Source organism: Sinocyclocheilus grahami, unplaced genomic scaffold (genome assembly GCF_001515645.1).
Source record: "Sinocyclocheilus grahami isolate Dianchi unplaced genomic scaffold, SAMN03320097.WGS_v1.1 scaffold855.1, whole genome shotgun sequence".
In the NCBI taxonomy this organism is placed as follows: domain Eukaryota; kingdom Metazoa; phylum Chordata; class Actinopteri; order Cypriniformes; family Cyprinidae; genus Sinocyclocheilus; species Sinocyclocheilus grahami.
Genome location: NW_015506034.1, coordinates 274,469 through 411,603, shown reverse-complemented (window position 1 = coordinate 411,603; position 137,135 = coordinate 274,469). Strand labels below are relative to the sequence as shown.

At 36.6% G+C, this 137,135-nt stretch overlaps 9 protein-coding genes and 1 long non-coding RNA gene across 14 annotated transcripts in view; 7 read left to right on the top strand and 3 right to left on the bottom strand.

The window, feature by feature from the left end:
• LOC107563040 (sorbin and SH3 domain-containing protein 1-like) overlaps positions 1 to 28,641 on the bottom strand; it is a 32,033-nt gene extending 3,392 nt beyond the window's left edge. Inside the window, exons 1-20 of the mRNA XM_016247815.1 lie at positions 28,611 to 28,641; positions 28,380 to 28,496; positions 23,689 to 23,804; positions 22,352 to 22,499; positions 21,112 to 21,141; positions 20,938 to 21,034; positions 19,427 to 19,541; positions 17,531 to 17,614; positions 14,772 to 14,821; positions 11,629 to 11,804; positions 7,588 to 8,940; positions 6,434 to 6,519; positions 5,703 to 5,867; positions 5,516 to 5,562; positions 5,277 to 5,391; positions 5,053 to 5,178; positions 3,880 to 4,074; positions 3,142 to 3,690; positions 1,657 to 1,755; positions 968 to 1,152 (exon numbers count right to left, since the gene is read on the bottom strand). Of these exons, the coding sequence (XP_016103301.1) occupies positions 968 to 1,152; positions 1,657 to 1,755; positions 3,142 to 3,690; positions 3,880 to 4,074; positions 5,053 to 5,178; positions 5,277 to 5,391; positions 5,516 to 5,562; positions 5,703 to 5,867; positions 6,434 to 6,519; positions 7,588 to 8,940; positions 11,629 to 11,804; positions 14,772 to 14,821; positions 17,531 to 17,614; positions 19,427 to 19,541; positions 20,938 to 21,034; positions 21,112 to 21,141; positions 22,352 to 22,499; positions 23,689 to 23,804; positions 28,380 to 28,496; positions 28,611 to 28,641 (3,884 nt within the window). The remainder of the gene's footprint in view (positions 1 to 967; positions 1,153 to 1,656; positions 1,756 to 3,141; positions 3,691 to 3,879; positions 4,075 to 5,052; positions 5,179 to 5,276; positions 5,392 to 5,515; positions 5,563 to 5,702; positions 5,868 to 6,433; positions 6,520 to 7,587; positions 8,941 to 11,628; positions 11,805 to 14,771; positions 14,822 to 17,530; positions 17,615 to 19,426; positions 19,542 to 20,937; positions 21,035 to 21,111; positions 21,142 to 22,351; positions 22,500 to 23,688; positions 23,805 to 28,379; positions 28,497 to 28,610) is intronic.
• Positions 28,642 to 47,406: 18,765 nt separating this feature from the next.
• LOC107563067 (uncharacterized) lies at positions 47,407 to 54,004 on the top strand. Of its 2 annotated transcripts, none has more exons than XR_001606070.1 (3): positions 47,407 to 47,444; positions 53,234 to 53,356; positions 53,922 to 54,004. It is a non-coding gene; the product is annotated as an uncharacterized lncRNA (long non-coding RNA). The 2 variants fall into 2 exon arrangements; XR_001606071.1 differs by having other exon boundaries at positions 47,411 to 47,444; positions 53,203 to 53,356.
• Positions 48,264 to 61,040, bottom strand: LOC107563065 (phosphoinositide 3-kinase adapter protein 1-like). 2 transcript variants are annotated; one of them, XM_016247851.1, is made up of 17 exons: positions 60,844 to 61,040; positions 59,207 to 59,626; positions 58,511 to 58,734; positions 57,638 to 57,782; positions 57,309 to 57,451; positions 56,052 to 56,181; positions 55,664 to 55,860; positions 54,926 to 55,085; positions 54,605 to 54,670; positions 53,882 to 54,157; positions 53,428 to 53,490; positions 53,123 to 53,325; positions 52,398 to 52,458; positions 51,421 to 51,588; positions 51,230 to 51,315; positions 50,633 to 50,733; positions 48,264 to 49,186 (listed from the first exon to the last, which is right to left on the bottom strand). In XM_016247851.1, the coding sequence occupies exons 2-17, from the start codon at positions 59,604 to 59,606 to the stop codon at positions 49,075 to 49,077; spliced, it is 2,535 nt and encodes an 844-aa protein (XP_016103337.1). In that variant the 5' UTR covers positions 59,607 to 59,626; positions 60,844 to 61,040; the 3' UTR covers positions 48,264 to 49,074. The 2 variants fall into 2 exon arrangements, with proteins under 2 accessions (XP_016103337.1, XP_016103338.1); XM_016247852.1 differs by having other exon boundaries at positions 51,230 to 51,300.
• A 3,152-nt stretch (positions 61,041 to 64,192) lies between these two features.
• Positions 64,193 to 69,951, top strand: kifbp (kinesin family binding protein). The gene is made up of 7 exons (XM_016247849.1): positions 64,193 to 64,689; positions 64,800 to 64,898; positions 66,281 to 66,360; positions 66,446 to 66,629; positions 67,615 to 67,708; positions 68,550 to 68,662; positions 68,746 to 69,951. Exons 1-7 carry the CDS (start codon positions 64,225 to 64,227, stop codon positions 69,622 to 69,624), a joined length of 1,914 nt encoding a protein of 637 aa, XP_016103335.1. The 5' UTR covers positions 64,193 to 64,224; the 3' UTR covers positions 69,625 to 69,951.
• Positions 69,952 to 71,997: 2,046 nt separating this feature from the next.
• On the top strand, positions 71,998 to 75,469 carry LOC107563064 (serglycin-like). The gene is made up of 3 exons (XM_016247850.1): positions 71,998 to 72,151; positions 73,210 to 73,348; positions 74,930 to 75,469. Exons 1-3 carry the CDS (start codon positions 72,085 to 72,087, stop codon positions 75,192 to 75,194), a joined length of 471 nt encoding a protein of 156 aa, XP_016103336.1. The 5' UTR covers positions 71,998 to 72,084; the 3' UTR covers positions 75,195 to 75,469.
• Positions 75,470 to 76,699: 1,230 nt separating this feature from the next.
• On the top strand, positions 76,700 to 80,223 carry LOC107563039 (vacuolar protein sorting-associated protein 26A-like). The gene is made up of 7 exons (XM_016247814.1): positions 76,700 to 76,765; positions 77,660 to 77,766; positions 77,969 to 78,133; positions 78,273 to 78,379; positions 79,171 to 79,239; positions 79,840 to 79,982; positions 80,110 to 80,223. The coding sequence occupies exons 1-7, from the start codon at positions 76,700 to 76,702 to the stop codon at positions 80,221 to 80,223; spliced, it is 771 nt and encodes a 256-aa protein (XP_016103300.1).
• Positions 80,224 to 84,608: 4,385 nt separating this feature from the next.
• Positions 84,609 to 93,414, top strand: LOC107563062 (ATP-dependent RNA helicase SUPV3L1, mitochondrial-like). 2 transcript variants are annotated; one of them, XM_016247847.1, is made up of 15 exons: positions 84,609 to 85,057; positions 85,295 to 85,372; positions 85,570 to 85,677; positions 85,758 to 85,872; positions 86,472 to 86,640; positions 86,735 to 86,846; positions 87,115 to 87,192; positions 87,637 to 87,728; positions 87,932 to 88,112; positions 88,324 to 88,417; positions 89,107 to 89,326; positions 89,417 to 89,497; positions 89,585 to 89,761; positions 92,269 to 92,417; positions 92,560 to 93,414. In XM_016247847.1, the coding sequence occupies exons 1-15, from the start codon at positions 84,799 to 84,801 to the stop codon at positions 92,930 to 92,932; spliced, it is 2,286 nt and encodes a 761-aa protein (XP_016103333.1). In that variant the 5' UTR covers positions 84,609 to 84,798; the 3' UTR covers positions 92,933 to 93,414. The 2 variants fall into 2 exon arrangements, with proteins under 2 accessions (XP_016103333.1, XP_016103334.1); XM_016247848.1 differs by lacking the exons at positions 84,609 to 85,057; positions 85,295 to 85,372; positions 85,570 to 85,677; positions 85,758 to 85,872 and adding exons at positions 86,016 to 86,118; positions 86,199 to 86,313.
• A 1,470-nt stretch (positions 93,415 to 94,884) lies between these two features.
• Positions 94,885 to 103,073, top strand: hkdc1 (hexokinase domain containing 1). The gene is made up of 15 exons (XM_016247813.1): positions 94,885 to 95,088; positions 97,313 to 97,475; positions 97,631 to 97,779; positions 98,054 to 98,173; positions 98,359 to 98,454; positions 98,607 to 98,706; positions 98,843 to 99,026; positions 99,632 to 99,776; positions 100,310 to 100,429; positions 100,579 to 100,674; positions 100,936 to 101,035; positions 101,173 to 101,356; positions 101,767 to 101,922; positions 102,242 to 102,475; positions 102,566 to 103,073. Exons 1-15 carry the CDS (start codon positions 95,026 to 95,028, stop codon positions 102,714 to 102,716), a joined length of 2,061 nt encoding a protein of 686 aa, XP_016103299.1. The 5' UTR covers positions 94,885 to 95,025; the 3' UTR covers positions 102,717 to 103,073.
• A 5,050-nt stretch (positions 103,074 to 108,123) lies between these two features.
• On the top strand, positions 108,124 to 122,077 carry LOC107563061 (hexokinase-1-like). 2 transcript variants are annotated; one of them, XM_016247846.1, is made up of 12 exons: positions 108,124 to 108,265; positions 108,364 to 108,438; positions 113,070 to 113,232; positions 115,593 to 115,741; positions 116,976 to 117,095; positions 117,235 to 117,330; positions 117,432 to 117,531; positions 117,798 to 117,981; positions 118,073 to 118,228; positions 119,112 to 119,345; positions 120,786 to 121,090; positions 121,878 to 122,077. In XM_016247846.1, exons 2-12 carry the CDS (start codon positions 108,376 to 108,378, stop codon positions 122,060 to 122,062), a joined length of 1,755 nt encoding a protein of 584 aa, XP_016103332.1. In that variant the 5' UTR covers positions 108,124 to 108,265; positions 108,364 to 108,375; the 3' UTR covers positions 122,063 to 122,077. The 2 variants fall into 2 exon arrangements, with proteins under 2 accessions (XP_016103332.1, XP_016103331.1); XM_016247845.1 differs by having other exon boundaries at positions 108,124 to 108,438.
• Positions 122,078 to 126,006: 3,929 nt separating this feature from the next.
• On the bottom strand, positions 126,007 to 131,449 carry LOC107563044 (neuromedin-K receptor-like). The gene is made up of 5 exons (XM_016247818.1): positions 130,755 to 131,449; positions 127,746 to 127,940; positions 127,273 to 127,423; positions 126,685 to 126,881; positions 126,007 to 126,461 (listed from the first exon to the last, which is right to left on the bottom strand). Exons 1-5 carry the CDS (start codon positions 131,147 to 131,149, stop codon positions 126,269 to 126,271), a joined length of 1,131 nt encoding a protein of 376 aa, XP_016103304.1. The 5' UTR covers positions 131,150 to 131,449; the 3' UTR covers positions 126,007 to 126,268.
• Positions 131,450 to 137,135: the final 5,686 nt, after the last annotated feature.

Here is a 137,135-nt window from a genome sequence, read left to right as displayed (position 1 = left end):
AAAGTCTCAAATCCAAAGAGATATTCTTTATAAAAGTTAAGAGTCAACCACGCCAACCTAAAACGGCTCGTTCTAACACACCCCACATATCTACGTCACTATGTGGGAAGATTTGCATAACACCGCCCAAATGTTCACGCAAAGAAAGAAGGCGTAACTTTTATTCTCGCTGTAGTATTGTTGTTTCCGCCACCATGTCCTGAAGATGCTATGTGCTTCGTTGTGAAAGCGAAACTACTTTGTTTGGTCTTCCAAAAGAGGACGATATCTGCTTTGTCATGCCTGGAGCTGATCCGTGCTGGTTGCTGAGGAAATACTACAACTTTGCTCTGTGGATCCCTGGACCGGCTTTCACCGTGGACGAAGCGGAGTCCAGCCCGGAGTCGTCACATGTCCTTCCGGACGCTCCTTTGTCGAAATCGCCGGCCACGCCGTTCTCAAGCCCGCAGCTTCTGCTCACTCTAACCCTCCGGCCGTTCCTCACTCTAGAATAATGTTCTTTTTAGCAGCATCATATGACCCCTTTAATACATAATTTTTCCTCCTATTTTTTTCATTACCATGTGCCCTTGGGGGCTCCGTACATAAGAGACTTCTTTTAAAAAAAAAATTCCCACCCCGGACTTTGGAACAGTACTATATATAATTTAACTAACTTAATTTCTTAAATTTAACAACTTTGTTGTTTATAAAATAAATACTTTTTATACTTTTTTCACTACCTATTCTAAAAAGTTTGCCTTAAATGCGAGCGTGTAGAAAAAAAAAAAATGTTATGGTCAAAAAGTATGACTTGAAGACTATATTTTAATATTTAGCATAATTCAAAACTCTGAATTTTTATAATAGCCCATCTGTAAATATGGTTTAACAGTGCTCTTGAGAGTTCCTGAGGGATGTCCCATTTTTAAGGTGCAGGTCAGTGAAAACATGGACACAGAAACACACTGAGGTAGATGATACTTACATCCCACAGCTCGTGCGTCCAGGCTCAGGACTGCTGCTCTGGGACAGGGGTTGCTGGGAAATGATGAGAGAGTTTTTACTGGGAGGAGGCAGGAGTCGGTGGGCGGAGTCTATAGGGCGTGACAAAGTGCTGCAGTACCTCACTGAGGTTTCTGCAATATTCATGATCTCATTGCACACTGCCTCCTATTGGTGGAAGAGGGTCGGCCCGATAGGTGGCCACAAACCAGGAAGTAGGGTCAGTCATTCAGATGGAAAATTGAGTTTGAGGAAGGGGCGGTGTGGTTAGAGAAGATAGTAACAGGGCAGAAAGAAGGGAATGTCCATTAATACCAGGAAAGCCGGAAAGGATGGTAGTGTCCAGAGGATAAGCATGGAAGAGTAAGACAACAGAGTGAGTGTATGAGGAAGGAGCGAAACATATGCCACAATCATGTAGGACAGGCTTACTTGCAGGGTACAGAGATTTGTCATGCATTATATGGGTGAGTTTCAGGATTAGATATCAAATAAAATAAAGATGAGCCTTGTGACTGACTGTGATGTGTTTCATAAAGATGAATCAAAACAGAATATGAAACCTATTCATATTCATCATTCATATTTAATCAATATAGATGACATCAAGAAAGAAGCATGGAGCAGTATGTGCATCTAAGAGTAATTAAAACCTCTTGAAAGTTAATTTACCGTGAATGAATTGGCATTCATGTTGTTGTCTTGGATGTCAAACAGCATGACAGGACTTCTTGAAAATCGCCCATAATATTCTACATCATTTCTTAATGGCTGTGGAAAAAAAAAAAGTGACTCAAATTAAACATATATCATATATGTGTGTATGTGCGCACAACGGTTCATGTTCATCCATGAGGTTTGGGTTCAAATTTGAAATTTGCACAAAGAGCAGTATGGTTGCCATTTGATCAGTCCGTTATTATTTGCAGAGGACTGCAGTACAACCTTACAGTACATTACACACATAAGGGACTGGAAAACGACTGTGAGTTAGTAGCAGTCACCACATTTCCTATAAAACTTCAATCAAACATTGAAACAGCGTGACATCATGCTGGGATGCTCCCTCTAGTGGAAAAAGTCTTTAGAATAGCTTATATTTCTAGTGTACGTGTAGCTCACACACTAACGTTCACAAGCCGCGCCGGTAAGACTTTTTAGTGTTTTTTAAATAAGTCACCAAGGCTGCATTTATTTGATCATAAATACTGTAAATTGGTAATATTGTTAAATATATTACAATCTTAAATAACTATTTCTATTTTCATATATTTAAAGCAGCATTTATTTAAAATGGAAATCTTTTGTAACAATGTAAAAGTTTATTGGCCGTTTAAATCAATTTAATGCCTCCTTGCTCAATAAAAGTATTAATTTATTTTAAAAAATCTTACTGGCCACAAACTGTACAGCAGTGTACAGTTGAACATACATTTTTATAATCTAATACAGTACATATTTGTCATTTGAACACAGATACAAAATACAAGAATTCTTCAATTACACAGAATTAACCACCACTATTAATATAAATCAGGGCTGTCAATCAATATTTTTTGTCTGATTAACTACATTACATGCTTAAATCAATCAGAATACATCACGTATATCAATATTTGCTTTAATAAAGACTCCAAATAAGTAATTAATTAGACAAATACAGAAAGTGCCTTTAGAAGTCAAAATATGATTTGTTCTTATCAAATAATTTAACCCTTTCACTGGCCTGACAATCCATTTTACAATCTAAATTGGTCAAACATCTAATTGCCATTAGATTTAGGGGTCCTTTATTCTTTTAAATGTGCCATTTGAGTTTGACATGGTAAAATACACACTCTTATCTATAGATCTGTATCAAACATGCATGATTTCATAATGGGCAAAAAAACAAAAAAATATCAACATCCAAGCTTCATGCTAATTATGTTAGAGTTTCATGCAACAGTTGCTTCTCATTTGTGTTTCTCTCAATAGCGTGGAAGCCTCAAAAGTGTGATTGAAACTCATTAGCATAATCAGATGGGTCAGATATAATTTCCTATTTCAGCATGTTAGATCTACAACTTGTGCCAATGGAAACATTGACTCTCCCTTGAGCTCAGGCACCGTATGATGGGCACCTTTAACAAACACACCACACCATGCAGAAGATACCTCTGCTGGGCTATTGTTCCTGCTGTAAGGAGCCTTGCGGAGGCTGCCAGCCCTGTCTATTTCAGCCCCATCCCCTTCCTGAAACTCCTGATCCAGCCTGTTGCCCCCAGTAAGCCAGCCCTCAAGCCCAGCACCCCCACAGGGACTCAGGCTGCGGGACAGGCGGGGAGAGGGTGGAGAAAGAAGGAAGTCCTCGCCTTGAGGTGGAGTGAAGGTGAGGAACGGGGTGGCCGAGCAGGGGCGGGGCGGATAGGGTGGAGGTAAAGGAGATGTGGAGGGAGAAGCCATGGGGGAGACGCAGTAGGGGCTGCCGCTGATGGGAGGCACGGGACTGGCTGACATGGAAGGGGGCAGATATTCACCCAAGCGGTATGAAGTGCTTGGCAGAGGGGGGAGGGGTGGAGTGGGTGCGGTGGGGGGGCTGCTGCTGACTCCGCCCACAGTGAGCGAAATCCACTCATTGGAGACAGCGTGGACTTCAGGGGAGATCGAGCGGCGGGGAGACCGCGGGAGAGGGAGAGGGGAGGTGGTGAGCCGATTACGAATAGGCTTTTTGGAGGGCAAGGCCGGGTGTCAGGAGAAATGAGAGGAAACAATAAAGAGGAAGGAGGAAATGGAGAGGTGAACAGTGAGAACAACTGTACGAGATAATAAATAAAAACGAATGGGAAAATTAAAACAATTCACATGAGTTGAAAGAAAATGATCCAAGGGCCAAGGATTTTGTCAGGTCTTTACCTGTGGAGAAGCATTAGTGCTCCGATGAGGTGACTGGCTGATAGGGGGATCAGGGTAGTCCACTCCATTTTTCACTCGGGGTCTCTTGTGCACCTCTATGTAGGTAACAGGGAAGATACCCTGCCGGTTAGTGCCAGAAATTTTGCCTTCATACCAGTTCTCATCTACTCTGCGAATCAGTGTAATACGCTCCCCCTACAGGCAGAATTGGAAAGATTTGGAATTAGTTCCTGCAGAGATCACATAGACAACACACACATATTTATTTATTTATGCGTTAAATTTCTGTCAAAATTGACAGTGAAGACATTTACGACTTTACAGAAGATTTATATTTCAAATAAATGCTGTTCTTTTGAACTTTCTATTTTTAAGAATTTTGAAAATAATGTATCACAGTTTCCTCACAAAAATATTAAGCAGCACAACTGTTTACAACATTGATAATAAGACATTTTTCTTAAGCACTTCTTTCAAAAACATTTTAAAAATCTTACCAACCCCAAACTTCTGAAAGGTAGAGTATACAGTATGTATATAAACCATCATCAATTAACACACACACACACACACACACACACACACACACACACACTTGAAACGGTGTGAGCGCAATGTGTTCTTTGGCATTTCAGTAGTCATTTTCTGACAAATTTACCTGTAATAAAGTCTGAAAAGTCTACTGTATGTCTAGATGTGTGACTCAAAATTCATATATAGTTGTTGCAGCAACAAGTATAGTCATATCAACTTGTTGCTGAATTGCTTATATTTTATTCAGCTGGCTGGTGACAAATCTGTTGTAAATGTTTGGCTTAATTTTCAGTGTAAAATATAATACGTTTTTGGAAAAAATGTAAATGATCTATATTTATTTTTAATTTTCCTCTTACATAAAACATTTCTGCTCAGCTTGTTTCATCACACTTTAAGTGTGTTTGGCTTCACATTCAGCTCATAAGTAAACAATAGTAAATAATAATAGAATGCATGACGTTGAAGGATTACTCCACGAGGTAGTTTTCTAAACAAAGCAACTAGATAAAACATATACATATAATACTAATCTCTCTAGTTCTTCTCACTCTATATCAGTAGTGGTACAGTATGTGTGGTTAAGGTTGCCGACCCCTAGACTAAAGCGTAAGCTTCATTAAATTCATTAAACAATACCTTTCTGAAAGACATTTCAACAGCAGTGTCACCAGTGAAATTGAACCGAGCAATAGCCTCTCCATATTCCAACACCTGGACCGGAGCACTCTTTTTGGGCTGAGCCTTTTCTGTAGGGGGCAAGAGCTGGAGAAACAGCATAACAAAAGAGAGGTTACTGCACACTTGAAAACTCTATGACTAAAAAATGTAAAATATAATAATAAAGCATAAAGAAAATGTACCTCAACGTAGCTGTGTGGAAAAATCCCAACTCTCCCATGATGCTCTCCCTCAAACCAGTTCTGATCAACCTGCCGGTAGATGTATACAATATCTCCCTTTTGAAATGGTAGTTCCCTGATAAAGGGGAAGCAAAATGTGGTTAGGTTTGTGATGTAGTATTCTAAATTTGACATGCTGTTATTAACAAACACTTTATGATCTTATTAACATCCATAGACCTGAATTGTTAGACACTTACTTTAAACTTTCTGCTCTGAAGTCAAATCGTGCCAGAGCAGGAATCCTCTGTAGACAATAAGAGACCATTAGCATTATTTCACATTACTGCATCCATTACTATACATCACAGCAACTCTCTTTGTCACACAAAAAGGCAGGAAGCATCAAACAAGATCCTTTAAAGGATAAAATAGAAGATATGTCACCTCTATGGTTTTTCTCTTCTCTTTCTCATTAATAACCAGCAGGTCGCCGAAGCGGTCATTAGTAATGAACTGTTGGTGAGTCACAACCAGCCCAGCATGTCTCCGAGCAGCTGTGTCTGCCTCTTCCTGCTCTCGCTTTAACCGTCTCTGCTCTTCCAGAATTTTCTTTAAACAGAAACAGGCATTTAATTCACATTGAGAGGGGTTTATGCCTATTACAGATTTACCACATTATATAGCAGCAAAACAGGTCTCCATAAAGCATGCTTTAAATCCATCATTATCAATATATATACAGTAGTATGTATTCCTAAACTTCTTAAAACCCTGAATTTAACATTGACAAAACAGATAAAAGCTTTAAAAAAAATTATTTATCATTTATTTTTCTCATATTTTCCAAGAAAAAATATCACCCTTAATATACACCCTTACAAGATACATTTGTGTAGAATAACGGTTTTTTTTTTTTCAGAGAACATATTTTATTTAAAGTTTATTTTTACTGTTTTATGATCAAACCTCAATACATTTGTCAGTGGGGCAGAAAATTCTACTTAATTTCAAGATATACTCTTTGAAAACAAGTCATACTATAAATTTTTCTTCACAAACAAAATAATCTTGTTTTAAGGATGTTTACATGTTGTTCATGGAAAACAACAAAGATACTGATTAAGAAAATGATTTGTTTGTGGTGGGAAGATAATGTAAAAAAAAAAAAAAGGCACCTCTTTATCTCCGTAGCGTTTCCGGACTGCCTCGTCTGAGTTTTTTCCATGATCTCCTTGGCTTAATGGATGTGAGGAATCGGATTCTGTTTGAAAAACCACAGGATTCACTTTCTGTCGCCATAAGCAAAATTACACAAAGAAAGAGTAAGTGCCATAATTCAAATCAGTCTTGGCTCAAGCTCCATTTATACAGAGCTTTAAAAGAATCAATGGGGATGATACAGACACTCTGGAGAGAACACAAAAAAAGAAGGTAAATAAAATACATATCTAAATTGCATGAACATACAATGGCTTACACATCTTAAAGTTTAAAATTATGAGTTTATTCATCTACGTATTTTGAGATCTGTGGGATAAGCATAAGCCATGGTCTGTCAAAATAAAAGGATGCATGCATTAAGAAAAAAAAAAAAGGTAAAAATACACAACATTCAGACATTCTTTTCAAAAATAACTAGTGTAATATGTATAATGCAGTTTTGACAATCAAAACTTAAGACACAAACATGTAATTAAAAAAAATGGTCCAGACGCTTAGAGTAAAAACAGGCTTGTCATGTTTGGGTTACACTATTTTGTGGAATTTGACTTTTTTATTTCAGATCAAATCTGTGAAGCTGTAATTTACCAGGCTTTGCAGTAAGATGCCATTTCTATGGGTAAGAAACAGTTAAATGTCTGTTTAATGTACATACTGCATCTGTTCAAGAATAACATAGGAGGCCTGAATATTTTCTCAAGCTGACAAGAAGCTAAATGACATACCTTTGTCATTTTGTCTGAATTTCAAATACATTTTGGCTTAAAATAAAAACTTAGCTTAAACTTTATTAAAGAAATCCCTTTGGACATTTTTTTTTAAGTCTGTTGCTAATTCTGGACAATATATTTAAAAGATAATGAAAAAAATGAAAGTCTGAGAATAAAAAAAAAAAGTGACATGACTTTTACACTACACAACAGAAACGGATAATATGCCAATCTGGTTACAAACCACACAAAGTCGGCACACAGCAGAAATGGAAAAAGTAAAGTCACTCGGTGATGACAGAGGAGCAGACAGGAAAGGCTGGAGGAAGATGAGTGATCACAGACAGAATCATGCCCGAACATGAGTGTGGACAATCCGACACTCTCATTATAGCCACCTTCAGAGTGATCTTTACTGGCTTCTGAGCCCTCCACATCCATGAGGTCATCCGAGTTGCACCCCTCACAGGGAGAGCTCTCTCCATTACTGAGCCTCTCCAGCACCTCTAAAGAGGACAAGCGCTGGGGAATCATAGGCTTCAGCTTGGCCGAGATGAGATCTCCGGTCATGGGCTTCATAGTAGAGAGTGCACAAGTCTTTTTGGCCTGCTGACTGTGTAGGGACCTCCTTAAGCAGAAAGGGGCTGGTCCCATAAGAAGCAAGTTCCTTGGGGGAGTGCACTTCTTCTCCTGCTGCTGGGTGTTGGCCTGTTGGCGCTCGTGCCTGAGGATTGTGGTGAAACGTGTGTAGGAAGCTGGGCAGGTGCCTTTACACTTGCTTTGTTTGGTGTGGAAGGGGAAGTGATTATGGTCATGGTGATGGTGACCTGTGGGTTCTGAGGTACCGCCAGAGGGCGTCTCTTTGGCAGGATCATGAATGCAACTGTTTTCCTCTTCTGATTTGCCCTCATTTAGATCCAAAGGGAAGTCAGTTCTTGAGGTGTTCGGACACTCGTACAATACAGAAGCTTCCTCTTTGGGGGTCTGGGCCTCTGTATTCATGGCTGGACAGTCCTCAGTGTTTGCAGGCCCTGGCAAGACTAGAGTCTCAGCTGACAGAGCAGACTGGAGGAAGCAGGTCGTTGTAGGAATGTGGGAAGGACTTGGGTTACTAGGGAGTATGGGCATCGAGGCAGAACGAGTGGGCGCAGAGTTCGAACACTGAATGATACGCTCAAACTCCATCACCCGAAACGTGACAGCATCCCGGGGCATGATCTCAGTCCTTTCCAGGGTAATGTTGTCCCCCGGCTTCTCAAAAAAGGAAGCCAGGCAACGGACACTACCGTGGGGGCTGGAGCCCAGGGAGCTCGGCCTCTGAATGTTGTGCATGTTCCGATAGAGGGTGGAGAACTCGGTTGTGCTCCTCACAGATCCCACAACAGGCACATTTTTATGCAGGTTCCTGCTCTCTGGTGAACCATTGCACTTGCAAGCTGAATTTAACCTGTGATCGGCATCTGTCGTATCTCCATTGTGTGAGCCACAAGCCTCCTGATGCAAATCCTCGCAGCTGTGTGCCTTAGGCCGCTGTTGTGTCGGCTCGGTTCGTCTTTCCAGGCTCTTATCGGTAGAGGGCGATAGCCTGGGCTTAAACTTAGAGGGAAGGATTTGAGGGATGCAGGCTTTGGCAGCGGACAAGCACTTTTTAGTCTTATATTGAAAAACTAGTGCATTAGTGGCATGAACTGAGTGAGCATTTACAGAAGAGCAAGGTGAAATCATACAGCCATTCCCACCTTTATAATCCACTGGCAGGCATGCAGGGTAACAGAACAAACAGTGAATTAGATTAAACTCGCAATAGTACCACACAACTGGCAAATAATGAAATTAATGTCACATTAATTTCTAAATAAATATTCAAAATAAAGTGTATTTTATCAGTACAACCAATCTAGAACATTCAAGAAGGTTCTACTCTGAATTTAATTATGTAAAGTCTGAGGTTAGTACATTGCATGATTTTTTCCCCAAACCAGTAAATTGCAAACCCTGCCCTATAGCTGATTCTAAAGATTTCAATAGTCATGTCAATAACAGGGCTGACTGTCTATGCAACACTGAAACCAATGCGAACCCCTAACTCTAACCTACCATACAGTAGGACAGCCTGATAGATAAAAGCATTACTGTCACAATTGGATTTATCCGTGATTTTTCTAAACTCTAAATCCATGAAGTCTGAACTTTTCTTGACAGGTGACTGCATGATGAAGTTGACCAATGAAATCGCTTTTGGGTGAGGTTTGCGCTTAACAGTTTTGGGGGGGGGGAATTCACACCAGTACATCTGGTACTTAAAAAAAATGTCTATGACAATTCAGCATGGATACTAAATATTCACTTCATTAAATTGCTAGTTTCATAATTTGACAGCTAATATATATATATATATATATATCTATATATATATATACACTGAAATCGCTTTTGGGTGAGGTTTGCGCTTAACAGTTTTGGGGGGGGGGAATTCACACCAGTACATCTGGTACTTAAAAAAAATGTCTATGACAATTCAGCATGGATACTAAATATTCACTTCATTAAATTGCTAGTTTCATAATTTGACAGCTAATATATATATATATATATATATATATATATATATATATACACAATATAAAAAATTTAATATTAAATATAATCTAAAAATATATAAGGTATAAAAATAACAAAAAATAAAAACCAAACTGCTAAGAACATGTGAAGCAGAAATATTGAAGCAAAATAACTTAAACATTACGTACACTAAAACGAACAGCATGTAAAAGAAGGTTTTGTTTGGACTATTTTACAGTGCTGATTTACATTCAGATTTGTATTTTAACAAATGTAAATCAGGGGAACTGTTAAAGGCATTAATAAATCATATAACAACTAGAGGTTTGACATCTTGCAAACTGCTAAACAAAACCAAAATATTCATTGAGAAAGGCTCCAGTGTCTCAGAGTTTAAATTTCATAAATAAGTGCTAGTATAGTCAAATAAAGAAAAGTAATTATTTCTGTTAACTTACAATTGCCAATGCCAATACCACACAACTGCCAACTGGAACATGTCTTGCAGCATGTATGTGACTCCCTTGGAAATACATGCATGTGACTGGCACAATAACACTCTTTTATGTTTAAAAACTGTTTTAGAGACATATACACTGAAAGACAGGATATCTAAAATGTATTAAGCATTTACTCTACTTCTGTTCTGACTTCCATTAAGTTCCTCAGTTCAACCAAATGCATCATTTGTTTCCTCTTGTCAAGGTTTGTCCAAACGTGCCAATATGATTTTCTCTTTGACCTCTCACAGGCTCCCCCAAACCACTCCAAGACAGGCACTTACTCCTAATGTGGTCATAAACTCATGTAAGCGCTACTTGAGTGCTCCACAAGTCTTGGGATTTCTCACCAAAGAAACCTCAAGTGTGCTGTGAAGTTACCAACTGCTATCCACAGGAATTACAGGCAGAATGTTAATAGATATTTACTGTACATTGCCAAAAATGCAGCAGGAACAGAGAGGAATTGATAGTAATGATTACTTAAAAGCAGCGGGGAACAGGGAAATCTTGCCAGCCAGATTCAAAGTCCACAACTCCCCACAGCTCAATAGTTTCAATGTGTAATTCATTTTTTGTCTTTAATCATTTCTTTATACCCAGTTATGAATTATAAACATATCTTTATGAAGTGTCACGCATGACTCAACAACAAGATACACGACTGCATTGTATGTTCTGTATTCAAAACATGCTGTCTTGGAAATTCAAGGCAGACAGAAACAAGAGTTAAAAAAAGATCTTAGCCCCTGTCTAAACATGTGGGTCATGTTAACTATTAACGGATACAGTCATCATCTTCAACCCTTTCCGCCCCCCTGCCAACCCAAGCAGCCCATCCTCGGGTCAAATGTGCTAGCATTCCATTCATGACCTCACTCTGACAGCTGACCCCTCATACTTGACCACCCCTGAACATGCTGCAAGTTTATCTCCTTTGCAGGGTGAGTGTCTACCATCAGATCCACCTATTAATCTCTACGTCCATCCCCTTTCCTCTCGGTCCACAACATGGCCCACTTCTAAAACAGTTGTACACCCCACTGAGCCGAACCTCATGAGCTCATTCTGTCTAACAGGCCAGTGTGGAGAGAATGACTAAAGGTCAAACTGGACATCTGTTGTGTTTCAACTGTGAAAAATGGCCAACTTTAACAAAACACAGAAAGACAAATGAGCTGCGTTATTTGTGTGGTATTGTGAAGGAAGGAAGGAATGTGGAAAATGCTGATGAAAAGGGGCTCAACGGGCTACAAATGGACCGGCTTTACAATAACGTGGTGTGATTTTGATTATAAATCCTTAAATCAAAATCATTTCAAACCTGATTAACATTTGAATCTCAATAAACATATATAAAACAGACTGGAAGCCTACCTTTAGAAGAAGTACTGGGGTGGTGCTTGTTAAGCGCTTTCAGGCCCTGCAGTGGGATGTCGCCGCCCTCCAGGACACTCTTGTAAATGTGCCGATCATATTCCGGAACTGCCTGCCCACTGGCAGACAAGCTGTCCTTCTTCTCCACTTCACCGTTGCCTGCTTTAGAGGCTGAGCTGGGCACAAATAGAGATATGAAGCTGTGACTCACATAAATCATCGTCTTCATGTGACATATCTGAACAGAACAGAATGCTAGTTCCACATTTACTGTATATGACTAGAAAATTATTGTTATTAAAAGATATAGAAAATAGAAATAGAAAATAGAAACTATTGAAATACTATACTACAGAAATAAAAATACTATAAATTAAATAAAAAAAATACTTTGCCATGGATTATATTTGAACACTGTACATTGAAGATTTATTTTGGCACACTTACTAACCTACTCATACTTTTGAAGAAAAAAAATGTATATATGTATATATATATATATATATATATATATATAAAGAATTATTATTATTATTATTATTATATGCTTTATGTATGCTTCAAATTTATAAATAGTCACATTATTTTACAAATAAAGAAATTAATTCATGACTGAAGAAGTCTTAAGTCGCTGGGGTATATTTGTAGCAATAGCCAAAAATACATTGTATGGGTCAAAATTATAGATTTTTCTTTTATGCCAAAAATCATTAGGATATTAATTAAAGATCATGTTCCATGAAGATATTTTGTAAATTTCCTACTGTATATCAAAACTTAATTTTTGATTTGTAATATGCACTGCTAAGAACTTTAGTTGGACAACTTTAAAGTCGATTTTCTCAATATTTAGATTTTTTTGCACCCTCAGATTCCAGATTTTCAAATAGTTGTATCTCAGCCAAATGTTGTCCCATCCTAACAAACCATACATCAATGGAAAGCTTATTTATTCAGTATAAATGTATGTATAAATTTCAATTTCGAAAAATTTACCCTTATGACTGGTTTTGTGGTCCAGGGTCACATTTGAGAACACTAACTAAACCCGCTCATACTTAATATTTGACATTTTTTTGAAAAAAATTGATTATTATATGCTTTAAATTAATACATATTAATAAATAAATTAAAAGATGAATTAAAAAAGAAATAAAAAAGAATTAATTCTTGATAAAAAAAAAAAGAATATTCAATTTACTTGTGATGTAGGCCAAACTATTTAAAACCGTCTGAGAACTTTTTAGTCAGCCTGTGTTTGCTCTTTGATATAGATGAGACAGCAGCAGCTGCTCTGGCCCTTATCACAACATTCCTCAGAGGCCTGTGTGGCATCCTTTAAAAAACATGCTTGAAGCTTTCCACATGTAGCAGTTAGAACCTTGGCATTTAAACCTTCAGTATGTGCTTGCAGGAAACCATACAGAAGTTTTTAGGGATGCGCACCTTTAATAACTTGTCTTGTGTCAGGTCTTCCCATATAATGAGCTGTAGTCACTCTGTATAATTTTTACATGTTTGTATAGGAAAAATGTAAGTATATCATGCTTACTTATCAAATATGGCACTTTGATGTATGCAATAAAGTGATAAAATGGCCACAAGTGCTCAAAACCCTAAACCAGACCAGCCTGACAGTCCAAAGAAGACCTTAATTTGTTTTTTTCAGCAGGGTTAACATAACAGACTCACATGGGAGACATGCTAAGTGATTTGGGAGGGAATTTTAACCATGACAAGGATTTTCGGAGAGAATCATATAAACAGTTACTACTCAACATGCCAATAAAATCCTAAGGGCCCTAGCATACTTTCCTACTTCTTCATAGTTGGAAACAATAAAATACCCATTATTCAACAAAAATGATGTGTGCGAACAAGACACTGTTCTTGTTACTCCCACTTTATGAATTATTCCATCATACTGCACATATAATAAAGTCTTCATGAATGACATCAATCCAGGGATGTATCGGATGCTTTCCACTGGAGAAGTGTGAGGTGAACACACGTCATTCCAGACGCCACTGGCTCCAAACTCAGGAACCTGAGCAGCTGCCTGACAACTGCTGGAGCAGAGATGGTCTTAGCAGATTTATCTGACCATTAGTAAAGCCAAGTCAAGTATTTTCATGCTTTTCGGCTCCTTGTCAAGGATCTGTTAGCCATAAAGCAGAACTATGTTTCTCTCAGGGTTACACTTACACAGGGTTTGTCTCGCACACATTCCTCAAGTCATGAGAGCATATTTTCGGTTTAGTGTTTTGGCTGAACAACACTTGTTTGTTTTGTTGTAAACAAAATAATAAAAAAAATTATTCTTCTATGTTTACACTATTTCTTTAGATCCCTCACTGTTCTAGCTTGTACTATTCTGGATATTCAATATTTGAATATTTGCACTTCTCGTGTTATTGCCTCCTTAAGATTAATCGTTTTTGTATTCTTCAAGTCACTTTGGATAACACTGTCTGCTAAATTAATCAATGTAAATGAATAAATGTTTTCTTTGTAAATTGTATTGTATTGTATTTTATTTTAAAATATAATTAATAAAATGTATGATTAAATTTGTTATTAATACAATTTTAAAAACCTGTTCAAATGTAAAAGTTCTTAAAAAGATCTTAAAAGTATCATTTAAAGACATAATATTGCTGTTGTGAAGGCGATATCACGTAAATGCCCCATTCCAGGGAAAGATATCAATTAAAAAAATGACACTTCACTTTCACAAACAGCACATTAAGAATTGGGGGATTTCTGCTAACAGAATGGGCGGATGTACAAGGTCCCTTATCTCTCTTAAAAAGAAAGCCAGGCTTTAATTTCAGACACTAGTTTCAGCACAAAACAAATCATCACACTATCCATGGCCTCTCCTACAACAAGCCCCCTCCATGAACGCAGGCACACATGCACGCAAACATACATCACATAAACACATACAGCCTGTGTTGCAAATGCACGTTCAGGAAACAGAAAAAGGAAACGAGGGAAATCTCCAGAGCCCCGTGACAGCTCTGCCTGAGAATAGATGGCTGGAGAGCAAGACAGACACACAAACACACCCACATACAACAAGGGCGTCAGAAAATGGTGGAGAGGAACATTTGTGAGGGAAAAAAGGAACATGGACTTACTATTGCTGTAGGTCAGAAGATGTTTCCAAGGGGCTGAAAGAGGGGGCACTCTGCAACAAACCAAACAAAGAAGTCATTGATAGCTCCAAAGGCTTGACTCTCTGGCAGCTGGGAAGGGAGAAGGCGCATTAGTCAGTCAGGCTTGCGAACGACTGCTGCATCCAAAGCTCTGAAACTCTTAGGTCCTCCGGACGAAGCCAAGCGTGGAGAAGTAAGCAAGTATTTTGGCCTGCATGCAAGTTAGGGGGGGAAAACAAGCGACTGGGAGCGAGGGGTGGGATTAGCGGGGGCGCCCATTTTGGGAGGGGGCTGTCAGCGCTTCCACCAATCAGCTGCTGTCTCTCACAGAGGCTCTCTTTTGTCTTCTATTGAGTCACTCTCATTACTGGCCGGCCAGACACAGAGACAATTAACCAGCTGGTGTGGGAAGCAGGCCAAATTACATGGGCAGATGCGGACACACACACAAATAGATTTACATACATGTATTAAGAATATCACGAGTGTTGGATCGAACATGCTATATAAAATCACAGGCCGATATTAATAGTACATCAAAGGAAGTTCACATAACGGGCATCCAGTGCTGGGTAGTAACTGAATACATGCAATCTCATTACATAATCAGATTCCAAAATTCAAATACTTGTAATTCGATAATATACATTTTAAAATGCTTATAATCCGATTACAATTACTTTTTGTAATGATTACATATTCACAAATTTTTTAAGCTAAAATATTTACCCGAATCCCCTGCGAGAATTACATTTTTTATATTATAATCTAACAACACATTTGCATGTACACAGTTCTCTGATGTCAGTTAATGGTCACACTGACAAGCAGGTAAACAAATGAAATATTTATATTTTTAGTGTTCAGGGTTTTTTTTATATTATTTTAAAAGCATTTATTTTTCTTAAAGTTTACATTTTTATGATTTAATGAATTAGCTTTTCATAAATTCACGAACCCCCTGCAGTTACTTCACAAACCCCAGTTTGAGAAACTCTGACATTTAATGCACTTCACCCTGTTGATAATAAAATAAATAATGTGGTACACAATAATCCTATTCAAATCTATGTGATCAACAAGTTCGGTCAAAAGTAATGTAAAAGTAATTAAAAGTAGTATTATATTATCTAAAATGTGTAAGGTAATGGATTACACTGCTGACTACAATTTCCATCATGTCTAATATTGTGAAATATTATTACAATTTAAAATAGATGTTTTCTATTTTAATAATATATATTTTAAATTGTAATATATACCTGTGATGACAAAGCTGAATTTTCAACAGCATTTACCCTAGTCTTCAGTGTCACATGATCCTTTTGATCACATGATTTATTTCATTCGAACTCTATTTTATTCTAATATACTGGTTAGGTGCTCAATTTATTCTTTTTTTTATTATCAATGTTGCTTTTTTTCAGCATAAAAAGTTCAAAAGAAATGCATTTTTTAACAATGTAAAAGTCTTTAATGTCACTTTTGATCAATTTAATGTGTCCATGCTGAATAAAAGCTTTCATTTTGCATAAAATAAAGTAAAACATTTTTATAGTATATAAATATCAAAAGGTTAAAAGGTTATCTAAAATTACTAATGTTTTAGTTATATCCCCAGCCCTAAAAGCAATCATAGTGAGTTGGTAAACAACTGTATCATGGTACGTGTCTCCAAGCAAATAAGTGTGAACGAATGTGCCTTTTTACTCCCAGGTGTTGAGTTGATGACAACGCTGCACAGGCTCTGTGCCACTGATAGCATAGCGACGGCCTTCCTGTCCCTCACTGAACCCAGTGACAGCACGCCATCAGTGCTAATTTACAGTGCTTTACTTACGGAGTCATGGTCAGACAAAAAGTTTACACTGCAAAAATATAATTGCTATGAGCGGATAGTTTCTGGTAGGATGTTATGTACTTTCACATTAGTTAGGTGGATGGAGCAAATCTGACAACCAATAAGTGGATGATGCAGAGGACAACTTTTCTGTCAGTGTTGCCAGGCAACGCTACTGAAAACAGGCAACAGGGTTAAGCACAGGGAAAAGAGTTTGGCTAATGTTGAGTCTGTCGTCTTTACCAAATTAGTTACAGCATCATTGCTTGCTATCTGTTTCCAGTCTGGGCACTCCATAAAACTGAAAACCTTCTCAGTCATCTGTGCCAACACCAGAATTACTGCCAGTTAAATAGCAGGGTCTCAAAAAAAGACTCAAAAAAGATGAGAGCTTCCTAAAGGCACAGGCTGCAGATTTTTTTTTTGTCGAACGAACCCCAAATGCAAATCGGATGCCAGTTTAATGTTTTATCACAGTGCAAAAGATAAAATACTGAGATTCAATTACAGTCAGAAAAGACAAATATGAGATGAAAAAGATGGTTAAAAAAGGTTCAGGCAGATTGTGGATTATGATCAGAAAGCATGCTGGCAAACTGAGAGGTGGTGTTTGCCATGATCGACTGTACTGTTTACCATTTCTTTTAGCATCTCTGATGCAGCTTCTGAAGCACATTCAGAGGAGTTCTTCCGTTACTACTTTTGTATTGTTTTTGTATTGCTTTGCACTCAACTACAATGGGCTGGATAAGGAACAAACATATGAATGGTCAGTGCAGACAGGAAGTGACGTAAGAATGGAATAGACAGACAAAAATATTTTGGGTCCTGTACGAAAAAAAAGGGATGACATGCAGGTTTTTTAAAATAAAAATGGGTCACTTTAATACTGCCAACTTACCGCTTTGCCAAACTCCATTTCAGAAAAGAACCTATACCAAGGCTCATTCTCTAAATCTACATCTTCTGGACTTATGTCCTGAGTCTACAGAAATATGGCAACAAGGAAAGAAGGACAAAGAGAAAGAGAGAGAGAGAGGAAGACTCAGAATATGAATGAGATATACAAGGAGACTGAATGATGATGTTACATGAATTATCTCTTAATGTCATAATCTCAGACAGTAAGAAAGGCTCCAGGCTGAGAGAGTGGAGGAAACATGAATTGGATTTGTTTCCAGCTTGATGACTTATTGCAAGAACATCTGGTTGATCTCAGCAGTCAAAGGAACAGGAAATAGGAAATAAAGATCTCATAAAGGCAAAGTCCTGATGATGGAAAGGGATCCATTAGAGCTAGGGAGAAATCTTTTACACTGTATGACAAGTGAATAAGGGGAATAAACATATTCACATACTCAAAATGCTAATTTTATCCTTCTGCTATGAATATCAATATTTTTGCATTGATGGTTGTAAAAAAAAATATTTGCTGTTCTTAAAAAATATCTGTAATACAATAATAATGCTAAATTTAACATTATCATTCAAAAGTTTGGGGTCAGTAAGTTTTTTTTAGATGGAAAGGGATCCATTAGAGCTAGGGAGAAATCTTTTACACTGTATGACAAGTGAATAAGGGGAATAAACATATTCACATACTCAAAATGCTAATTTTATCCTTCTGCTATGAATATCAATATTTTTGCATTGATGGTTGTAAAAAAAATATTTGCTGTTCTTAAAAAATATCTGTAATACAATAATAATGCTAAATTTAACATTATCATTCAAAAGTTTGGGGTCAGTAAGTTTTTTTTTTTATTATTCAGCAAATACACATTCAATTGATCTAAAGTGACAGTAAAAACATTTATGATGTTACAAAATATTTCTATTGAAATCTTTATACCTTTTAAAGGAATAAGGATCATGTCAAGCATCATGTGACACTGAAGACTGGAGTAATGTCATTGCAGGAATAAATTATCTTTAAAATATCTTGAAATTAGCTTTAGAAAATAGCATTTTAGATATTTACTGTTTTTACTATATCATCAAATACATTTTCTTTAAAAACATTTAAAATTGTTATCAACCCCAAACTTTTGAACGGTAGTGCACATATATCATTTAAATGCAATTAAAATATTTCACAACACAGAATTTTCACAATAATGATGGACTGTTTCTGCAGAGCTAAATCAAATGAATAGACACAGGCAGCACATTATCTTCTGCCCTAGATAGGACCTGACCTAGAGCCATTTTAATTACTTTCCCTAACAATGAGAGAAAAAAACTAAAGACCTAATGCAGCCCGCACATTCTCTGCTTCAGCTGTTTCATTGACGAGGATCCAACATGCTTTGCTTTACTTCTACAATAAACCGATTACAGCGGTATGTCATCAGAAAGACATTATGTAATAGCAGCAGCTCCCAGAATGAGTCATGTCATAGTAACAAACCTTCCATTAAAAAGACCAGACTGCAGGCACATACAAGCCCCTGCAAGAGCCTCTATTCTTAACTAAGTCTGGACACTACAAGTGTCACTTATTGATGATCTTTTTGAGTAAGGGGTCCTCCTACTTCCTATATTCTAACGTTACTGTAAGATACAGTGTGTGCATCAACACACAAGATATATATGCTATCTATCACAACATTGAAAAGGGTCGCCAATACAAGTCACCTACCGAGGTCACTTAATAAGACTACCAAGACACAGCTGTGAGTGTGCTGTCCTTGTAAGTGAAACAGGCAGAATACAGCTCTTGCAGCATCAAACGGCATGCACAGGTCTGCACCACCATCACCAGTAAACAAACATGCATGTATAAAGAGCATCATACCGGTCTCTCTAGCTTCAGCACTGAGGACTTTCCTGGCTCGTACTCAAATATGCTCTTGGGCTCAGCGCGGTACTTCCTGGTGTCTACTTTCTTGTCAGGGGGCTCCCACTCATTCCTGCAGGGATGCATGGGGGGAGAGATGGAGTCATACAGCAAGGGAGGTGGAGAGTCACCATGGCATCCAGCAAGGGCAATTTTTAGCTGTACGTTCCCATACATGCAGCTTATGTTTTAAAAACACATCATACATTACATACATATAAGCACTTAAATCATCTAACCAATCTACACCAACATGGGTTCAGTTACCTATTTTGTATAACTGTAATTTAACACAATATTTCATTATAAATTATTACAATGTACTTTACAATACATCTCAGATCTTTGAGACTTTATGTACTAGGTACCATGAACTAACAATTAATATAAATTTTTTAACAATTTATTAATCTGCATTGTGATCTATGTTCATTTATATGAATAGATATAAATAAATTACATATATTTATACAAATATTATAACAATAATACTGTATAACACTAGTATAGCAACAGTTTATTTATATAAAGGTATATAAATGTGCTACTGTTTATACTATTAATTCATGTTTGTTCATAATAAACTAACTTTAAAAAGAAATAAGAATAAACATTAACCTAGAAAAATAAACAAAGCACAGTTTAACGTTAGTTCAATAATTCAAGTGAAAATGTAAACATTTAAAAAATATCCATAATTTAATAATTATGCTATATTTAACATTATTGTGCATTACCATTCAAAAGTTTGGGATCGGATGAATACGATTTTTTTTTTATTCAGCATCATTACTTTTTTATTTTGATAAATTTAATGCATTAAAGACATTTATAATATTACAAAAGATTTATATTTAAAATAAACATTGTTCTTTCTGACTTTCTATTCATCAAATAATCCTGAAAAAAGTGTAAATCCAATAAATTTCTGAATTTCTATATTTGTGCAAATCTTGATGATTCATGTTCTCCACAAATAGTGCAGAATCTTAAAAATGTCTTATTCATTTAATGTCATTAAATGGTTTTGTGTTTAAAATCTGTCAAAATGCTAAAAACCTTGTTTATCCCCAGTTTTAATTTAGATTTTGAATTCATATATTTGAATTTATGTATATCAAACCGAAAGTAATCTACAAAGATTCACGGTAAAGACACTTTATGGTAATGACTTTTCTGCTAGTGAACACTGATGACTGAAAGAAAGGGGTATCTATTATTAATTTTAACAGCAAACAGCAACATCTCCTAAGCCAACACATGCTTGTTAATGCAGCATGACAAATGCTAAAATACAATGTTGCACATTTTGAGGTTTTGTGAAGAAATGTCATCATCTCTATGTTGAGCAACACTAGCATGGTGCAAGAATTCACACCATAATACGAAAGTTTCAGGACATCAGTCAATAAATGTGCTAGAATCTCCTTCAGAAATCATTCTATTTGTTTCATAGTGTCACGGCTCACCTCTGAGGTTTTAGGGAAGATGTGCGTGTTGGCACAGGCAGCTGTCCTCTGGAGCTCCCCATGTCTACAGCACTCTTGGAACGAGGGACTGCCCGCACTGAAACACAGCTTTCCTTTAAATAAGAATAGTGTAGTTTTTATTTTCTCTCACGGGATTAAAACGAAAACACTTACCATCCTCACCAGAATATGACGGCCTATCATCTGAAAAAGTCAGAAAATACTTATTAGGCACAAATAAAACTTAATACTGAGCGATGAAGCAATACACCTGACATATTTTTGTGAAACTTACAATATATTATATTTATTTCACATTTCAAATGTATTCCTAAGGTAGTTTGTAACCTCTTTTCTTATTGTGCTCTACTTGGTGTAGCCTGTGCTCTAAAGCAGCATCTTTGGGAGGTATTCTAAATATCTAATATATACTAGGTGAAAATTACAGGGATTAGTGTGACATATATAGCAGTCCATTATCAACTAAACAGCAGCCAAGACAAGGCCACTTTATTTCCCCAGACTAATCCAACCAGTAGATGGCACTATAACCACAGCGGTGTGTTTTTTTGATGCTGGAATTTTCCATTGACCTCAAAGTTACAGTACAAATAAAAAAAAATCACCGCAATCTACTGAAAGGAGGCATTTCAATGATGATTATTTAACAAATACTTGAGACCAGCATTATTCTGGCTGACGGTAGGGCTCCGATTAGTGCCACTGCCCTGCTCCACCACAGCTTCTGAAACACACACTCAGATCATAAACGTCCAGAACACAAGATAAAATACACACTGGCCTGGTACTTTCAGCTGATATTTATCTAGGACAAAATCTTTAAAAGGATCACTGAATGATTTCATGTTTAAATGAATAAATCATGGCTACAGCCCTATTTGAACGGCAATTGTTTTTCCTAAGAAGGTCAGATATATTTGCATTTGACAGATGTACTTTGTGATTTTAATCCCTTTGGAATCAAACATGTTTCTGTTTTTCTTGCAAACCTTCTCCTCATTTATTTTGACCATTGTTGAATACCATAACTACATTTCCCGTGGCACTGACTGATGCATCTTTATTATGAATTCAACGAGTCCCCCCTGCTGTATAGAATTTTTTTTTTTTTTAAGAATCATACTGAGCCCAAATTTCGAACAGTAGTTCACATTTTATACAAAATGTTTAATCTCCACTCCCATAACCATACACTCCCAACTAATAATTACAGAGATCCTATCCAGTACATGAAATCGCAGACGTCTTATGGTAATTTTAACTCAAACTAATCACAAGGGAGAGATCATTCTATATCGTTTCTCTTTCTATATCATGAAAGCATTTAGCTTTTTAATGCACATGATACTTTTACTTTTGATCCCACCTGAAGTATTGAGAGGCTGTTATTTACCTCTGCTGTGCTGCGGCAGGACAATTGTTGGGTTGACGCTGCTGGTGGGGGGATATGAAGAGGACACTTTGGCTGATGAAGTAATAGCACTCAGCTGATCAAGGCAGGACGTGAGCTGAGACTGACCCTCACTTACAAGTGAGTTCACCTGAGGAGAACACACAAAAGCAGACACTCTAGTGTCACATACTGGTTGTGAAATACAGACAACTTTTAATTTCCCAGGATTCCTCATGGGGGAAATTTGCTTCACTAAACTTCTCTCTCGAGCAAACAATTGTTGCAAAGATCCTTCTGCAATGCTGCTGTAGACAATGACAGATAACATAGGATAGCACTTATTTGGTTACTTCTAATTAATTGCTTTCTGTGTTGAGGAGGTAGTCAACACCAGGAGTATTCCACTTTATAATTACTTTTATTAAGATTTATTTAATGCTTAGTCAGTAGTATTTTTATAATATTATAGTACTTATTTGTATAATTCACATAAAATGACTAATATTAATAAATTTTATATGTTCAGTTTTCATTTTAAAGGGATAGTCCTCCAATCAGTTGGTGGTAGCCATTGACTCTCATAGTATGGAAAAAATACTACGCAAGTCAATGGCTACCAGCAACTGTTTGGTTACCAGCATTCTTCAAAGTATCTTATTTTGTGTTCAACAGAAGAAAGAAATTCATACAGTTTTGGAACAACATGAGGGTTAAATGATAATAAAATGTAACATTTTGGGTGAACTATCCCTTTAATTTTTGTTTAAGTTTTAGTCATTTTGTTATGTGCTTTTGTCAGTGGTCTACTTAGCTTTCATTTATTTTTAAGTTTTAGTAATTTTAGTACTTCAACATATTCAACTTACTTTTTCAATTAGTTGCATTTCTACATTTTTAATGTGATAGTTTTATATAATTTTTAATGTAATATTTCCAATAACATTTTTATTATTTTAACAGTAAAATTTTTAGTTAACAATAACACTTGCTTAACAAATAGTTCGTTAAAAATTTGTTAATAGTGAGAAATTACATACTTTTTTCATGTAACTTCTCCACTAATTCCCTAGTGTACCTTCAAGGATACATAATTGAACCCCTTGGATCTACACCATTATAGATTTAAAAAAAAACTAGAAATGTCATCTTGCTTGTAAAATATTGACAACATTCAGTCAGTGCACTCATTTAAATGATTTTAAGATTGAGGAGTTCCTCAGTGTCTCCAGAGATCTTGGGATCAAGCTGTTTAATTAGCACTGATATCAATCTCTGGCATTTTTGCAAGAAAGCAAAGCACTGCTAAAAAGGAATGACGTTCAGACATGGTGACTCACCTTTCTTGGTGTCTCATTGACTTGAGTTGAATTTAAATCAGCTCCGGTGTTGTTTACACGTTTCTCTGCCAGACTTGTTTCTGTGGCATCTCCATTGACCGCACCAAGCCATCCACCTGCAACAAATCCAAACAGTTTGGATTCTTAAAGGATCAGGCAATCTCCAAGGCTCTTTATAAAACCTAAAAAGGCATAAACATGAAATAAAGCTGCCTCTACTTGGCAGTGAACCTGTTTGTTTTCAGCGTTAACCACAATTTATGCCACAACAAATTCCTTGATCTTCCATTAAACGAATCACCAGCCAGAATCTGTCAGAACTGAACCCCACAGAAAGTCTTCATCCACAGAGAAGCTAATTTATGACTGGAAAAAAACGATTCTCTGAACTTTGTCAGAAGAACAAGGAGACCATTGAACCCACTATAAGAAGTGATTGTTCCAATGGCCTTTTTATTCAGGCACAACAACAATTAAGGCATCTCTCCCAAGTGCTGGCAGTTAGCCAGGATAGTCCCAACACTGAAGGTTCCCGTTTCCACAGCTCAAAGTGGGTGTGAACAAAAGACATCTTTGATTATCCCCTGCAAATATGAACGTTCACTGAAAGTTATTTGAGCAGAATTAGAATCAGAATGAGCTTTATTCGCCAAGTGTGTGCAAACACACAAGGAATTTGTTGTGGTTTTTAGGAGCTCTTGGTACAAACATACATACATACATATATGACATTGAGAACATAAGATCATTTAAATAAGTAAGACTAAGGGAAATAATAATAATGTGGTAAACATCTGGAACAGAAGATTTACGTACATATTTGTGCATTATTTATGTATATAAATCTATGCATTTACATAAAACTTGAGAGAGAGGCAATAATTAGTTATTAAAAAATTAATTACAGACGACAGGTGGTAATTTGAATTTATTGAAAGGATAGCCCCTTGAGATGTAACATCTCATTTTCAAGGGGGTCCTATAAACACAAAAACAAAATATTACATCATAAACAAAACAACCATACAAAACATGTACACACACAAATATACAAAAACAAAAGACATGCTCAATCAGTCCCCCACTCCCACAGCATGATTACAAAACAATCAACATCATACATAAGCAGAATCAACAAAAGAAAACTTAGAAACATACACAAACTATTTTGAGATAAGAAAATATAGATAACCTAAAACAATAAAAGGAAGTAGCAGATCTCAAAGACTGACTGGACTTTCTCTTTTCTTTAGATACGGTTGCTCCTTTACGCTTAAAGAATATTAAGGAAAACAGACTGACACCATGGCATAACAAGCACACTCGGAGCCCGAAAAATGGAGAGCAGCTGGAAGAAAACAAAACTAGAAGTATTTTGTATTGCATGGAGGGAAAGTACTTCTACTTATAGAAAAGCTCTAAAAACGGCTAGATCTGCTTACTTTTCGTCTCTTTTAGAAGAAAACAAACGTTTACAGTGGCTAAATTAACGAAAAATAAAGCATCAACAGATGCAGACATTTCCCAACAGCACAGCAGTAATGACTTTATGAACTTCTTTACTTCCAAGATCGATACTATTAGAGATAAAATTCTAACCATGCAGCCATCAGCTACAGTATCACATCAGACATTGCACTATAGATCCCCTGAGGAACAATTCCACTCATTCTCTGCTATAGGAGAGGAAGAATTGTATAAACTTGTCAAATCAACAAAACCAACATTTATGTTAGACCCTATTCCATCTAAGCTACTAAAATAGGTGCTTCCAGCTATGTTCCTTCTTAGAGAGAAATTGTCTCTGAGAGGATTTCCAGTCAGGATTTAGACTGTATCATAGTACTGAGACTGCTCTCATCAGAGTTAGAAACGACCTGCTCTTATCATCCGATCGTGGTTGTATTTCTCTATTAGTGCTACTGGATCTTAGTGCTGTGTTTGACATTATCAACCACAACATTCTTTTGACTAGACTACAAAATTATGTTGGCATTAGTGGAATTGCATTGGCATGGTTCAAATCTTACTTATCTGACCGTCATCAATAACAGCGAATGAAGAGGTATCATATCGATCACAAGTACAGTATGGAGTACCACAAGGCTCAGTACTAGGACCACTGCTTTTCATACTTTACATGTTTCCCTTGGGAAATATCATCAGGAAACATGGTGTTAGCTTTCACTGTTATGCTGATGATACTCAGCTCTATATTTCTTCACGGCCTGACGAAACATACCAATTCACGGAATGCATAGTTGGTATAAAAAATGGATGACTAGTAATTTCCTACTGCTAAATTCTGAAAAAACTCAAAATGTAATAACCTAGAACACTGTCTAACAATTGATGGCTGCTCTGTCAATTCTTCATCATCAGTTAGGAACCTAGGTGTGTTATTTGACAGCAATCTTTCCTTTGAAAACCATGTTTCTAGCATTTGTAAAACCGCATTTTTCCATCTTAAAAATATATCTAAATTATGACCTATGCTCTCAATGTCAAATCCAGAAACGTTAAGTCATGACCTCAAGGTTAGATTATAGTAATGATTTATTGGGTGGTTGCTCTGCACACTTAATAAACAAACTCCACCTGGTCCAAAATGCAGCAGCTTGAGTTCTTACTAGAACCAGGAAGTATGACCATATTAGCCCGGTTCAGTCAACACTGGACTGGCTCCCTATTGAATATCGTATACATTTTAAAATCAGGCTAATTACTTATAGAGCCCTGAATGGTTTAGCTCCTCAGTACTTGAGTGAGCTCATATCACATTATAGTCCTTCACGTCCGCTGCAATCTCAAAACTCTGGCCATTTGATAATACCTAGAATATCAAAATCAACTGCTGGCGGCAGATTCTTTTCCTATTTAGTGCCCAAATTCTGGAACAATCTACTTAGCGTTGTTCGGGAGGCAGACACACTCTGTCAGTTTAAATCTAGATTAAAGACTCATCTCTTTAACCTGGCATACACATAACACACTATCACACTTCTATAATTCAAATCCGTTAAAGGATTATTAGGCTGCATTAAATAGGTCAACCGGAAACGGGAACACTTCCCATAACATAAATGTTTCTCCATTTCTGTCACCGATGAAGTTTTGGTTCCTTGCCACTGTCGCCTTTAGCTTGCTTAGTTGGAGACACTTAATTTCTGGCAAGATTGTCGCCTTGATTGCACAGACACTATTAGAAGAGAGCAGAACTGGATGATGACATCACTGAATTATCTATGAACTGACTTTAGCTGAAAATTTTACTTTGTTATTGTCCTCTTGCATTATTGACAAACTATTTTCCTACTTGGCACTGTAAAGCTGCTTTGACACAATCTGTATTGTATAAATCGCTATATAAATAAAGGTGACTTGACTTGACTTGACTTGAAGCAGGAGGGGACTTCACAGAACTCCAGTGATCTGCTGAAGATCAGTGTGAAGATGGATTACAGCTGGACAGCACAGGCTTTAAGGCAAGCTGGAGAAACACTGTCTGGGCCTTTGGCTTTCATTATCTTCTGTTTCCTGAAGACTTTGCCTACATTATCTTCACAGATCTTAAGTGCAGGCTGAGAAGCAGTAGGGGGGAGGGAGGGAGGGTGTTGATGGCTGTGTTGTGAGATGGTCAGAGTGGGTGTGGGGTGTGAGACCAGGCTTTTTGAACCTACAGTAAAAACTCAAACTGTCAGCTAAAAGTTGATTCTCCACAGTACTGGGGGATGGGGTCTTGTAGCTGGTGATGGCTTTCAGGCCCTTCCACACTTATGTAGGGTCGTTGCTTGAAAACTGTTTTTTCAGCTTTTCAGAGTAGCTTCTCTTATCTCCCTATTCAGTGTTTATTTGGCCTGTTTGTACAAGGCTTGGCGAAGCTGTTTGAGTTTTGCACTGAACCAAGGTTTGTCATTGTTATATTTTAAATAAGTCCTGGTTGGAACACACATGTCCTCACAGAAACTGATGTAGGATGTCATGGTGTCAGTGAGCTCATCCAGATCATTGGCTGCAGCCTCAAAAACACTCAAATCAGTGCAGTCAAAGCAGGCTTGTAAATCCCATTCTGCTTCATTAGTCCATATCTTTACAGTTTTTACTACAGCCTTAGCAGATTTAAGTTTCTGCTTGTAGGCTGGTAGAAAATGAACCAAACAGTGATCAGAGAGTCCCAGAGACACTCGGGGGACAGAGTGGTATGCATTCTTTAAAACGGTGTAGCAATGGTCCAGGACATTGCTGTCCCTGGTGGGGCATGTGATGTGCTGTATTTAGGCAGTTTGCGGGTGAGATTAGCTTTATTAAAATCACTAAGAATGATAATGAAAGCAATGAAGTTGACTGTCAGACAATGCTGTGTATGTTCCAAAAAAATACAAATCTGTCTAATTTGCTGTGCAATTTAGCAACTAACCACATCATGTCCATTGACTGTTAAAATAACATAACATGGACCTTTTCAGTAATAGGAAAAGAGGAAACTCAAGAAAACACCATTCCTGTAAACAGAAATCTTTCCAGTTAATGGGTGTACAGTAAAAAATAAAAGCATTTAGTGCACATTATCTGCAACTACAAACATATAAGTAACATTATGACAGCACACAACAATTAGTCTGGCACTGTTCTGCTTTGTGCAATATATTCAGAGCACTCTCCTATTGACAAATCCTACATTTCCAACTCACTTTTGGCAGAGTTCTTGGATAGCTCTTGGCTTGTGCCGTCCTCATCATCGATATGCACTAGTGTGGCCCTCAAAGTAACAGCACCCTTGCCCTTGCAAACACGGGTAGGGTCCAGCTCTGCAAAAACATAGCGCAAAGAAATTCTTTCAAAGCACTAAATAAAGTTTTATATTACTCATTTGATATTACTCAGAACGTTAGTCCCCCAAATACTACAAATGCTGCTCTTACCAGTGGGCATGAGATCAGGGGAACTCTTCATGATTCTCAAAGGTGTTACTCTCACAGCAGATACAGTGCGCCGACAGGGTGGACATGCTGCAAGACACATACATCCAAAAAATAAACTAAGTAGAGCTTGCATCTATCATTGTTTTTAACCTCCTCTGTGACATTTTGTGACCCACTTGTTGAGAACCACTGAGCTAGTTTTACGGAGTTATTGTTAGACTTTATTAAGAACAGCAGCACTAATAATGGTCATATAGAGACCGGAGGGCTTTTTAAGTTCTTGGAAGATTGTAATCACAGTGTTCTCTGAAGGTTGGCACAAATATCAAGGAAAGATGGATGAACGGAAGGAAATAGGGGGCCTGGCAGTGAGAATACTGATTCAACAATGACTCAAGCCAGAGAAGAAGACAGAGAGAGTCTGTTTGTGATTGCTTACTCATGAGCCTCCTGCATCAAGACATTAGACAGCTATTATTCCTTGCTACTGTCTTTTATGTATTACTTAATACGGTGTTACAGCTTAAACGGTGTAAAAGAGGCTTAAACAATATCATACGGTATCATATATTTCAGTTGTTTTCAATATCGGTGTTGTAATTGTTTTGTATTGCATGTTTCATTCATGCCCATTTAATTGTAACTAAAGGCTGGTGTAACCTCAAGAAACTGGATGGAGATACTGAAAATGTGGCATGCTTACCAGGGGCTGCATCAAATTTCCCTGTGCCCTCTGCTGGAGAGCCCTGCAAATGACAATGGATGAAAGCAGAGATTAAGGGAGATGCTGAGACAGGGAACAGTGTTGCTCGGCAAGTCATCAGGAAAGAGAACAAAGAATATTGAGTGGTTGGCAATCAAGATTTCGGCAACTCAACAACAACACCTTAAAGATATGTTCCTTAGCATTCCTACAATTGCAAAAAAGCTGGTGCAAAAAGTACGGGTGGGCAATATAACCAAAATCTTATTTTACAATTTGAGAAGTGTTATCACAATATATCGTCCTGCTGCCCAGCCCTAGCGAAAAGTATGACACTTGAGCAGTGATCACCCCCAAAAAAAAAACCCTGGCCTATTTGTTGAAATTGCTTGCTTGACTTGCTTGGTATATTTAGGCCTGATTTCAATGGCTTTGAGTGGGGGTGGGGGGTGGGGGGGGTTCTGACATGTTGGTGTTACATCTTTCACTTGAATGTTATATAAGTTGCACTGAGTAAATGAGGCTGGATAAAACAAACTATGTCCATCTTCTTTCAGGCTGCAAAGTAACAAAATGAGATTATTTTAAAGGGGATGATTCTTTTCTATACCCACTGTAAATATTTAAAATCTGAAAACAATACGATTGGCTCGATTGTGAAATTCCAACCAGAATAACATTACAAACAATCCTACTAATATGTGCGTGAGGGTGCTGCTGATGCATGAGGAGACTGACAATCCCTCTAACTGATGTCTGTGGTTCACACTGAAACAAGATACAAAGTGACCTGTTACAGAACATTGGCTGAGTAAGAAAATATGGGTCAATGAAAATGTATGTGTTTCAGTAGCTGCCAATGGATATCCCTCCAATGGATATTCCATGTTTCTGCCCTGTAACAAATGAGTAAGTTGCTTTGGATAAAATTATCTGCCAAATTAGATAATGATTAGTATTTTAGATACTAATTACTATTTGCCAAACGAGAGCTTTCTTTAGACATACAAAATATTACAGAGGTCCTGGATAATTGCAGGTATTCCTGTAACATTTCTAATGGATCCCAATGTAAACATTAGCCATCTGTCTCTATGCGATATGTTCTGTCTCATTGACTTAGCCTACAGTTGCTGTCTATAGGAAATCAGAACCAGTTAATTAGCCAAATAATTAAACTTAGATCAATTAATGGAGCCTATATCTTAATGAAAGTATATTATATATATGTATATAGATATATAGATAGATAGATAGATAGATAGATAGATTAATAGAAGACTCTTTCAGATGTTTACAGAAAAGGCTGTTAGCACTGGATTTACCCACTTGAAAACGGATATCATCCTAAATTTGAGTTGTTGAACAGTTACGTAACAGCAATTGTGTAATTCAATAATACACAAATATGCTGTTTATTTTAAATGTTTATATAGTATACTGAATTAGATAAGTGGGTATCATTTTCCACTGTAAATTTAAAAACAGGTCCAACTATAACAGCTGCATGCATCAATCCATCAATCAAGAATCACACGGTTTGAGGATCCTTAATACTCTGAATTGCTCCACATGCTCAATAATCATAGTCAATAATCATATGAAACAGATTTATTTCTGCACATTAATCTTGTTAATATCATTCCGATTCACCTTACCTGTAAGGACCTTCACCTTCAGAGAACCTCAGCTGAGCTTAACTTGGTTTAAAGACCTAACAAGCACCCAAACATTGAGGGCACCCTTTTAAATGTCCGTTGTTGTGGCCTATCACAAAAATCCCAACTATCATGTTCTGTTCTCTTCAAAGAGCTGCTTTGCCTCTTTCAACTACCAAGATGGACCTGTCAGCACCTGCCACCTGGGAATGTGGCACCTACTTAGCAGGTCATGAACGAATTAAAGCATCCTACTATCCATCCACCTCTCCATCCCTGTCTGGCATGCCAAGCAGCTCATGAGGCTATGAACTATATTAAGATAACTGTAAGATAATAGACCAAATATGTTATAAATCTGGACGTTTGTCATACTAATAATATGATAAAGTATGGGCTGTTGGCTAGTGGTTAAACGGATCGTAGTTGATCCGTACGGACCAAGCCCCCACGTTTCAGACGGCTCTTCTGAATCCTCTGAACAGACACATACACATAAAATTATGACAAAATACCCATCTTGACAATAATTCAGGTAAACGCAGTCAGTTATGTCTCAAGTGAATGAAAACAGCTGAGAAAGAAATCGGATGTGATGTGTATCATTATATCGGATCCGTGCATCAGGTCTTAAAGGGACAGCGGCCTATAAATACTGCTGCTGTCATTAATGATCATCAAACAAAACAGCTGTGATAAAAATCTATATTTCATTTATACAGTGAACACTATGCAGTGTTATTTTCCCTAATTATTAAATTTCTGTATTTGAATACTACCAACCTTATTTTAATTGTAACATATTCTGTTGTATTTATCTATGCTTGTAATTTGTGTATTTGTTAAAATTTTTACTGCCTGTTCTCTTGTCTCTTTCATCATGTTTAAACTTTCTTAGTTAATCTAGCAGTATTTGCTGTGGTATCAAAGAAGTACTTTGCTTAAAGTAATAAATGGAAAGCAAGTTAAACTGAAATATTTTTCTTTTCTTGCTGATCCGAAAAATTATCCAATCTGTGGGTCAAAAACCGTAATGTGAGCCAAACCGTGAGATTTGTGATCCGTTGAACCACTACTGTTGACTGTTTGATTTGAGGAGTATCAGAATAGGGCATGGGCCAAGTTGGACTAGACACAACTTTCTCACAGTAAACAGTGATCTGGGTGGTCATATCAAGGTCAAAGGCAATAAGGCATGAACACTGACAGTTCAGGCCACTCAAGTGTATTAAAAACACTTATGATGATTACAGTCTTCGTCCAGTCCGCTAAAAATAAAATAGATCCAACACAGTCATTCAAATAGATTTAAAAGCCATGCTAGAAATTAAACCTCTTGACCACAACAAATTGTCTCTCTTTAGTCCAAAATCCCACTCCCCATATATTAAATCAAATATCTTTAGTCAGCTGTATTTTTTGTCATGTCATGCAACAGATTTGTGTTCAAACAGACAAATCATGCAAACAGACAAATTGCTGGAAACTTGTTGCATTGTGCTTGGTAACTGTTGCACTCAGTCCAGCTAGCCTTCTCGGGGCAAAGCTGTAAAACAGAGCCACAGTGGAAAGGCTCATGTCAGAGCCTTGTTCAGAACCAAAACAGTGGCCCAAACTCACTCAATGTCAAGCTGTAACTCTCAGGTCCACAGCTTTGGCTCATGTAGTTATTGGTAAGAAAAGGGGCGTCCTGCAGGGGCACTTAGTAGCTCAATAAATCAATTCCTCCACGGAGTCTCTTACATTTTAGCTCACTGCAAGACATTAATGTTTTATTTATAAAGACAAACTTTTTTGTTTTACAAAATGAAACTCCACCTTTACAGTGACTGTGAAGATATATATATTATATATAATTTTAAACCGTAAAAGATTTTTTTAAATGTTATGGAAAAATCTGTTAATTGGTTAACAGTTCTCTTACTATTTATGGTGAAAAACTGTAATAGATCTAACGGGACACTTCATGTCATTTTAGTTACATGAAGTTTAGTAAAACTGAATACTGTTAAATGTACAGTTTTTTTTGAAGATTTACAGTGAAAAGCCATAAATTGTAATTTGTGTATTTGTTAAAATTTTTACTGCCTGTTCTCTTGTCTCTTTCATCATGTTTAAACTTTCTTAGTTAATCTAGCAGTATTTGCTGTGGTATCAAAGAAGTACTTTGCTTAAAGTAATAAATGGAAAGCAAGTTAAACTGAAATATTTTTCTTTTCTTGCTGATCCGAAAAATTATCCAATCTGTGGGTCAAAAACCGTAATGTGAGCCAAACCGTGAGATTTGTGATCCGTTGAACCACTACTGTTGACTGTTTGATTTGAGGAGTATCAGAATAGGGCATGGGCCAAGTTGGACTAGACACAACTTTCTCACAGTAAACAGTGATCTGGGTGGTCATATCAAGGTCAAAGGCAATAAGGCATGAACACTGACAGTTCAGGCCACTCAAGTGTATTAAAAACACTTATGATGATTACAGTCTTCGTCCAGTCCGCTAAAAATAAAATAGATCCAACACAGTCATTCAAATAGATTTAAAAGCCATGCTAGAAATTAAACCTCTTGACCACAACAAATTGTCTCTCTTTAGTCCAAAATCCCACTCCCCATATATTAAATCAAATATCTTTAGTCAGCTGTATTTTTTGTCATGTCATGCAACAGATTTGTGTTCAAACAGACAAATCATGCAAACAGACAAATTGCTGGAAACTTGTTGCATTGTGCTTGGTAACTGTTGCACTCAGTCCAGCTAGCCTTCTCGGGGCAAAGCTGTAAAACAGAGCCACAGTGGAAAGGCTCATGTCAGAGCCTTGTTCAGAACCAAAACAGTGGCCCAAACTCACTCAATGTCAAGCTGTAACTCTCAGGTCCACAGCTTTGGCTCATGTAGTTATTGGTAAGAAAAGGGGCGTCCTGCAGGGGCACTTAGTAGCTCAATAAATCAATTCCTCCACGGAGTCTCTTACATTTTAGCTCACTGCAAGACATTAATGTTTTATTTATAAAGACAAACTTTTTTGTTTTACAAAATGAAACTCCACCTTTACAGTGACTGTGAAGATATATATATTATATATAATTTTAAACCGTAAAAGATTTTTTTAAATGTTATGGAAAAATCTGTTAATTGGTTAACAGTTCTCTTACTATTTATGGTGAAAAACTGTATGGACTTCAAGGAACACAAATAATGCATATCAAAGCAGCTTTTCTATTACAAAATACTCTGATTTTTGAAGCTGAACCACCAAGCATAGAGTTGAGTTGAACTAATGCATTTCAAATAGGCCTGTACACAGAAAAAGTAGTTTTGTGGTTTACTCCCATTTGTCCTTTTCCCAGCATGCACAGGGATATGAATAATTATAGTTGCCTTGCTTGACCGTTTGCCAGTTTTAATTACATCGATTTTGTTCCTATTATTAGTAACTTGCTGTCTTGCAACATCAAGAGTCTATCCCTCTATTAACATGATTAGTTAGTTGATTATTAAGTGTTTGTGTGTAATGAGCAATTCAATTTTTTGTCTCAAGTGTTTAAATTATGGTTTTCAATAGTTTAAGACAACAAGCAATTTACTCTCCATGTCGTACATTAATTTAAAGAAAAGAAACGCATAACATTAAATTATTTAAAAAGGTATAAATAAGGGGAACTTTGCATACAGTTATTTTTAGGTTATCTTTAATCTTAGACATATGCAATATATATATATATATATATATAAAAGTATATAATATTATATCCAAGTTATATTAAGTGATATACACTACTGTTTAAAAGTTTGGGGTCAGTAATTTATTTTTTAAAGAAATTAATACATTTATTCAGCAAAGGCGTATTAATCAAAAGTAACCGTAAAGACATTTACATTGTTACATTCTTGCAAAAAACGTCTGCTGATCTTTTGACACTTCAAAGAACCCTGAAACAAATATTAAGCAGTACAACTGTTTTTAACATTGATAATAATAAGACATTAAATTGTAATAATATTTCGCAATATTACTGTTACTGTAGTTTTTATTAAATAAATGCAGCTTTGGCTAGCATAAAAGACTTCTTTCAAAAACATTTTAAAAGTTTACAGACTCCAGACATTTGAACGGTAAGTTCTATATTTTTACAGTTATTTAAAATTATTATATTTATACATTTATTCAGCAAAGGCGTATTAATCAAAAGTAACCGTAAAGACATTTACATTGTTACATTCTTGCAAAAAACGTCTGCTGATCTTTTGACACTTCAAAGAACCCTGAAACAAATATTAAGCAGTACAACTGTTTTTAACATTGATAATAATAAGACATTAAATTGTAATAATATTTCGCAATATTACTGTTACTGTAGTTTTTATTAAATAAATGCAGCTTTGGCTAGCATAAAAGACTTCTTTCAAAAACATTTTAAAAGTTTACAGACTCCAGACATTTGAACGGTAAGTTCTATATTTTTACAGTTATTTGATATAAATGGATAACTGTTAAAATGACAGTGGATTGTGTCATTTTCAGTTGAAGATATTTTGAAGAATGTTGGGGTAACTCATACAGGTTTGGAACAACTTGAGTGTGAGGAAATTATTATTACATTTTTGGGTAATCTATCCCTTTAAGATCACAAACACCTCAACTGAAAAATAATCATTTATGACGTAATTATTTAATACATTTTCTATGACTATGAAATCATAATAGTAATATCTTTTATAATCATTATATATCATTATAATTACTATAACACTAATAGTTTGTATTATCTATGATTAACAAGACTACTGTTTCTAAGTAAAGATTACTAAAATTTACAACCATTAGAGATTCCGCTCACAATCACCTGGCTTTATTACTAATTACATATTTCCATACCACTACCGAGCATTTATAACACACTATTAGCACGGCTACTGAGAGCTATCTTCACAAACATGCCGGTAAAACTGTGATCATGCCATCTAAAATAGAGTGACATTTAAAATAGCATTATTACATCATGGAATACAGAAGCCCAGTATGTCTGGAAGATGTTCTAGTGCACAGCTGTATCTACATGAGTCAAAGTCTACGGGTCTGGCCCTCACAGGCCTCGGCATTTGCTGACCAGGACAACAGGCAGCCACAGAGGGAGGGGCAAGCGGCACACGGCGCATGCACAGCATCAACCGCAGCCCGAGCCAGAAAAAAAGCCTTTGTGTGCAGCATGGATGTTCTAGAAGGACAGATGGGGCAATGATAATGAGTTTCACACTTGGGATACTAAGCAGTGCGTAGCGGGATGGCTTTTGATATCGACTGAACAAAGCTCATAAGGCATGAAGGGACTTATTTTGTTGGTAATAAAAATAAAAATGGACCAGACTGAGATCTGTGATACTGAATTTTGGTGCCTAAGTGAACAGCTCAGGATGTGACACATAAGGTTTAATGACATTTAACAGCATCCATGATTAAAAAAAATAATAATAAAAAAAGAAAAAATAGCATTCCAAGTACCATATAGTTAAGTTGTTTTGACTTTGAAAAAAACAAAAACAAAATATAACTCATGAAATACTAAGAAAAGATTATAAGAAATTACGTAATAAGGTTTTCTTTTTAATGAGGCTTTTTTTATACAGTTGTGTCACGCTGACATTTGGGACTTTATACACCAAAAAATACCGAAATGAATTTTAAATCAGAATTTAAAAACATGTTAAACATAGAACATGTGTATTCAAGTTATTGTATATATGTAATGTATAAATTGTTTTGAAATAAATAAATGGATAGCATAAAAGAAAAAAAATGCCATGTACATACTAATCATAACTCGGTATTAGTTGCTCATCTAGAAGGACAGATGGGGCAATGATAATGAGTTTCACACTTGGGATACTAAGCAGTGCGTAGCGGGATGGCTTTTGATATCGACTGAACAAAGCTCATAAGGCATGAAGGGACTTATTTTGTTGGTAATAAAAATAAAAATGGACCAGACTGAGATCTGTGATACTGAATTTTGGTGCCTAAGTGAACAGCTCAGGATGTGACACATAAGGTTTAATGACATTTAACAGCATCCATGATTAAAAAAAATAATAATAAAAAAAGAAAAAATAGCATTCCAAGTACCATATAGTTAAGTTGTTTTGACTTTGAAAAAAACAAAAACAAAATATAACTCATGAAATACTAAGAAAAGATTATAAGAAATTACGTAATAAGGTTTTCTTTTTAATGAGGCTTTTTTTATACAGTTGTGTCACGCTGACATTTGGGACTTTATACACCAAAAAATACCGAAATGAATTTTAAATCAGAATTTAAAAACATGTTAAACATAGAACATGTGTATTCAAGTTATTGTATATATGTAATGTATAAATTGTTTTGAAATAAATAAATGGATAGCATAAAAGAAAAAAAAATGCCATGTACATACTAATCATAACTCGGTATTAGTTGCTCTGTGTTATGCACACAGTGTACTGTATAACAGTGTACAATGCAAAAACAAAGTAAGAAAAGTCTGTAAAAATTCGGCCCAAAGTACCATGTTAATATGAAGGAATTTTCACAGGTGTTTTACCTATATACACTTAATGTGAAAGGTATTGGTAATTTTCTGACAGGACATTACCTGTTTTTCTATGGATTCTTTCTTTGCAATAAAGATATTTGGCCCTGAAAATCTCACCAGGCAACAATTTGTCAATATTATTCTAACCAACAGAGATTATAGGCATCCAATTTGCAATGCAGACAGAGACAACTGTTTCAGACCTCTCAGTTATGTGACTGGTGCCTGATAATTTTGTCAGGGGATGTAGACTATTCAACCACACCTAAAAACAGTTCTATGATAATCCAGACATTTCAAGTGCTTCCCTAATGATGGAGCACCCCAAATCTCAGTGTTGAGCAACACCACCAGGCACAGCCTTTATAAAGCAAGCCAAGCCATACACATTCACACACACACTTGGACTTCACACTCTCTTGAAAGTTGAATAGTTCACAGCGATCTGAAAAACACAATATTAACACATTATTTGACGGTCCATCATGTTGAGTGTCCCAGCTATGTGTTACATGGCAAATAAATTAAATGCATAACATTTAAGCCCTGACATATCATCGTCACGTTCTGTCTAAATATGATCTGCACTCAAACAATGAACTCTCATCGGGCAAACATCATCCGAACACTGAGTTCAAGCCAGCTGGTCCACAATCTGTAAAAACAGCAAGAGGTGAAAAGAAAAATCTGTCAGCACAACACAATTTGAAGCAGAGACGGTCTGTGCAACCTCTTGTTTGCATTAGCGTGCTGCTTTGTGCACACAACCAAAGTTTGAGGATACTCACCAAGAAGGGTATTTTGACAATTTGCTTATGTATTTGTCCGTTCAAGCGCAATAGACAACTCAATTCTGTGGTCGAGGGCTGTGTGACGTGACTCTCTGTATGCACACAGAACACAGCATGCAAATACTGAATGAAGTTCCTTCGCACTTGAATGCTTTAAGATCGCTTGAATGTTTGGCAAGGCTTAAAAACACGTGCAAATGATAAGCTTTCGTGACAAAGTGCAGCAGTGACCGATCGGGCAATCCATCAACTGTCCTGAGTGTCTTTCACGCTGGCCCTGGGCAACCCGTTAAAACTGCCTGGGTCCCCCCCGACAGCTGTGGGCCCCTATAATCGTCACCACCTTTCTCCCCACCAGCTTCGGCCCGGTTGCCAAAACATTGTTTTATTTATATTTCATTTTCACTAAATATCATATACATAAATGTAAATACAGTAAAGCCAAACCCTTGTTTTTGATTCTTGAACACGAGAAAAAAGACAAAGACTTTAGACTTTATCTATATGCCTAACTTTACGTTTATTTCTATAATTATTAGTTTGCCTCCCTGGCTGTGTGTTTTATTTTAGTTATATTATTGGAGGTTTTAATGTACTTTGAATATACAAAGTTTTTTCTGTTGTACTTTAAATTAAAAAAAATTTCTTTACAGTTTATTTTATTATTATTTTTAAATCCAATAAAGAACAACAAAAACAACAACAAAAAAACAAAGTCAAAGTACATTCAATACAGTAATGTAAATAAGAGAACTCAAATTTAAGGGCTTTGGATGTTTTGTTTTTAAGCAAATAAATAAAACAGCTTAATCTATTAGTAGACTTTGGACATGTATTATGCTATGACGTATTTGTAAGGGCAAATGGCTATAAGTTGTAAAATACAATACAACCAGTTATAATACAGCAATATTCTACATTGATTTGCTGGAGATCTTTAGAATCATTACAATTCACCTGTGTCACTGATAAAGACAACATAACACATGAACTCATAATTAAAGGCACAATATGTAATTTTTGTCGCTGGCGACAAATTCAAAATGGGCGCATCAATGGGCGCATCAATGGGCGCATATTCAAAATAAACAAAGAGGCAAAGGCGTAGTTAGATGACGCCGTGACTGAGTGTGGAATCATGGGAGTTGTCGTCTTCATCCCCACAGCCGAAGTAATCTGACAGGACTAGGGCAGAAATCATATTCATGGATGAGCTAATGATTTATTAACGTAGTAGAATGAAGCAGGGTGAGGCTGAAAGCCGTCGAAGTGAAACAAGGCCGCTGAACGAGCGTGACACACGGCTCGAAAGCAGCGGAGCTTTTATTAAGCCACAGTCGACCGCTTCCGCTCCTTCCGGTCGTGCGCATGTAGGAAAAAAAAGCAGCGCTGTTTTATCATACTAGATACATTTGAAAGTTCTGTTATTATTCTACTCTGTGCGGTCGTCACCGGTCTAATAAAATGCACAACATATTAAAGCGTCTTTGGTGTTTCCATGTTTTCTACAAAACAAAACCGGAAAGCGAGGGGTTATGACGTCATTGGCAGGCGACACAATGACACTATAGACACGCTCCGTGTCACTAGTTAAAATTGCTTATTTCTCTGGATTTAAACATTCTTCGAAACATTTGGGATAATGTAAGTACACAAAATATATAACACTGTTCTAGTGGTTTTTGGATATTTTAATAAAAAAAATCTTACATATTGTGCCTTTAAGTCAAATATGTATAACCTCGTGTTAAAAACAAAGGATACTATTAATATGGTAATCCCCTCAATCCTATGGATGTGAGTGACTCAAGAGCTCCAAACTCCGCCATGAATGGGAAGCCTGTGATTTTAATCCTACTCTGAGCACTTCCTCTGTCCACGACCAGAGCCCAGTGCTTCATTCCATCTGCTGTCATACGCCTGCCCTTGCTCTCCTACCCATTCCTGCCTGCTTTTATCCAATTAAGAGCATGCAATGACAAACATAAAGGCTTCATTTCTGGTGTTTCAAATAGCAGTGAAATGTGAAGTGGCAACAACTGGCACTAGGAGAAATGAAATAATATCATGTTATTAGCAGTCAAATCATGTCTTGGCATAATTGCAGTGCTACAAAAAGGCTTTAACTAGCTTGACAAACCTGCGTAAAAAAAAACTTTTATGCCATTATCAGTGCTTACAGAGCTGTAAAAAATACTTTAAAATCCTGAGATATCATGGCCTCTCTATATGTAACAACCTGATGATCCTATAAGATCAAATGTATTACTTTATCAAATCATTCACAAGAAATCTCATTTAAACAGTGTTTCACCACCAATCTTTTGGGTGCCTGTTCACCACACTAGACAGTAATATGATACTACAGAAAGCTTATAAAATATTAAGCAGCCAACACAAATTATTCATCATCTTTGTAAGGAGACGGCTACCAAAGACGCTGGCAGGATCTTCTCACAAATGTTGTAGTTTCTCACCTACTTAAGATTTTAATGTTGTTCACTTCCTCTTGAAATACTACATATCTCCTGTGCCAGAAAATGACGATAACATCATGTAGGTCTGGCACAGGTGCTGAGCTGAAACATCTGAGCTGAAAATTTTCACAGGGTGTGTTTTAAGGTGTGAGATGTTCTTTCTTTTCTTTGCCATTGTGCAATCCCCAAGTCAGTGTTCTTCAATTGCATTACAACTACATTATAATAATAAGGAACATAACAGAATTAGTTATAAAATTTTGCCTTGTGTTAATTGTAGGAAAACCTGCTGATGAACGATGCAGTTTATTTAACATTTATAAAAACTAAGCGTTAGGCAATACAGAAGCATATTTCACTTTAGTCTCTAATGCCACTAAACTATTTTTAAAGAAGGAAAAGTATGTTATTAAGTTTATACACCTGATTTTCAAGCCCTTTGAGAAATAAAGATTTTGCACATTGTTCTGGTTTACAACCAAATCTTTAAAAACAATTCCTATAAAGTAAGTTAACCAGGTTAAATAATCTTATAAAAGAACAAATATTAAGAATATTTAAGTCTTCAATTTAAATACTTAGAATTTCTTAATTCTTCCAAGGGATTTAGAATTTTGCTTAAAGTATAAAGTATTGTTAAAGTATTGCCTTTGTGGTGGACAGTTTATTATGGGAAGTTTACATCAGCAAAAGTGACAAACACCACAATTGAAACAAATGTTGCATAAAGAATAGAAATCACCCTAATTATACTTTTACTATTACTATTATTTTTTATATGCAAACTGTAAGGCTAGTTACCAACAGTATATATTTCTGGAAAACTGCTTGGCTTCTAGCTTGATTATGCTGATCATTTATGGTCTAGAGATGATGGATTAGATGAACTACCTATTAGGTTGACCTGGCAGACCATGATAAGGTTAGTTGGTAGACCACCGGAGCTGGTAGACTTTATAAAAGTTCCAAAAATCATCTTAAGATGGAAAAAAACTTTTATCTTTTTATCTCTATAATCTTTTATCTTTTTAAATCTTTTATCTGTGCTCCATCACGAATCGACCAAAAATGGTCCCACTTCTGCATAGCTCATCAAGCATACTACTGTATACATCTGCCGCATACACTGCGTTACTATACTACTCGTCCTTACATTCATCTTCGTGAATACAGGCAGTTATATCACTAAGATCTGGATAAACTGTCTTATGTGTCCAGTTTATTTATTTTTGCAAGCCATCTACAATGCGATTGTTACTCGTGAAGATCGTTTCACACTGTCCTGCTCCCTCCGCATATTCAGTCAATCCTATTCCTTATTTGGATGTCAAGTGCAGCCGAAGTCAGATCTCTTTTTCTGCAGAATACAAACAATCTCTATCCCATCTCCTTTATCGGACAATTCATAAACGCTTGTGCTTTCGATAAGCACTGCAATTCATAGTTTCACCCTTTACATCCGCCAATATAGCCATAAAAGGATCACTATATAATAATAATATCACTAGTGCTGAAGTAACTGAAACACTAAGCCACGCTGCCGCACTTCTGCACTGCACATTTGTCTGCAATGGATGGCTGCTGCGGTTTATTATATTAAAACCCTGGGCCAAATAATAGTAACAGTAGTCGAATACTGGGAATCTGACTGAGAATGAAGCATGCGTTGCGTAATATTCACCTTTCTTCGGAAGCAGTCCAGGTTTCCGTATTGATAACGCTGCTGCACAATTCAGTGACGGTCACCGCACGCCGCTCGCCCGAGCGTGGAGCCTCTCACGCTCTCATCACAATATCACTGGAGTGGGAGGAGGGGGGCGTTCCGTAGAGGCACAGACGTTTAATCAAACTTATGTTTCAGCAAAGGTGCATTTTCAGCGCACATTTTAAATAACAATAACAAAAATACATTTAAATGATAGGCTACACATTACATTTAGTTAATAAATTCCTAGTTTATATTAAATTGCAACAATAAAAATTATGCTAGCACGTCCGTGCTACGTTAGCCGAAGGTAAAGTGCACACACACTGTTTCCCTGGTGCTCGTGTTCTCGATGTTTCTGCGCAGATACCCGCGATCCTGAAGGGCGACGAGAGCACCGGAGCGGTCATGCTTCACGCGGGGGTTAACGACACCAAGCTGCGGCAGACGGAGACGCTGAAGAGGGACTTCAGGAGCCTGATCGAGACGGTGCGCCGCACATCGCCCGCGACGACGATCATCGTGTCAGGACCGCTTCCCACGTATCGACGAGGACACGAAAGGTTCAGTAGACTTTTTGCTTTATATGAATGGTTATTGTCATTGTGTAAAGAACAGAAACTGCTCTTTGTTAATAACTGGAATCTTTTCTGGGAGCGTCCTAGGCTGTTTCGCGCTGATGGTCTGCATCCCAGCAGAGTCGGGGCGGAGCTCATGTCGGACAACATCTCCAGGACGCTGCGCTCCATGTGACTAGTAAGTCAAATCTCAAATAACTGCCCTGATGACTTGTGTTCTACCCGCTTAAATGATAGAAGTACTTGCGCTGTCCAATCTATAAAGACTGTGTCTGTTCCCCGAATAGTGAGGTCAAAATATAAATTTAATGCAGGATCTAGAAAAAATCTGAACGTGATTAAACCAGAACAATTTAAAATAAATGAACAAAAACCATTTTTAAAGTTTGGGCTCCTAAACATTAGATCACTCTCACCCAAAGCAGTTATTGTAAATGAAATGATCACAGATAATCGTTTTGATGTACTCTGCTTGACTGAAACCTGGCTAAAACCTAATGATTATATTGGTCTAAATGAGTCTACTCCACCAAGCTACTATTATAAGCATGAGCCCCGTCAGACTGGCCGTGGCGGCGGTGTTGCAACAATATATAGTGATATTCTCAATGTTACTCAGAAGACAGGATACAGGTTTAACTCATTCGAAATACTAATGCTTAATGTTACACTGTCAGATATGCAAAAGAAATCTATCGTATCTCTTGCTCTGGCTACTGTGTATAGACCACCAGGGCCGTATACAGATTTCCTAAAAGAATTTGCAGATTTCCTCTCAGACCTATTGATTACTGTTGATAAAGCGCTAATTGTCGGAGATTTTAATATTCACGTTGATAATACAAATGATGCATTAGGACTTGCGTTTACTGACCTAATAAACTCTTTTGGAGTAAAGCAAAATGTCACCGGGCCCACTCATCGTTTTAATCATACGCTAGATTTAATTATATCGCATGGAATTGATCTTACTGATATAGATATCGTACCTCAAAGCGATGATGTTACTGACCATTTCCTTGTATCGTGCATGCTGCGTATTACTAATATTAACTATATGGCTCCGCGTTATCGTCCGGGCAGAACTATTGTTCCAGCCACCAAAGACAGATTCACAAATAACCTGCCTGATTTATCTCAACTGCTCTGTGTACCAATAAGTACACATGAACTAGACGAAATAACTAGCAACATGGGCACTATCTTCTCTAATACATTAGAAGCTGTTGCCCCCATCAAATTGAAAAAGGTTAGAGAAAAACGTACTGCGCCATGGTACAACAGTAATACCCATTCTCTCAAGAAAAAAACTCGTAGTCTTGAGCGCAAATGGAGAAAAACTAACTTGGAAGTTTTTAGAATTGCGTGGAAAAACAGTATGTCCAGCTATAGACAGGCTCTAAAAGCTGCCAGGGCCGAGCATATCCACAAACTCATAGAAAATAACCAAAACAATCCAAGGGTTTTATTTAGCACAGTGGCTAGATTAACAAATAACCAGACGCCACCCGATCTAAATATTCCCGCACAGTTTAATAGTAATGACTTTATGAATTTCTTCACTGATAAAATAGATAACATCAGAAATACAATAAAAAATGTAGATTCTACAGCGTATAATACTTCAGCTTCATTCATCGCACCAAAAGATAAACTGCAGTGCTTTACAGCTATAGGACAGGAAGAGCTAAATAAACTTATAACTGCATCTAAACCAACAACATGCCTATTAGATCCTGTACCCACTAAATTATTAAAAGAGTTGTTACCTGTAGCAGAAGAACCGCTTCTCAATATTATTAACTCGTCGTTGTCTTTAGGTCACGTCCCAAAAACATTCAAGCTGGCGGTCATTAAGCCTCTTATTAAGAAACCACAACTAGATCCTAGTGAACTGGCAAATTACAGACCCATCTCAAATCTTCCTTTTATGTCTAAAATTTTAGAAAAAGTTGTGTCTGCTCAATTGTGCTCCTTCCTGCAAAAAAAATGATCTCTATGAAGAATTTCAGTCAGGCTTCAGGCCCCACCATAGCACAGAAACTGCACTTGTTAAAATTACAAATGACATACTTCTTGCGTCAGACCAAGGCTGTGTCTCATTGCTAGTTTTACTTGACCTTAGTGCTGCATTCGATACTATAGATCATGACATACTCATAGATCGATTACAAAACTATACAGGTATCCAAGGGCAGGCTTTAAGATGGTTTAGATCCTACCTGTCCGACCGCTACCACATTGTTCATTTAAATGGGGAGTCATCTCAAATATCACCAGTAAAATATGGAGTGCCACAAGGATCTGTCCTAGGTCCTCTGCTATTTTCGATATACATGTTGCCACTTGGTAATATTATTAGGAAATACGGGATTAGTTTCCACTGTTATGCCGATGATACTCAACTATATATCTCAACAAGACCAGATGAAACTTCTAAATTATCTAAGCTAACGGAGTGTGTTAAAAATGTAAAAGAATGGATGACCAATAATATTCTCCTATTAAATTCGGATAAGACAGAGATATTACTTATTGGACCAAAAGACAGTACAACGAATCTCGTGGATTACAATTTGCAACTAGACGGATGCACGGTTACCTCCTCTACAGTCAAAAATCTGGGTGTTATATTAGATAGCAACTTGTCTTTTGAAAATCATATTTCCCATGTTACAAAAACGGCATTCTTCCATCTTAGAAACATTGCCAAGTTACGAAACATGATACCTGTTTCTGATGCAGAAAAGCTAGTTCATGCATTCATGACCTCTAGACTGGACTACTGTAATGCACTGCTAGGTGGTTGTCCTGCATCTTCAATAAACAAGCTACAGATAGTCCAAAATGCAGCGGCTAGAGTCCTTACCAGGTCAAGAAAATATGATCATATTACCCCAATTTTACAGTCTCTGCACTGGCTACCTGTTAAGTTCCGTATCAGTTACAAAATATTATTACTTGCCTATAAGGCCCTTAATGGGTTAGCTCCTGCATACCTAACTAGTCTTCTACCACGCTACAATCCATCACGCTCCCTAAGGTCACAAAATTCTGGACTTTTGGTAGTACCTAGGATAGCAAAGTCCACTAAAGGAGGTAGAGCTTTTTCGCATTTGGCTCCCAAACTCTGGAATAGCCTTCCAGATAACGTTCGGGGTTCAGACACACTCTCTCTGTTTAAATCTAGATTAAAGACACATCTCTTTGGCCAAGCATTCAAATAATGCATCTCATAATCTTTTACTGCAGTCATAATCTTTTACTGCAGTTATATCTAATCAAATGCACATTATTATTCATTAGTTTGGGTTAAACAAATCATTTTTGCTTGGTTGGAACAGCAGCTACGCTAATTATGTTTGTATTTGTTTCTCTGTCTTTTGCCACGGGATTAACATCCCGTGGTAACTAGAATCTCATGGATTACAATTTGCAACTAGATGGATGCACGGTTACTTCCTCTACAGTCAAAAATCTGGGTGTTATATTAGATAGCAACTTGTCTTTTGAAAATCATATTTCCGATGTTACAAAAACGGCATTCTTCCATCTTAGAATCATTGCCAAGTTACGAAACATGATACCTGTTTCTGATGCAGAAAAGCTAGTTCATGCATTCATGACCTCTAGACTGGACTATTGTAATGCACTGCTAGGTGGTTGTCCTGCATCTTCAATAAACAAGCTACAGGTAGTCCAAAATGCAGCGGCTAGAGTCCTTACCAGGTCAAGAAAATATGATCATATTACCCCAATTTTACAGTCTCTGCACTGGCTACCTGTTAAGTTCCGTATCAGTTACAAAATATTATTACTTGCCTATAAGGCCCTTAATGGGTTAGCTCCTGCATACCTAACTAGTCTTCTGCCACGCTACAATCCATCACGGTCCCTAAGGTCGCAAAACTCTGGACTTTTGGTAGTACCTAGGATAGCAAAGTCCACTAAAGGAGGTAGAGCTTTTTCGCATTTGGCTCCCAAACTCTGGAATAGCCTTCCTGATAACGTTCGGGGTTCAGACACACTCTCTCTGTTTAAATCTAGATTAAAGACACATCTCTTTGGCCAAGCATTCAAATAATGCATCTCATAATCTTGTACTGCAGTTATATCTGATCAAATGCACATTAGTATTCTTTAGTTTGGGTTAAACAAATCAATTTTGCTTGGTTGGAACAGCAGCTACGCTAATTATGTCTCTATTTGTTTCTCTGTTTTTTGCCACAGGATGTATTTACACAAGCTTCAGTCTGGATCCAGAACACCTGAGAAGAGATGATGCCAACCCCTCAGAGGACCTCAGATGATGCCAACCCTGAAACAACATACAGAACTACCACATTTTGCTGTAAGTTTGATTGCATCATATAATGATTTCTGTTAATAGTGTTCATAGTCTGTTTTATTACATCTTTAATTTATTTTTCCGTACATTTCTTCCATATGTACATTAATTGACAGTCACCACTGATAAGCTACCACTAAATATTGTAGAAACTTATTTTGCTGTAAAGTTGCTTTGCAATGATTTGTATCGTGAAAAGCGCTGTACAAATAAACTTGACTTGACTTACATGTTGGAAATATTCATTTTAGCGTTTTTGGGGTAATAAGTTAGACTATTTTAATGTAAGTTATTTAAAATATTTTAAGTAGTCTTGCACCCCCCTTGGAAGTTTGTCGAGGCCCTCTAGTGGTCCTAGGGCACTATAGTTTATAGATGAGGTAAAACATAAAAATGAAAGTAAATATAGATTTTAAAAAAATAATCAAAAGAAAATCCTTTTAATATAATTATAACGCATAAAAAGATTCACAGGATTTGGTGAAAAAGTAATTTAAGATTGACATGAGATTTATTAAGCAAGAAGCAAATATTTAGCTAATTTATTGAGTATTAAATAATTTTGCGAATGGAATTTTTAGCATATTATCTAAACCAAAAGCTCAAACATGTTTCATGTGCATTGGGTAGGCTAAATACTTATTCTCAGTAAATATGTGCACTTGTCAAAAACCACCGCTATACTGAGGCCAGCATTTACAAACAGAGCCTAGCAGACTTTAAACAGTTAAAATAAATAAAATTAAAAAAAAAAAAACAGGTAGGACAACACATTATGGCAGAAAAGACTTTAATTAGTTTTGTCTTCATGGTCTACCAAACATGAACACACACAAACAAATACATACACACAAAACACACATCTTCCTTCTTCACACTGTGCATTCACACTTTTTATGCTGTTAAATACACTGTTTCTCTGCTTCTTTTGGGGTGATATATTATAGCCAGCAATAATAAGTGAATAAATCAATAAATATTTTTAAAACGCAGAAAACTATTCAACATTAAATCATCATCTCATGACTGATCACAGACAACACAAACTATATTTCAAACAGAAAAAAGTTCTGATTAAAAACAAATGTAGGCAAATTCTTGAGTTTGCTATTTGCTACTAAAGGCACTCAGAGAGCACAAACCAAATGGCTATATTGCAAACAAGTGACCATATGAAGAAGAAAAAACTCAAACATATTGCATATCTTCAGCTGAAGATTTATAATTTAATACCTATAAACTAAGGTGATTGTTTGCATTGCAAGCTGAGTCTAGATTAAAACACTTGAACACTGGATACTGATCCACTGGCTGTGTCTGAAACCACAGGCAGTATATGAAAAATAAGATAGCTTCAAGACTTCTGAATCTGATGTTTGCATAATATCCTGTTTTCTACTTAGATGGCAGTTGGTTAAAAGAACATAAATGGCAAACCAGTTTCCTTAAGAGTCACCTTCATGCAAAACCTCTGCACGGTCACTGACTGATAGGGCAGCAAATGAGCAGTCTTCAGTTTCGGACACAGCCAGTAGTTTCTGTTCCACCTTGAAGAGACTTACAGATCTCAAAGGCTCAACAAGAAAAGTGCAGAGTCAAACAGAACGAAAGCCAGCCATGCTGAAGCAGGCCATCACCATGTGCGTCTCGGTATAGGTGGAGGTGGCATGGACCTTTGCGCAGGCGTTTGATGAACAGGACGGGATGGAGTCGATACATATCGCTCGTTTAGTATGTCTGGATTCCTAAGAGACAGAGCGGGTTAAATTTAAAATGAGCAATATACAAACTGAACTCCAGACAAACCAGGGAAATTGGTTGCAACTATTAAACTTATGTAGCCTAATAAATTAATATCAATATATGTTGAGGGTTTTTTTTTCTGGACGACTATCCCCAAATATTAAACAGTGAATTCAGCCTGAACTGTTTAACCTAAAACTAATGTTCGATAGTTTGGGGTCTGTAAGAGTTTCTCTTATCCTCACCAAAGCTGCATTTATTTGATCACAAATACAGTAAAATAGTTATACTGAATATTATCACAATTTAAAATAACTGTTTTCTATTTGAAAATATTTATAAATGTAATTTATTCCTGTGGTGGCAAAGCTGAATTTTCAGCATCCATTACTCCAGTCTTCAGAGACACATCATCCTTCAGAAATGATTTCTTAAAATTATAATTTTGAAAACAGTTGCACTGCTTAGTATTTTTGTGGAAACTGTACATACTTTTCTTTTATGATTCTTTAATGAATAGAAAGTTCAAAAGAACGCAATTTTTTTCTATATATTATTTGTTTAATTCATTTTTTATGAGCTCATTCCAAATCTTTGAATAGTAGCGTATGTTAGCTGTATGCTGATCAAAACATACATTTTGTTTTTTACCAAGAAAGTTACGTTTGAAAATTTCCTTTCGACTTACACTGATTTGCATACTGAATTTTGATTGGTTTTGTCTTCTTTGCATATATGTAACCATTTATAGCCTCCTTAAAAGGCACAGTTCTAAACCTGGGTTGGATGTGCACAGATTGCACACCTTTCTAAAACTTCTCTAAATTTATCATAGCTACCATCATCTAGCCAAGAATTAGCAGAGGATATGTGGCACCCACATCAGAGTGCAGATGTTCCTCACCTCCTCTCTGACACGATACCAATCTTCTGATGTTTGTGTTTGTGTATATTAGCTGGTAAAGATGTAGTGCATTCAGAACCCACACTCAGTCTTTATAAGATTTAAAGGTTGATGCTTCTACATATGATCAAGTTACTGATGGAAAGTTAAGCTTCGCAAAATCCGGCGCTGTGGTTAAAAGAGTTTAGCGATTGATGCTGTGGTTTGTCACATGGGGAGGTGTATGAGTTTCATACACTACCACCTTCACTTCACCTACAAAGTTTTATCCAGTCATCTGGTACATTCTCGCAGAGAGATGTTTCGAAAATAAAACTAAACGAAGCCACAACTCTCTATATATACACATTTATGTATGTGTTCGCTCTGTACAACTTTGAACATAAAGACTCGCTGTATAAAATAACTCCTGAGTATATGTATTTTTTACTTCGAGTTTGAAATATACTTCACAATAGAGCTATGACAGAAAACGCTTGTCTTTTCTGATTCCAACACAGTTGCTTTTACCTGGTATTGTGTAAAAGCCATTTTAAACACGTACCTCTCTATTACACGTGGTGGGACCCTGGGTGGAGGGAGTACTGGTGGAGTATCCACTACGGGCCGGAGAGGCCGTGGAGGAAGTGGAATGTCCGGAGGCTCCTTAAACCATATAACCAATAATAAATAAAAAGGTGTAATAAGTTCTTGGAATGTGTTAATATTTGCTATTAAGGAAAATATTTTGATGTAAAATCTAAATTTCTACTATAAAAACCTAAGCTAAAATACTTTATGGCAGTATATTTTAATATTACAATAATGTATTAATGTATAATGTATTAGTTTTGCGATCATTAAAATGTTTGAATGTTTTTGGAAAAAGACACTAAGGCTATATTTATGTGATCAAAAATACAATAATATGAAATATTATTATAATTAAAAACAAAAACAGTTTTCTGTTCGAATATATTTGAAAATATTATATATTCCTGTGATGGCAAAACTGAATTTTCAGCAGCCATGATTCCAGCTTTCAGTGTCACATGACCCATCAGAAATCATTCTAATTTGTTGATTTTCATTCCTTATAATTATCAATTCTGAATTAAAAAAATTATGATGACTAAAGGAAAAAAAAACAAAAAAAACTGACCTCACATTCACCTTCCACCCCACTGCTGTTGCTGACGGTGCTCTGAATGCTCAATCTGTGACTGCTACTACCTGCACAGGTCAAACCTTCACAATTACATTGTAGAAACACACCATACTTGTAAACACGGTTCTGTTCACAGTTATATCAGATGTTATTGTGTGAGATTAAAGAAGTTATTTATTACATACTAGAAGTGCTGGAGGTGCTTCCTGTCTGCCAGCTTCCTCTCTGCAGCGGTCTACTAACAGGAGGGGGTTGGGCAATCGAACGAGGTGTGGGTTCGTACACTGAGCAATTCATGTTCATTTGAGAACCCCACTGACTGTTTGTTTGCATTGGTGCTGTAATCATAAGCTCTAATCGAAAAACAGAAAGACTCTTGAAAACAGATATAAAATTGGTTTGATTCTAAATATCACAAATTAACAATCATTTTCAATGGCACCACCATAAAAAATATGCATTTAATTCATGTTTGCTATTTTTATGTGCCAGAAACTAAAATATTTTATACAATATATTTAAAATAGATAAAAAATGAAAATGAACACAATGAATTATTTTCTTTGCGAATATAGGTGAAAACTATAGAGTTAAGTCCATGACAGCAATAAATTCATAATTTGAACCGCCCCCCCGTCGAGGGTGGTGAGGACGGAGGGGGCACCAAGTCTGTTTCGGGCAGAAAAAGGTGCCTTCCAAGTCTTAGTAACCTCCTCATGCACTTCCGGGAAGAATGGAATGGCTTGTTTAGTTAACACTCGAAGGTGATTGGGCTCTCGGGCGAGATCCCAATTCGTCAGTCACTGACGTAACGTTGAATGTGACTGACTGAATGGGAACCATCTGTTTCTTACCTTTTTATAATCTGAAGAACCTTCTTTCGCCACAAAGAACCTTTTGTGAAACAGAAAGGTTCTTCAGATGTTAAAAGTTCTTTATAGAACCATTTAGACAAAAAGGTTCTTCTATGGCATCGTGAAGCACCTTTATTTTTAAGAGTGTAGGGGCTAAAATAATTTTAGACTTTCCATGTGCCATTAGTTCATACTTTTTGTTGAGCCCCAAGAGTAATATGTAAACTTTTCTTGTACATTCTAATAGCATGCCACGTTAACCACTTATGAGTATATTGTATAATGAAAGGTGTCCTGCGTTTCTTTACCGTTTGGCCCTTTGCCTTTACTGCGTCGAGTGATGCTGTCTCTTAATCTTTGTAAATTTTCCTTGAAGAAAATGGAGAGACGGTTACAGAAACATCAGAAATACTCATTTTATTTGTTAAGCCTATGAAGGGTTAACATCGAATTTGATATGCAAGGTCTCTAAATTATCCACATGCTCAAAACTTTGCTGAAAAACCTGTTGTACACAATCTACTACATGCCTTCTGATTGATAGTTCAAACTTTTTTTAGCAAGTAAAAGGTCTTTAAGTATAATTTTAAAATAGTCATCCTACAGGTTGTAATACAGGAGTCATTTTGCTGTGAAATCTTTAATAAATTAAATGTAAGAATAACTTTTTGTTAGTAATATTTCAAGATGAACACCTACTGGACTGAAGCAACTAATTATCCACACAGCGCTTTTTAGAAAAACAATGTTAAAATGTATCAAATATGACACATCAGGTTTTTAAGGAACATTTATTCGTATCACTCAATCATCATTGTATTGTTGAATTATATGTTTTGCCTCCCACAATAAAAACTACAGAGCTTTGGTTATAAAACTAAGCATTTAAATATAATCTTAATAAGATATTATTGGGAAGTACAGAGTGACAACATTTATATGCATTTTATATAAGTAGTCCACTATACTTTTCTAAAGAGCTCATTGATTTACATGCAACACATATGCAAAAATTTGACATGGAGTTGCTTACATGTTGGAAGCGGAGAGAGCGCCATCTTTTATCTTGATCAAACTGCCAAGCCTTGAACTCCTGCACTGCCTCTTCCACAGTCAGCTCACCCACCTTCACCCTCTCCTGCAGAGAGATGAGCTGCCTCTGTCCCGGGGTCTTCATGCCTGCAAAGGGGTCATGGTGACTGCTCATGTCTCTGTCTCTCACCAGCCGTACAGGTGCTGCAAGAATGGATCATTTAAGCATGGAAATGTAGGTGTACTTTCAATTTAATAATCCATAGTTCATATACACATATGGTTCAAGAAACTTTTATACACTACCTAAACAGGAATCCCTTTCTGGCTGTTGACTGAGTGAGTATACAGGTTCCTTGAGACAAAATACTGTAAAACAGGTCAAATTTAACTGAAATTACTATAAAGGTACTGTTTTCTGACTTAAGATTTCCATTAAAAGAATAGTTCAACCAAAAATGAAAATTATGTCATAATTTACTCACCCTCATATCGTACCAAAACTGTGCAGTAAGACTTTCTTTCTTCCGTGAAATACAAAAGAAGCTATTTTGAAGAATGTTGATAACCATGTGGATTCCCGCTGACTTTTACTGGGACTGTTTGTTTACCAACATTCTTCAAAATATCTTCTCTTGCATGCCACAGGAAAAAAGAAAGTCATGCAGGCTTAGAATAATATAAGAGAGAGTAAATGACACTACACTAAAATTAGAGCCTCTGTGTTTGCTCTGTGATTTAGCTGTGTCTGCATAATAACCTTTGGAAATGTAGGTTGTGTTCTCTTCTGGCTCTGGCAGGTTGGCTGGTCGTGGAATCGGTGCAGGTGGACGGTTGATTATTTCAGAGGTGGATTGTGGCTCCACTGTGTCATAAATTTGATCAGGACAGCATGGGTTATACGGGTCCTCCTCTTCTACATCCCCATAGATTTCCGCATTAAGGCCCATGTCATGGTATTCTTCATCATCCATTTCAGGTAATCCACCATTGATTGAAGTATGTTCCAAGGACTGTAAACTCTTGTCAGGTTGTGCTAAATGAAAACAATTCATGTTATTTGACAACTGCAAAATATACAACATCCAATAATGGTTTATACCATTTGTGTACCAGTGTACATCTTTATAAATACCATATATTAGCAACTACGCACTACACAAACAAGCTACATCCTGTGGCAGAGAGGTTCAAATACATACTAGCAGAATAAGCTAAGTTGGCTAAGCTAATTAAACTATTTCCAGGTGTTACGTTACAAACATGAGGAGAATATTGTAAGCCTTTACAAAATTGTTGTACACTTGGTGATAATTCTAAGTAATAGGCTTTTTAATAAGTAAAGAGAGTTTTCACAGATGTATATTCTGTATGTTTAAAGGAAGACAAGATGAAAGTGTCATCACACAGTGAAAAAAAGTGACAGAAGTCACATAGTCACAAAAAACTGCTGTGACATGACCATCATTTCTCATTGATGTACCTTCAAAAAACTTTCTCAGTATTGTCTCCGAGTTGGAGTCCTCCAGAGCACTTTCTAAGTCATCATCTGTAGAAACATTGTATAAACTATTTTGTATACAGTGTACAGTACATACCTTAACCATCTGACAGTAGGCCTATAAAACAAGTCTTATAATGCTTACATTATATCATATTATATATTCATAGGTTAGCAGTAGTAACAAAATATGCCTCGAAAAAATAAAAGAAATGCTTTAACTTTATGCAGTAATGACTATTGTTACTGTGCAAGAAAATATACACTAGACTAGAGTTTCGAAAGTAAATTTCAAACACAAACCCATCTCAGAATTTAGTTTCATCATAGACTCGTAAATGTCCTCATTATCGAAATTGGTGATGAAATTTTGGGAAGCCATCAACATGTCCTCATAGATATCCTCGTTGCCAGAGGTGTTCTGAGATTCCTCCATGTGGGTCTTCACTAAATCTACTGTCTCCTGTTTTGTTTTATGAAAAAAGAAAAGACTGCATAAATAACTGGCATCATCTATGCTATACATTTACATTTAGTCATTTAGCAGACGCTTTTATCCAAAGCGACTTACAGTTGGGGAATACATAAAGCGATTCTTCTTAAAGAGGCAAACAGACACAGGAAGTGCTTGTAATACCAAGTTTTTAGACATTGTTCAAATAAGTACAAGCTAGAAAGAGAAGGAATAAATAAAGAGAGAATATATATATATATATTTTTTTTTTTGATTATGATGATGAAGTCAAGTAGCTTCGAAAGAGATGAGTATACTGAAATGAAGATACATAGAAATACTGCTGTATAAATGTATGCTGATGATTATCAACAGACCTATATAACAATTACATCATTGCATTTCCATTACCAATGTTATGTGCAATGAAATTGCACATATCACTTTTACAGTGCTGTGATATTTAGTTTTACATGTAGTAATACATTTGTGTGTTCCCACAGCATTTCAGGAATTGGTTGACTCAGTTTACTACAATTTGTTGTCAGTTACAGAAGTCATCAAGAACATCTACGCAATTAACTCACAACATATTCGTCCATAAACTGTCTTAAATCAGAGAAGCCACTCTTCTCGGCCAGTTTGTTAGGGTAATCCCCATCTTTGTTCATCACACTGTAGGCCTGCATGGCTCCGGGGCACCGCATTAACAAAGACGTTAACTTTTTTAAGCCATACTTGGCCGAGAAGTGAAGCAGTGTTGGAAGTTCCACGTTACGGTGATCTGGAAACAAAGAAATCTCTTTTCATTGTTGTTCAATAGAGTTTCCTGCAGTCTTCAAAAATAAAAATTTACCATCCACACCAGTTCCTTAACTTGGTGTTATGTTATCTACCTCCATCAAAGATATTCATCATAAGCTAGACTTTTATAAACTATAACATAAGCAAGTTCTTATGAATTAAATCACTTACTCGCTGCTGTGTTATCTGCAATTTGACTAATTCCAAATACTTGTAATCCATTTAGAGGCATCCGTTCTTCAAGAGAGTCTGCAAGCAAATTATCCAATGACTCGGGCACCTTTGATGTGATATCAAATGCCTGAAAATGGAGTATAATAAAAATAAAAATAGGCTCAATATTAGCCTTTAAATGCCTTAAAATGTCCTTTTCTGTAACTAAATGTTAACATGCAGACAATAATGTTTGCCCTTTTTAAAAATAGTGAATGATAATGAAATGTTTACTTCTGCTCCTGCTGCCTTGCATAAACTTTTAAAATGTCTAAAATGGACTTCATTTTTATTTATTGTTACTGACTAAACGATAAAATTACATAAAGCATCTTCCATTGCTGAATTCAGGGCTGTGTGTTGCTACTCCGGCATCTGTACGAGATCAGACCACCTGTGGGGCCGATACTGTAACGGGGCTGACAAGACGTGAGACGTGCGGATCCATGTGGAAGCCTTTTATTAAAGCAGAAGAGGTCAGAAACACAGGCAGGGTCGAACAATGGCAAACAGGTATATGGCGGGCAAGACAAGAATAATCCTAGGGCTAGCGTAGGTCAACGATCGGCGAGCAGAATCAAAAGGGCGAGACTAGAGGGGATAAATCCAGGAAAACAGGCAAAGATCAGAAACAGAAAAACAGACAAGGCAAGACTAGGCAAGGCTGGGCTGGGCAACTAACGAGGGCTCTGTAAAGTAGCTATCACTGCTTGCGATAAGCGCATATTTGAGTGAGTGTTAAATAGTGAGTGAGTAATATGAAACAGCTGTGTGCAATCAGTACTGTGTGCAATCAGTGCAATGAATGATGGGATATGTAGTCCGGGATGAGATGCAACAGTTTGTGTAGTGCGAGAGTCAATGTAATGGAAAGGGTGACCTCTGATGGTAAGCAGACAGAAGTTCATGGACCGGATTCATGACAGATACACTGTCACAGATATTTGACAAAATGACTACATATATCATTTAATGTGTTCAATAATTTAATTTATGAATTGTATTATTATATTAATGATTAATTATGAGACATTACATTTTTCACAACAGCATAATAATGTGAAGCTACTTCGAAACAAATATGAAAAGCGCTATGCAAATAAACATGACATGACTTGTTTGATTCCATTATCGCATTCGTTCACAAGTCATTTCAGTTTATGTGATTCAGGTGTTCCGTTTTAACCGATTGTTTAGATTCAGTTTCATCATTACCTGACACATGAACTGCATTGGATCCATTGCTTTCTTTAGATACCTGCAAATTTCCTCCATTTCTGTGTAATATGTCACAGTTGTTGAACAGACCACAGATTCGTTTTTATAAAGAGTCAATGAGACTTTCCCAGCTGGCATATCTAAGAGAAAAAAAAATATTGTTTAGAAAACAACACTGACAAAGCCAAACACAAATTTGACAAAGACAAAGCTTCTCTTTTAATAAATGAGCACATTAACAGGAAACAATATGTAAATTCAGTTGAAAGTGAAAAAGCATGGAGGAACTGATATGAAAACTTCCTCTTTCTGTGTTTTTGTCTTACCAGGTGACTGTACAGTAACAATGTACTCGTTTACAAGAGTCCCAGGGATCCGCTGAGGTGTCGAGTACTGAGAGTGAAACTCCACCTCCAGTCTGCCCTCATCCACAATTTTCTTTACCATGACTATATAAATATTCAGACGATTCTTTATGGGAACGAACAGATGGTGAGAAAGACATGAGACAGTGTCAAAGACAGTAACTGACAGAGTAATGCAAGTCGATTGATGTTGATTCCGCAAATGTCAGCAAATGCTTTTGAATGAAATGCTGAAGCTATAGTTTGTTACAGTGTAAACTTCTTTGATTTCACAAAATTCAAAATACTTTTCAAATAAGTCAAAACATAGTTTTTAAAATATGAACACTGACATTATTTAAGCCATGTACACTAAAATATTGAAATGACCACACCACGAGACATACTGTATAAAAATATCTCTTCATCCATTCAATTAAAATTAGGCATACTTTGATTTATTACATACTCAGATCGATTGATTTAAAGCTACTTGGTGAAGTATTTAAGTGATTTGTAAAATCACCCTACGGGCAGGAACAAACGTAGTCTATGAAGACGACAACTTCAATAGTGAATTACTTAAAAAGTACAGCATGGGCAGCTGTGATATCGTTTTATTCATTTTAACACCCATCGCTGCAACATCATCCTTTTAACATGACACTGAATTAAGAATGGCTTAAATGATCTAAATCAAGCTTCATAGACGGGCTTTGCACTGACTTCCTGTCTAATCTGAAAAGCACTAAAAAGTGTGAACTCAAACCATGTGAGCTTCTTGCTGACGTTACCACTATATATTAGAAAAGTTTTCTATTTAGGCTCTGCATGCATTGTGTGCAATGCACTTACCCCACATAGTATTCTGTCTGGTTGGATGGTGAGGCAAGTTTGGTCGTCTAGTGGCCCCATGGTATTTGAAGAAGTTTGCTCAGTATGACAAACATCACACCCAATCACCTGAATGTGTTCCATCTCATCAGGTAATGTCTCGGGAATCTCTGATAATGTGAACGCATTCATTTGTTCTTCTAGTTCAATTTCATAAGGATTCTGGCCATTTTCACTAACAGATCCTAGAATGAAAAATAACATTAAACTTTACTTCAGGTCGACTTCTTAATGTTTAGTTAGATTCATTTTGATCCACCATGCAACAAATATTTATTCTAAATAAAATAAACTACAGAGCACAGACTATAATTACTTCAGGCCAACTGTAAGATTACGTATTTAGTCAAATTAATTATGATACACCATGCAGAACTATTTATGGTACATAAAAAAACAAAGTAAAAAATACATAAATAAAAATAAAAGAATATATAAATCTACAGTTGAATACAACATTTCTTAAAACTGTATTCATATGCACTTTTGCAGTGCGTGTCAGTCTGCAGGGGAGTTATGCTACGGTTTTATATATTTTAAGGACATCTTAGTATTTTTATTATTGTGGTTTTTAAAGGTGAACAACAGTGCAAGTAATTAATATGTTCTTTTGCTGAATGAGACGTATACTATATATAAAGTATAAGGAATACACACCATTATCAATGCACTCAAGGACAGTAGACACATATACTGATGGCTCGTCTTCTGAATTTAGCTTTCTCCAGTGCTCCCAGTGTTCAAAATAGTCCGCTGACACTTGCCTTTCTGATATACCACACAAAAAGGCAACAACTTTGCAAGGAGGCTGAAGAAGATCCCGGAAAGTGTCCTGCACTTCTGGGTCGTGCTGCATGTCCAGGAACACAGCAGACAGCAAAAGCATGATGCACTTGCTGGAGCCAAACAGCTCATGGTTTTTCATCCAAATCTCTTCATTCACATCATACAGAATGAGGGAGCCCTCCAGAAAGTTACACGATGCTACCAATATTTGCTGTAGATACTCTGCCCATTCCCTGGCCTCACTGGTATGGACAATTAACACCTCACACATTGTGGAGTATCCAGGTTGTTCTGCAAAACAATGGATAATAAATAGAAGAATTACAAAGAATTTAAAATAATTTCTTGGTTCATCAATTACCACAATTAAAAGTTACACTGTAAAAAAAAAATTACTTTGAAACAATTTTTACTCAAATGTCCTCAACTCAAATTTCATAAATAATCTACAAAGAAAAGGCAAGAAACACATTGAATTAAACACAAAAATTTTAAGTAGAAAGACTGAAACTTTTAAATTTACTCCAATAATCTTTGTTCGAAAAATATTTTTTACAGTTTATGTAAACGTGACGGAAACTCAAAATCATTGTTTTCTTCTGCAAAACTGCTATTTAAATTAACTATGTTTGCATTCAAATCTAACAAAAGTATACTCCAAAGAGCTTGTTTATTTGTGGATTAATGAATTAGTGAAGAACTGAAAGCTAGCCATGTTGCAGGGGCTACGTTATTGATTGAGCTAGACACGTTTAGTCTTATGATAGAGAAGTAAGTTGGTAATTAGTCATCTTTTGTCTCCTAAAATGCTCTATAAATGGCACTCTGACAGTGTCGGTGTACAAATAAAATTGGTTAAACACATATGAATGAAGAATTTACCAATGGAAATTTTATGAATCAGGCTTGCTAACCATGAAATAACATCCACTATACGACCCACATTCACAACAGAAGTGATCAAATATGGTTAAAGATACATTTCAGTGCAAACCCTGTTTATTATGTCACTCACATTTGTGACTGTCCTGTTTGTGATGTAACCTGTCAGGGGAGACTTCACTTTTCCTGAAACTACTTTAGGTTTTCCACAGTACATCAACAGCACCCCTCTGAACACATTCGACTTTGTATTGAGTTCGAGCACACACTTCAAGCAGATATATACAGAAACTCATTCTCTGAAAGGAGATGCAATTAAGCAACTTTATATCATACGCAGAATTTTATTTCCCACAAAGTCAATGAATGTTAAAGCAAAAATACAGAAATAAATTTTTTTTCTCAACTTCCTTATTGCTTTCACCAAAATTATTATTTTGTATCATGTCATCTCCATCATTTTCAACAAAAAAAATAAATAAAAAATCTGTCAGTAATCTATTTAAATTCTAAAAAGAATTCAAAACTACAATTCTTAACCTAAAGACCAAACCAAGATGATTTTGTTTGTTCGGGCGTAATATTTTAATGGAAATAAATGTGATCTTTATTTAAAAATGACTCACCTTGTTTCTTGTGATAAGACTGCCAGGTTGTAATAAACAGTGCCTTGCTTCAGGTGGTGTATAGTGGCTGCACCTTTCCACAGTGGCTTTCCGTTTACCTCCGTTCTCGGTCTATAGCTTCTGATCAAAATACTTTGCATATATGACTGCAGTATAAGACCGATTTTGCCTTCAGCTCATGACTTTCATCTACTAAAAGAAACAGTCCATTTCCTGATGGTGGGTGGTAGCGTCACTTCCTAAAATACACAGCAACTGCTTAAACTCACATAGCCAGAGCTGCTGTAGGCTGTTGTGACTCTGTAAAAAAGAAATAAAATTCCCCAGACAAGTTAAAAACAGAAGTTAAGTAAAACTATAATGTAGCTTATATTTAAAACAGCAAGAACACTCACAAGTTCAGTGCACGGCATAGTAATTGAGTTGCCAATTGAGTCAAGAATAACAAACAGTCAAACAAAACATCATGATTCATAATGTTTAATTTCAAAGTCTTTTTTTTCCTTTTTCTGTCTGAAATTTTTCATGGACCCCACACTAAAAAAATAAATAAATAAAATAGTAATAAATTAGACTGTAAAATATTGTAAAAATGCTACAATCAAAACCTGTTAATTGGTTAACAGTAGGTTTCCTTACTCTATACAGTGAAAAACTAATAAATCAAATGGGTCATTTGATGTAATTTTACAGTAAAATACTGTTAAATATACAGTTTTTGGACAAGAAAAAAAAAAGTCATCTTGTAGCTGACATTCCCAGAATTCTGTGAGACACCTCACATTTGATGGTTTTTCATTGAAATAACTAGACATTTCTTATCAGTTATGAACATCAGGGTTTTGTGTAATATTGTTGAATGAATGTTTATTGCATTATTTTGTGTTACAATGATGGTGTTTGGTATTTGTGTGTATAACATCTTGCACCTCCTACATATATATTAGTATTTACCTCAACTGTGGAAAAGCTACTGTGGTGAACTTTGACTAATCATGTGGCTTTCCCTTTACCACCTTGGTTATCATGGTGTTTATCAGCATATGTTAAAGATACAAAACAGATTTTAGTAACTAGGTATATTAACATCATAATAAAATACACATTTTTATAACGTAAAAGTACAATCTGTAAAACTTAAAATGATGCTAAAGTTCAGACAACCACAGCTGCCTTTTTTTTCTTTTTTTCTTTTTTACAGTGCAGTTTAAACCCGGTTTTAGATTATTATTTCACTAGATGACTTTAGAGCCCTAAAACAATGAACAGTTTGCTAGCTGTTAATGACAGTGTGAGTATACAGCTTTTCTAACTGGTCTTTAATTATTTAACTCTGTACAGAAATAATGCAAAAACCACTGTAAAGTTCCTATTTAAAACCTTGCTATTAATGACATTTAACCCACTATTAACTAAAAGGAGGAACTAAAACATTGCAGCGCTTCAGGTACATTTGAGTCAGGTTAAGCAAAATGTTGAAGTGAAACATACATTAATTTTGAGAATAAAGTGGAGATAAATTAAGACACACAAGGTATCTACACTTTAAATATGCAAGGCAATATAGGCAACATTTCTATAATGATTTTTATGACTACAGACAATTTCTATGATTTTTGATACATGACCAGAACCCCTTGCAAATGTCATTCATCCCATGAGAGGTTTTATTCTCTGCTCAGTTGTACCCTCAAGAGAACAATCATGAACAATCAACTTCTTCTTTAGTTAGTGAAGTAAAACAAGAATCATACTGTGGGTGTTGGAAAAAAAGTGTCACTTTGTAAAGACCGCATGGGAAGGATGTTCTTAAATGGACAGGGGACATTTAAATTAAAGGATCTGTTCACTTCCAGAATACAAAATTCCTGATAATTTACTCACCCCCATGTCATCCAAGATGTGGAAGCGCTGCAGCCTCTTCGGCCACCTCTAGGGGCGGCGAGGCGGACCCATTCTTCTTCCTCCTCCGTTTCCGAGAGGGTGGCACTGCAGCTTCGTCGGCCGCCTCTTAATATTCAAGTATGGTGACCCATACTCAGAATTTGTGCTCTGCATTTCACCCATCCAAGTGCACACACACAGCAGTGAGTAGTGTGGAGACACACACACACACACACACTTTTGCTGGGCTCCCGGGGAGCAGTTGGGGGTTTGGTGCCTTGCTCAAAGGTCTCACCTCAGTCGTGGTATTGAGGGTGGAAGAGAGCACTGTACATTCACTACTCCCACCTACAATCCCCGGCGGTACCGTGACTCGAACCTGCAACCTTTAGGTCATAAGTCTGACTCTAACCAATAGGCCACGACTGTCCCAGGTTGGTTCCTGTTTATGTTCTGAAGGTTTTTACAGAAGTGTTTATTCATATTTTATTCACCTGGCTTATACAGTATAACATTTTAACTCTAATATGTCAAGAACAACAAAAAAATGATACAATAATTTTTAACCTGGCTTTGTCCACTGTTCAGATTTCTGAACAATGTATAAAATGATTCACCTGTCTCGACGTGCAAGAAGCCTGATTATGTCTGTGAAACACACTCACTGCGTGACCTGTAGATAGCGCCAGAATATCTGGAAGAGAGAAGGGGACAGTGACTGAACAAAGGCAATGCCATAAGCAGCCATATCAGAAGCTAGTAAATAAAATGAGATAGCTAGCAACATAATTGTGATTACATCATAATTGTGATATTAAATAAATATTTATTTTTAATAAAATATTTATTATAAATATTTACATGTATTCGTTTATTAAAAGTACATGAATACTAGAAGTTGTGCGTTGTTCTCACATCTTAGAATGGGTCACACTGCTTTAAATACAACATTGCACAGAATAGGAAAACATCCCACTGGATTATGCGAAACTCCCATACATGGAGGACATGATCTTTTTTGATGGCCTGACGTACAGTAAAATTAGATGTGCCATCTATTCTCAGGTCATTTGATCAGATACACTGCAATTGAAAAGTTTGGGGTCAGTAAGATATATATATATATATATATATATATATATATATATATATATATATATATAAGATAGGGCAGAATTAAAGGCACAAATGGATGAACAATGCATGACACTTGAGCATTTATTAGGGAAAGCATCTGGGAGAATACACAATGTATTAATGTTATTTCTGAAAAACACTGGGTTAAGTGAAAGAATTTAATAGGGATTTTTTTTCTCTCTCTCTCTCCACCTCTCCTTTGATGTCAGTCTAATACCCACACTCCAGTCTAGTAGGTGGCGGTAATGCACTTTTGAGATGAGTTGCCAACCGCCATTAAACCTGAAAGAAGAAAAAGCTGTGCGTTGTTGACTGACCTCTGCTGGTGAACACTTGTTATTATCATACCTCTTAGAAAACATGGCTGCCAACCAGAGCACAGAGTGGAGGACCGTGTGCGAGAAATTTCGCCTGGCCCAGGAACTCTCCGAAATAGAGTCGAGAAAAGACCCTGAGAACAACCCTTTCCGATCAAAATACAAAGCTAGAGACCTGTTGAAGGAAATTCATTGTTCGTTGAAAAAAAATCACATCGAGGAGGAGGAGGAGGAGGAGGAGGAGGGCGAGGCTGACAATGAAGCAGGCGGTGAGTCCACGCAGATGGCGGATGGAGAACCGGGGAATGAATGTGGGAAAACGTGTATTGGAGACTCTCCAGCCGGTCTGCGAGCGGCGAGGCTCGCGGTGGTGCATTACTATCTCGGCGTGAACCACATAGAGACCGAGGAGCTGTCAGCTGGAGAGCAGCATCTGATGAACTGCATGAAACTCATTGACAAGTGCACAACGACACGGGAGAACGTCTCGTTATTTGTACAGGCCCGGGTAAATATACACTGCATATATGAGCCCTTTCTCCTAAAAGATTTATTTTGTTTTTTTGTGGTTGACTTCTGCGCTGTGGTGTGTGATTGTACGTATTGTGTTTTTGACAGAATCAGCTCGGCATTTTGTGGGCGGGAAGAGATGAAATCGAAAAAGCACAAGGATTTCTGGAAATCGCCGAATCTATGTATTTGCTCTACATGAGAGAGGTGTGTGTGGACCGTTTTGTCTCAGACCCTAGTGAAGTACTTAACGTTACCTAAACTGCAACGGCATTGTGTTGTGAGTTCCGCATGAAGTCGCTGTGACGTCTCCTCAATATTTGAGAATAACCTGATAACCCTAACCCTAAATTACGCATTTATACAATGTATTCTACCGTCTAGTTTCTGAATTATATTTGTGCATTAAGTGTGCAACATTTAACCTTTAGTTTTTATAAAAACAGCTTTTATTAAAGTAAAGCTTTTTTTTTTTTTACCTTGACATTAATTTCTAAATAATTCTGATGGTACGCTGGCTTCTAATAAGGCGAATGAGACAGGTTCACTGTTGCCAACTCTCCCAAGACAAATAAGCAACCGCTGCTTCCAAAACAAGCCCATTTTTTTTATGATTTATTATCATCAATATTATTTATTATCAATTATTTATTACCAATAAATGAGCCTGCAACATATTAAACTGAAACCACTCTTATCTGAAAAGCAAAAACAGAAGCTATTTTACAAAAATCAGCAAACTGCAACAAAAATAGGAACAAAACTCATCTCCAATCACCAGTGAGCAGAATAGGATCGGAGAGATGGAAAAGGAGAAAAACACAAGAGCTTCAAAGGGAGACTGTAATATAGCCACATATTTATAGCCTACTAAAATATAGGCTATTCAAACCATATTTACTCTTTAGTATTAGTATCGGACTACTTGTTTTTTTTATTACAGCCCGTGATAATTAATACATTACAAAAACATTGTAAAAATAAAAAAATAGGCTAAAAGAAAGTCATCCCACTCCTCTACGTCTACTTCTGTCATCGCTTGGATTACAGCATCACGGCACGCGCCTTCTTTTTGAACGTGATTTTCTCCAATGAGGGGGAGGAGGGGGCCGAATATGTGGCAAATTATGCTGCAGCGCTTATAATATTGCACTGGTTGGCTATTAACTGTGAGCAGACAGAGTGTCAACCAATGCATTGGAGAATACGGCGAACATAAATAAAGAAACAAAGTTGCTTGTCAGATTTTGCTAACAAGCAACCGTATTTTTTTAAATAAGCCCAAAAAACAGCGACCAGGAATTTTTTTCATGCAACTTTACAAAACAAGAAGCCCAAAGTCGCGTATAATACGCGGACTTGGCAACTATGGACAGGTTTCATAAGCTGTTTTTTACTGGGATTGGTGACAGGCCCTTTGACAGCTAGACACCCCAATTAGGACAGTGATATATTTACCACAGTGAATTTCACACACTTAACTGTAGGGGATCCAAAAAGTCTCAGAAATGCATAAAACTACATACAGTTGCACATACATGATGAAAATTATGTTTTGTGCTGACATTTGTTCACTTTATGTATATCAGGATGGTCAACCACCACTAGATCTTCAAGACTATTTTGTGTTGGAGGGAGAAGAATTATCCCAACAAGAGGAGACAAGAAGGTAATATCCCTCCCCATGATCCCCTCTTTATTATTGTGCTTCTACGAATGTTTTAACCCCACTTTTTCCCTGTATGTGTCAGCAGGTTTGAAATGGCATACACGCACACACTGTATTATCTGGCTCAAGTGTACAAGAATCTGCAGCACTATGAGAGATCTGGACAGTACTGTCACAGTACACTACAGAGACAGTTGGAGTACAAGCAGTTTGTGCCGCTTGAGTGGGCTATTAATGCAGCCACACTGTCACAGTACTACATCACCAAGGTATGATGTATATAGTGTGTGTTCCATTTAGTTTTGGAACAAGTTCATGCAAACTGCCTATTTCCATTGTGTGTGAAGTTATTTCTCAGGGTTTTTTTGTGTATCATGACTAGAGATGTCCCGATCATGTTTTTTGGGCCTCTGATTCGAGATATATACAGCTGCATCTCAATAAATTAGAATGTCGTGGAAAAGTTCATTTATTTCAGTAATTCAACTCAAATTGTGAAACTCGTGTATTAAATAAATTCAATGCACACAGACTGAAGTAGTTCAAGTCTTTGGTTCTTTTAATTGTGATGATTTTGGCTCACATTTAACAAAAACCCACCAATTCACTATCTCAACCAATTAGAATATGGTGACATGCCAATCAGCTAATCAACTCAAAACACCTGCAAAGGTTTCCTGAGCCTTCAAAATGGTCTCTCAGTTTGGTTCACTAGGCTACACAATCATGGGGAAGACTGCTGATCTGACAGTTGTCCAGAAGACAATCATTGACACCCTTCACAAGGAGGGTAAGCCACAAACATTCATTGCCAAAGAAGCTGGCTGTTCACAGAGTGCTGTATCCAAGCATGTTAACAGAAAGTTGAGTGGAAGGAAAAAGTGTGGAAGAAAAAGATGCACAACCAACCGAGAGAACCGCAGCCTTATGAGGATTGTCAAGCAAAATCGATTCAAGAATTTGAGTGAACTTCACAAGGAATGGACTGAGGCTGGGGTCAAGGCATCAAGAGCCACCACACACAGACGTGTCAAGGAATTTGGCTACAGTTGTCGTATTCCTCTTGTTAAGCCACTCCTGAACCACAGACATTGTTTTTTGAAAACCAACGTCAGTTAAAAAAATGCTTAATCGGCCCGATCCCAATCCTTGAGATTGGCTTGGGACATCCCTAATAATGACCTCCATGACTCTGTAGTCAAGGTCATAGTAATTACTAATTTACTAATTGTCTCTGTTGTCGTTGTATCACAGACACGGTATATGGAGGCCCGTCACTGTTTGGCTGCGGCTAGTGTCATTGCTACTCTTGCAGGAGAAATCCCCTCAGAAGCAGCTGCCAAAGAAAGTGGGTTCCTGTCTGGTGTTCATTCTTGTATATTGTTGGATGTTGTGTATTTCCCTGCATTTCCATTGCTTTACTGAATGCCATGTGATGGTTGCTAAATGAAAACAAAACTCCCTAATTTTAGGCCGTTCACATGTGGCCTTAGTTTTACTCATAGTGAAACTTTCACTGTAATAATACTGTATTTGATTATAATAGTACTGAAACAATGGCATTTAACAAAAATCTGTCTGTTATTGCAACACTCATGCTTGTCGGTTGTTTTAAATTTCATCAGATCCTGAGGTTGTACAAACCAATAAATTGTGGATTGTACAACTTTGCCCAAAATTACGGAACCTCTAACGTATAGAGATCAAATGTAAGTTAGTTTTGTGCAGAGACTCCATGAAGTACAAAAAGGTTATACCTACTAAACATCTTTGAAAGATCTAGAAAAGTGTTACAGTGGTGCATTTGAACATGGGACTAATGGTATTTACAAATGCAGAGTCAATGTTTTATATAAATTCTAAAGTCAGTATGATTTTTATTATATATATATATTTTTTAGAAGTTAATACTTTTATTGAGCAAAGAGGCATTAAATTGATTAACAATGACAGTAAAGACATTTATAATGTTACAAAATATTTCCATTTCAAATAAATGCTGTTCTTTTGAAATTTTTCCAGAAAAAATATTAAGCAGCACACCTGTACTAATATTTCAACATTGATGAAAAAATGTTTCTTGAGCAGCAAATCATTATATTAGAATGATTTCTAAAGGATCATGTGACTGAAAACTAGAATAATGGCTATTATATAAATTATATAAATTATTATGAATGTTCCCAAAGGTGATGCTGAATGTGAAAAACGTGAAGAGCTCCTGCAGAAGCGAGCCGAAATTGCCAGATGCTGGATTAAATATTGCCTTAATCTGATGCAAGATGCTAAAAAACTTCTTGAGGTAGCCATGCTTTTTTTCTTTTACATTTCGAGAGCTTTGACTTATTGACATGACCTATCTAAGCATTTTCAATTGCTCCATAGGATAATATCGGAGAACTAGACTTAGAGCGGCAGGAAGAATTGAAGAGGGCACGTCGGAATGAAGAGGAAGAAAAAGAGAAAGGAAGAAAAAGCGCCATCCTTTTTGGTTCAAGCGATACCTTTGACTCCATTTGCAGCCTGGAAGAAAAAGTAAGCAGCATGCTTCCACTAGACTTTGAGGAAGCCCGTAGCATCTTTCTGGTGGGTCAAAGCTACGTAGCCCAGGCCAAAGAGTATTTCGCAATGGATGGTCACGTGACAGATCACATTGAGATCTTGCAGGACCATAGCGCTCTCTTCAAGGTCCTGGCCTTCTTTGAACAGGATCTAGAACGGCGCTGTAAGATGCACAAACGTCGCGTTGACCTGCTGGAGCCAATCTGCAAGGATTTGAATGCTCAATACTATTTGTTAATCTGCCGACAGCTGCAGTTTGAACTTGCAGAAACCTATTATGAGATGATGGACCTGAAGTTGGCTGTGGCCGACAAGCAGGATCAGCCAGATGTGCACACCATAAAGAAGTTTAACCACTTGTGTTCCTCCTCTATGAAGTATTATCAGATGTTCCTCGACTCCACCCGCTCACCAGAGGGAAAGTTTCCTGAAAAGCTGGAGGATGACCTGTTAAGGCCGGCGCTGGTGGCCAAATTCCGTCTCGCCAGATTACAGTCCAAGCTTATTTCCAATAACCTGGCCACCCAACTGGAGAATCTCACCCACTCCCTGGAGTCATACAGTTTCTTAGTGCAATACTGTGAGGAGAACCCAGAAGCCAAGAAGTCTGTTGAAACCGAGCTAGAGTTGAGTATTGAGATGGTCTCCCTGCTTCCTCTTAAGATCAACAGAATTAGATCCAAAATGGCCCCCTGCGACTAACAGGCTGTTGAAAACAGTTCATTGTTGTCCCTCATATAAATATGAACACCTGACAAATATACACTACCCCTTGTTTATTGCCAGATCTAATGAGCCTTCCTAGGACCACCTTGTAAGAAACTCCTTCAACTGTAGAACCATTTATCACAAACTCTTGTGGATTGATGTAACTGCATGATTTACAGTCACTAATTTATTTTCAGTGTGCAATGTACAATTGTATTTAATGCAGTAAAATGTTTGTTTCAAATATCATGATTGGTATGTTTAGTTGGCCCAAGATTTAAGATATAGCTGTACTAATATTCAAGCATTTTATGCCAATAAACATGCAATAATAAAAAAAAAAATCTTTGTTTTGTCTTATTCAGTCAAGACAAATTTGAGCTTATTCACAGTATATTAAAGGAATGGCTTACCCAAAAGTCAAAATTTGCTGAAAATGTACTCACCCTTAGGCCATCCAAAATGTGCATGAGTTTGTTTCTTTGTCGTAGCAGATTTGGAGAAATGTAGCATTACATCCCTTCATCTGCAGTAAAAAGTTAATAACATTTTAATGTTTGTGCAAACTATTCCTTTAATTGTAAATTTCCATTTACACACATACACAGCTTAGTTTATTAGCAACAAACATTGTGCAGCCACAGCCATTATAGCTGGCTGAATGCAAAGAGGAAAGTACCAGACTACAATGCCTGTTGTAGTAATATCATTTAATTGAGTTGATGTAGCAAAAATACTTAGAAATCTTAAAAAAAAAAAAAAAATACTAGAAATTCTTCATTAAGGATGTGGTTCATATTGTACAAGATGGATCACAGATTAGAACAGCATTCATAATATGATCTGATTTCACAGAGTGAACTGTGCAACTAACTGCTGTTTTCAACAGACGGTTGACCCGCAAAGTATAACCCAAACTTACTGCATTTCCTTCTCTAAATATTTCAATAATACCATTCTGGTGCATCTCTTTATATGCTAAATCTATTGTATATTCATGATAAACAACTAATATCAAATAATTACCAGGATAGATCACTGACTACGGTTGAATGCAACGTTTTCACAAATTATCAACTAGAGTCTGCAATAAGAGTCTTGCTGCAGTTTAAATTTGTTTATTAAATTAATTTTTACTCTCATTTTCATACATTATAATCCAGTAAAACCCAGTGGTTTTGTCTATAATAATCCTTTCAGTTTGTGTGATCAGTTTTAGGTTAGGTTAAACTAAAGAAACCTCTTGCGTGGATGTTAAAAAGAAAAAATAAATACACTGAATTTTGTCATAGCTTTATCTGAGTAACCGTTAAAGAAGAGATGCATAGAGTGCAGGAGTTTTCCCAAAGGAAGTTTTAGTCAAGTCTCTGCAAGGAGCAAATATGTCTTGGTCAGAGGAAGCTTTACCAAACCTGAAATTACACGCTCTGTTCTTGAGATATCAGATCAATATACTTGAAATATGTGGGCCAAAATACCAGCAACAGTGTGTGAAAACCTTGTGAAGACTTACAGAAAACGTTTGACCTCTGTCATTGCCAACAAAGGGTATATAACAAAGTATTGAGATTAAATTTGGTTATTGACCAAATACTTATTTTCCACCATAATTTGCAAATAAATTCTTTAAAAATCCTACAATGTGATTTTCTGGAATTTTTCTCATTTGGTCTCTCATAGTTGAGGTATACCTATGATGAAAATTACAGGCCTCTCTCATCTTTTTAAGTGGGAGAAAATACTAAATACTTTTTTTCCCCACTGTATATACTGTGCACAACACTGCTCCACTATATTTTACTGTTTCACATATATTTAAAAAATGTATTCAGATGCTCATGTTTATAGCAACATATACCTCTCACTTCAAAATACAGTCTGTGCCTGACACACTATAGGGTACAGAGATTAAAAATAAAATAACTGATTTCACTTTTTAAAGATAAGAGCAAATCCATAAACCTGGAGCATATAAATGATGGACTGACCTCACTTCCATTATAAAACTTGCAAATTAATTAGCCATTTGTCACTCACTTTAGCTAGGTTCTAGCTTTCAGTTTTCCAATGCCTTTTTATTAGTTTATGGATTGATAACACATACATTCTAAAATCATTTTTTATTGTGAATCAAATTATGGTTCTCTCATTGGACCTTTTTTCTCATATTTTTTGTTTCGTTTTAATCTAACTTGTTTTGCCATTCCTGTTGTGTATTTTTAAAACAACGTTTGGATTCCTGTGTGTATTAGTTGGCTAGTACTCGGTGTTTTTTAGGATTGAGTGTTGAGAAACCTTGCCAAACCGAGCTGCTGTAGGCTGCTTTCAGGAAACAATGACGCACACATGGGCAGGGTCTTTTACATAGGCTACTATTGAACTGGGAAAAGTTCTTGTCCGACGTTCATCTGAAGACATTTTCTTTCGCATCTTCTGCTTGACAGGGACAACAGAATGAGCATTTACCACAGAATAACTTTGGCACTGGCAATAATATGCCTTTTTGGGGACATCGGACTGGGTAAGTTTTTCACGCATTTTAAGATCAGTTGTTAAAATAGATGATAAAGTATAAGGTTAATGGACTGTTACGGAAAGTGTTTCTGGGTTTTAGAAACTGCGTGTCTTCATGTAAAGTTCAAAGGAAATCATTATAAATTATATTTTAAGGAAATAAAATAAAATAAATTGAAGTAACTTTCAACACCAGTAGTTGTCTGTCAAATCCATTTTTCAGTTATACTGAAAACATATATACATCCAGCTCTGTTATAATTAAGCTTGACATGACGCTTTTAATTAGTCAATTAAAAAGAAAGAAAAATCATTTACTTTCATTATATCGAGCGTTTCCCATACTGACATTACTTAGTAGGCTAGCTTAATAATGTTTTTTTAAAATAAGTGTGGAAGTCATAATTTACTTGTTCTTCGATTCCGATATCCGGTTCATTAACGGGTCTATCAACTAATCTTTTAATACTTTTGAGGAGGAAATATTTAGATTATTGTGTCTTATTCCACATACTGTGCTCGGCAGGCTGTTGCCGATTAGCCTAAATCATTTTATTTCAACAGCAGAGACCGGACTATTGGTCGAGATGTGTGGTTTTGAATCACTAAAAAGATCCGGCTCATTAGAATCATTCGTTCGTATTTCGGACTACACTGCAATGTGAAGCATGGTTTTGATTCACTAAAAAGAATCGACTCCTTGGAGTTGTTAGTTTGGGTAGCAGCTGCAGGAAATTGTTTCATATAGAGAAAAATGTCATATAGCACGATATTCTTCGGCGGAATTCAATATAATACATAATAAAAATACACAAACAAACAAACAAACAGACAATGCATAAGATAATACATCATAAATAAAAACTTAAAACATACTGAATCTATTTATAAATACAATTTGTGCTTAAAAATGACAAAATAGGCTACATAATAAAAACACAGAAGATATTTAAGTAGGCTAATCTGGCATGTTCATTATTAACAAATCATTCCAGAGGAGTTTGAGGACGGTGTTAATGTCTGACAAGCCCCTCATCTGTCATTCTTTATTATCCCTGAACACAGGAGCCCCATACAAAGGCAGGTATATGTGGGTGAAATGCAACCCGGATCATAAGAATGCAAACTGTGTCACACAGATGGGCCCCTTGGTGCCCCTCTCAGGGCAAAGCTCTCGACTTCCGCCTTCTGCTGCAAAACACATGTAAGTTGCCTGTTTATTCATATATAAAATATTCATATTTATGTCTAAGATTAGTCAAAACTAACAGGATGTATGCACGCCACTTCTACAAATTAACTTTCATTTAATTCGATTTAGTTTTAATAGCACAACGAAAAATCATATCGCCACTATCCCTGCTGTCATATCTTGTGTTACAGCTTAATCATCCAGCAATAGTCTAATAATTTCAAAATCTGCAAGAGGAAGATGGAGTTTTTACGTACCCGTATAGGGCTTTTAAAGAAATCCTTCAGGGATGCTATCAGGGTGTTAAAATAACAACCAGCAAGTAAACAAAGGGGTCTGTCAAACAGAATGAACTGTAAGAGATTTTTTTCTACCTACAGGAAGTACTGATTGCTTCCTCATTAAGTATCAAATAGAAAATGAAGATTAGATGAGATGTTTAAGAAATGAAACTATTTAACAAAATATGCTGAAGTTGTTGAACGTCAGGGCCATTTCCCGAATCACTCATATGTTGTGACATATTGATTGTGAAGCTTCACCACATGATTCAAATCTCTGTTATCGTTTTCTTGCCAGTGCAGATTATTTCTGCTGAAAGTAGTTTAGACTATGTCTTTTCTTGGAAATATAAATATTCATAAGGCTTTACAGATGTTTTCTGCAAGGTTTTATAATGTCAAATATACATTTTTAGTTCTCATTCCTGCAACAACAAATGTTGTGTATTATATAACTAGATAAGGTCCTAGATAAAGCACTCAAATGCTTCATCATTTCTGCTAATCAAACAATGTGATTATGGTTTTATTGATATCAGTGTAACATCAATGTTTTTTAATTAGTTCTTCAGATTGTGCCTTTACTCAGCATTTCTCAAGCTGAATCACTTCCTTCCACACATCAATCACATTGACATCACAGCAGCTGGATCTCCTCAAAGTGTTCATGATCTTCATAGCCGGAAAACATAATATCTCACAGATCAACAAGATAACTAGCATATTTCTCAGTAAATTAAAGGGATAGTTCTCCCAAAAAGGAAGATTTTGTCATCATTATTGATCAATTTTATTTTATTTTTTAACACAAAAGAAGATATTTTAAAGAATGTTGGCAACCAGATTCTGGTTGGTAAACAGTTGGCAACAACAACTGTTTCTGGTCTCCATTGACTTCCATAGTAATTTTGTCCATACTGTGGAAGTCAATGGCTACCAGCAACTATTTGGTTTCTTCAAAATATCTTCTATCGTTCAACAGATGAAAGAAACTCATACAGGTTGGGAACAACTTGAGTGTGAATAAATGACAGAAATGTCTTTTTTGGGTTAACTGTCCCAATGTTCACCCACTGTTTTTGTTAACGGTTACATTTCCCAATATATTCCCTGTACTACTCTAAACATAGTGCTTGTCACAAGGAATATGTCATTTTTATTTAGACATTCCATTTTGTTTTTTTAAGTCTAGAGTGGAGAGGTCAGTGAGATGGTTAAGAAATGGGCTCCTTATGTTCTCAGCAAAATTACAGGAAGGGCTGAGAGGATGTTGGAGCGCTCTAGAATGACTTTGTGCTATTGTTTCCAACAGATTCCCAGTTAGCACAGAGGAAGCCACTCCTGAGACGGAGGAGCAGTCAGGAGAGGGTTCAGGTAACTCAGACACCTTCGCTCCTTTTATCAGTATGGATCAGCAGTTGATGAGAGACGGTCCAGAGCAAGAACTCAACAAGAATGAAGAGGAGGGATCGACTGTCGAGTCCAGTGGAGACATCGATTACGCCAAATATGTTTCAACTCAGAAAATAGATTGGCTTTCTAAACAGGATTTGAAAGAGGAAGACATTATTGCATAAAGGGCTACATTACATCTCATTTGTTTTTTTGTTTTTTTCTTTTTGAACCATACGGGATGCTGCTTTTTTGGTCACAGATATAATTAATATATATTCTTAAAATGTGACATGATCTGCAAAAGTGTATTTTATTCCAGTTTGCATTGTAAGGATCTATTTTTATTTGCTCTTCAACTTTGAAACTTTTATATTATTATTATTATTATTATAATTTTATTTACTCTTAATGTCCACAGTGTGACCCATGATCTGTATTAAAACAATAATTTTAATTTTGGAATGGAAATATTACTCAATTCAACAGAGGCAATTTAAATAAAATGTTTGGATAGAATTTTGTAAAAAAAAATATAAACAGCTTGAAAGATCAAAGACCATTTTTTATATAACTCCGACTGGATTCGTCTGAAAGAAGAAAGTCATATACGCCTAGGATGCCTTGAGAGTGAGTAATTTATGGGCTAATTTTCATTTTTGGGTGAACTAAACCTTTAATAAATTGTATAATTCAGTTATTGAAATAATCACAACAGACACAAATAGAGTACAAAATAATGCCTGAAAGTATAAAAAAATAAAAAAAAGTTTTTCTTTTCTTTGTTTGTTTGTTACCAACCTGTTACCAACATTAGGTGCATGGAAAAAAGACAAATTCTCGCATTTTAATAATAATAATAATTCCTTACATTTATATAGCGCTTTTTTGGGCACTCAAAGCGCTTTACATAGAAGGGGGGAATCTCCTCAATCACCACCAGTGTGCAACATCCACCTGAATGATGCAACGGCAGCCATATTGCGCCAGAACGCCCACCACACACCAGCTTATTGGTGGAGAGGAGACAGAGTGATGAAGCCAATCAGCAGATATGGGGATGGTTAGGAGGCCATGATGATCAGAGGCCAATGGGCGAATTTGGCCAGGATGCCGGGGTTACACCCCTACTCTTTTTCTAAAGACATCCTGGGATTTTTAATGACCACAGAGAGTCAGGACCTCGGTTTAATGTCTCATCCGAAAGACGGTGCTTTTTGTCAGTATAGTGTCCCCGTCACTACACTGGGGCGTTAGCACCCACACAGACCACAGGGTGAGCACTCCCTGCTGGCCTCACTACCACCTCTTCCAACAGCAACCTAGTTTTCCCAGGAGGTCTCCCATCCAGGTACTGACCAGACTCAACCCTGCTTAGCTTCAGTGGGCAATCAGTCTTGCAGGGTGATATGGCTGCTTTTAATATTACAACACGAATATATCTAAACTAAATGTATGTGAAGGAGTGTGTGAAATATATTAATAATAATAATAATAATAATAATAATAATAATGTCTAGATGCATGCTATTTGGGCTTTTATTGTTTACTTTATCCAATAGCTACAAAATATGATTATACTAATTATGGGATAAAAATAAAACTAATAACTGAGAAAGTAAGAACAAAAACCTTACCAACATAATAAAAAATAAAAAAACTTTTATTTTGAAATCCAGTAGCACGGTTAATGTTTCAGCGCTCACACGCTGTGTTCCCGTCGGTCCCAGTCCGTTCAGGGGATCCAGTGGAAGCTGTACTGAGGAGGACTGCGTTAAAGCTAAAGCCACGGAGCTGAAATGGTGAGCGTTAATTCAGACTGCATTTAATGTTTAAAATTCTTGCACTTACTACACCGCTTGCCTTATTCCCTCTGGAATAATAGCTCACGATCCTGGCGAACATGTTTGCAGTGTATCCAGTCTGAAGTAGGCCAGGGAAGTCGTGAAGGATTGGGTGGGGAGGCTGCTTATTATCATATCAGTCAGCGATAAAACACAGTAAACGGGCTCTAGTGACTGTAAAAATTGGCTCTAATGGAGCATATGTACATCTTGAGCTTGTTTAAAAAACTTACATCCACGCAAATCCTCCAGGACCGTTAAAAACATCTGTAAAGCTGAAGGTTAAATCCAAACTAGATACCGAGTTCATGCTGTTTTTCACTAAAGTGAAGCTGTTTGTAAGTATACAAATCTGCACTGCAGTACCGTATGGATATTGAGCAATGCAATGCACATGATAGTTAGACGGTTTCCGCACTGCGTCGGCGTTTCCTTTAGCTATTCCATAGATGTGATTATATTTGTATTGAGACATATTTAACAGTTAAGCTAATAGCAACATATGTTCATTTATGTGTAAAATTACTGTGTAAAACGGAAGACACCAACGAAAATGCCATTCAGTGTAACAATAGTTCATATAGCAAAAAGTTTTGTCAGGCATCTTTAGAACAAGAAACATTTGGTGACATTAAAAGAAATTACATCATTTAAGGATCAAAGTGCATCTTAAAACCAAATTTTTGATTGCTGCATGCAATGTATTTTGTTTTCTGTCTAGCCACTGCATAAGTGTGTGTGTCTCCCTTCATGCAGAGCTCTTCAGTGATAAAAGCAATACTCATGAGTTTGTAAACCTTGTGAAGGAGCTCGCTCTGCCCGGAGAGCTGACACAGAACCGCAGCTATGACTTTGAGTTCATGCAGGTGGAAAAGCCATACGAGTCTTATGTTGGAGCGAATGTGCGATTGAGGTTAGTGAAGACTTTGCAGATGTTTTTTTCCCCCCTTCATCGTGGCTAAGTTTGGCCAAACACTAATGAGAAAAATCACATTATTTGTCTTTTGACTGCTGCTTTAGGACACAGTTAATCTTTCAAATTTGTCCTGGCTTTAATTTAAACTCGTATCTTTTTCGAAAAGTCAGAAGATCATATGCTTTTTATATCTCTGCAGGTATTTCCTTAAAGTTACAATTGTGAGGAGGCTGTCTGATTTGGTGAAGGAGTATGACCTCATTGTGCATCAGCTGGCCTCCTACCCTGACGTCAACAGCTCTATCAAAATGGAAGTGGGCATTGAAGACTGCCTACATATAGAGTTTGAATATAATAAATCCAAGTAAGTGCACTTAAAACTTTACTGTTGATTTAATCCTAGTTACATAAAGTGAGTTGCTGAGTAATTCTAAGTATGTATGGATTCATTGGCTTAAAATTATTAGTCTAAATGAGCTAACAAAAGTTTTTTTGCCTATCAGGTATCACCTCAAAGATGTAATTGTGGGTAAAATCTACTTCTTACTTGTACGGATTAAAATCCAACACATGGAGCTTCAGTTGATTAAGAAAGAAATGACGGGAATTGGTATGATGATCTTTTGTGTTGTTTTATACACGCATATGTGAATATGATTTATGCATGACTGTTTTGAAAAAATATTAAAGAACATTTTATAGTAGTCCAGTTTCTTTTGCATGTTATTTATTTTAAACAAGAACATTTCTTTATATACACTACCATTCAAAAGTTTGGGGTTGGTAAGATTTTTTAAATGTTTATGAAGCATTTTTGCTCACCAAGGCTGCATTAAACACAGTAAAACAATACTGTAAAAACAGTAATATTGTGAAGTATTATTACATATTACAAAAATAATATTTTCTATTTTACTATATTTTAAAGTAATTTATTCCTGTGAATCTGAATTTACTGCAGCCAGTGTCACATGATCCTTCAGGAATCATTCTAATATGCTGATTTAGTGCTCAATAAACATTTATGAATTTATCAATGCTGAAAACCATTGTGTTGCTTAATATTTTTGTGGAAACCATGATATATTTTTTCAGGATTCTTTGATGAATGGAGTTAATCAAAAGAGCAACATTAAAAAATGTTAAAAAACGAGTTCAAAAGACCAACATTTATTTGAAATATAAATCATTAATAACATAAAATATCTAATATTAAAATTTTATTTAAAAAAATTAATAAAAAAATTTGCCCCCAAACTTTTGAACAATAGTATATTTGTAATACATTTTTATAAACTTAGTTGTTTTTTTCCCATAACTTAATCACTTAAAATTCATTAATTTCTCATTTGGTGCTGAATAATGTAAGATTGAAGTGCATCGTGTGACATGCTTCTCTAGGGCCGAGCACAACTACTGAGACAGAGACTGTGGCCAAATATGAGATTATGGATGGAGCACCAGTGAAAGGTGAGCAGCTGCTTCACACCATTTTCTGTATCATTTTGTAATGATATGAGTGTAGATGAGTCTTTTAAAAAGTTTAATAGTTACTACAGAAGACGGAGTAATAATGCCAAGTAGACCATAATAATGGGCCTCATTCAGGAATCAAAACAGAACAAATTTCTGTGTAAACCATTCATTAAACCTTTCGTGCATGAATCATCACATTCAGTTTAAGGCAGGGTTATTATAGTAAAATAAACTAAAGCCATACAAAATGTTTTTACTTGAAATAAAAAAAAGAACTTAAACGTTTTATTTCGGCTAGTTGCCACAGAAACATCTAATTTTCATTTAGTTTAACTTGATGTAATAAACTAACTAAAACTGAAATTAAAAATTTATAAAAGCTATACAAAAAATAAAGCTAACAAAAATGACTAAACAACCAAATTACTAAAACTTCAGCTAAAATGAAATGTAATTCAAAATATTCAAAAAATTGTATTTCAAAGATACTAACACTGGTTCAATGCTTCATATAACATCTATATTATATATTGCCAGTTTCATTATTCCTAAACTGACTTTTTTCTTCCTACTGCGCTAAAAATTTATTTCTAGGTGAATCCATTCCTATTCGCCTTTTCCTGGCTGGTTATGACCTTACACCCACAATGAGAGACGTAAACAAGAAGTTCTCTGTGAGGTACTTTTTGAACTTGGTGCTTGTGGATGAAGAAGATAGGAGATACTTCAAACAGCAGGTACAGTTGTAATCAAATTTACAGTATGAAAAAAAATTATATAAAATCTATAAGAATTCTATAAAAATTGTACTTTCAGTGTCTCTTTGTCCAGCAAGGTGAATAGAATGATTTGTATTATTTGTAGGAAATAGTTTTGTGGAGGAAGGCACCAGAGAAACTGCGGAAACAGAACTTCCATCAGCGCTACGAGTCACCTGAGCCTCGGCCGAGTCTCTCTGCTGAGCAGCCGGAAATGTGAGCGGGTTTTGGAAAGCAACCATCCAGGGACACACATACCTCTCAGTGACCAGTCGCAGGAGAGGAGAACATCTTCCACCGAACATACAAGCAGATCGCTGTTCACATGGTCACCCCTCACAGCTTATGGTGATGAACTGTGCCTGATTTGGCTCGGTCCTCCCTGCCGTCTACAGCAAGCAATCTGTTAGTATACAAGGACACTTTTTAGAAAGCACTGGAAACAATGTAAGTAATCTAGCACATCTTGAAGGTTGCACGCCTCCCTAGATGAAGAAATGTTTTTAAAAGTGCACTCACTGGTATCCTCTATGTTCCACATCATAGAGCAGAAACACATAGAACTAAACACATTTTAAAGAGCTTCTTCATGCATGCTAGCCGCTGAATCTGAGTGCATAGTAACAGTTAATAAAGGCAATGGTGTCAGTTTAATTAAAAAGGTCAAGAAATGTAATGGCACCCAGGCTACACTGTATTTGCAATCCACTTAATGTTGTAAAACATTTCTATTTAACTTGTTTAGCCATCTTCTCTGTTGTTTGTTTCTTAAATACTCTTTGTTAAATGAATTCTGTCCTTGAAATAAAAAAGTATATATATAAAATATTTTAAAGAAGTTTTGGACTAGAAGCTTTATAAAACTAGGACAGTTTGTGTAATTATATTGGGCACATGTATTCAACTTGTCAGCCCAGTTTTGAATAACATACTGGCTTAGTAGTAAAAGTGAATTTCTGAGATGATGCATTGCTATTTATTGCTAAATATCATCTCTGCTGCAAATACATTTCATACCATCTAAATTGTTAGACGCCCCAGAGAAATGATGGAATTTTGTTGTATCCTTTGCATGTCATCCTGCTATAATGTTTCCTAACAAAGAGGGATGTTAACAATTTTTCATTGTTGCAAATGTGCTCTTGCATATTTTGTGGTTTATGGATTAAATGTTTATTTGGACCTTTTCATTTTGAAACCGTTTTTGATTTCACTCTAAAACCAAATGTATTCACTTTTTTTTTCTCCGTTCTTCTATTGCTTTGATTTTAAAACTCACACTACATTACTAATGGAAATGTCTGTGTACAAAGCCATCGAGTGCCCCAATGGAAAAGACGTAACGAGTGTTTGGAGAACTGATTGAATAGTTGTGCTATGGCAACGGAGTCATTTGTACCTCTTGAAAAATTGTACATATCAAGTCATAGTTTGTTTATCTGCCAATGTCAAATAAAAATGAAAGTTTATACTTACAGCTACACTATGTATTTATAAAAATATCAATGTTATTATTGAGTGGTGCTAAAAATCCATCTTTCAAACCATGTTTTACCTAGAAAAACTTGATAAACCATAGTGACTTGGAGCTGTCGGGACCACTGATCTAAACAATTTTTCATTGTTGCAAATGTGCTCTTGCATATTTTGTGGTTTATGGATTAAATGTTTATTTGGACCTTTTCATTTTGAAACCGTTTTTGATTTCACTCTAAAACCAAATGTATTCACTTTTTTTTTCTCCGTTCTTCTATTGCTTTGATTTTAAAACTCACACTACATTACTAATGGAAATGTCTGTGTACAAAGCCATCGAGTGCCCCAATGGAAAAGACATAACGAGTGTTTGGAGAACTGATTGAATAGTTGTGCTATGGCAACGGAGTCATTTGTACCTCTTGAAAAATTGTACATATCAAGTCATAGTTTGTTTATCTGCCAATGTCAAATAAAAATGCAAGTTTATACTTACAGCTACACTATGTATTTATAAAAATATCAATGTTATTATTGAGAGGTGCTAAAAATCCATCTTTCAAACCATGTTTTACCTAGAAAAACTTGATAAACCATAGTGACTTGGAGCTGTCGGGACCACTGATCTATATATATAATATCTATTATAGATCACCATAGCAAAGTCATGGTGAATTTAGTTTACCGGTGCCTTATGTTTATTCATATTGGAATCGCCTGACAGACAATATTGTTTGGAAAAAGGTTTGGTTAATACCTAATCAATATTTAATTACAAACAAGGTTAAGGAAGAATCATTCAAAATTATACACAGGATTTACCCAGCCAAATATTATTTGGTAAAATTTAAATCTGATACTGATTTTAGTTGCTCCTTTTGTGTCAGTTGCCCTGAAACTGTGGTACATTTGTTTTGGCATTGCCCTTTTGTAAAACTATTTTGACAAAATGTAATTTTATTGTACAAAATATTGATAATCATTTTTTGTTATGGAAAGATGTATTATTTGGTATATTGGAGAACAGCAAAGAAAAGCACAGTCACGTTTACATGATAAATCTTATTGTTTTACATGCAAAATTTCATATTCACAAATGTAAGTTCTCATGCAAAATAAAATTGTTTTTTTTTCTTTTAGGAAGGAAATGGAGCATTATATTGATACTCTTCGATTTTCTATGAAACAAAAAGCAATTAAAACGGAGAAAGTCTGTAAACGCTTTAATATTTTTATATAAATTTGTATTTGTATACAGCCCCTCTAGTGTGAAATTGTTTCGCCGCCTTCTGGGGAGACGACTCTCACTCTCACAGTGCATTATTATTAGCATCTAGTATTATTATCCAGGTATTATCTAGCCTTTGAGCATACATCAGTTGTACCAAAGAGTATAGAAGACCAAGAGGCGAAACTCGGTAGAACGTTCCATTGCAGCAGCAGCCCTGCGCTTCCGCCATTCTGGAGTGAACGCGACTCGGCACTCCACTAGATTCTAGCGGTCGCTATGGCAACTATCAGCTGCTTTGTTTAAAACAAAAACCATACATTAAAGCTGAAATACAGCCTGAACAATGACAACAATAACGCACAATCACTAGACTAGTTTTAGACCCTTTTAACAGTTTATTTTACAGATTTTATTTTAAAGTCTTCCCTTTTTTCACAAAACCTTTTGCTCTCTAGAAACCATGTCAGTTTCGGTTGAAAATATTTTAAGTTGAAGTGTTAGCATTATACACACTGAATTAATACCAACATATGAAACTAAATGAATGACAGAAAAATTAGGAATGTTGGAAAATAAATATATAACAGATTGACAGTAAACTGTTTTTGCAGTATTGTCTTAATGTCCGTTAAAGGAAGACTGTAAACAAAAAAAACTTTTTTATGTAAAAAACACACACTTACACACACACGTACAGCCACTTTCTCCAAAATTGTTAATTAATTATGACAGACACAGCAATGCATCATGTTCTAATCTAGATCATCACTGAATGACAGAAAAATTAGGAATGTTGGAAAATAAATATATAACAGCTTGACAGTAAACTGTTTTTGCAGTATTGTCTTAATGTCCGTTAAAGGAAGACTGTAAACAAAAAAAACTTTTTTATGTAAAAAACACACACTTACACACACACGTACAGCCACTTTCTCCAAAATTGTTAATTAATTATGACAGAGACACAGCAATGCATCATGTTCTAATCTAGATCATCACGTTTGTAGAGTGTTCCAGGGGATTAAAACGTACAATATATATTTCAGACCTAGTGGAGTAATAGTAAATAATAATATAGTAATAGTAAATGTGTAAAGTTGCATAAGCTCATTACTTAGTGTCATATCCCTATAAATCGTTATTATGGTTTCTATGGCTAGGACCAGCAGTTCCTACAAGGATTTAAGTTTACTACTAGACTAAAAACAGTTCAAGTTAGCAGGTGCATAAGACAGCGATACGTCCCCCTTCAAAACACACAATATTTGACACTTTTGTGAATAATTACCTGTCAGGGTCTTTGGGAAAACGATGAAAGGCAAGATTTTTACTGTCACACTGATAGTTTTTGCAGTGGATTGTCCAACATTGCGTTCTTTTATTCCACTTTGACCTCTCTTTCGTTGTTATTCTGTCTGTTTCTGTGTATCTGTGCGGTTGTCCAGTTGGTATTTTCACCCCAAAATGGCGGCCGCGCTACCGAAGCGCCACCTAGTGGCTGTTACCCAAAAAGCATCAGAGTTTCGCCTCTTGGTCTTCTATACTCTTTGGTTGTACACTCGATAATGTCCACTAAGGTTTCGGACGCCACTAAAAATGTCTGTCCCCTCAAATAGTGCCCCATTTAAGGGCATAGTATAGGGAGCGATTTCGGACACAGAGCTGATTAGAACTGTTTGTAACGTTACATGTCAAACCCCGCAAGTAGTTTCAGTTTGTGCCACTTTCCAAAAATGATTAACCTTCAATATTGCACATGTTATAGCGAACGTATTCTCTTGATATCATAGTCTATAATACACTTCATAGACTATGATATATTTCCCCTAAATATTTCCAATCTTGACTTTAACACTTGAATCATTAGTGAAAAAATAAAAAAAAACAGGCATTACTTCGGGTACCAAAAATCCTTGGGTCCTTCTGCACGTTGTCACTGAGAGGAACTTGTCATCATAGAGGCTGGTACTGTTGCTGTAGCTAAACAGAGTTAATTAACATGATGTTTATAATATAAATTGTGCGACCGCGACTGTCAATTTGTATTATTCTGCTCGACCAATTGCACTGGATTAACGGAAGCTAAAAATGTCGGCAAATCGCTGTGTTTACTTATTGTCGCGCTCTCACATCCGATACCGGGTCTGTGCTAGCACAGCTGCTGTAGCAAACAACACTACACTGCATCCAACAAGAAGGACATTTGAAAAATTATCAAGTAGACATTCAAATTCAAACAGTTCATCGAGACCCCTGGACACATCCCTGTTTGTACCGCTCACCGTCAAAAGTGATGAAGGCGGGGACGGGCCAGTCGGCGAGGAGTTGACGCAACCGCTGGACAAAAGTAAACTCCGTGTTTAGTAGTGTTGTGTTAATAGTATATAATCGATTTATAGATGACTCACTTGAAGTTCTGAACATTCATATTTGCATCTGAATGTATCTTTAATATACCTCATTCAACATATGTATATGAAACCAAACTATATCTTTGACCATGCAGATGAAAATTACAATACTCGATTCAGTTAACCATAATCAGAAATACATCCGATCGTTGTGTATTTACCCGTTTTAACAGGTGAACTTCTCAAGGTACTGAATAGATTCTACAAAAGGAAAGAGATGCAAAAACTGGCTGCTGACCAGGGGCTTGACGGTAAGAATCATGGATTAATTATTACTACATGATCTTACATAATTAACATTGTATTTGTCAACCACACCCATCACTTTGTGTTATTATAACAACACGCCCATCTAAAAACAATGCACAGAGCAGTATGTCAGGAATACTTCTGTATTTTGTTTGTCACAAAGCGTTTTTGTAATCGTTGTGTATTTGTTCTTTAACAGCTCGTCTCTTTCATCAAGCATTTGTCAGTTTTAGGAAGTATGTGCTGGAAATGAACTCACTAAATGCTGACTTTCACATCATTCTTAGTGACATCTGTTGTGGAGCTGGTGAGTATTTACATCAGATATACTGAACTGTCGATATCCATAAGAAAACCCAGACTATCATGTTCCTTTCCTCATTCCAGGTCACATAGATGACATTTTCCCATACTTTATGAGACATGCCAAACAGATTTTCCCTATGTTGGACTGTATGGATGATTTACGCAAGATCAGTGACTTGCGGGTCCCAGCAAACTGGTACTGAGAGTTTCATCCACAGATTTTATCCAATAATGTATACTTTCTCATCTGCACTTACTGAAGTTGTAATGCACAATACTCTGAATCAGTCATTACAGTTAGTATTATAATCGTTGTGTATTTGTTCTTTAACAGCTCGTCTCTTTCATCAAGCATTTGTCAGTTTTAGGAAGTATGTGCTGGAAATGAACTCACTAAATGCTGACTTTCACATCATTCTTAGTGACATCTGTTGTGGAGCTGGTGAGTATTTACATCAGATATACTGAACTGTCGATATCCATAAGAAAACCCAGACTATCATGTTCCTTTCCTCATTCCAGGTCACATAGATGACATTTTCCCATACTTTATGAGACATGCCAAACAGATTTTCCCTATGTTGGACTGTATGGATGATTTACGCAAGATCAGTGACTTGCGGGTCCCAGCAAACTGGTACTGAGAGTTTCATCCACAGATTTTATCCAATAATGTATACTTTCTCATCTGCACTTACTGAAGTTGTAATGCACAATACTCTGAATCAGTCATTACAGTTAGTTTTTTTTTTTTTACCAGTACAATCTTTTGAACGTGATAAATGTGTGTTACAGGTATCCAGAGGCCAGGGCTATTCAAAGAAAGATTGTTTTTCACGCAGGACCCACCAACAGCGGTAAGACCTATCATGCCATCCAGAGATTCCTAGCAGCCAAGTCTGGAGTTTACTGTGGACCGCTAAAGCTGCTGGCCCATGAAATCTATGAGAAGAGTAATGACGCAGTGAGTTTCCCTCCTCAGACTAGCTTATTTTGTTTTTTATGTAATCACACATTAGTTGTGAATGTTAGAGCCGCTATGTATGGTTTACTATTAGGGAGTGCCATGTGATCTGGTCACAGGAGAAGAGAGAATATTTGTTGATCCAGAAGGAAGACTGTCTGGCCACATTGCCTCTACCATAGAGATGTGCAGTGTCACAACTCCATGTGAGTATAGAGAACATGATCGTTTGAACCAATAGGCGATACCTGAGTTTATGTTGAGTGCTGAGAGTAATCTTAAGCAATTTAATGAAAATGCCCAATTAAAAAGTACAAAGAGAAATGAAGTAGAAGTAAATATTAAAAATCATTCTTTTTTTTCTTTTTTACTTGACTGTTCTTTAATCGTTTATTGACTGTAAAGCTTCCTTGAGCTTATGGAAAGGTACTGTATAACTAAAACATTAGGTGTTTTTGTGAACATTTTGTTTAGGTGAAGTGGCTGTCATTGATGAGATTCAAATGATCAAAGATCCTGCAAGAGGATGGGCTTGGACGAGAGCTCTTCTAGGTGGGTTCGCGTTTGGAAGTCACCACAAACAGTATTTATTTACACATACAGTAGGGTTCAAATATTTGGGAGCATATTAATCGTTGGGGATTTTTATTTATTTTTTTTTCAACAAGAAAAAACAAGCTTTAGGAACTAAAGAAAAATATATAATTTTCTCGGTCATTAATCAAATAAGCAAATTTGTGAAACTGACTAAGAAAATGTTTTGTTGTTTTCACCTGAATCTTTATATTGATAAAATTATTTGTAATGATGTATTGAATCAGTAATGAATGCAAATTAGAAGCATTTTCATTAGCGGCCTCAGATTTTTTTGTAGACCCACTTATTTATCACTTTATTTTCTTGTTTGGGCAATTTTGATTTCATATAAATATAATAAATGAATTATGTTAAAGATATATATATAGATGCAAATATGAAGTTACTCTTTTTGAATAGGTTTGTGTGCTGAGGAGATCCATGTGTGTGGAGAAGCTGCAGCAGTTGACTTTGTCACTGAACTCATGTACACCACTGGTGAAGAGGTTGAGGTGAGTCTCAGCAGGCCTTATTGATTATTACAAAGTGAATGCACATTAATATTTATTTAGCCTTTGCTTTTTTTAAATTATGTTGATGCTTACTGTTTGTTCATTTGTCTTGAAGATAAAAATATTCATTGTTTGCCTAATGGTGTGAGATACTGAAGCCATTAGTGTGCTTTGACATAAATGTTTTTTTTTTCATCTTTAAGGTACATAATTATAAGAGGCTGACCCCTTTTTCAGTCTCAAATCATGCAGTGGAATCATTAGATAACCTGAAGCCTGGCGACTGCATCGTGTGCTTCAGCAAAAATGACATCTACTCAATCAGCCGACAGATAGAAGTTCGGGGCCTGGAGTGTGCTGTCATTTATGGCAGCCTGCCCCCTGGTAAGAGTCCTTGAGTCAGTTTGTTCAAATGTGTCATAAGAGAAATCATGTGAGGTAAATTTATGATATGGTATATTGGTATATTTATGATCTGGTTCTAGTTTTTTGAACTTGTTGTGTTAATATCACATTGCTTTCCTGTCATTACATCAAAATAATTTGGTTTTAAATTTTATCTGGAAACTAAACAAAAATTTTGATTGATCAACAGGCACCAAGTTGGCTCAAGCAAAAAAGTTTAATGATCCAGACGACCCGTGCAAAATCCTTGTTGCCACAGATGCAATTGGAATGGGTTTGAACCTGTGAGTAACGTCTTAAAATGACAAAACCAGTAACCCTGTTTTACAATTTGACACTTAAAACCTTACAAAAAAATGAAGTTATCCCCCTGTTTTTCATGACAGTTTCCCACTTTGTTTTTGATCCTGAGAATTAAATCAATGTTTCTCAAACGTTTTGAGTCAAAGGCCCTCCACATAGACAGAGATATAGTATTTTATCCTGTTAATATTGCAGAGTTCAATAAACATGAAAAAATACAGGAAACTGAAGTATTAATGTATTAAATTAACACCAATTCATTTTGTGATTCCAGAAGTTTCAAGGTTTTCAAGAAAAATACTGAGAGAAAATAAAAAGAATTAAGATTTCAGTTTATATCTTCTTTGTTTGTTTGTTTATTTGTTTTGTAGCATTTTAATTTAGATTAGAGATATTTTAATGTATTAATAATCATTTATTATTTTAAATACTTTTAAGTTGCCCCATTGGATGTTTGCCGAGGTCCCCTTGTGGGCCCAATGCCCCCTGTTTGAGAAACATTGAACTAATTGTATACTTTTGACTGCTCTGCCTATAAGGAAATATTTTCATTTTCTTTTGCATTATGTTTAGCCTTTTGTGTCACTGCACTAATCACAGCATATTATGCGCAACAGAGTTTGATTTCTTCAGCATCTTAAAGCAAATACTGGTTCTTTGTTTCCTTTAGGAGTATTAGGAGAATCATCTTTAATTCTCTGGTAAAACCCAGTGTGAATGAGAAGGGGGAGAAGGAGCTGGACACTATTTCCACCTCACAGGCGCTGCAGATCGCTGGCCGAGCAGGACGCTTCAGCTCTGTGTTTAAAGAGGGTGAGGTCACTACTATGCAAAGGGACGACTTGCCTGTTTTAAAGGAGATCTTGGGGAAGCCTGTTGATCCTATTGAGGTAAGAATAATTTTATCTATTATAAAAGTAAATATGTTGTTTGGAAAAGGTTTTCTTATTTGTTCATTTCTCATGCATTCCTGATCTCAGACAGCAGGATTACACCCCACAGCAGAGCAGATAGAGATTTTTGCCTACCATCTTCCTCAAGCGACTCTCTCAAACCTTATTGTAGGTCTAAATATTCAGCATTATCACACAATTATTTTAATCATATACATTTAAAACACTCCCTTTATTTTCTATTCCTTTATACAGGATATATTTGTGAGTCTTGCACAAGTGGATGGACTTTACTTTGTCTGCAACATTGATGACTTCAAATTCTTGGCGGATATGATTCAGCATATTCCTCTGAATCTGCGTACCCGCTACGTGTTCTGCACGGCCCCGATTAACAAGAAACAGGCCTTCGTTTGCACATCCTTTCTCAGGGTAAGCGTAATAATCTGAACGAACCACATGTTAGCTCAAAACCTTTATAATTCACAGCAAAAAAAAAAATTTAATTACAGAGAACTAATAGAAAAATTTGAACATTTAGTCATTTGATTTGGTTAAGTTAAGAAATTATTTATAACGCAGTGGAAATAGTATGTGAAAATTGTGCAGACATCATCACTGCAGGATTTCCAGAAAACTTTTCAGGCCTAGAAACAACATGGAAATGAATAAAAAAGTTATATTTGGATGTTTTATCAAATTATTTGTAAAAAATAATCAAAAACAACTGGAAAATTTATGGATAATAATTAAAATAATTGTGCGGTTTCCCGGTCTGTGTACCTTCTGGTCATTTGGTTCTCTACTTAAAAAGAAATAAAGAAAAATTTGAAACTGCTGATTTTTCAGTTTTGTTCATGGGTAAAAAATTTGATTATGCTTTAATATTAGTTTATCGAATGTGTGGGCAGTGCTGAAATGCCCCTTTCATCCCCCCCCCATCCTCTGTGCTGCACCGTATATGCGCCAACCGCAATTTTCAATAGGAGAGTTGGGGCAGGCGAGCCGAGCTTATTCACGAGAATCCTGCGGCTTTGTCGTGTAGGCTGCTAGCGGCCCTTACAAGGTAAAAGATCGATATTTTCATGGCTGCTGCATGTTATTGACTGAAATGACTTTATTCATAACCAGTAAAACGGCATTTGAGTTTTACTGTATGTGATCTAAAATGATATGGAATAAAATGTGATACTCGCGGTTGCTGATTTTAGCCTACTCATTTTATTCTAAGCCTATTTATGAAAAACCTCAAAAAAATATAGCTTAATTTTTGTTCTTCTGTTTCTTAAACGAAACAAAAATAATTTCTCATTATTTCTTTTTAAGTAGAAAATCAAATGACCTGAAGGTACACGGACCGAACCCTGTCACTAACATGGCTGCTGTTGCACAGAAAAAAATACCAGTTGTTTTAGTAGAAACAGCCATTTTAAATATAATTTTCTTGTAATGGTATATTTGTATTTGTTAAAGTGTGTCAAAATGAAGATGATTTAATAAGGTGTTTTTAATAAAATAACACTTTATAATAAGGTTCTATTTGTTAACATAAGTTAAAGTTACCTTTTGTTTTGAAAAAGGTGTTTGACCCTCCTTGCGCATTTACTTTATAAACACTGGGTCGGTGCTTCTGCAGCGATGTAGGATAGGCCTGTCGCAATGATCAATATATCGACTTATCGCGCAATATATGTACATGACCTCAATCATTTTTGGTGACGCAATATATCGTCCATTATATTTACTTAAAAAATAATGTCGCCATGTTTTGTACACGCCACTTGCGCCTGTGTCTTCTCGTACATAACGTGGTGTCGTCATGAGGTGCTAGTTCAAATTTAAAAAATGCTTTTATAAAAAAAGTTTCATGTGCAGATGTGGTCTTGTTTAGGGATTTGTGCCTTTGTACATACAGACATCTGACTGCTAAGTATTGATTGTGTTTTTCAGCAATAGTGTGCACCCTTAATTTACAGAGAAAAGAAGGTCCGGGAAAAATCTCCGTACAAGTTCTTTGTGCATTTTTCTTTTTTTCTACTTGTTACTTTGCACTTTTTGTTAGAAAATGTTTATTTACTATTTATTCAGGTTTTTTAAGGTATCTAATATTTTGATACTTAATTTCCATGATCTAAATATTCTTAAAAATTAAAAGTTTGTTGTCATTTGGAAGTGTGTAGGCCTTCTTGAATTATTATGCTGTTACATTATGATTATATATTCAGTGGCATAACATGGTCTTTAAAATGACAATAATATCGCTTATCGCAATGATTTCTGGGGCAATATATCGCACAACAAAAAGTTGTTATCATGACAGGCCTGATGTAGGATGATTTTAAAGTTGGAGGAGAAAATGAGTTGGGAGTTTTTCGACATACCCTCAAAGTGCAGAGCACAGTGTCTTCTCCAAAGGAATCCGCTACGGTGTTTGAGGGGAGGGGAGGTTCAAGTTTTCCTGGGTCTGCGCGGGCAACAAGTGGGCGGGCATAAATATGCTAATGTTTCATGTTGACGTCAACTTGAAACCGCTTAAGATTCGTTTTAAAAACGACTCGTTTTCATGACTCGGAGTCGACTCTTTCTTTTGAAAGACAATAACTTTATACACGGTGCACTTTTAGATTTAAAACTTTGCAGGATGTTTTCATTCACTTAGAGCTGTGCTACACACTGCATGAAAGGTAATTTTCAAAAATCTTTAAGTTTATTTCAGTTAGTGAAATATTTTATTATTAGTTAGTTGCCAAGGCAAGATTTCTAATGTTTTCATGTAATATTGTATTTCATCTTTTAATTAAATTACTGTAAATGATTTTTCAAATGTTTAGTTTTAGTTAAGAATAGTAACACTATATAGTAGTAATTGTATAATAGTATATTTATAAATTAACATTGACCTGGCTAATAAATTCTGTAAAAAAATCTGTCCTCTATAGTTTGCCAGACAGTTCAGCAGAGATGAGCCTCTGACATTCAACTGGGTGTGTCAACATGTGAATTGGCCTCTGGTGCCTCCCAAAAACATCAAGGACCTGGTTCACCTCGAGGCTGTCCATGATGTGCTAGATCTTTACCTTTGGCTCAGGTATATATCTTTTTTTATCCTAAAGTTGAACACAAATCATCTGTAACTATTTATTTAAATTGTGGCTTTAAATCAGAGATCAATAAGTAAAAAATAATCTAATTTCCCATGATTAACCTCTTGGACTGCTTCCCTCTCGCAGCTATCGCTTCATGGACATGTTCCCTGATGCTAATCTCATCCGTGATATTCAAAAGGAACTGGACGGAATCATCCAGGTTGGTGTGCGTAACATCACTCGGCTCATCCGTGCCACAGAGGATCAACGCGCCTCTGCAGAAAACACTGCCTCCATTGGACTTGCTGTTTTAGACACACCACCACCGAGGAGGGGACGAGGGACAAAGAATCAAAGAAAAAATCCCAGGGCAACGGACTCTTCACTGAGCTCCAGGTTGGTGCGGGATGGACTACTGACAAAAGAACTGTTACAGCAGCTGCAGAGAGAATGGGTCAGAGAGCAGAGCCAACATGGAGACGACTCTAATTCAGCAAATAAAGGGAAGAAAAAGTGAACATTAACGTGTAACATGGACTTTTCTGTACTTTTAGAGGATCAAGAGAACAGTATGGCCGTACTGCTGATGTTCTGAACTGGATGTAATGGTTGCCTCACCATTTTTCTGGAGCACTTGACATCTATCTTGCTATAAAACATCACAGTTTTCATAGAAATGTAAAACAGAGTGTCAAAAAGAGGCATGTAACAGCCCCTTTTAGATGTGACAATAAAATTATATTGATATTTTTAATGGCTCTCCATTGCCTAAAAATAGAAAAATGCTGTTTCTTCTACAAGATAATAACCAGAATCAAAAACGCTGAAAGGTTCCCATGACCAAAAAAACCAAGGCTGCACAGGACCTACAGTTCTTGTCAGTCAGTCCATTGAACCTTTTTTTGAAAACCAATGATTTGTATTTACCCTCTTTTATTTTTAGCATGGTTATCCAGTCTGATGTTATTTTAGGAACTCTACTCGACCAATGAAATACTACAGCTGATATGTGGATTGATTTCGTCATTGTTCACCTTACCGCAACAGCCTTGTACAGTTGAGGGCAGTGTAAGGGTCAGTTTAAAAAAATCGATGCAAATCAGAACTTGTCGTATGTTACAGGTTAACTTTAATACTACTTTCTAGTAAATGTTTTCTTCTTTTTCAAAAGATTTTCACAAAAAATTTTCTTAACCTTTAGAAAATAATTCAGGATGTCAAAATAAGTATAATCAATGATATTTTATTTTACATTTTCAGTTTTTTTTTTTTTTTGTGCAACTCTTGACCTGTTTAATACGAGCTTTCATGCTATGTTAGTTATGTAAAGTAATAGTCCTCTTTCCAACGAGTGCAATTTGTGACTTTTATTTATTTTAACTACTACTATACTATTAATTTATTATTATTTCAAGTAATGGGACACCTGTTTGTACCCTATTTGTGAAAATGATCTGGACAGTTTTTGTCGACACATTGATTTATTTACACCATTGCAACTGTCAACTAAAATGGAACAGCTAATAGCATGTATCATGACGCTGGGTCATTTTTTTCGGGATGAATAATTCAGCAAAAAAGTGAAGTGTTAAAAATGTTTGGTAGACCAACCTGCTCTGTGTTTGCAGAAGGCCCCTGTTAATCTCTGCCCATTACTATGGTAACCAGATTAGCCTGAGAAACATCTTAATCCTTGAACATTTTCCTTGGATTTAGCCCATAAAACTCTTTGTGAACTTGTTGCTACAACAGCACATTTATGTTACATTTAATACCTTACAGTTACAAACCTAGAGGAGCGAAGGCCTGACATTGTCTGTGCAGAAATACCTTCTCATTGATCTTGTCAGCTCTGTCCTGGTGAACGTAGATAAGGCTGTTCTGCATTTAGCATGTTTCTCTCACTTTCTCACTAAGGATGTTTACATACTGAACAGGAAGGGCTCTTTTTGAACTATTGTTTCACTCATGCTTGTTTTAAGGTGCTCCTGCGGTTTGGAGCGAAGCTAATCACATTGCTAGGTGAGGCTGGAGAGCAGAGAGGCCGGAGAGGCTCACATCTGCAACTGGTCAGTGTTCAAAAAATGTTGGGAAATCTCTTCATGTAGCCCTACAAGAGTGATTACTGATAAACTGTCTGAAAAAAAGAAAGTCACATTTTAGAGAAGAAAAAAATCCCCCACTGACTTTCAAAGCTGCTACATAGTAACGACTTTCTACTTCGAGGACCTTGATAGAAATGTAGTGGAGTGAAAAGTACAATATTTGTCTTTCAAATGTAGTGAAGTTAAAGTCATAAGTTCCCAGAAAAAATAATACTCAAGTAAGGTACAGATACTCAAAAAGTGTACTTAAGTACAATACTCAAGTAAATGTATTTAGTTACTGACCGCCTCTGGGCGTAGCCATTAATTATTTAGCCGTGAAAGGGGAGGGAAAACCAAGTGCTGAACTCTCGCATAGGGAAATACAAGCTCAGAAGAAAACTTTCAGTCATACTAGAATCACTCCTGAGGATTGAGGGGGACACTTAAACCTGATGACTCATTTTGTCTTTCAATAAGTAAATCACATTTTATCTGAGGTCGACACTTGCGTCAGGAAGTCAAGATGTTTGCGGTCCATTTGCTGTCCTTTTACTTCTCAAAGCTTCAGGAGGATCAGATCAAGAAGGTAATTGCTTATGAAACCTCTCGACTTGTTAAAATATCTTTTTAGACAAACTTTCCATCAGAAGATAATTATAATGATTGTTTTTACAAAATTATGCCCTATATTCATTGATAAAGTATGTTTTTTTTTAAATTTACGTCTCTTTTTGAGGTGTCTGAATTTTTTTTTTTTTTTTTTTGTGGCTGTTTTGTGATTTTCTATGCTGACAGTAAGAGTTTAACTCTGTTATCAGTGTATTGTCAGATGTAGCCTGTTGTCCATGATGAATGTGATTTCACTGCAGCCTGTGGAATCATTAACTCTTCTCACACATGCTTTCTGTAGGCAGATAACTGACTGCATGAGGAGAGAGAGGACCTTGACCTACCCATTTGCATTTATTGAAATGATTTTCATTTCCATGAAAGTTCACACCTTTTTGAGCCAAAATTAAAACAATGACTATTTTGTTGTAGATTTATCTTTTTTACTTTTTTTAAAACTATTTAATCTTTCACTTTCAGTAGTTTACTATGAAGTTATCTGTTATACTTTATCAGTTAAAGACACAGCTACACACTCTTTATTATTAATGTTTTCCACATTTTATAATAATAGTAAAGTCATCAAAGTGATACAATAACACAAATGGATGGATGGGATTCTTTTAAAACAGTATTGAAGGAGTACCTGTGTATGCTGGATACTTGTTCCACTGCTTTTCCTTTATCTGTTAATGCATGTCCAATAAATATATAAAAAATAGTGCTGTCAAATGATTAATCACATCCAAAATAAACGTTTTTGTTTACATAATATACAGTATCTCACAGAAGTGAGAACACCCCTCACATTTTTGTCAATATTTTATTATATCTTTTCATGTGACAACACTGAAGAAATGACACTTTGCTACAATGTAAAGTAGTGAGTGTGCAGCTTGTATAACTGTAAATTTGCTGTCCCCTCAAAATAACTCAACACACAGCCATTAATGTCTAAACCGCTGCAGGGCAGTATTCTAAAATGATAACGACCCCAAACACACCTCCAAGACGACCACTGCCTTGCTAAAGAAGCTGAGGGTAAAGGTGATGGATTGGCCAAGCATGTCTCCAGACCTAAACCCTATTGAGCATCTCTAGGTCTCTAACATCCACCAGCTCCATGATGTCGTCATGGAGGAGTGGAAGAGGACTCCAGTGGCAACCTGTGAAGCTCTGGTGAACCCCATGCCCAAGAGGGTTAAGGCAGTGCTGGAAAATAATGGTGGCTACACAAAATATTGACAATTTGGGCCCAATTTGGACATTTTCATTTAGGGGTGTACTCACTTTTGTGGCCAGCAGTTTGGACAATAATGGCTGTGTGTTGAGTTATTTTGAGGGGACAGCAAATTTACACTTTTATACAAGCTGCACACTCACTACTTTACATTGTAGCAAAGTGTCATTTCTTCAGTGTTGTCACATGAAAAGATATAATAAAATATTTACAAAAATGTGAGGGGTGTACTCACTTCTGTGAGATACTGTATGTATGTGTACGGTGTATATTTATTATGTATATATAAATACAAACACATGCATGTATATATTTAAGAAAAATATATGTTTATATATTAATTATATTTATATATAATATAAAATATAATTCTATAAGTATATATACATGTAAATATTTTCAAAATATACACTGTATGTGTGTGTATGTATATATACATATTAAATAAACACAGTACACATACTTATTTTGGATGCGATTAATCGCGATTAATCATTTGACAGCACTTATAAAAATATATAAATAAAAGTTAAGTTTCATAAAGAACCCCATTGACAGTTTAAATTTGTCTGCAAAACTAATCTTGAGTGTTCAAGTGTAAGCCAAATGAATCTCCACGTTTTCACTGATAGTTGAGACTGTGTCATTTTACAACAGTATCATTTTTATCTCCAGAAACACACCTACATTATCTTTCATTGCATGAGTCACTGATAGTATTAGTAATATTTTTTGCTTGGCCATTTTCATGTTGTCATTCCCTCAACATGTTGAATTACATTTTATCATTCTTAATATTATTTGTCAGTATTTTATCTGTTTATCAATTTGTTTTATTTTTATTCAGTATAACAGTATATAAGTATTTTGTATAAAATAAAAAAGTGTAAAGGAAACGAAGCCAGGCATCAGAAGAGTGGACAAAACTTGTAGTGTTTGAAATAATTGTGTTTCTCAACAGGTAGACCGGTATCTGTACGCAATGCGCTTATCAGATGATCAGCTGATGGACATATCAGCCCGGTTTCGGCGGGAGATGGAGAAAGGACTGTCAAACGAGAGCAATGCTACAGCTGCAGTGAAGATGCTCCCGACCCACGTTTATTCAACACCTGATGGCTCAGGTATACACTGACATATACATGGTTACTACTGTAACTCTTTTCACATGCACCAGAAAAAAGCAGAACCACTGCATTAGAGTAATATTAAATCATTAAAGTCTGTTGAGGTTTATGAGGGCTTTACATATGTTCTCTTTCATATGTTTCTCCTGCAGAGAAGGGTGAGTTTCTGGCACTGGATCTGGGGGGTTCCAAATTTAAGGTACTACAGGTGAAGGTTTCAGAAGATGGGAAGGGGAAAGTCCAGATGGAGAGTGAAACCTTTCCCATCCCTGAAGAGATCCTTAATGGCAACGGAACTGAGGTGATCATCGCCAAAAGTAATCCATTGCGGATTACAAACTTTTTTCAGTGTATTGTGATTATGATGTTAATAAGAAAAGATCGAATAAACTTTGTTAGTTCTCATAATTATACCAATGCATTTATAGCAATTACGTATTTATTCATGCATTGCTCGTGTTCAATAAACAAGGTCAGCTAACCTTAGGGTCTAAATCACTGTAAAGAATAACATGAATAAGCAGCAGATTATTCTAATTGATAATGTTTTCATTAAATTATTGTTTCTCTTGCAGCTTTTTGAGCATGTGGCAGAATCTTTGAAGTCTTTTCTTCAGAAACACCACATTAATCACACAAGAAAACCTCTTGGCTTCACCTACTCTTTCCCATGTGCGCAATCCAAAATAGATGAGGTACAGTTGAACTCCGACATGTTTATGTAAAATTTATTTTTAACTCCTGATTTAATTCAATCAAGGTGCTCAAGTCATTTAGATATTGTTTAAAGTGGATTTTCTTATCAGTACACCAGTGAAATGAAAGAAGAGACATCCATATCAGTGGATCTCACTGACACATTGTGTTTGTGTTGACACAGGGTGTCTTGCTGTCATGGTCAAAGAATTTCAAGGCTAGAGGTGTTCAAGGGAAAAATGTGGTGCAGTTATTACGGAAAGCCATTCAAAAAGTTGGGGTATGGCTACCATTTTCTTCGTTCATCATTTACAATGAATAAAATGGGAAAGTAGAATCCAGCTGGTGCTAGTAGAAGTCATAGCAATAGTCAGCTGGTATTGCTGATTCATGTTCTTGTTTTTCAAGTGAGATTTTCTGTTGTGTGTGAAGGATGTTGACGTGGATGTCCTAGCTATGGTCAATGACACAGTAGGGGCCATGATGACCTGCGGATATGATGACCAGAACTGTGAGGTGGGGGTTATTATAGGTAAGGCCTCACTGGACACTTTTCTCTCAAAAGATTTCAAATGATAGAACTTTAAAAGAAGACCTCTAAGACTCATAAGAATCAAAGGTAAGGGAAATGTAAATATTTCATTTTTTGCCACTATCTGTTTCTTCAGGTACAGGCACTAATGCGTGTTACATGGAGGAAATGCGACACGTTGATCTGGTGGAAGGAGACGAAGGCAGGATGTGTATTAATACTGAATGGGGGGCCTTTGGAGATGATGGTGTGCTTGATGATTTCATCACAAGCTTTGACCGTGAAATTGATGCCGCCTCAATGAATTCAGGAAAACAGCTGTAAGTGCTTATTAATAGGCAAGTCATCAGATTGCTTTAACACAGAGATGCCCAAACCAGGGCCTGTGGGCCAAAGTTGGCTCGTAATGACCTCTGATTTGGCCCGTCATGACATATTACAAAAGCAGGAAAAAAGGTGCCATTGAAGCATATTCATTTATAATTAATCGTTTTGCTTTTTCTTTTTTGCATTGAAGTGTAAATAATATAAAGGAATTTGATTTTATAAAATGAATTTAAATATAATATTTGGATATAATGCATCGTTTACTTTATTCCCACAATCAAGTTTTCAATCATTTGACCCTCAATCAAGTTTTATTTTTGGCCCATCATAGTAAATGGTTTGGGCACATCTGATTTAAGATTATTCCCAAAATGTGTGCATTTAACTAAATTTTTTTCGCAAAGTTTTTTTAATATCCATTCTCCAAACCACTTGTCCTATTTAGGGATGAGGAGATGCTGCAGACTATATATTTATTTCATTATTTTGATTTCATTTGTATATTCAGTGGGATCAGAATAGATGTGAAGTCTGAGCGTTATGATAATTGACTTATTAACATACATTTTATGTCACTGAATGTTACTTTCACAGAAAGAGGAAAGTACCTTGCTCTGGATCTTGGTGGAACCAATTTCCGTGTGTTGGTGGTTAAGATTCGTACTGGTATGCGAAATTCAGTCAGGATGTACAACAAGATTTATGCCATTCCACTGGAGATCATGCAAGGCACAGGAGAGGAGGTGAAACACTATCAATAAATAAACAAGTATTTTAGTCCAAATGAATACATTAGTATAGGGCTGTGCAAAAAATCGAATGCGATTGTCATGCTCATCTCGTCAGTAAAGCCGGTTCTGTGATTAGTAGTAAACTCCAGCACGTGCTTTCAGATGGAGCGGCATTTACTACACAGAGCCGCAGTTCACTGACAAGCTACACAAAATCGCATTCAAAATCACAGGCGATTCATCGCCGATTATGAACACAATATTGCGTAGCTTGTCAGTGATCTACGGCTCTGTGTAGTAAATCCAGCTCCATCTGAAAGCACGTGCTGGAGATTTACTACTAATCACAGAACCGGCTTTACTGACGAGATGAGCATGAAAATCGCATTCGATTTTTTGCACAGCCCTACATTAGTATAACATGTTTACCATCATTATACTGTATAAAGTCAGAAATGTATCAGTACAACATTCACAAGAAATGTTAAGCTATTTTTTTCATGTTTGTTTTGAAAAGTAGTTTATTTTTTTTATTATTATTTCAGTTGTTTGACCACATAGTTCAGTGCATCTCGGATTTCTTGGACTATATGGGGATGAAGAACACTCGTTTGCCTCTTGGCTTCACCTTCTCTTTCCCATGCAGTCAGACAGGTATTGATAAGGTAAACAAGGATCTACCTTGGGATATCAGAGGTCACTTCAGCTGTCAATATAATTCTCATAACAAGGCTATAACACCTTAAAACAAAACGTTAAAGCACACAGACAAATGCTACTCTCAATTGATCATCCTTGCCATCCACTTGTTTAGGGAGATCTGGTCTGCTGGACGAAAGGCTTCAAAGCAACAGAATGCGAGGGGTATGATGTTGTGGATATGCTGAGAGAGGCCATCAAAAGACGAAATGTGAGGGGAAGCAAACATCAAGTTGATTTTGCACATGACACACTCATCCACTTACAAAGAAGCACTATTATCATCATTAATGTTAATGATCCATTGTCACATTATCAGAATATTCAGACTTGATCAAATGCTTATATTTTTTCATAAATAAGTATAATGTAGTTTATAATCCTCTAATTTGAATGAGATTGTTGTGTTTTATGTTTTTTTGTGCTACTGATGTTTGTATTGGTGTGATCATGATTTAATTTGTTCTTTCAGGAATTTGACCTTGATATCGTTGCTATAGTGAATGACACAGTTGGCACAATGATGACATGTGCATATGAGGACCCTAAATGTCAGATTGGTCTTATTGCTGGTATGCATTAATGTATTTCGGTGGTGATTCAGTGAGGCTGTATGCTAACTGACAACCTCACTGCTGATTATAAACCAACACACACAAAGATTATAGTATGCGACATGTCAACAACTCTATGATTCTTAAATCCACAGGAACGGGAAGCAATGTGTGTTACATGGAGGAGATGAAGAATATTGAGTTTGTGGAGGGTGATGAAGGCCAGATGTGCGTGAACACTGAATGGGGAGGATTTGGGGAAAATGATAATATCGAGGACATCCGGACCAGATATGACAGAGAAGTGGATGGAGGCTCACTCAATCCAGGAAAACAAAGGTAAAGATGACCATTTTAGACATTGTTATTTTCAAATGGTTATTCTAAACAGTTGTGCAAGACAAGTGCAATCCAAGTTTTCTGCATTAGTCCACATGGAGGCAGTATACTATCAGGAATTCATGCAGGAAGCATGAAAACAGTGTTAGCAACCTGTTGCAATGCACATAGCCTTTTATGGGCAAAAAGCAAAAATAAGTGGTATTTAAATGGTAATTAATTACTTTCTTTGCCATTATTGGGAAGATTATAATTTAATTATATATTTATTTATATGAAATAATAATTAAATAATTGTACTTAAAATACAAATAATCTACTACTACTATTATCCATTGAAATTTTTTAAAGTATATACAAAGTCTCAGGTTTTCCAGATATAAGCTGATGTGTTATCCTCTCATTTCCAGGTTCGAAAAGATGACCAGTGGAATGTATTTGGGAGAGATTGTAAGGCAAATCCTCATTGATCTCACAAAGCATGGTCTTCTGTTTCGTGGTCGCATCACAGAGAGACTGAAGACCAAAGGCATCTTTGAGACCAAGTTCCTCTCTCAGATTGAGAGGTACAGTAGCCTCTCAGGATGTGTCCCTAAATATTTTGGCAAATACTTTAATCATGCTGATATTGTTCAGCCTACTGTGTAGCTTTTACCTTTAGCTACTGGGCACCTTTAGCTATTTATGAGCCTCATGTACAGTATATGAGGATCATAAATTAGTATAGTATTAGGTTTTTAAATGAGAGAAAAAAATGGAGTGCACCTTTTATAATAGTCATTTATCTCTTAAAGTCATTTAAATTTATTTACTTCTAAATTCTAAGTGAATAAATACAACATTATGTATTTATTCTGACTCATGCTTTTGCTTCCATTTACCCAGTGACCGTTTGGCACTACTGCAAGTGAGGTCTATTCTGCAGAGTCTGGGCTTGGACAGCACATGTGACGACAGTATTATTGTGAAGGAAGTGTGTGGAGCTGTTTCCCATCGAGCAGCTCAGATCTGTGGAGCAGGAATGGCTGCTGTTGTAGACAAAATCAGAGAGAACCGTGGTCTGGACAATCTGGAGATTACTGTGGGAGTGGACGGCACCCTTTACAAGTTACATCCACAGTAAGTAAAGATTAGTGCAACAACTTTACATTTTCATTTGATCAGTGTTGGAGTCATATCCTAAACTTGACATGTCGCTTTTCTTGACAGCTTCTCCACAATCTTAAAGGACACTGTCAGAGAGCTTGCGCCCAATTGTAAGGTGGATTTCATCCTATCAGAGGATGGCAGTGGGAAAGGAGCGGCCCTGATCACAGCTGTAGCACAACAGCATCATATAGAGAAACAAGAACCTCACTAGATGGTTTCTTTGAGGGCTGATATGTTGTTTTAAGAGTTCAGGTTTCTATAAGTAATCATATAGATTTATCAAATGACAACACTCACAAATTCTTGCTTATTTTACAGCTTGCATATCTTTTTTTTTTTTTTTGCATACAAAATCAGGTACATTGGCAGAAAAGTGTTCATTTATTACTTTTTATTATTTTATTTTGAATGTATTAATTAGTGAAATAAAGACTGCATTGATGTTCATCATGTTCAGCATCGTTTCACTCTCACTGTACATTGCCACTTTGAAGGGCTTTTTTCTCGTTGTATTTTTGTACCGACTCAGTGAACGGTTTGCATGGGCAGTCAGAATGAAAGGCTCACAGAGGGCTAAACTAAAGGGGGCAGTGGCTGTGTGCAGTGGAATGTCATGCCAGTATGTTGCTCTAGTGCTCTATGATGGTGTCTGAGAAGCTTAGAGACCAAACAGCCATATTAAATCAGGAACTGCTGCAGATTAGAGCCAAATTCAAAGTTTTTTTCAGGATTATGAAAAATGACTTAAGATTTTATTTTAAATTGAATTGTTTTTTTAAGGAATAGTTCACCAAAAAAAGTAATCCTGAAAAAAGTATCATGGTTTCCACAAAAATATTAAGTAGAACAACTGTTTTCAACATTGATAATAAGAAATGTTTCTTGAGCAGCAAATCAGCATATTAGAATGATTTCTGAAAGATCCTGTGGCACTGAAGACTCGAGTAATGATGCTGAAATATCATCTTTGCCATCACATGAATAAATTACATTTTAGAATATAATAAAACATAAAACAATCATTTTAAATTGTACTAGTATTTCACAACATCACTGTTTTAACTGTATTTTTTGATCAAATAAATAAATAAAGCAGTCTTGCATAGGAGACTTTTTCAAAAACTTCAAAAAAAATCTTACCAACCCCAAACCAAATGGTACTGTATATTCTTCAAAACGTAGTACAATATGTATTTGTATTTAAAATATCTTTGGACACTTTTCAAATGGTGATTTAATAGATCCATTAGATTTCCCTTTTGTGTTCACTAATTTAAGCTTCTAAAGGATTTAACAAAGCAGTTAAACCAGGCCAGCTCCTGATCACAAATCCTCATGGAGCAGGAAGGGAAAAGTTTACTCATCATAATCCTTCCCGCAAATGCTAACTAGCTTCACTGTTAAACAACAGTAGCTGAAGCTAGTAGCCATGCTCATCAGCACGTCACTGAACATGAGTCTGCTCTAGCATGCATGCAGACACGTTCACTTATACACTTAGCTAAGGTTAGCCAAGTTAGATAACTCTGCTAAATTAAGTATACCAAGAAACAGACATCTCTCTGCTTGCAGTAATTGTTTCCTGTGGTATATTGTTTACCTCTGTACATTAACTCGATACAAGGACAAAATAGTGTGAATAAAATAGAGCATGTGTTTAATCTGACTTGATCTCAAGGAGCCAACTAGTTCAGCTGATGCTGAGATCCTCTATCCAAATTTATATATATATATATATCTACAGAGAGAGAGAGAGTAAACCAACTGCCTTCAGTTATGGAAAGTGATAAGGTAACTAAAACTTCCTACATCCCGTGTCTGTTCAAATAGCTGTGTTTAGAGAACAGGCTGATATTTTATAGTGTTTAGTTCCTTAAAAATGTTCTCCCAAGTCATTTCAATTTCAGCAAAAGCCCTATGTTGTATAGTATTGGGTAATACATTATATAAATTACGTTTATTTGTCATTTCTGCCATATAGAAGTACACAGTAAAATGACAAATCATTTATGCAGGTCCACAGTGCAAATTCCAGACAGATTAATGACAATTATATTAGGCCTAATGCATTTTATGTTAGTGTAAATCATTTCTTTTACCCCATGTAGAGGATGTGTTTTGCTCTGCCTCTGTAAACTAAAGACTAGTTTGAACGAGACAAACATTCTGTCGAGTTTATTCCTGTTCTTCTGAATGTTCTGTTGAAGACATGGTATAATTACTGTAGCCTACTTTTAAAAGCATTTTGTAAAGAAGCTGTTAAACAGTGAGAATAACTTTTTTTTCACTAAAATGCCAGTAATTATGCATCTTAAATGTATAGTTCCACTGGACAGTCTAAATAAGCTAATCACACCTTAAGCTGATTCTTAAATCATTTTAGCAAATCACAGCAGTCACTCTTACAGCTATGCGTACTTCAATGTCATATTTTAGGACAAATGATCATTATTATTATTATAAACAAAAGTGTGATGCAATCTTAAATGTTAGCCATGACTATAAAAAACAAACATTAAAAATACTATAAAAATAATTTTAAATTTATATCTTATATTTTTTAGTCACTGTTTTTTACATACAGTACCTTAAATCAAAGAAAATAATTTAAAAAAATTAGATGAACTGACTTACGAAACAGCCTTTACTGATCTGGATCAACCATTCCTCCTTATGAGAAATTGTCAATGAATATTAAGCATTTTGTAAAGAAGCTGTTAAACAGTGAGAATAACTTTTTTTTCACTAAAATGCCAGTAATTATGCATCTTAAATGTATAGTTCCACTGGACAGTCTAAATAAGCTAATCACACCTTAAGCTGATTCTTAAATCATTTTAGCAAATCACAGCAGTCACTCTTACAGCTATGCGTACTTCAATGTCATATTTTAGGACAAATGATCATTATTATTATTATAAACAAAAGTGTGATGCAATCTTAAATGTTAGCCATGACTATAAAAAAACAAACATTAAAAATACTATAAAAATAATTTTAAATTTATATCTTATATTTTTTAGTCACTGTTTTTTACATACAGTACCTTAAATCAAAGAAAATCATTTAAAAAAATTAGATGAACTGACTTACGAAACAGCCTTTACTGATCTGGATCAACCATTCCTCCTTATGAGAAATTGTCAATGAATATCAAAAAATAAACATCTAAAAATGGACCTGAGGTTGTATTATATTGGTTAAGAACTGGTCAGTGTCCTTGAACAAAGCTGGTCATTGTATCTGCCTGTATGACTGTGTGGCTCATTCAAGCATGAACATTCAGCTGTCAAGGGGTGTAGTATCTACTGGGTAGGTCATTTGTGAAAATATCAGCCATTATTTATTATATGTCATATTTCTGCTGTCACAGACTCTAAGCAAACACAGTCCTAGAGTAAATCAGAGTAAATCTGCCAGGAAGTAATGTCATTGCTCCACTATGCAACGTGCTTTCATTTGTGAAGAATATTCAAATAAATGTAATGCCAAATGAGTATTTTTGAGCTTTAGTCATTGTAAATGAACATTTTAAATGACAATTAAATAACATGACATGGATATCGTAAGACACGGAATTAATTTCCTTTACACTCCCAGTGCTGTGAGTAAATCTGCCAGGAAGTGAATCATTGCTCAACTATGCAAAGTACTTAACTGGCTGGACATTGTTCCCTTGTAAATAAACTTTCAGGAATTAGAGACATTTGAATGTGTGCCATATGGTGACATTTTTGCCAGTACGATGCCTGTCCTGTAGAATATGAACAGCTCTGTTCCAGGAAACCTTATCTCACTTTGAGTCACCTTCAAGTATTATGGTCATAAAGGACTTTGATGTCTTCAGCTCTGTAAATGTTTCTGGACTGCCACTGTCTGTCACTAAAAATAAATTGTAGCAAGTTAAAAAATGAAATGTCTCTCAGTATACTTAGGACTTAATATAGTCAATGTGTGTACCAGTATTAAAATGAAAATAAAAAATGTATCTAACAGTTTTCTTTGCTTTATAAAGCTGTATTGCTCTACAATCTAACACAACAATTTTTCAGTACAATAAGCGAAAAATATGTGCTGTAATATATGTTGATGTATGAATGAATCAAATCTGTCATTTGTGATGCTTCTTGTTCTCGTGACGCATCTCAGTGAAATTCTGCTGTGATTGGCTCTGCTCAGAAAGAGGACGTTAGGCTCTCACAATCACGTGCTTCTGAGAGGGGGAGGATGGACACGCTTGCCTTGAAGCACGACCCACAGTAAGAGCATCTGGCCTGTGTTACTGTCACCTCACCCGCTTCCACGGATTTTCCAATTACCCTGAGTGTTTCCCACCATGACATTCCCTTGAGATACTGTAAAATAAACCCTTTCCAACAGCTTAGGCTAAATCAGTTTTAGCACTTCTTAGCATTTCAAATGTTTAGCATATATCAAAGAGTACATAAATCGTTTTTTTATTACATAAAGTATATTTATTTTGAGCTCCAGTTTATATTATAGGCTACCACTTGTTTTATTTACTTTATTTTATTAATATGTAATAATTTTATATCCAGCATATCAAAGGATATAATTTTTATTTTTATTATTACACCAGCATTTAATATGTCCTGTTTATATAATAGGGTACCATTTTTTATAATATATTTTATTACATCAGCATTTATTATGTCCAGTATACACACACACACACACACACCAATTGTTTTATTTAATTTTATTCACATTAGCAATTAATATCCATCATATATAAAATGGTATCAAATATTTATAATTACATCAGTATTTATTATGTATTTATATAGTATATAGGGTACCAAGTGTTTTTTTTAATATATATAATTATAACATTTGTCTAATGCTTGTTTAGATTTAGGTGTTGCTGTCCTTTTCAGGAAATTAACAAATTGATGTCATGTAAAATGGGTATTTTAGAGCCTCAGTCATTGTAATGAACATTTTAAATGACAATTAAATCACATAATGGCATGGATAATGTAAGACAGGGAGTTCATTTCCTTTGCATTGTGTGTCATTATGTGTATTTTAACATCAACATGTTATGTGCATCCTCTCTTGTTTTCAAATGTAAATCATCCCCAGCTGTTCACACATTTTAGGCCAGGCCTTTCCAGACTGACCCCCTAATGTCATTTTTGACCACCCCCCTTGCCGACTACTCTCAAAATAATGTCACAAGTCTCCTTATTTCCTCCAGCGTCACACATAACGGTCCTGTCGCTGAACTGTAGAAGCAGGAAACACGCATGTCTGTGCTGATATGACTTTGGCTATAGCATTACTCAGCATTTTTGCTTCTCCACCCAAATCTACCAATCTAACCACTTTTAAGATCTCAAGCGGCGAGGCTTTGAGTATGTGACACATTGAGGACGTGCCTCTTAGGTGAATCCCCTTTTTCTTTCACTCAAAGTGGATGAGAATGAGGAAGAAGGAATACTGAAAATGACTGAATGGACAGAATGGACGACGGAGGTGGGATCTTAAGAGAAGAAGCAAGAAGGAGCTGGAGGAGGGGGGCGGCTGTCAGCTGTGCTCTGCCTCACAAGCCTGCCCATAAAGCTCAGCCAATAGGAGCAGAGTGAGTGGGCAGGGCTTTAGCCGTTCCCCATCCTAGCCTCTGCTGCATCTCATGCAAGCGCATTATATGCAGCTTGACTTCCTAGGCCGAGGAAAGTCAGACATCGCCGTAGCGCTGGGAGGGAACACCCCTACATGCCGGCTTCTCGTTTTACAGTAAACACACGTTGCTTCTGGGCTCAAATTGTTCGCCTGCCTCACTGGAAAGGATCGTAAGGCTTGTCCTTCTCTCTTCTCTTGCATTTTCTCCAAAGAGCTGAAGCAGGATGATAGCGGCACAGCTTCTGGCCTACTACTTCACTGAACTGAAGGATGACCAGGTCAAAAAGGTGAGTTTCATTATTTGTCTTTAACCAGTGATGTTCAAATGCATCCTCACTCGTCCTTGCGAGCATTTGTGAGCTTTTCCAGACGCATGACAACAGGTGACACAGGCCTGCATTTTAGAGTAGAGGGTCGTGAGATGCGCCTCGTCTCACGTCCCTCCATCTGCAGCTTCTACATCACACGATGTGCGACGGCGACGATGAGAGGACGAGGTATACCCTTGCAAATGACACAATGCCATCGCCATAGGTTGTCGGGGTCATGCTGCAATGTCCTTGAAAGCAGGATGTGGGGCGTCATGGAGCTGCCATGAGGAGAGGAACGATTTTGAGTGTGTGTGTGTGTGTGTGTGTCTCTCTGTGTGAACGTGCTTATTGGAGAGTACGTCTCTGAGTGGGGGAAGGTGGTCCTGAGCATCAACCCCCCTCCCCGGTAGGAAGAGTGTCGGGTTTCAACAGCTGACTTACGGCGTGCCTTTGCCAGAGAGTTTGCCCGTGTTTAAATGCAATTGTAGAGGGAGGAAAAGATGTGTAAACAGAGCAGGACTGCGTGTATGCACATGCCTGTGTGTCTCGCTTTGAAAATATGCAGTCTTCATATTTTAACTATGTGTTAGCATGAAAAAATTATGTAATTATTTTATAATTATTATTTTTATTAATTGTTATTTTTGTAAATATTTTTAATTTAAAAAGATGTAATAATGTAATAATTGTATGATTCACTGAAGAAGGCTTACTGCCAAAATGTTTGATTGTTCTCTGCTGCAAAATTAAAATGAATCGAAAAGTGATTAAGAAGATTAAGCGAGTGCGGATCCCTGACTAGAAAACTGTAAAAAACAACAACTTGATTTTAAAATAACTTTTGAAATGTGATTACTCAATAGTTTTAACATAACTGAAGTACTCTTAATATAAGCATACACGTTTAGATATTAATACATAGGTGGTTTATACTTAATAAACCACCTATATACCACCTGTGGGATAAATATATATATATATATATATATATTCATATGATCAGATACTAATATTTTTAAGAAGGAATAAATTCTCCCATTTTTATTAAGAAGTAAAATCCTTATTACCTTATATTGCGCTGAATTATTATATAGTATACTATTTTGAAAACATTTGCACAAAATTTATTTACCAGATTTTTTTGTCTCAAACTTCCTTTTAAATTTAGAGTTGCATATGTGCCAATTACTCTGGCAATGTGCTTCAAGAAGTCATCATGGTTTGGATACAAGTCAGATATTTTATATACCTCTGTATTAATTTCCACTGCAGTTATTTTAGTATTATCAATATACTATTATATCATTTAATTATTTTTTTAATTAGCTTTTGCTTTTATATTTTCATTTTAGTTTTAGTAATTTTATGTGTTTCTGTCATTTTATTAGTTTGTTTTTATATTTTTATTTAGCTTGAATTTATTAAGTAGTAATTCAACTTATTTCAGTTAATTGCCAAAGCAACACTTCTAATTTGTTTAAGTTTTTTTAACCTAATATTTTATGTTTTTCAGCTTTATTTCAATTAACAATTTTTAATAGTTTTAGTTAACAATAGCAACACTGTTCCACAGAAGCCCAATTACACTTCAGAGTAAGAAGCAGCAGTTGTATCATGTAACATGGTTACTATAACAACATGTAAGGCATGACAGCCTAAAATGAAATCCATCCTGTGTGATTCAGTTGCGCACCTGCATGCTACTCATTTCTGATAAGAGTTTTATGACCCATAGATGTCATACATTTAATTTGATTATAAAAGTTATTCATTGCTAATGTGACAGGAAGTTTGTGAATAAGCAGTTAAACAGTGGTGAAGCATAGCGTATATGACATAGCCTTTGCAAACAAATCACACAGACAGAATATGTCAGTGCTCTTAGCATATTTAAAGATAAAGCCATCATTCTCCTCACCCTCATTGAGACAGTTATGGCAGCTTTACCACTGCTCTCATGTTTTTATGAGGAAGTTGGATGTTAGTCATGCTGGTTACGCAATGCCCTATTTTACACAATCTCCTAGTAGTGTTTTTTAACAAACCAAATTCAACAACTTGAAAGAGATTGCAGTAATCTTAAAGGGTTAGTTCACCCAAAAATTAAAATTGGCTTGTGTTTTACTCACCCTTGAAGCATCCTAGGTGTGTATGACTTTCTTCTTTCAGATGAATCCAGTCGGGAGTTATATTAAAAATTGTCCTGGCTATTCCAAGCTCTATCATTGCAGTCAGCGGGTGTTGCAGTTGAACAGTCCACAAGTCGTCAAATAAAGCGTGCGCATCCATAATAAAACGTGCTTCACACGGCTCCGGGGGGTGAATAAAGGCCTCCTGTAGTGAATCCATGCGTTTTTGTAAGAAAAATATCCATATTTCAAACGTAATAAACACTTTTCTCTCACTTTCGTTATCTTTCATAAGCGGAAGGCGTTCTGGCGGATGACGCAGGACATATGTGCAGCGTGCGCGCCTCTGAGATATGCTAGTTTCGCCAGTTTATTTATAGGAGCAAAGGAAGCAAAGTTTAAAACGTAATAAACACTTTTCTCTCACTTCCGTTATCTTTCATAAGCGGAAGGCGTTCTGGCGGATGACGCAGGACGTATGTGCAGCGTGCGCGCCTCTGAGATATGCTAGTTTCGCCAGTTTATTTATAGGAGCAAAGGAAGCAAAGTTTATTTACTTTAGCAAAGGAAAACCAGTCTCCTCTTGGCTTATATCGAAATCCTCCGACATTTTTCTTTGCAAATCTTCGGTTTGTACTTCTAGTTCGTGACCGGCGTTTTGTTGTCTGTCCGCATTCGTCACTCATCACGCAACTCCGACGTGCTACGTCATCGCCGGCACGGCTTCCGTGTATGACAGTTGGCGGAAGTGATATAAAAGTGTTTATTACGTTTGAGACATGGATATTTATCTTACAAAAACACATGGATTCACTACAGAAGGCCTTTATTCACCCCCCGGAGCCGTGTGAGGCACGTTTTATTATGGATGCGCGCGCTTTATTTGACGACTTGTGGACTGTTCAACTGCAACACCCGCTGACTGCAATGATAGAGCTTGGAATAGCCAGGACAATTTTTAATATAACTCTTACTGGATTCGCCTGAAAGAAGAAAGTCATACACACCTAGGATGCTTTGAGGGTGAGTAAAACACAAGCCAATTTTCATTTTTGGGTGAACTAACCCTTTAATGCAGAAATGTCATAATGTAAATAGAGATTTTATTGGCATATACCATCCCTTACATGTGTGGTATTTGTAAAAAGTAATAAATTCATAAAAATTTACATTTGCCTACAGTTTGGAAGACTATACTATGTACAAAACTATATCTGATTGAAAAATAATTTCGAACTAAATGGCTAAAAATACAAAATTAATAAATAAATACAAGTTAACAAATATAATACATATAAACTCCGACGTGCTACGTCATCGCCGGCACGGCTTCCGTGTATGACAGTTGGCGGAAGTGATATAAAAGTGTTTATTACGTTTGAGACATGGATATTTATCTTACAAAAACACATGGATTCACTACAGAAGGCCTTTATTCACCCCCCGGAGCCGTGTGAGGCACGTTTTATTATGGATGCGCGCGCTTTATTTGACGACTTGTGGACTGTTCAACTGCAACACCCGCTGACTGCAATGATAGAGCTTGGAATAGCCAGGACAATTTTTAATATAACTCTTACTGGATTCATCTGAAAGAAGAAAGTCATACACACCTAGGATGCTTTGAGGGTGAGTAAAACACAAGCCAATTTTCATTTTGGGGTGAACTAACCCTTTAATGCAGAAATGTCATAATGTAAATAGAGATTTTATTGGCATATACCATCCCTTACATGTGTGATATTTGTAAAAAGTAATAAATTCATAAAAATTTACATTTGCCTACAGTTTGGAAGACTATACTATGTACAAAACTATATCTGATTGAAAAATTATTTCGAACTAAATGGCTAAAAATACAAAATTAATAAATAAATACGTTAACAAATATAATACATATATAATTAATAATATAAAAATAATATTTTTGTAGCATAATAAATAAATATATTCTAGTATGCTTGTTATTAATCTGTATATTGCATATTTGCATCATACTTAAAAACAACAAGTGTACCACCAACACCAGCAGGTAAAGAACAGCACTTTGCATACTAAAATAAAAAAATTTCCAGCAATGGCATCACACACCGATTCAAGCCTAAATCTCTCATATGCTCACAATAAAGTTAGACTAAATCATGAGTCAGCATATGTAAGAGCAGGTGCTTATGTTTACAGTATTAATTCACTTTTGTTGCATTAGACTTCAGTGAAACATCTTCCCCTAGCCATTTTCTTGACGAATATCATCTGTGTTTATAAACGGTATTGCCCATAGATTTCTGGTACGTCTGCATAGTCTAGGCCGTGGGCCATATATTTCAAGGACACACTGACCTAACAACTGACAGGCAATGACTTGACCACATTCATCATGTTCATCAATGCTGATTACTAACAAACACCTGCGTGCTTTAGAAAAAATGGGGGCAAAAGGCACAATGTAATTAGTTTATTCCGTGTCAATTTGTGTAGATTGACAAATACTTGTACGCCATGCGGTTCTCTGACGAGACTCTGCGCGACATCATGGCCCGCTTCCGAAGGGAAATGGAGAACGGACTGGGACGAGACACTAACCCAACAGCTACTGTCAAGATGCTGCCCACCTTTGTAAGGTCCATTCCTGATGGATCAGGTGAGCTTATCATTTTTATGACCGCAAATCGTAAATAAATGGGTTGTATAAATACAAGACTTTTATCTGGTGACAGAATCCTTAAATAATTGCAAAAGCTTGCTTTGGTCGAAAATGAGAAAGGAATATGCCGTGTATAGAAATAAGAATCAGCCTGGGCTTTCCTCATAAATTATAGTGTCAAGCAAACTGTGGAGTCTGCAGTTCTGTCCATCAGGGCAAATCAGTCTCAAAAAGAAATGTCAGCTTTCTTCATTGTACTTCTTTTAAATGGTCTGACAAAAGAAAGAACAATAAGTTTGACCAAAATGTAGTTTTCTGAACCGAAGAGATGAGATGCTTAAATTTGAATAAATGCCTTAAGTGAATGCCCTCAGAGATAAGGTTACAACCTTAGATTACAACCTTAGAAGGTATTCATTAAAGGCTGTTTGCAAGCTGTGAAGAAAACTAGTTTAACCAGTATTGCTGCAGGTGTAGATTTCCCATAGCACAAAAAGTGCTGGCAATCTGAATTATCACTTTAACTGTTTGTTTATTCCATTTTTAAAATGCATATTCAGTTCTGCACGTTTTACTCATTTCCCAAGAATCTGCATCAAGGCTAAATAATGGTTACATCTGAAACATTTTAAAGTCACAATCTGGTTAGATTCTTTTAAATGGCTTTTGAAATAATAACCTTCGCCTGCCTCCAAATGTATTTACAATGCAAATTTTACCAAAGAACAGAATGGGGTGAATCTACTACTGAGTGCTCACAATATTGAACCAATTTTCCCCATGCCACAACACACTGAAAGCTGCACTGACATGTGCTCATGCCTTTCTACATGACCTGCAGCATCCAACCAAATTTATTGGGTTACATCACGGATTATATGAGCTGTAATCCCAGTCAGATTGGCATGTGAAAGTTGACTTCAGTGCAATTTGTCAGCATCCCTACTACAATGTGTTCTGCAAGGCAGTTTCATTCTAGTTAGTGATGGCAGATTTATTGCTCCTGCACCATCAATGTAATTCAAAGCAATTATAACAACATGGACAAATCTAATTGATTTTGTGTCCACATCAATAATCCATCAATCACTTCAATATGTAGCATAATATACATACATTAAGTCCAGAATAGCTTGTCAAGAGCAGCTCCCTAGTCCTAAAGTGCTGGAAACTACATCATAAACAATGCTATATATAGATTCTGACCTATTAACATCCCAATGACAAAATGCCTGAGTGTGTACAGCAAGTCTGTACTACTCTATATGAAAATGCCCACAACAAATAGATCTGTTTTTGTGGTTTGATGTGATTTTAGATGTTATCATATAGAGATATAGTGTTTAGAATCGTTTCATTTTCGCAAGGTCACTTTTTGTGTAAATTGCACTTTACTTTGTTACCTTTAATAATTGTACTCATCTTCATTTAAATGATAAAGTTTTCCAGGAATGGTTTTAATATGTTGTTAAACAACATATTAAGTTTACTAAAGATCAATTCAGTTATTAAAAAAAATAAATTTAGGTTGCCGAATAGGTTGCAGAGTTTTGCTACGAAACCCTTTCATACGATTAACGTTTTACTGTGGTAACCTGTGACTCCAGTTAACTGACCTTTCAAGTTGATGCTGAGTTTACAGTATTAAAGATCTTCAGACTCCCAGACACCTCATTTCTAACCTAGAAACAGAAGACAGCAAGAAAAAAGAAAGGCATTTGATTTTCAGTGTTGCTTGGCAACAAGCACTGCACATAATATCGACAATCTGGACACGTCGAGGAGCCCCAAGAACCAAAAAAGACAGTTACTGAGAGCATTTCTGACCTAACGCAAACATCTCTTGGCATTACTCTTTCTCTGTTTCTCTGTTAATCAATGGCGCAAACAGACTTGTTGTTAATCACCATTTTACTACAAACATTTTCTGAAGAATCTGTTGGTAAGAATTCACGATTTCTCGCTGTGAGACTGCTGCCTGGGGTGATATGTCTTTGTCCAACTCGGGATAAAAACAGCATTCCTGATTTAGCCCCCTTTGTCACGACCAAAATAAATGTTAATGGCCAGTCTCACTATTACAAGAATGGTACACTATACCCAATCAAGTTTCTGCCTTGTTGTCATAAGGATAACAGCGTCAGAGTCCTTTAGGTATCTTAATAAAGCAATTTCCAGAAGGGGAACGTTCTAACTAGTCTAATGTTACATGTTTTTAAGTATATTTAAGGGATAGCTCACCTAAAAATAACAATTCTGTCATCATTTACACACCCTCCTGCATTTAAGTTAACCTGTGAATTCTTGATAGTAGAAAAATACTTATAACATTGATGATTTCTCTAATTCATTTTCAGAGAAGGGAGATTTCATTGCCCTGGATCTGGGCGGCTCTAATTTCCGTATTCTGCGGGTCAAAGTGTCTCATGAGAAGAAACAGACAGTGCAGATGGAAAGTCAGATATATGAGACTCCAGAGGACATCATTCACGGCAGCGGATCACGGGTACAAGACCAGTTCTTGGTCCACCTGAAATCATAAACAACCAGTTTTTGTTGAGAATATTTGTGTATATAAATTAATATTGAACAATGTCATCTGAACAGCCAATGTATGTTTACAATCAAACATTGTGTGTTTAAAGGGGTCATATGATGCGATTTCAAGTTTTCCTTTCTCTTTGGAGTGTTACAAGCAGTTAGTGAATAGATAAGGTCCCTAAAGTTGCAAAGACGAAAGTCTCAAACCCAAAGAGATATTCTTTATAAAAGTTAAGACTGGTCCACGCCCTCCTAAAACACCTCGTTTAAACACGCCCCCACATGTCTACGTCACGATGTGGGAAGATTTGCAAAATACCGCCCAAATGTTCAAGCAAAGAAAGAAGGTGGGACTTTATTGTTGCTGCTACCGCCGCCGCCATGTTGTGAAGACGCTGTGAGTTTCGTTGCGAAAGTGAAAATACTTTGTTTGGCCTTCCAAAGGAGGACACAACTAGAAATCAGTGGTTAAGTTGTATTTACAACACTGTTCCAGAACAGTTCAACCCAAATATACAGATGTGTGCAGCACATTTTATGGAGGACTGTTTCCTGATCCTGGTAGAGTGACTACAATGCTGGCTGTTCTGACTCACAGACTGTAAGTACGTTTTCATATTTAAAGAATTTGCCATTGATGATTCAAACGCGAGTTTTGAGCAGTGTAGAGTAGCACTTGTTGTTTGTCATTTCTCCGATCACAAATGCAGACATGGTTTTATGTTTACGTGACGCAATGCAACGCAACGCGTAAAAAGACAGTATAAATCATTATAATCCGTAATTATGTCCCCACTGGATGCAACAAATGCCTCGTTTATAATGGGTTGTAAAGTTTTTGTCTCGTCGCGCTGGGACATGGCATCACTGTATGGTATGGGGCATAACAGTTCCGTCACACGCTTGAGGTATTTGGCCAATCACAATGCACTGGATAGCTGGCCAATCAGAGCACACTTTGCTTTTCAGACCGATGAGCTTTGTAAAAATCGACGCGTTTCAGAAAGGCGGGGCATAGAGGGGGAAATAATGAGTTTTTTTAACCTTAAACCGCATAAACACATTTCATTACACCAAATACACAAAATAATGTTCTTTTTAGCAACATCATATGACCCCTTTAATATCATATAGTCGATTGTACATTAGACAGCATTCATAATTGTCTCCATTTTGTACATGCTCATTATTTCTTGCAGTTGTTTGACCATGTTGCAGAATGTCTGGGAGACTTCATGGAGAAACAAAAAATTAAAGACAAGAAGCTTTCCATGGGTTTCACGTTCTCATTCCCTTGTGCACACACCAAACTGGATGAGGTAACAGTGCATTCGATTCTATATGGTTTGCCATGAAATTATGGCATTTACATTTTATATAGTTCTACTACTGTGTGTCAAAGATCCAATTAATGCATACAAACTTATGACAATATTTTTTACCATTGTATTTTTACAGGCTGTTTTGCTAACATGGACGAAACGCTTCAAGGCCAGTGGGGTTGAGGGAATGGATGTAGTAAAGCTTCTAAATAAAGCCATCAAAAAACGTGGGGTGAGTGATAAAATAATCCCTTATTTTGTGAATGGTATACAGGTGGATATTAATTTTAGACTTCTTACTGAGGGAGTAAAGGTGTAATGATTCACTTACAGGACTATGATGCAGATATCATGGCTGTCGTCAACGACACTGTGGGAACTATGATGACCTGTGGCTTTGATGACCAGCGCTGTGAAGTTGGCATTATTATTGGTAAAAATATTTATCCTAATATCTCTTTATTTTATATAGTTGATCAGACTCTTAAATGGACTTCAAAAGAGTTTAAAATTAGAATTGTAAAGCTGTAATGCCCATTTGAATCACATAAATTCAAATTTGCTCACAGCAACATTGTAAAATTAACTTCCCTCAGTGTACAGATCAATGGTGAATACCACAAATATACTTGATATGCTCAATCAAAGCTTCTGGATTCTTGAACATCTGCCATGGCATATGCTGCTGTGATCCCTCAGGTACCGGCACTAATGCATGTTACATGGAGGAGCTCAGACACCTTGATCTGGTGGAGGGAGATGAAGGGAGGATGTGTATTAATACTGAATGGGGGGCATTTGGAGACGACGGCACATTGGAGGATATCCGAACTGAGTTTGACAGGGAGATTGATCGTGGGTCCCTCAACCCCGGCAAGCAGTTGTAAGTCACAGAACTTTAAAAGCTCTCAAAAATCTCAGCCTATTTTATCATAACATTTGAAGAGGTAAAGGTGAGTGTTGGCTGTTTTCAGGTTTGAGAAGATGGTCAGTGGGATGTACATGGGTGAGTTGGTGAGGCTGATCTTGGTCAAGATGGCTAAGGAAGGCCTGCTGTTTGAGGGCCGCATCACCCCAGAGCTGCTTACAAAAGGAAAAATTGAAACCAAGCATGTTTCTGCAATTGAGAAGTGAGCTGTCATTCATTTCATTATGGTCATTATTTATTCGATAATAAGATTCATTTAAAAAAAAAAAGAGTTTAATTCTGTCATTTCAAGCATTTTAAGGTATATTAAAACATTCTAAAATACATGTTAATTTGAGTTTTATCTAAGTGTTGAGTTTATAAAAAATTTTTTTGAAATTATTATCTAACTTTCATTTTAAAAATTTACTTAATTCTAATTTGAAAAATTGAATCACTGTCACTAGTGGGCTGAAATTAAAGAAATAGTTCACCCCCAAAAAATTTACTCACCCTCAGGCCATCCATGAGTTTGTTTCTTCATCTGAACAGATTTGGAGAAATTTACCATTACATCACTTCCTCACCAATGGATCCTTTGCAGTGAATGGGTGTCGTCAGAATGAAAGTCCAAACAGCTAATAAAAACATCACTGTAATCCACAAGTAATCCACACGTCTCCATCAATCAACATTCCATCAGTTAACGCCTTATGACAAGCTGTGTTTGTAAAAAACAAATCTATCATGAAGGTGTTTTTTTACAGTTTCATTTGTTTGTTACATGCAGCATTTCACTTCACGAGACATTGATTAATGGATTGGAGTCATGTTGTGGATTATTTTGATGATTTTATCAGCTCTTTGAGCTCTCATTCTGACGGCACCCATTCACTGCAGGTGATCCAGAGGTGAGCAGTGAGGTATTGCTAAATTTCTCCAAATCTGTTCCAATTAACAAAATTATTTTGAATGTCCTGAGGGTAAGCACATTTTTTTTCTATTCCTTATTTTCTTCACTATTCATTTAAAGCCAATATAAATGGTCCATTGTGACTAAAAATCCTGATATTTTAAACCTTACAACAGTACCACATTTTCTTTAGGAGCAAAGAGGGACTTACCAAAGCCAAGGAGATTTTGACACGCTTGGGTGTAGAGCCATCTGAAGATGACTGCATTGCTGTGCAGCATGTTTGCGCTATTGTCTCTTTTCGCTCTGCAAATCTAATTGCTGCTACTCTGGGTGCAATCCTTACACGTCTTAAGGACAATAAGAACACCCCGCGCCTCCGCACCACAGTGGGCATCGATGGCTCCCTCTACAAGATGCATCCACAGTGAGTATAACATTCAGATCATCAAATCACACTAAAACATGACTTATCAGTAATACTATGTACCCAGCATGCTTAGTAAGTCATTACAGAGGGTTATGGGAATACATCTGCAGGTGCATGTGACACCCTGAGTGTGCGAACCCTCTTGAGGACTCTTCAGACAAAGGCGAGTTCTATTAATAAACATTGAGTAGGTTTCCATAGGAGCAGCTGCGCCTCTATTTGTTGTGACACTCTACTCACTGACCTTATCTGGACACTAAATTGGATGTTACAAGGTCACAGAGGGATTAGTTGAAAGATTAAAGACTAAATTGATATGCCATTCATGTCACCTATTCACAACAATTTACAGGCCTCTTTGAATGTCAGAATAGACAGCAAGTCTTTAAATAAACCTGAAAGGCATAGTAGTGTTCTGTACTCAGTGAAACTTGAGAGATAGGCTACTGCGAATGAGATACGGCAACAGCAGGACAGTATGTTGCGCAAGAACACTGTCTTTCAGTTGCCTTTAATAATAATGGTAATAAGCTGGATATCAGTGAAATTATATTTTATACAAAAGCCATACAAAAACTGTCCAAATAATGTTTTGCTTGACATTAGATCTCTACATGACGCTTTGGAATACTCGATTCTGATTAACCACTCTCTGCGTTCAAAGTGGCCGTTCACACAGAACGCTTTTTGTTTCCCTTCACCGCTCCACTCGCACCGCGGAGTCCTAAAAACGCGGCGCTCAAGTTAAACATTTTAACAATGGGCTATTCACACAGAACGCATTTTCCCGTTGAAAAAAAAAGTCCCAAAGGCGAACTTACGTGTGCGCAGTGTTTTAGGAACGCTGTGTAACGTGTCACGCTCCAGTTGGTACAAATGACCCGAGCGTGCCGTGACGGTCAAACACGTTCGTCTAGCATGTTTACATAGAAAACAAAGGAAAAGCAGGGCAGTGGAACGATTTTAAACGCAAAACGTGCTGTGTGAACTGAACTGGTATAATGACCGGTTAACTACAACCAGTATCCCGTTTCACAGTTTCGGGGTCTATGTAGGCAATAATATCTCAATAGCAAGCATGATATTTCAGTAGGCCTAATTAAATACTGGAGAAATTAACATTGCGTAACTTACATTTTAGACACATTGTTGGTTACTTTGTGTACTTGCTCAGCTGTATATCATTCCACACGAATTAACCTTCTCCGTGCAACACATAGTGGTGTTTCATTCCTGAATGAAACAGTGTTTCTGAACGAATCCGTTGAATAAATGATTCATGGACTCACTCATAAAGAAAGTCACTTACTGTGTTCCTTAATGAATAATTTTACCTACTTGAAATGTAACCTACAGAAAGAGTCGGTCAAAATTCCCTACCAGTAATACACATTAGACACATCCACATTTGAATCCACATCTGTTTGTTTCTGCCAGGTATGCCCGCCGGTTGCACAAAACTGTGCGTCGTCTGGTGCCGGAGTCTGACGTTCGCTTCTTGCTCTCTGAGAGTGGAAGTGGCAAAGGAGCTGCAATGGTCACTGCTTGGGCTTCCCGGTTGGCCGATCAGACACGTCAGATTGCTGAGACTCTGGCAGAGTTCCGCTTGACCAAAGAACAACTGCTGGAGGTAAAAAAGAGAATGAGAACTGAGATCCAGAATGGATTGAGCAAGAATACCCAAAGCACAGCCACCGTCAGGATGTTGCCCACCTATGTGCGGAGCACCCCGGATGGAACAGGTGAAAGATCTACAGTAATACTGTGTATTTTCCTAAAAATAGGCAGACAAACCACAAGAATGATATGCAGTGATCCCCCAGATATAATCTGCCATTCCTTCACTGCAAAAAAATCAATAAATAAATAAATGCAGTGTTATAATTACATTTAGCAAAATGTGTTCATTCACCCACCTGCTCCTCTGCTATGAGTAAATTAAATTCTCTTTTTCCCTGTTGAATTGCATCATAGTATAATCCCAGGCTTACTTATAGGCAGACAAACCACAAGAATGATATGCAGTGATCCCCCAGATATAATCTACCATTCCTTCACTGCAAAAAAAATAAATAAATAAATAAATGCAGTGTTATAATTACATTTAGCAAAATGTGTTCATTCACCCACCTGCTCCTCTGCTATGAGTAAATTAAATTCTCTTTATCCCTGTTGAATTGCATCATAGTATAATCCCAGGCTTACTCAATACAGGCACATGATGTTGTATTTTATCCCTGATGGTGATTTAAGGTGAAGGGTTTTAATATGCAACTCAGTTAAGAAAAGTGCATACAGATGTGTTTTCACCATCCAATCAATATCAATAATGAACAAATGTGCTGAGAATTCAAAACCTTCTAAATTCACAAATAGAGCAATAAAATGAAATGACAGCACAGGAACTTTATGCTGTCTAAAATCCTCTCATTCTTATACTAAATTATAAATTTGGCATTATAAAATACATTTTTGTATTATGCACGATTCATGACTTCTCTGTATTCCTATATTTTCTCTTTTATATAGAAAATGGTGACTTTTTGGCTCTGGATCTTGGAGGTACAAACTTCAGGGTGCTTTTGGTAAAGATTCGTAGTGGCAAGAGACGAACTGTGGAGATGCATAATAAAATCTATGCCATTCCCATCGAAGTAATGCAAGGCACCGGAGACGAGGTGTGTAGTCATATTTGCACCTTGTTAAAAGACTAGACTTACTCAAAAATCATCTTTTATATAGTTTTATGTATCATGTGACATTGAAGACTGGGGTAATAGCTGCTGAAAATTTAGCTTTAGGAAAAAATTTTTTTTAATTATTTTAAATTGTAATGCTATTTCACAATATTCCAATTTTTGCTGTTTTATTGATTAATGACTACTTAATGCTTAATAACAATTTTTTTCCCACTTTTAGGTATGAGAAGATGTGCAGTGGCATGTACCTGGGTGAGATTGTACGGAACATCTTGATTGACTTGACAAAGCGCGGCTTCCTCTTCAGAGGACAGATCTCTGAGACCCTAAAGACCAGGGGTATCTTCGAAACCAAGTTCCTTTCCCAAATTGAGAGGTACTGCAGCGGTTTCTCAGATTTCATTGTCACATTTCATCACGAAAACCAGACATATTGAAATGCTAAAATACATTCTATTTAGAAACATTTCAAACTGCTTAATGGTCATAGCCTGAAATGTTGTTTCTTCCCTTTAGTGACCGTTTGGCACTACTGCAAGTCAGGTCCATTCTGCAGCATCTGGGCCTGGACAGCACATGTGACGACAGTATTATCGTCAAGGAAGTGTGTGGAGCTGTTTCCCGCAGGGCTGCCCAGATCTGTGGAGCAGGAATGGCTGCTGTTGTAGACAAAATCCGGGAGAATCGTGGTCTGGACCATCTAGACATCACTGTTGGGGTGGATGGCACTCTGTATAAGCTCCATCCACAGTAAGTAAATGCAGAATGAATGTATCTTTAAAAGCTTTTGTGATTTAAGTACAGTACTTATTTCCAGGTAATGGGCGTAAATGTGGTACCTGACCTATGCCCCATTATTCTATTCAGTTTCTCACGGATAATGCATCATACTGTGAAGGAGCTCGCCCCCAACTGCAATGTCAACTTCCTTCTCTCAGAAGATGGAAGCGGGAAAGGTGCCGCCTTGATCACCGCCGTTGGGTGCCGCCTCCGCCAGCAAGAACAAAAGAGCTGAACTCTGTGTCGAACAAGCCCTCAGCTCCTTCTCTGGCTCTCTCAGAGCTTATACATTTCCACTCGCAGCTGTGACTCTGCTCTCATCCACCACGATCTGGCACATTCTTCTGCTCATGCCCAGAGCTGTGATTTGACCCCTTTGCTTTGTATTTTAGTTCCCGTCGGCCTTTCTCAGTGTATGTCTTTGTGTGTTATTAGGTGTTGGTCTGTCTGTGTCCACCCAAACTATATGTTAAACTGTTAAATAATAATAATAAACTGTTGTTAAAGTATTTATGGATGTATATTGGAAAAAGGAAAGAAATGTAAACACATTACAAACATTAAAGTTAAGATATTTGACCAAGTATATGAAGATATTTATTTTATTTTTATATTTGATGGTAAACATAACAGGAATGGATACCTGAGGGGAAGAAGGTATTTTGTTGCGATTATGCCAAGCTAATTCCAAACCTCTGCATATTGTCATTTGTCTGTGTGGCAGTTTGTGGTGTGAATATTGCAAAACATTTAAGGAGCATTCGCTAATCATAACAGCCCCCTCATTGGTCACGGTTTAAGTGACGACGACATGCAAGTTCAGTCTCGCAGTCACAGCTGCCTTCCTGCGTAACTCAAGCCCCTAATACTGGTCGCCGTACAAATTAATAAGGACAGGAAACCGATTGCCTTTGTGTATCCACTTTCTCTGAAATAGTCTTACCCTCTCATTTCCGAAGAAGTTAGAAAATCGTATCATGCATATTGCTTTTGTCAGCTTTTTGCTGTGTGTGTATGTTCCCAGTAAATGTCCTTCTGTGTGCCCTGGCTGGTTATTTGTGAGTGATCCTGTGTAGTTGATGTGAGTGAATCTGTGTAGTGGCTCAGAGATCTGATGAATGCATGCCTTATTTGGTAACTGAGGTCTAGCATCCACTGATTTTGTACTATTTCATAGTTGCACTATATAAATAGATGTTCATGGAAAAAGCTATAGGAGAACACCATAAAAATATTTTGATCAACTCAATTTGTGTTATGTGGTGTCCTTCACGGTTGCCCAAACACCATAGCATTTTTTGTTCAGTATTTACATCCTATGTGGTAATTGTTTGTGCAATAAAAGAAATTCCTTTTATATCTATTTTGAATGAATGTATTGAAAGTTGATTTTCCACGTAATGCGTAATAAGCACACCTGAACAAAATGGTTACATTTTAAAAGGATCCTCCAATCACACAGGCTAAATATTTCTAATTGTTACAGTGAAAATGCTGGTTACTAAGTTTCTTGCAGTATTTTTTTATTTACACACTTAGACACTATATGGGCTACTGATTCCACAAAAAAATTACAAATAAATAAAGATTTAAACTTTATCTTAAGGGAGCCAAATATGAGCCTTCTTTGAAAGCTTCAAGGTGTAGTAAAGTCTTATTTTTCTGGCTACTGCATACATACTGTTTTTTTTTCTCTCTCTCTACTGGCTTGTCTTTTTGGGGTACATCCCAACCTCTCTGTTCTATTTAACATTTTTGTATTTGACAAAACACTAGTAATGTAATGCAGTAACTGTACAATATACTTTACTTAGATTTCAGCACAGAACAATCATACAATTAAACAGATGCTAGACAATCATACAAAAGAAAAGATTTTACCAACAAAATCAATAAAAATATGAATTTTGTATTACCCACTGCCATTATATGTGACAGCATAACAAACAAAATAATTTTTATATGGAAAACACAGCTTAATTATCCATTTGTAACATATAATTGACTTTGAAATGAAATATCTCAGGGCTAAAACTCATGCGAACATACTAAATTCTCTTTAATCAGTCAAGCGTATTGATGTACATACAGATGTATATTAAAGATAATACATGCTGTAAACATTGAGTACCAATGAAATGTAAGCTTGCGTGTCTATGTACAGTAGAATTACAACTGTTTGGTTTTGTTAATATTATAGCTTGCCTATATCCCCGGTTTACAGACAAGGCTTAAGCCCAGTCCCAGACTAAAATGTAAGTTTGAGCTGTTTCAACTGAAAGAAACTCGCACTGATTGATCTTAAAATATGTCAGTGCCCTTGTTTTGTCTCAAGATGCACACTAGTAATGTTTTTTTCTAAGGCACGGTTATAAAAATGACTTAAGTGTCCTAATTGATCATGGGCTTAATCCTGGTTTAGTCTAAGCCCTGTCTGTGAAACCAGGCCTTAATGTCTTCGACCACTATAGATAATTAGGCAACACAGATTTCCCAATTCATTTTGATTCTCTTTTTCCAACATGGTCAATTCAACCCAACAGTCATTGTCCTGCTTACACTGACTGTATATTTCAAGTAATCCATACTCTTGACCAAGGGTACAGATGCTCTGACCAGTTTAATGCTGATTTTGCAGTTGTTTTTACATTTAGAGATGCCACTTGACATTTAACCAATATTTACAGCTTAAAACATTCATTGCTCTATTGTGGAGCATGAATTAACATGGTAAATTGTTGTTTAGGTTTAGGGTCGTAATATTTTTTCTGTTTTTGAAAGTCTCCCATATGCTCAGCAAGGCTGCATTAACTTGATCAAAAATACAATAAAAAAACTGTAAAGCTGAATTTTCAGTATTCATTACTCCAGTCTACAGTCACATGATCCTTCAGAAATCACTCTAATATGCACGGATTTGGTGCTCTAACATTTCTTATTATTATCAATATTGAAAACAGTTGCGCTGCTTAATATATTTTTGTGGAAACTGTGATACATTTTTCAGGATGATTTGATGAATAGAAAGTTCACAAGTTGAGCATTTATTTGAAATAGATTTTTTTTGTAAAATTATAAATGTCTTTGTCATTTTTGATCAAGCCAATGCATTGTTTCTGAATATATGTATTAATTTCTTATAAAAAAATCTTTATGACCCCAAACCTTTGAACAGTATTGTATACAGCATATACAAAATGAACTGATCTATACATATACTAGGACTAGTACTTCAAGCAGCAACACGGAAACAAAAACAGGCTTGGTGCTTATGCCATAGGAGTAGATGAATACTCCACCAGTAATGCCCACTGAATAGAGAACAATAGGAGGGAAAATCTAATTCTGTTGTGAGGTATTTTGTGCAAGTATGGCCGTGCTTGATTTTTTAGAATAGCCAACACAAGTGTTTTTCACCCTCATCACTGAAATATTGTAGATTCAGGCCTTGATTAGTTTGGAAGTGGTGTCTTCTGCTTCGTTGACATGATTACGGACCACCACGCTGGTGGTCTCAGTGTGATAACTGCGTCTCATGTGGAAGGTTCTCATGTTCTGCAGTTCCATGTTGTCCTCCTCAGAAACCTTGATGAGGGGGCACCACTGGAACGCTTTGCGAAAACCTGAGCGGAATCTAAAGAAGGACAGCATATGCTAGACGTAAACCTCCTGTGCATTAAGAATGGGACTTCTTGAAGAATAAATACTGATTAAAATTAGGGATCGGGATTGGGATTGAAAACTTTAGGGATCACTGTTCTAGGTTAACTGACATTAATGCAAATGCTGCACTAAATATTCATGTTAATGTGTTTAAAACCATTTTTTCTCCATCTTCAGATGTAATGTGCATTTACCTTTGGTTTAGACAGCAGTAAATGATGGGGTTGTACATAGTGGAACTCATAGCCAGCCAGAAGATGGACAAATAGACCTGCTGGATGTAGTGCTGCTTGTATATGTCCCTGTTGAAGCTCCCCAGGATGAAGTAGATGTGGTAGGGAAGCCAACATATTGCAAAGGTCGTCACCACCACTATCATCATCTTCACAACCTTTATTAAATTGCAAAAATGGAATGAATCTTTTTTGCTTTAAACGCAAAGAACTATAATCCAAAATCATAAATATCTGCTGCCACCAATGAAAACTCTCTCTGGAGAGGTTTACTATAAAGGACACAAAAGAGAAAATTGTGAAAGGAATAAAAAAACAAAACAATTTCTTGTTCTGCCAGAAGAAAAGCGTTTTGTCCAGAGGGAAGGTTTGAACCATTGATTCTTTAAGATTTTAAGGAACTTAACTACATTTGGTCATGATAATACACTCAATAAACATGAGAACTGCCTTCATCTCAATGTGCATGTAGATGCAAGGCTTAGTTAGGTGACTGGAGAAACTGGAATAAATAACAAAATGGCATGAGTAAAGACTAGCATCACTGACCTTGCGTTTCGCCTGCATCTGGTTCTGGTAGTGGTTTGATGCTTCTCCAGGGATCTCGCTGCCCCACAGCCTCCTTCCCACCAGGCTGTAGGTCACCAACATCACCAGCAGAGGTAGCAAGTAGATCAGGATAATCACAGCAATCTGATACCTAGTGAGATCAAGCATCACTTCATGAGTCAAATCTACATAAATGACCATTTTAGGTAAGAATCCTCTACTGTAATTTAATAATAATAATAAATCCAATGTAATGCCTTTGATGGGCATTAAAATCTTTGACAAGTGCAAAATTACTCTCAGTGTTTAACATCATATGTTTTCCTGGCTGCAAAAATAGCAATCTCAACCATAGTTATTACTGTGTATTCAAAGGGAATCTATTAACAATTTACTTGTCAGTAAAAATCGAGCAAATACTTGTGTGAATCATACAGAATAAAAGGATACTTTTTTTGTCTTATTTTTCTTACGAGAGCTGATGTTTCCCTCCATAATCGTCAGGCCATTCCACCATACAAACAGTCCGAGGGAAGTAGAAATTTGTGCTGGCGTAATAACACTGAGGAAAAGCCAGTGAAAAAGCCACAGTCCAGATGACCCCGATCAGAACTTTAGTAGTAGTGGAGGAGAGCCTGGGCTTCAGAGGGTGAATTATAGCCATATATCTGTGGATTTCAGCCAACAACCTCATAATGACAGTCAACGTATACCTTTAAATGATAGGCTACCATAAATATGACATATACTATATGAATAACAAAATGGAAAAGGTTGCCAATACCACTTTGTCGACTTTCCCTTATATTGCCATTCAGTGCATTACGGTGCTTTTTTTGGACGGAATTTACTGCATGCCTAATGTCACTAAATCAGACTCTTATTCATATCATCAGAGCACAATGTGGAAAGCGATCCACACTCAGCGCGAAGTGTCTCTACCCATTTTGCGCATGAGTCACCAGGTCAACTGGAATCGATTATCCAGGAATATCACAAATGCATGATTTGCGCGCAGTAAAAGGACTTTCATAACTTAAGCCGCGGGTAAATTGCATATTTGACATGTTCGGGGACGTTGCGCGCGCGAACTACTTGTGCACAGGTTCTCATTTAGACCCATTGAAAGCTGAATTGTCCTAATCACAATAGATTGCAGCATATAAACGATTTTCAAAACACTTTTAAGATAACCATGACAATTGCTAAAGACAATTACTATATGACAAATTAGTTATTTATCATTAAATGGGGCCAAAATTAATAAGGTTTTTAAAGATTTCTTTTCATAGCAAATACCATTAACTACTTTTGACCGTATGTGGTAGATGGTGGAGCACAGATAAAAGCTTTATACTTTAGCCTTTGAGTTGATGCATTTAGAGCTATTTTCCTCTATGTACAGTGACAAAACCTAACATTTGGCCGAATTAGGTTTATATCCCTGCTGGGGGAAAAAATAACTCTAACCAGCTTCATCAAGGTCTACCAGGTGGATGTCAGTCCACCTGATTCATCATCTATATCAGCTTGGACCAGCTCTTAATATATGACCAGCAAAAAAAAAATAAAACTTTTAAACCAGCTGCCATAAGAAGGGTAACAGATCATATAAGAACTTAATGTATGCTTTCAGGAACTTACAAGCTGTAACTGATTTATGACATAGTTAATGTCATGTTAGGATGATGATTAATTATCTTAATCCATGGGAACATGTTATGGTAAAGTTAAAAAGAACTAAAAAGTGCATTAATTGCAATTTATAAATTTTACTGTAGTAAAATAACTGCAATGATTTTCAATTAAGTGCTTTGTTGTCTGCTTACCTGTCAACAGCAACAGCCGCCATTGAATAAATACTTGAGAACATTGCTGTTATTGGGAAGACATTTTGAAATTTACAGTATCGGCATTAAAATCTTTGACAAGTGCAAAATTACTCTCAGTGTTTAACATCATATGTTTTCCTGGCTGCAAAAATAGCAATCTCAACCATAGTTATTACTGTGTATTCAAAGGGAATCTATTAACAATTTACTTGTCAGTAAAAATCGAGCAAATACTTGTGTGAATCATACAGAATAAAAGGATACTTTTTTTGTCTTATTTTTCTTAGGAGAGCTGATGTTTCCCTCCATAATCGTCAGGCCATTCCACCATACAAACAGTCCGAGGGAAGTAGAAATTTGTGCTGGCGTAATAACACTGAGGAAAAGCCAGTGAAAAAGCCACAGTCCAGATGACCCCGATCAGAACTTTAGTAGTAGTGGAGGAGAGCCTGGGCTTCAGAGGGTGAATTATAGCCATATATCTGTGGATTTCAGCCAACAACCTCATAATGACAGTCAACGTATACCTTTAAATGATAGGCTACCATAAATATGACATATACTATATGAATAACAAAATGGAAAAGGTTGCCAATACCACTTTGTCGACTTTCCCTTATATTGCCATTCAGTGCATTACGGTGCTTTTTTTGGACGGAATTTACTGCATGCCTAATGTCACTAAATCAGACTCTTATTCATATCATCAGAGCACAATGTGGAAAGCGATCCACACTCAGCGCGAAGTGTCTCTACCCATTTTGCGCATGAGTCACCAGGTCAACTGGAATCGATTATCCAGGAATATCACAAATGCATGATTTGCGCGCAGTAAAAGGACTTTCATAACTTAAGCCGCGGGTAAATTGCATATTTGACATGTTCGGGGACGTTGCGCGCGCGAACTACTTGTGCACAGGTTCTCATTTAGACCCATTGAAAGCTGAATTGTCCTAATCACTTAATCACAATAGATTGCAGCATATAAACGATTTTCAAAACACTTTTAAGATAACCATGACAATTGCTAAAGACAATTACTATATGACAAATTAGTTATTTATCATTAAATGGGGCCAAAATTAATAAGGTTTTTAAAGATTTCTTTTCATAGCAAATACCATTAACTACTTTTGACCGTATGTGGTAGATGGTGGAGCACAGATAAAAGCTTTATACTTTAGCCTTTGAGTTGATGCATTTAGAGCTATTTTCCTCTATGTACAGTGACAAAACCTAACATTTGGCCGAATTAGGTTTATATCCCTGCTGGGGGAAAAAATAACTCTAACCAGCTTCATCAAGGTCTACCAGGTGGATGTCAGTCCACCTGATTCATCATCTATATCAGCTTGGACCAGCTCTTAATATATGACCAGCAAAAAAAAATAAAACTTTTAAACCAGCTGCCATAAGAAGGGTAACAGATCATATAAGAACTTAATGTATGCTTTCAGGAACTTACAAGCTGTAACTGATTTATGACATAGTTAATGTCATGTTAGGATGATGATTAATTATCTTAATCCATGGGAACATGTTATGGTAAAGTTAAAAAGAACTAAAAAGATTATTAATTGCAATTTATAAATTTTACTGTAGTAAAATAACTGCAATGATTTTCAATTAAGTGCTTTGTTGTCTGCTTACCTGTCAACAGCAACAGCCGCCATTGAATAAATACTTGAGAACATTGCTGTTATTGGGAAGACGTTTTGAAATTTACAGTATCCCAAACCAAAATACCAGTCATTGTGCAAAGCGTACACGAAATTAAAGACAGTGTTAAAAGTTGCCATAGATGCATCAGAAAATGCGAGGTTCACAATTAAGTAGTTGGTCACTGTCCTCATGCGTTTATGTGCCAGAATGATCCAAATAACAGTGACATTGCCAATGATGGACACAATTACGATCAAGGAGTATGCAATCGCCCATAGTGCCACCTGCCAGTCCGGCTGCTCAAATAGATTGGTAGAGGTTTCGTTTCCATCTTCCTCGTCGTAGAGAAGAGATGTTGAAAGGGGGTCCAAAGTGGTATCCATCGTAGTTGTCCGTTGTCACAGATGATAAATCAATCTGTATGCTTATTCCAGTGAGTGACTCACTCTGCTGTCCCTACGACATAGTAAACCAGTGTATTTTAGACATTTGCAGCAGTTGATTTTCCAAACTGTGAGTGGTCAGTGCGCATTGTGTCCAAACTGCCTGCTGAAGTGTGTTATTGCGCCTGCAGGGATGATAGCACTGAAAAACTGAAGGAATGTGTGCCAAGTGTTGGAGGTGTGTCGGGTCCATTGCAGTGACGCTGAACGAAACACACTTTTGCCAGCGCGCATTGTGACGCACAGCATCTTGCTTTCCTTCTACTAAAAAGCTGACGATAAGCAACATATTTAATTGGCATGCAATTGACGAGTTAACCGTGCACAGCTTGCTGTCATTAATAATGGCCAAACCCCTGTAGCGTACGCTAATGGAAATATGTTACAGTTTAGAGCATGTGTGAGGTCTGCTGTACTTGTTCTGCTGAGACGTTGCTTAGATACCCCTCATTTCCCCAGTTGTGTGAGGTGATATGTTCATTTTGTCAGAGCGGTGAGACAGGTGGGCAGCAGGTGGAGGAAGAGGAGAGTGAGTTATACATTACTCTTATTTGGACACTTCGAGCAGTAGGCTATTCATAGTTGATATCCCGAAGAACTAGTGCTGGGCGGTATGACCAAAAAATTATATGTGACGAGTCGGCGTCGGTGCGGCCAACTGAATGCACTGCTTCTCTGCCGCTCACTGCACAGAACAGACGCCGAGAGAGGTGACACTTCTCCGGGAAAGTCAGACCTCGCGTTCGCGGGACAGCACGATGAAAGGTGAAATCTTCCAACTGAACCATAGCTAAGGTTTATCCAAAAAAAGTCGCTAGGTTTGTCTGTATGAATATTCTATGGAAAAAAGCCGCTAAAAGGGTCTGAAGGTTGCTTAATCTAGTGCTAAAGTCGCGCTCGTGTGTGTGTGTGTGTGTGTGTGTGAGACGCCGGAGCTGATGGCAGGGGGCGGTGGATATTTGTGGCGTTCAGTGTGGATATTGTGGATGAGTTCTTCTGTCATCATGTTCTATTAGTTCTACAGCTTCAATTTCAGAACTTTCACGCTTAGTAACACATACAGCTGTTCCCTCACCACAGTGCAACAGTGAAAAGGGACCCCTTTCAAACAGTGTCGCGTTCCGAACGTTGTTTAAGTGACACACCGGAATTGCGGTATTTTCAAAAATTCATATCATAACAAAAATAAAAACCGGTATTCGGTATGAACCGGTATACCGCCCAGCACTACGAATAACTGGCACAAAATTCCATCTCAGCACTTTTGATGAATGGCTACACTATTTTTAATTTTGTGTCTCTGGAAAACTGTGATCATTGTGTTTGTTAATTAGGGATATGTGGACAAATCAATGTTTTTGGGTTTGTGGAGTAAAAGTTAAAGTTTCTATTCCCGTCGGGTAAGATGACAGAGAACTGCACATGGCCCCAAGTTGCATGTTGTTTGTTACTAGGGTTATTTAAATCAAATATTTATTGTAATTCTTGGGGTTTTATGTATAAAAAAAGTTTATGTATGTAATATTTATTTCCATTAATTAGATATTTTTCATTAAACCCTATAGGTTAGTGAAATCATTCATTGAGTGAAATCATTAAATGTTGCATTGACAGTGTTGCTATTATGACATATCTTCGCTCTTTTAATGTGCCATTAAATATGTAAAATTACTTGGTAGAATGAATCTCCTTGTCATAATTCACTCGGGGAGCAAGGAACGAGGAAACGAGGAGTACTTGAGTAACACCGTTTTTAATAATCAACAGGAAAACCGAGAACAAGGAGGACATTCAACAAGTAGACCCAACAAACAAGAACTGAAAGGACCAGCGCTTTTAAAGGCAGGATAATTGGGGAGGAACGAGACACACCTGGAATCAAATAAACACAATCAACATGAAGAAACTGGGTCACAGGGGCAAAAACATACACAGAATAGTCCATAATCCTGACATAACGCCTCCTCCCGGAAGCTGTGTCCTCGCACCGTAGCAACAACAGAGGGAGGCGTGGGTGGGAACTTGGGAGGCCGGCAGACAGAGACCAGGGGTGCGACGAAGGAGGGAGGAGCCAGGGAGGAGACAGGAGGGACCCGGAGCAAGAGGAGCACAGCAGGACCCAGGCCACAGCCATGATGTCGACCCACGGTGGAGCCGATGGAGGGAGGAGCAATGGAGGAGGAATGGCCGCTGACTCCAGGGGGCCGACCAACGGCGGTGGAGCAGGTGGTGGAGGAGCCCAAGGCGGAAACGGAGAGCCAGGGCGATCCAATTTTTATGGGAATTTCTGCCAGAGATTTTGCGAGCTTAATCTGTTGAAGTTCTTCTCATGCAAAAAATTTTTTTTTGATTATCTATATGTGTATATTCATATATATGTTAAAAAAAAGCTCACTGTGTTTATTTCTTCCAAGTGTTTATGGATTAAATCTGTATCCAATGGCAATGGCATGCAGGGGAGAAAGCCAGAAAATGGATAAAGGAAGAATAGGATGCTGTCAACAGTCAAAAAAGAGGTTAAATCAGTGGTGCCTACATTAAAAACCTATTTAAAATCTAGGCCTATTTAGATATATAAATCTAATAATGAATAATGAAAATGGTAATGTTTCATTATATTCAATATCTTTATATACCATTAATATATAACAATAATATATAACATTTTCGTGTTAATTGTAATGTTAAATCAAAAAGTAATAATGTCCTACAAAAATCTGATCTCTAAAACAATAAACTCTTCTGAAATATAAATAGTAAACAAGGGATGTGAATGCTCATTGGACAAACCACCCATCAATCAAAACATTGTGATTGAGACAGAGGAGAGCCCTGTAGAGAGAGAGAGAGAGAGAGAGAGTGTGCATTTAGGCCATGCCCACGGGGGGGGGGCCTAAATGTATCTCCTCCTCTCAGATTCACATAGGGTGGTGCATAGGCAGAGGGTGAACAAACTCCAGGGTAAGGCTAAAAGCCAAATGTATTAAACATCATACCCGTCTTTTTAGGCTAGGACCAGACATGAGTTTAGGCTAAAAAGATGTTAAATGGGACTGAATTTGTATTTAACGTAATAAAAAAAAAAACGTTAGAAATTAATAGCCTAACGTTTCCTTTCCACAGTTATTCAAACAGCAAATAAATTATATATAGCCTAGAAAGTGACATTATCACTAACTTTGATCTATCGCGAGTTTAAGCACTCTAAAAAAAAAACTATCGTTATAATCACTAAAGCTGTATACACTGTGAAATGAATCTCTTACTTACATTGTAGGTACATCTGCGCTTTGTTTATGATGAGAGAATTCGCAAGAGTCCGGAATTCAGGCAGCAAACAGCGTGCACTCAACAAAACTGATCTGTTTCAACGATGACTCATCTGAACGCTTCTGATTGGCCATGGCATTCCTAAACTCAACAGAATTGTGTGTGATTGGTTCAAATGCGCAACACTGTAAAAACGCCTCAAATGAAATGCGGTGCAACACGAGCAGATCTTAATTTAATGCCGCAATCGACACTGTCTATTCATATTCACTTTGCTAGCAACAGACGTAATAGATTTAATTTGTTTGTGCAGGGGCATTTTTGCCCCAAGTCCCCTTGGTCTTACACATGCTCCACCTATGGGGTGGTGAAATAATCATTTGACATGGTTAAAAATAATGAATGGTCTTGTCGCCGATTATGTTTCCCTCCAGTGGGCGCAGTTCTCAGAGTAATATAACACTTGCGCTCTACTTTTGTGTCCTAAATAGGGCTGGGCAATATGGGCAAAAATTCATATCTCTGTATTTTTTGGCCGATTTGTGATATAGTGATATTTCAGTTTTTCTTTTTTAATAAATCTGCAAAAATGTCAACAATTCTGTGTTTTTCTGTCAATATGGGGTGCTGTGTGTACATTAATGAGGAAAAAAAATGAACTTAAATGATTTTAGCAAATGGCTGCAATATAACAAAGAGTGAAAAATGTAAGGGGGTCTGAATACTTTCCGTACCCACTGTATATCTCCGTATTTTCGTTTTTGTATTTGTATTTTATATATACATGTATTTAATATATGTATAAATTTCACTTACCACCCAATGTTGTCCAACAAAACAATATATTAAAGGCTATGAAAACAAATACAGTGAATGTAACCGTAAGCCTTTATATTATGTGCAAAAAGGGTTAAAATCACATTTCATTCTAACATTGTAACACTGCAATCTAAAAACAAAAATAAGGCTTTTAAAGTGGAAGTTAAATTCACTAAACTAAAAATGAAAATAAATTAGAACAAAAGCACAGAGTTGTGTTGGCTATTTTGATTACCACATTACAGTCACTTTACAGTCAGTGCTATCATAAAAATAGACTTACTTGTAGGTTTAAAATTCTACATGTCACATTTATTGTCCAACTACAAACGACGGCGCTCGTTTACTGAAGTCTGTGAAGTTTAGCAGAGAATCCCAAAGCAGAAGGCTCATGCACTTCTGACAGAAAAATTTAAATATTTCCATGATTGCTAACATTTACAGATGGAGACTATATACCTGTGAAATGTAAGTTATGCATTTAGGAAGACAGCACATCTCAAACACATTAAACAGCGTGAGAAGCCTAGTGTCTCTGTCAGCGGCACATGCAGCCTTTCTGTCAGAGCATATGACGGGCCGAGCCGCTTAAACTAATATGCGAAACGAAACTATAAACTATATGTCTTACCAGTTTTTAAAGGCCTTAATATGAAGCTTGTCACATGTTTAGAACAAATTGGATTATGCACTTTGTCTGCAGCAGCTCAGTCTGTGTCCTCCTTTTCAGATGTGCTCCTAACAAACTACTGTATATTGATATAAATAGTATTGCCTCATATCGAATCGCTTATAAAGAAAATATTGATATCGTACAAACTCAGACAGCACATCACATGTCCCACCAGAGACAGTAATATATTGGATCACTGTTACACCACAATAAAGAATGCATATCACTCTGTTCCACGGGCCGCTTTAGGACTCTCTGATCACTGTTAAGGACTGTAAAAAGATGGACTAATGAAGCAGAGCAGGATTTAAAAGCTTGTTTTGACCTCACTGATTGGAGTGTTTTTGAAGCTGCTGCCACCGATCTGGACGAGCTCACAGAGACTGTAACATCTTATATCAGTTTCTGTGAAGACATGTGCATTCCTACCAGGACTCACTTAACTTACAACAATGACAAACCATGGTTCACTGCAAAACTCAGACAGCTCCGTCAGGCCAAAGAAGATGCTTACAGGAAGGGGGGCAATGTCTTTTATAAACAGGCTAAATACACACAGGAAAAGGAGATCAGAGTGGCAAAGAGGAATTATTCTGAAAAAATAAGGATTCAATTCTCTTCCAGTAACTCAGCATCAGTGTGGAAAAGTCTGAAAGAGATAATCAACTACAAGACACCATCCCCTAGCACTGTGGAGAATCAACAACTGGCAGACGATCTGAATGAGTTCTACTGCAGGTTTGAAAAAACACCTCACACCCGCCCTGAACACCTCTCCACACAACCATTCACACCTCCAGCAACCCCCCTCTCCCCCACACCTGCAATTCAGATCAGCAAAGACGAGGTGCGCCAGGTCTTCCGGAAGCAGAAAAGGAAAAAAGCACCAGGCCCAGATTGTGTTACACCAGTCTGTCTGAAATCCTGTGCTGACCAGCTGGCCCCCATCTTCACACAGATCTTCAACAGATCACTGGAGCTGTGCGAAGTCCCTTCATGCTTCAAACGCTCCACCATCATCCCCATCCCAAAGAAATCCAAAATCACACGACTAAATGACTACAGGCCTGTAGCTCTAACGTCTGTGGTTATGAAGTCTTTTGAAAAACTGGTGCTGGCCCACCTGAAGGACATCACTGGACCCTTGCTAGATCCTCTTCAGTT

Excerpts from the sequence above, each read along its gene's own strand:
- LOC107563065 (XM_016247851.1), bottom strand. The coding sequence starts at position 59,606 with ATGTGTGAGGTGTTAATTGTCCATACCAGTGAGGCCAGGGAATGGGCA. Across the intron at positions 57,452-57,637 it reads TGTTACTGTACAGTCACCTG|ATATGCCAGCTGGGAAAGTC; the intron begins GTAAGACAAAAA and ends TTTTTCTCTTAG. Across the intron at positions 54,158-54,604 it reads ACTGAGAAAGTTTTTTGAAG|CACAACCTGACAAGAGTTTA; the intron begins GTACATCAATGA and ends GTTTTCATTTAG.
- kifbp (XM_016247849.1), top strand. The coding sequence starts at position 64,225 with ATGGCTGCCAACCAGAGCACAGAGTGGAGGACCGTGTGCGAGAAATTT. Across the intron at positions 64,899-66,280 it reads ATTTGCTCTACATGAGAGAG|GATGGTCAACCACCACTAGA; the intron begins GTGTGTGTGGAC and ends TATGTATATCAG. Across the intron at positions 66,630-67,614 it reads CACAGTACTACATCACCAAG|ACACGGTATATGGAGGCCCG; the intron begins GTATGATGTATA and ends GTTGTATCACAG.
- LOC107563064 (XM_016247850.1), top strand. The coding sequence starts at position 72,085 with ATGAGCATTTACCACAGAATAACTTTGGCACTGGCAATAATATGCCTT. Across the intron at positions 72,152-73,209 it reads TTTTGGGGACATCGGACTGG|GAGCCCCATACAAAGGCAGG; the intron begins GTAAGTTTTTCA and ends CCCTGAACACAG. Across the intron at positions 73,349-74,929 it reads CCTTCTGCTGCAAAACACAT|ATTCCCAGTTAGCACAGAGG; the intron begins GTAAGTTGCCTG and ends TGTTTCCAACAG.
- LOC107563039 (XM_016247814.1), top strand. The coding sequence starts at position 76,700 with ATGTTTCAGCGCTCACACGCTGTGTTCCCGTCGGTCCCAGTCCGTTCA. Across the intron at positions 78,134-78,272 it reads TTTGAATATAATAAATCCAA|GTATCACCTCAAAGATGTAA; the intron begins GTAAGTGCACTT and ends TTTGCCTATCAG. Across the intron at positions 79,240-79,839 it reads GGATGGAGCACCAGTGAAAG|GTGAATCCATTCCTATTCGC; the intron begins GTGAGCAGCTGC and ends ATTTATTTCTAG.
- LOC107563062 (XM_016247847.1), top strand. The coding sequence starts at position 84,799 with ATGTCGGCAAATCGCTGTGTTTACTTATTGTCGCGCTCTCACATCCGA. Across the intron at positions 85,058-85,294 it reads GACGCAACCGCTGGACAAAA|GTGAACTTCTCAAGGTACTG; the intron begins GTAAACTCCGTG and ends CCGTTTTAACAG. Across the intron at positions 85,373-85,569 it reads TGCTGACCAGGGGCTTGACG|CTCGTCTCTTTCATCAAGCA; the intron begins GTAAGAATCATG and ends GTTCTTTAACAG.
- hkdc1 (XM_016247813.1), top strand. The coding sequence starts at position 95,026 with ATGTTTGCGGTCCATTTGCTGTCCTTTTACTTCTCAAAGCTTCAGGAG. Across the intron at positions 98,455-98,606 it reads AAGCCATTCAAAAAGTTGGG|GATGTTGACGTGGATGTCCT; the intron begins GTATGGCTACCA and ends TTGTGTGTGAAG. Across the intron at positions 101,357-101,766 it reads CTCAATCCAGGAAAACAAAG|GTTCGAAAAGATGACCAGTG; the intron begins GTAAAGATGACC and ends TCTCATTTCCAG.
- LOC107563061 (XM_016247846.1), top strand. The coding sequence starts at position 108,376 with ATGATAGCGGCACAGCTTCTGGCCTACTACTTCACTGAACTGAAGGAT. Across the intron at positions 118,229-119,111 it reads CATGTTTCTGCAATTGAGAA|GAGCAAAGAGGGACTTACCA; the intron begins GTGAGCTGTCAT and ends CATTTTCTTTAG. Across the intron at positions 119,346-120,785 it reads CTCTACAAGATGCATCCACA|GTATGCCCGCCGGTTGCACA; the intron begins GTGAGTATAACA and ends TGTTTCTGCCAG.
- LOC107563044 (XM_016247818.1), bottom strand. The coding sequence starts at position 131,149 with ATGGATACCACTTTGGACCCCCTTTCAACATCTCTTCTCTACGACGAG. Across the intron at positions 127,941-130,754 it reads GCGGCTGTTGCTGTTGACAG|ATATATGGCTATAATTCACC; the intron begins GTAAGCAGACAA and ends TGAAATCCACAG. Across the intron at positions 126,462-126,684 it reads TACTGCTGTCTAAACCAAAG|ATTCCGCTCAGGTTTTCGCA; the intron begins GTAAATGCACAT and ends GTCCTTCTTTAG.